The sequence below is a fragment of the Ptychodera flava genome, chromosome 12 (genome assembly GCF_041260155.1).
Source record: "Ptychodera flava strain L36383 chromosome 12, AS_Pfla_20210202, whole genome shotgun sequence".
Taxonomy (NCBI): domain Eukaryota; kingdom Metazoa; phylum Hemichordata; class Enteropneusta; family Ptychoderidae; genus Ptychodera; species Ptychodera flava.
Genome location: NC_091939.1, coordinates 34,234,737 through 34,373,656, shown reverse-complemented (window position 1 = coordinate 34,373,656; position 138,920 = coordinate 34,234,737). Strand labels below are relative to the sequence as shown.

The 138,920-nt window shown below is 37.8% G+C and overlaps 4 protein-coding genes and 3 long non-coding RNA genes across 10 annotated transcripts; 5 read left to right on the top strand and 2 right to left on the bottom strand.

The window, feature by feature from the left end:
• The first annotated feature begins 21,310 nt into the window (after nucleotides 1-21,310).
• Nucleotides 21,311-24,745, top strand: LOC139145723 (uncharacterized). Its single transcript, XR_011554995.1, has 3 exons — nucleotides 21,311-21,521; nucleotides 21,796-21,918; nucleotides 24,055-24,745. It is a non-coding gene; the product is annotated as an uncharacterized lncRNA (long non-coding RNA).
• Nucleotides 24,746-47,109: 22,364 nt separating this feature from the next.
• Nucleotides 47,110-60,699, top strand: LOC139145722 (uncharacterized). The gene is made up of 5 exons (XR_011554994.1): nucleotides 47,110-47,342; nucleotides 48,490-48,630; nucleotides 49,445-57,105; nucleotides 57,379-57,501; nucleotides 59,805-60,699. It is a non-coding gene; the product is annotated as an uncharacterized lncRNA (long non-coding RNA).
• A 7,186-nt stretch (nucleotides 60,700-67,885) lies between these two features.
• LOC139145721 (uncharacterized) lies at nucleotides 67,886-71,353 on the top strand. Its single transcript, XR_011554993.1, has 3 exons — nucleotides 67,886-68,809; nucleotides 69,299-69,439; nucleotides 70,609-71,353. It is a non-coding gene; the product is annotated as an uncharacterized lncRNA (long non-coding RNA).
• Nucleotides 71,354-75,984: 4,631 nt separating this feature from the next.
• LOC139145719 (protein HIRA-like) lies at nucleotides 75,985-99,730 on the top strand. Of its 2 annotated transcripts, none has more exons than XM_070717034.1 (27): nucleotides 75,985-76,138; nucleotides 76,317-76,379; nucleotides 77,807-77,917; nucleotides 78,801-78,894; nucleotides 79,455-79,546; nucleotides 80,325-80,420; nucleotides 81,112-81,194; nucleotides 82,075-82,152; nucleotides 84,113-84,280; nucleotides 85,521-85,631; nucleotides 86,103-86,173; nucleotides 86,809-86,914; nucleotides 88,018-88,218; nucleotides 89,308-89,396; nucleotides 89,872-90,001; nucleotides 90,526-90,659; nucleotides 91,054-91,207; nucleotides 91,787-91,882; nucleotides 92,011-92,077; nucleotides 92,555-92,648; nucleotides 92,974-93,135; nucleotides 93,669-93,727; nucleotides 94,356-94,461; nucleotides 94,922-95,044; nucleotides 95,676-95,836; nucleotides 96,340-96,434; nucleotides 97,013-99,730. In XM_070717034.1, exons 1-27 carry the CDS (start codon nucleotides 76,102-76,104, stop codon nucleotides 97,124-97,126), a joined length of 2,895 nt encoding a protein of 964 aa, XP_070573135.1. In that variant the 5' UTR covers nucleotides 75,985-76,101; the 3' UTR covers nucleotides 97,127-99,730. The 2 variants fall into 2 exon arrangements, with proteins under 2 accessions (XP_070573135.1, XP_070573134.1); XM_070717033.1 differs by having other exon boundaries at nucleotides 91,054-91,222.
• Nucleotides 99,731-100,813: 1,083 nt separating this feature from the next.
• On the bottom strand, nucleotides 100,814-114,485 carry LOC139145717 (transcriptional adapter 2-alpha-like). Of its 2 annotated transcripts, none has more exons than XM_070717030.1 (16): nucleotides 114,386-114,485; nucleotides 110,898-111,037; nucleotides 110,364-110,423; nucleotides 109,700-109,791; nucleotides 108,223-108,320; nucleotides 107,792-107,842; nucleotides 107,451-107,539; nucleotides 106,934-107,006; nucleotides 106,349-106,412; nucleotides 105,879-105,922; nucleotides 105,546-105,656; nucleotides 104,984-105,055; nucleotides 104,402-104,534; nucleotides 103,941-103,984; nucleotides 103,382-103,455; nucleotides 100,814-102,305 (listed from the first exon to the last, which is right to left on the bottom strand). In XM_070717030.1, exons 2-16 carry the CDS (start codon nucleotides 111,003-111,005, stop codon nucleotides 102,120-102,122), a joined length of 1,299 nt encoding a protein of 432 aa, XP_070573131.1. In that variant the 5' UTR covers nucleotides 111,006-111,037; nucleotides 114,386-114,485; the 3' UTR covers nucleotides 100,814-102,119. The 2 variants fall into 2 exon arrangements, with proteins under 2 accessions (XP_070573131.1, XP_070573130.1); XM_070717029.1 differs by having other exon boundaries at nucleotides 114,378-114,467.
• LOC139145718 (2-oxoglutarate and iron-dependent oxygenase domain-containing protein 2-like) lies at nucleotides 114,440-120,164 on the top strand. Of its 2 annotated transcripts, none has more exons than XM_070717031.1 (7): nucleotides 114,440-114,697; nucleotides 115,693-115,749; nucleotides 116,266-116,376; nucleotides 116,759-116,858; nucleotides 117,495-117,619; nucleotides 118,135-118,392; nucleotides 118,674-120,164. In XM_070717031.1, exons 1-7 carry the CDS (start codon nucleotides 114,560-114,562, stop codon nucleotides 118,935-118,937), a joined length of 1,053 nt encoding a protein of 350 aa, XP_070573132.1. In that variant the 5' UTR covers nucleotides 114,440-114,559; the 3' UTR covers nucleotides 118,938-120,164. The 2 variants fall into 2 exon arrangements, with proteins under 2 accessions (XP_070573132.1, XP_070573133.1); XM_070717032.1 differs by having other exon boundaries at nucleotides 114,616-114,697; nucleotides 116,210-116,376.
• LOC139146287 (coiled-coil domain-containing protein 157-like) lies at nucleotides 119,843-138,717 on the bottom strand. The gene is made up of 14 exons (XM_070717695.1): nucleotides 138,582-138,717; nucleotides 137,257-137,413; nucleotides 136,691-136,803; nucleotides 128,961-129,138; nucleotides 127,642-128,431; nucleotides 126,845-127,035; nucleotides 126,410-126,598; nucleotides 125,582-125,759; nucleotides 124,702-124,850; nucleotides 124,011-124,177; nucleotides 123,493-123,629; nucleotides 122,755-122,867; nucleotides 122,129-122,240; nucleotides 119,843-121,538 (listed from the first exon to the last, which is right to left on the bottom strand). Exons 2-14 carry the CDS (start codon nucleotides 137,389-137,391, stop codon nucleotides 121,318-121,320), a joined length of 2,673 nt encoding a protein of 890 aa, XP_070573796.1. The 5' UTR covers nucleotides 137,392-137,413; nucleotides 138,582-138,717; the 3' UTR covers nucleotides 119,843-121,317.
• Nucleotides 138,718-138,920: the final 203 nt, after the last annotated feature.

Genomic DNA, 138,920 nt, shown 5'->3' with positions numbered 1-138,920 from the left:
TGCTGTGCGGCCATTTTGTTATGATTTTTTCATGTACAAAGCCATAACTCAGCATATTTCAACCGATTTTAATCAAAGTTGGTACAAGGACATTGACCTATGTCATACATATGCACATTGATTTGTTTTGTGATTCGATCCAATATGGCCACCATGTGGCCATTTATTACAATTTTTCATGTCCTGAACTACAACTCAGACATGTATCAAGCGAATTTATTCAAAAGTATTTTTATCACAGACCTAATGAAGAGGACTCTATCCTCTCTGAGGACCTGTAATCAAAGCACCTATTAACAAGTGGGGACTGTGTCATCAACGATGACTTGTTCTTGGGAATATCGAAATAAATGCAACCTTGGAGCTAATCTTTATGGAAATTCCCATAATTACATGTGTCTAGAATCAAGAATCGTAGCACACGGCGTGCTTCTAATATCAATTGTTAGTTGTAACTGACGGCTCATCAGTTTTGATGGCTTCCTATGAACTCAATGTCAACATCGAGTGATACTCATTATCGACCACTGCAATGCAGTTGTAGTTTCTCAGGATGGGTTATTACTGAGCTGGTCTTGCAATAAATATTGATTTTTTTTACTGTCGATGCTGGCACTCACAAGATGGTCAACTGCTCTGTGATGTAATTTCGATCTGGTCGAAAAGGTGCGGTAAAAGTCTGAATATTGAGCGCATGGACAGACACAACGTAGATTGTTTTGAATTGGTAAAAACAAACCCATAAAATTACCCCCCCCCCCCCTAAAAGCAACTTGAAGAACAAAGGTTGAACTGTCCACAAAAATAACAAGAACGATTTGTGACTAAACGATGATGGGGGTGTACTCACAACACAGAGCTGTTGGAAAGTGCAGTCTTTTCGTCTTTGCAGTATCAATGATGTCGGCGAGTACATCTATAGCAGAGGAGACTTGCTTGTAGACTGCTGCACAGAAGTCCACGTAGAGCCCAGTAGCTGTAGAAAGCTCCATGCATGCACATGTAACTAGCTTGGATGTTGCAGCACTTGTAGTGTAAGTTCCGGTTTATGTGTGAAAGCTGGCTGGTTCAAATACAGTGTTCTTTGTTACTTTGCTAGGCTGAGCGGGCAAGGTGATCCTTCAGGTGGAGTAGATAGGAGTGAGCACCTAAATTTAGGAACACTGTCTTTTACACGTCAAACACCATGTGCACAAACAACATACGATAATAGTTGAAAAACAAGGTGCACACACCCTAACATGCAAACGATCGACTGAGTACGATCACCTATCATCGGTACAATATAATTATCTCTGAGTACAATATAATCATGGCTGAGTACAACCACCTGTCATTCATAAATTAAACCGACTATACCTCTGGTGTCCTAACAAGGCTAGCAAAATAATATCAACGCAACAGAGTATAGAAATTGACTGACAAAAATCATTTCTTTACACCGACTATCAAAATATCTCTCTTCGCTGTTTGTACGTATTTTCTGCTAAACCAATCGTCTTAGGGGCCATGGATAATTAAACCACGCGCACGGTAAACGCAACTTCTGTGTTTAGGGGGGTTAGCTGTATTTCGATTACCGTGCGCAAAAATCGCAAATATTGCGTTTTATTACTTGCCTCGAGGTGACTGCAAATCAGTGCATTGATTTGAATAGGAACATCCGGGATGTTAGCGGGCCGGTGAACGATTTGTTTGGCGTGTACCGGCCAGTACGGCACCGGCCGCTACACCAGCATTCTTTTGACATACATGTGAATCAGTGCACGAGTGAATTTAAGGGACTGGTCAGTTTCTTCGCCTGGGGGGCCGGTGGATTATTTTTTGCCGACGTCAAAAAGTGGCTGACCCCCCTATTCCAAATTTTGAAAACAGGGTGACCCCCCTATTCCAAATTTCTAAAACAGGGTGACCCCCCCCGGGCGCGACAAAGGTAAAACAAAAGATGGACGTAAATAATATATATATATATATATATATATATATATATATATATATATATATATATATATATTATATTTTACATATATTTATATTTTAAATAGTCATTCTAGTTTTAAGTGAAATTGTTGACATGTCAGTTGTAAGATAGGAATTTCAAAGTGTCAATCTTAAAGTTTAAATACAGTACATTTTGAATGAGCTGTATTTTGAATGAGCTGTGAATGTATTTCACACTTTCTCTGCTTAACCAGATGTCCTGAACTGTTGTACAGAAATGGATGTCAATCATTAATATCAAAGAGGAAAAAGCAGTGAATCAAAAACTTTGATGGGTGTTAAGACTTGCCAACCATCCAATTAAATCTACTGAGGAGCCATAGAGAGCTTTTTAGCCAAATCTGATGTGTACAGTGTCTGAGAGGACCTTTTCTTGTGTAACATTGAAACCATAAAAGCACAGCTAATAATGACAAAAACTGCCTTTTTTAACTGTTATTTTGTTCATAAAAAAGCATCTTTCTACAGAAAACCTATGAACAAAGGAAAATAATTGCATCAATGAGAAGGAAAGATATCTTGTCATTTTTCTATCTCTAAAATAAGTCACTGTATCAAATATATATTGTGAAATATTTGTGCATGTTGCTTTCTCATACTGAATTCTCACAGAGAGAACAGAAAAGTATCAGGAATTTGTCATCCTTTCATATGAAATGCAGATTTCATAATGGTACACTTTCACTTAGCAAACATCAAGATATCTCTGAAAGTATGGCGCCCGAAGGGCGCGCAAAAAATATGAAACATCCTGATATCTCTGATATATATGCCTTGTATATTAAAGTCATGCACCTGAAGGGCATGCTGAAGATGTATGATATATTAAAGTAATGAGCTTGAAGAGCACGCTGGAAATATTGAACATACAGATATCTCTGATGTATGTATGCTTGATATGTTAAAGTTGGGCGTGCTGAAAATATGACTGATTATTAAAGTTCGGCGACGCGCCGCAAAAATACAACTGAATGATGAATTTTGTGGCTGACACTAGCATTTTAGGCAATGATGAGCCTGTGTCAACATTCAAAAACACACTGACCCCCCCTATTGGGCATTTCAAAAACATGGTGACCCCCCCTATCACCAAGTCAAAAACAGGGTGACCCCCCCCCCCCATGATCCACCGCCCCCCCAGGCTGAAGAAACTGACCATCCCTAATAATAACACATGAGAGCGAGGGCAATATCACGATTTATTGCCTGCCCAAGGGATGGTGGTCATGATCGAAATATTGATGATGCCCGAGCCGTAGGCGAGGGCATCATCAGTATTTTGATCATGACCACCAGCCCGAGGGCAGGCAAAAAATCGTGATATTGCCCTAGCTCTCATGTGTTATTATTTTTATTACACCGAACAAGCAAACATGCAAAGAAACAAAAACACAAAGACTTCTTCGATTACAGTTCGCCTTCTGAGACCGGACCTCAGCGTAAAATGTTGTCAGTGCCGAGTCCAGGGTTGCCGCTAAAGTTTGCCGATCTCCTAGGTGGCATATCAAATTTTTTTGCTTGCATAGTCGCTGAACACAGAAATTGCATTCATTGTTGCCATTTTCGTTCGTTTGCTGTTTACTTGCATCAAAATATCGTCTAACTGTGTCGGTGACAGCTCTGCATGACGTTTCGCAGCCATAAGTTGCCGACTGCAAAGTACAACAAGCGAACACACTCCAAACAGTGGCGGCGCTCTCACTTCCGTTTCACTTCTGCTCCCGCTTTCACACCACTGCCACCGGTGACAAAAATGTGGTGATTTACCACATTTTTACGAAGTTCTCTTGATTGCAAATTTCAACAATGTCATGCTCTGTATGGCTATATTTAATTTAAAAGTCAAAGAATAAAGTATAAAACGATGTCTTTATGTTGGTTTTTGTCGCATATTTGCGAAAATCGTTGGACCTACTTTTCGCGGGTGAATGTGTCTGATACAATAACGTGAGTGAAGGGTGGCACCGAAGCAGACAACACTTACGGCACTTTCATTTTTTAACTTACTGCATGATAACACACTTTGGAAAGTGAGCAGGTACAATGAAACATGACTACATCTTGAAAACTGCTGCCAGATAATGGCCAGCATTGAAATGAACTTTACGAGTGATAACATAAAAAATTATTCTCATATAAACTTTCAAAACTAGCAGCACTCACTGATGAGGAAAAAACTTTTGTGTCTTTTGTGTAAATACATTTTGAATGGCTGTATTTAAATTTTATTTCATTTTATTTAAATTTCTATCATCACTTTACTAAATAGCAAAAATGAAAGTCTCTATCACATGATACTCTCACATTGCCTCTGACACTCATTTAAATTACTGGTAAATAATCCTTGATATTTTGCGGCAAAACAATACATTAGACATATGGACATAGGTTTATTGCTTAAATATCACTTTCATTTCTTTTCAGTGCATCTGAACGACACGCTTTCAAAACTTGTGGCACGCCATTCTTTTATCGCCGTACACAATATGGCCAAATGATTATTTCAATTATCTTCAAGTTGTTTTAACTGGATGAATACGTATATCATGGGACTCACACGACCAATGTGAACATCCAAGATACGATGGTGATTGATGAAAGTTATTCACATCTGTCATAATCTACATCGTATAATTTAATGTTACAGCTATGATTATGAGGTGCACATAGATATCGTGCATGAAATACATTGTTTGTAAACAAGAAACTCGCACAGGCACAGTTACGAATACTGGTTCCTTATGTATTCGGTATTTCGGTATTTCTGTTTTCAGTCAAATACTAGATTATCTATTGCTAGATTGTCGCATTCGATTTGGTGGGAATTTGGCCGAGGGGCGCAGAGGGCTATAAGTGATTTGCTGACATAGTGGCAACATGTAAGAATGCAAAAAAATGTCGACAAATGTCAAAGTGTTGCAACGGGGATTCATACAATCTTATGTAACTAGAGCCTTCTTGATGGCGGCATCTTATTTCGTTCGAATTCGGTCGTCATTTGCAGTTTCTCTGTGGATGGTTTTACTTCAAGCTATTTTCAAGTGTCGACCATGTAAAACTTAGTTTGGAAAAGGAAATTTGACGACGACTTTGAATTTGTGATGTAAACTTGCTCAGGATAATATTTCATTAGTCATAAAATGAGGGCTACTAATTTGTTTGCTCGAGAAATATGCCATGCGTCGCTTGCCATTTTTCCCTTCCCTCTAACTCTGAGCCTACATTGACCATTTTGCAATCACCCTTGCTCGTAAAAGTAACACAGTCTTGAGGGAACGACAGCGTGTCGATTGAGGCAAATGACATGGTAGCAGAGATGCTACGACTTGCACAAGAGGAAATAGCAAATTTCAGTGACGGCACAGTACTTTATAGGCGTATGGCTGTCGTCATCGGAATGTGATGTGGTTGACATGTGTACGATTTGTTGAGTATAAAAGGAGGGTTTCCAATACGAAAATAATGATGACAACATCATTAATCTTTATCAACTTAGGAGCCTTCAGTGCCGCAGTTATCATTATTACAATAATGGGGATTGGTCCAATTGCGATATATGAGAAACTTAAAGTTAGAATTAAATATTCCTCAATGCAACATGTGATAGAAAATCACATTTCCCAGATTACTTTAAATATAAATTATTAGGTTTAATGTTCCAAAAACCGAATGGCCGCCAAAATCAAGATTGTCCCACATATGTAAATCGTCATGCGAGATATATCAATACATCAGTATATGCAGGGATTGACCGAAAATGCAAGTGTGAAAATCAAATAGGACATTAGCTTATTGCCGAAAAACCAATATGTCAATTTACCGATTTCAACTAGATAGGCCTATATCGATTTCCCGCAAAATATCACGAATTACGAATATTCCTATTTCTCATCTTTTGTATAGACTTCATCCATCCCTGTTGGATGTGGTCTCAAGTTACAAGACAATCAGATGAAAATGATACAGAAAAGAGAGCAACAATTACGTCTGCCGCCAGATTACGTCAGATGATAGAAAACTCAGTTCTTCCATTGTAATTTTCATGAAACTTGGCACACACTAACCAGTCAAAACAGATCAGATTTCATTATGCTAGATATTCAGATACACCCCAGGCAAAGGTTTCAAAAGTTACGTGAAAATAGGCTTACTCGGCATTGTTTTACGTTATTGACAAAATTAGGGACCTTAATTATATTTTTAAAACTAGAGCGGTGACCTAATTTTTACCTTGAAAATCCGCGTTCTAAAATGACATATTCACTTTACTTATTGTACATTCTCAAAAACAAATATACATATGTATACATATTTTCTTGCCATTTCAAAGTTGCTGTCTTCAACTTCACCAACCTAAAGTATTCCACGTTCTCTGATGTCAAATTTAAATGCTGATATACCACATGATTTTAAAATGCTTATTTGATCACGTTGAATTATATTCAACGGACATACGACTACGGTGCCGTCCCTTTAAAAGAGTCATTTTTTCGCTTCATCATCGGTGTCAAGAGAAGGAAAATGATACTTTTCCCGCAATTTGATTAAAATCAGATGTAGAGTACGGCGACGTCTTCTTATGCGTACGCGGTATTCTCTCGCTGTCGCCTCTCCCGTAGCCTGTATCGTGATACTACAATGTCTCCTTCCCAGGGTCTCCTTGTGAGTTCCAAACACTTTGTAGCACTTCTGTCCTAATATTTACGTTTATACTTCTGTTGCGCGCGTCCAAAACTCATGTTACCGCGTTATGATAGTTGGTCCCATAAATCTAGGTCAATGATGTCTTGATATCATTGACCTCGCCTGACATATTACAAAAGAATGGCATTGCTAATATTCATGCGCCTTTATTATGCAAAGTCACCGGTGGCAGTGGTGAAAGCGGGAGCAGAAGTGAAACGGAAGTGAGAGCGCCGCCACTGTTTGGAGTGTGTGACTGAAATGGTAGTCTGGTTCCCTGACCCATTTCCCCGGTAGAGGGCGTGGGGAAATATGGGGTCAGGTACCGGGTAGCCATCTTGAACAGAATTTTGTTCAAGATGGCGGAGGTTAGTCACCTGACAGAACGATCAACAACAAATATGGCTGCTACCATGAAAACGCCGGTAAAGATTCGAATGGATCAGAAATATGTTCGAACACTGGTACCCAACCAAAAACATTGGCACACAAGACGGGAAACATAAACTGAAAGGATTAATCCAGAAGTACGGGGAAATAGAGGTGATTGAAGGCTGGCTGTGATATCGCAGCAGTACTTGTTGCGTGTATCGAACGCGCTAGGGTCATTGAGGTCATCGCCGACTGTGGCGTGACCCCATGACCCGAGCACGTTCGATACACGCCACAAGTACTGCTGCAATATCACAGCTAATTGAAAGCAAACTTTGTTGGAACTGTGAACGACGATTGATTTCGATGGATATAATGGTGTCCAAATTTTGTGAAAAATGCCAGGCATCATGTCGACGATCTAAAAGTATTAAGAGGTGTGCTAAGTCAAAGTGGCTAAATCATGGAGGTAGAAAGTCTTTCTTTCTACCTCCATGGCTTTGTGGTACAAACAAGAAGTTGGTGTCAAGTGAGCCTGAAGTGCGAAACCAAGAAAGATGAGAAAAAGTTACAAGTGTTACTTTCATCCAATCACAGCTTGTTTTATTTTAACCCAATAGCGTCCATGTTTACATTAGCCGGTACCTGACCCTATATTCCCCACGCCCTCTACCGGGGAAATGGGTCAGGGAACCAGACTAGCGAACGACAATTTGTTTTGCGCAGAAAGGATGCGCAGTAAGTAAAATGACGTCATCCATGTAATATCAAATGCAGAGGGCATCATAAAGTTCGCAGAGGGCATCATCACATTCGCAGAGGGCATCATCACTTTCTTTACATGTCACGTGAGTCATGTTTAACCAATGGCAGTGCACGCTGAATGAGTGAGGTGTAATAAATCGTAATAATCATTTTGGATACACTATGTCATTCGTCATTGTTGAGTTGGCACTGAACAGAGATTGATTTTACAGGGGGTATGCGGGGCACATACAGAATGAGGCTTGGTTGGATTTTCGCACTTCCAAACTTTCGTTTAGGGGAGGGGAGGGGGTTGAGGACAAACGCACCTAGTTTTGTTTACCATGCGCATGTTTTAATTATCCACGGCCCCTTATCAACACCAATGTCTTTGTATTTCGCGAACTATCAATTACTTGAGATCACTGCTGGTTGGTTGCCTTTCCACGGACGTACGTTCTTCCCTGTGTATCGTGCACTCTTTCGATCAAGGCAATAAATATGAGAAGGTAGGACTATAATTCGCTGGTCGAACGTCACACGGACATGTTTTCATTTCCGCTAAGACTTGCTAACGACACAACATGCATGAGCTGACCGACACCGCGAAGTTTTGAGCCAATCATACGCCTGAATTGAAAAAAGTTTACTTTTTTGAGAGTTATTTATTTATTTTGTATGATAAGAGAACGAGCGGCAATCTTCACATCCTTTGATGTGTGTCCGAGAAAAAAACTTGTACGTAAGGGAGCCTTCAGTAATTACAGGGGTGGGCCGGGGAATTTCGCGCACCCCTGTACCGTAAAATGTGACCCTCCCCTATCCTCCTGTCTAAAACTTGACCCTCCCCCCAACCACTGCGGTATTCTCCCCAGGAATAACTGAAACAGTATCAGCTAATTTACATAACAATTGGTTCAATTGTTGTGTAGGACAAATTATAGAGGGGAGGACTGGTGTTTTGGAGGGACAGTCGCAATTTATCACGCAAGAATTTTTGAAGAGATATGGTATTTCATACATTTGAGGGACGGTCACCATATTTTGTGCAACTATAAGAAGGCAAGATGTAGCTGATTTAGTGCTTCATCCAAAAATATCAAATCATTATACATGGAGTCTATCAGGCAAATTATTGACAATTTTCCCGCACAAAACATGCTATATCTGTATATTATATATGTTTGATAATGTATTTAAATGTACTTTGCTTGAATTGGGAAGTAAAATGTGCATTTTTGTACAAGAAATTGATTTCTGAATTTCATCTAAAAAGTTGGTTCATTATCCATGATGTCTATGATGAAACTATGAATAGTTTTTTCCAATACAAAATTAGGTAAATCTTTGCATTTGTGTACTCTTGATTATTGATATTAATGTTCTTGATAAGACAGAGTGGTTATAAGTCTATGAACATCCTCATAAAAGAATGCAGGTATCTGGCGACCCAACATCAGAAAGCCGTCAACTCCAACTTGTTGAAATTGGAGGAACAGTGTTCTCCAGACTCTTTATCAGTCATCTCCGAAGAACTCGAACAATGGGAGAAAGACATTACACGACAGATCATCCAAACTAAACAACATAAACTCCATCGAGATGGTATCAACGCCCGCATTTCTGACTACCAAATCAGTCAACACATTCATAAACAGCTACTTAACCAACCACCGGAAAAGAAACAGAATGAAAACAGTAAGACTGAAAAAATTAAATCCGTAAACACACAAATGAACTCAGAAAATCCACAAACGAACTCCTCTACTGTCATCAACTTATCAGATGTTCCGCTCACTGAAGCCGAGGTAAGTCTCCTAGAAAGGGGCCTTACATTTTGTCCCACCCCATTGAAAGTAAATAAAGTTCAACTCGACACAGATGCGAGCTCCTTTTACAGGCGCCTTCGTTTAGCGGAATTTTTCCATGATGATGATGATACCTCGCAACTTACAAATGAAAACCCATTCCGCAAAAAAGTTGCTTTTCACCACCGATAAATCGTGACCCCTTTCTGGAGACTTACATCGCCCTAGTCACGGAAGACATCAAAAAACACAAATGCACCAATTATAGCAAAGACAACCTCAAACCACATGAGCGGGAAGCTTTAACGAATCTGAGAAAAAGAAAATATATCGTGATCAAACCGGCCGACAAGGGGTCATCAATTGTTATTATGAATAAAAGCCACTACGTCTCAGAAGCAGAGAAAATTCTAATAATCCAAAGCATTACAAGCAGCTCCGTTCAGACCCAACTAATAGAATAAACAAAATCATTAGAGTAGCAATCGAGGAAGAATATAAAGAAGGCAACATATGCAAAGATACTAGGGATTATCTTATATGTACGAATCCAAATCCAGGAAAGTTCTATATGCTGCCAAAAATACACAAACCAGACATCCCATTCAGGCCTATAGTTTCTACGATTAATCATCCCACTCAAATAATTTCTGAATATGTTGATCATTATCTACAACCATTAGTTTCCACTCTACCCTCATGCATTAAAGATACAACTTGTGACCCACTTCCTTTAACGTATTCAAAACCTTGGGCAAGTACCTAAAGGAAGTATTCTCGCCACCTTTGACGTCACTTCGCTCTACACCAACATTCCCATAGATGAGGGTATTGCAGCATGTCAAAAAGCACTTGATAAACGCACAGAACAGGTTCCCCCCACAAAAACAATAATCAGGTTCCTCAAACTCATTCTCCACAACAACAACTTCACTTTTAATAACTCACACTTTCTACAGGTGTTCGGCACAGCGATGGGCCAAAAGATGGCCCCTAGCTATGCTAATATTTTTATGGGCGAATTGGAAATTCAGATCTTACAAAAAGCGCCACAAACACCACTTGATTGGGCCAGATTTATAGATGACATCAACTCCATCTGGGCACATGATAAATCCATAGTCAATGCATTCCATCAATTTATCAATACTATACACCCCACTATAAAATTTACCATGACACTCTCACAAACTTCCGTCCCCTTTCTTGATATCTCGCAACACTTGGATAAAGAGGGGAACATCGAAACAGATTTATACAAAAAACCAACAGACACTAATCAACATTTGGCATTCACGTCATCACACCCTAGGCACACAAAACTAGGCATACCTTATGGATTAGCCATCCGCATATGTAGAATATGCTCCAGGCATGACTGGAGGGACACCCGCTTAAAGGAATTGACAACATCATTAATCAAGCGGGGATACCCAGAAAGCTTGGTTATAGACCAAATAAATCGGGCCAAATCAATTCCTAGAAACACCCTCCTACAATACAAAATAAAACCACACCAAACACGTATTCCTTTTGTAGTTACATTTAACCCACGGCACCCAAACATCAAACAGATCGTTCACACTCACTTCAATATATTACAAAAATCACCCCGTTGTAAAAGTGCGATCGCTGAAACTCCCATCATAGCACACCGCCGTAGTAGAAACCTGCGAGATATATTAGTTCACAGTGAACTACAACAGTCCGATGCACCAGCAGGTTTCTACAAATGTGGCTCAACAAGGGGCTGCAACATCTGTAAACATTCGACAAATGCCACCAGTTTCCATAGCAACTCAAATAATACAGTTCACACTATTACACAAAACATCACATGCAAGTCTAAAAACATAATATATCTTATAACCTGTAATAAATGCAAAAAACAGTACGTAGGAGAGACCAAAACCAGAATTTCGATTAAGATTCAATAACCATCTGTCCACAATCCGTCGTAACTCAAACATGCCAGTAGCGCTCCATTTCAATTCAGATCAACACACAATCCAAGACGTATCAATAGTTGGCATTGTGAAAATCAATAAAATGGACGACCCGCTTCGAAAAAAGCTGGAATCCTTGTGGATTTCCAAATTAAAGACATTAACACCTGACGGCCTAAATATTCACAGCTAGCTGCTCCCATTGTCTTTATTCAAATTCCAACACTAGCGCCCTCCCAGCCACACTATAAATACACATTCAAACATTCTCCCAATTGCCATTCAACATCTGAGCCATTCAAATAGGTAAGAAACAACTCCTGTATTTTCACCATACTGTCACTTAGTATTTTCTCTGACATGTAACTTTTGTACGAAAAATACCACTGTAACTCACTCCGTGTTGAAACTTTTTGATCTGTAGCACCTGAGGAAGTCCTACTTTTAGGACGAAACGTTGTGCAGATATAATAAACTATTTGAACCAGCAGATTGGTACGTGTGTAATATCCTACAAACAAATATATCATAACCACGCCACCGACAACACTGGGGACAACCTGAAAAACCACAGTCGAACACACACACACACACACACATATATATATATATATATATATATATATATATATATATATATATATATATATATATATATATATATATATATAATATATATATATATATATATATCATAACAACGCCACCGACAACACTGGGGGACAACCTAAAAAACCACAGTCGAACATATATATATATTATAATATATATATATATATATATATATATATATATATATATATATATATATATATATATATATATATATATATATATATATATATATATATATATATATATATTCCCGTGTAGGATTTCAACGTAGTAAGAGGCAAACAAGCAACATTGTTAGATAGTTTGAAATATCTCTACTTCTTGAGAAAGCCAGACAAAGAGGTGAAGCCGGAAACCATTGAATTAGTCAACGTTGATATATGCTGGAGATTTATTTTTAGCTCACGTCTTCATACGTGGGCTAATGTCATAGTGATGTCTGTCTGTATGTCCGTGTGTGTGTGTGTGTGTGTGTGTCTGTCTGTCTGTCTGTCTGTTTACACGATGACTCAAAAACTCCTGAACAGATTCACGTCAGATTTGGTACACAGGTACCGTATGCTACTTGCAAGAACTAATTAGATTTTAGTTGGTGTGGCTTGCATATTAATGAAGTTATGCAATATCATTTTTTTCCGTACAATGGTTTCCCTATGGAGACGCTAATGATAGTGTAGACATATATCAAGAAATACTGCACAAAATTTCATGAAACTTTTCACAGATGACGATCTCAGAACATTATAATGATACTATGAGTGTCATGTCAATTATCTGCTCATTTGCATATTTAATGAACTTTTGTTATTAGTGACATAACTCTGAAATCCCTGCACCAAACTTGATGATACGTGCAACAAATATTGATCTGATATATATCTAGTTATACTTAGAAGCATTGGGCGATGTCAAGTTAATAAATAGCCCATTTGCATATTTTATGAAGTTTTATGATTAGTCATATAACGCCGATATAACTTCACCAAATTTGATGAATTCTGCTGCAGATACTGATCTGACTGATATCTAAGTGTGGTGTGAAGCACTTAGTAGTGTCAAGTTAATTAAGGATTCATTTGCATATGATAGTGTAATTTGCTTTATAATAAGGTATATAACTCTGAAATTACGGCACCCAAGTCAGTGAAATATGGTACACATATTGATCTGATAAATATCTAATTGTACTGACAAGCATTTGGCTGTGTCAAGTTAACAAATAGCTCATTTGCATATTTTATGAAGTTTTGTAATTAGTCACATAACTCCGAAAAAACTGGATCAAATGTGATGAAATCTGTTGCAGATACCTATCCGACAGATAGCTAATTGTGGTGTAAAGCATTTAGTTGTGTGGAGTTAAGCAAAGGTTTCATTTGCATACTCAATGAACTTTGTAATTAGTGATATTACTCCAAAATTACAGCATTACATTTGATGAAACTTGCTACAGATATTGATCTGATAAATATTTATTGTACTGAGAAGCATTGGGCGTGTCAAGTTAATAATTAGCTCATTTACATATTAAATAAAGTTTTTGTAATTAATTTAACTCTGAGAGTACTGTGCGAAAGTTGATGAAACCTGCTACATATAATGATATAACAGATATCTGATTGTTCTTATTACACGCCTCACACGGGTGTCCATTATATTGGTATGAATTTGGTATATTGGCAGGAATATTGAAAAACATAATACAATAAATCCTGGGTGAACTGCTGTCAGAATATACAATGTCTGTCTTTGTATTTGTGTTTTGGTTAGTGATTATTCTACAAATGTTGCGTAACATCTCCTTGCTCGTTGATTTGTCACTTTGATATAAGACAGGTCAAAGGTACAATTGTTTTACACAACTTCATAACAGTCGAAAAGTATGCAGTAATTCATGTCATACTGTATTACTTCATGCGTCCAGTAGTGTCTGATAAATGTCAATACATGTCGACTCATCAGCAGTCAATTTCAATGCTTGATAACTAAGTTTGTAATTTTGTCAAACTCAAAGTCATTCCTTCCATTCAGGGGTCACATTAGTAGGTCAAGATGTTCTGTTGAGTAAATGCTAAAATTTTCTAGTCTGTTTACTGACTATTAATGAACCTGTTGTAAAACACCTGAGCATATTCAGTTCATATCTGGTCATTGTTAGCAGCTGCATTGGCGAGAACTATTTGTTCCACGTTTTTTTAATCTTGTTCGTTACCACTAAGTTCTACATCAATGTGAGTAAATGACGTATCCAAAATAAACTCATAATGAATGGTTCCCATCATCCATAGCGACCTGTTCACACAGTGTACGTCGAAGGACATCTTCCAGCAACAATCATACTTGATACAGAACTGTTATTCCGAGTCTGGAGACCAAACCTTGGCAGCCTCCGCACTTGAAAGAGGAGCGCATGAATGGTCACAACTCTTTTTCTGAATATCTCAATAAAAATCCTATACTCGCCGATTTAGGATGCATGCGCGCCACTTGTGAACGAGAAGATGTCATAATCAGAGGAGACAGTGACTCAAACAGCAAAACTACATGACTTTCATGAGTTGATGCATTATCGCATTAAGTAACTTAAACGTCTCTCCGCTAGGTGACTGATGCCGTATGTTGTGGTGTAACCTCCACAAATGTAATAATCTCCACAAATGTAATATCAACCACAATTGTAATAAAATCAACCACAAATGTAACAAAATAGTCAACCATTAATGTAACAACCCGCAACCACAAATGTAATAAACAAATTAACCATAAATGTAATAAAACTCAACCATAAATGTAATAAACTTGAACTTGCATATGTGATCATTTGTTTATCAATGCCCTGAGTAAATAATAACTTTAATAAGACTAGTGTAATGTTATTGCATACTTTCCTGAAACTAGGTTTCCTTTTCGAAACACAGAATAGAAAACGGCGAGGTACTGATCAAACCGTTAGATAATGGAAGTGGAAAAGCAGCTCTAGACACTGACAATTACATAAAAAGGAAGCGTCAAAATAACTCATCAACCAGTGATACCACACAAAGTTTATGACAGATGACTCAGAACAAATAACAGAGAAATATAAAACCTTATAACAGAAACTTACGACACAAAACATGTTGACGAGAACATATATTTAAATCTAGTAAAAAACAATACGAACACTACCTTGAACACAGTAGAACAAAATTAGACATCCTGGCATCCCTAGTGAAGGAACAAACTTCAAGTGGGACAACATAGGAATACAGAAAATCTATCGATTATTCCACACAATTTATCAACTGAAGACGAATTTGAGGCGATTGATTAAGAAAGTATGGCAATTTTCGAAAAAACGGCGTTAAAGGATCGTAGTGTTATACAGTCTTCCCCACTCTGGAGTAGAGACTGCACTGACGTTCAGATTACAGCTGTGTCTAGCCATGGCCAATCAGTTCTGAACACAAAACAGGGAAACGTAAAACACACTTTCAAATATGCAAAACACACTAAACGCAAACAATTAAGAAATGAATAATGTGTGGAGTTGCTTTCCTTATTACATAGATCAATATTTAAGGGCTAATTCCTCAATTGCGACGACAAAATAGATTTATTACATTTATGGTTGACAAGTATTACATTTATGGGTGATTTGGTTATTACATTTATGGTTACCATTTATTACATTTGTGGTTGGTGTTTTTATTACATTTATGGTTGATTTTTGTTACATTTATGGGCGATATTACATTTATGGGTGCATTTTATTACAATTGTGGTTGATATTACATTTGTGGAGATTATTACATTTGTGGAGGTTACAGTGGGTTCGAACCCGATTGAAAACTAGCCGTATTTCACATTATTCACAGATTAATGAGCCGATAGAGTAAGATTTGATTTTCATAATTCCTTGCTTGAATCTCACTATAGGGGAAAATTGCGAGACAAGAGCGAGAAAATGACGCTTTCTCGCAATCAGTGAGAATCTGTTCTTATTCTCACCGCTGTCGGTGAGAAAATTTTAATCTCCACTGGAGATTGGTGAGAAATGCACTCCTTGGCGAGAAGCAAGTGTGAGAACAAATTCTCACCAGTACAGTGAGAATTGAAATTCACTGGCGAGAATCATCAAGACACCGTTCATTGGCGAGAATCATCAAGACTCGCCATTCATTGGCGAGATTCAGTTAAAGGGGAGTGAATGGTGCGGGAATTCCCCAAGTGTTTTCCCGTTAATCTTGGTCACTTTGATGTACATGACTCAGAGAATTCGGAACAATGCGGTTGCTTGATGGTACAGTAGTCGCTAGATGTTAAGAATACATCACCTTTAAAGGGCGCGCCAAGTCACCTTGTTAAAACTTTCTTTGCACCATCTGTAACAAAGAGCACGACTTCTTCGTGAACCATTGTTGTGAAGGGCGTGCCTCTGTTCCTTTATAGTAAACAGACTTTCCATCGTTTATATTTCTGGCGTCCCGTCTATTGAAATAACATGGGCGTTGTTTAACGTCTTTGTTTACACCCAATCGAACAAAATTGTTAAGCGCCCACCACTAAAATGTTGCGACAAATTCGGTAAAAGTTCGATAAAATGGTGCGAATAGTCACAAAAATGCAGGTTGAAGCAGCTGCACGCAATTTGTGGATTTATGCTCTTTTTCGACTCAGCAGTAGATAAGCCCCAGCGTGTTATGCTTGACGGCACCTTCTCGTTAAATCAGTGTACTCCGAACACATCTCAATGCAAAGGTGATATTTGGCATCGACAGTTATACTGTAAAACGATCGCTACGCAAACGTTGAACGTGAATGAGGCCTTTTATATATTGAGTGAGGTTTCGGTTTTGTCCTTGTATAATAACTTTATAACGAGGGCAGCTCTGTCTCTGCAGACCTACTGGGAACGAATCGATGTTTTCTTTGAGGCAACAAATTCTGGTTCTTTCAATACAGATGCAACGGCAGCATTTGACAAGTGGTATAGCCACAAACGTTAAAACAGAGACGCCCCGTAATTGTGGCACTGACTAACTAATAAGGTTAAAATAATATACATTTGCACTTTCTTCAAATCCCTGTCACAATTTCCGACTGCTTAGTTTTTGTATTGGGTGAAGTACAGTGGGGCCAGGAATTTGGGATTGCTGATCAAATTGTTGGAACTCCGCTCGCTTCGCTCGCTCCGTTCAGACAATTTGGTCAGCTAGCCCCAATTATTGCCTCCCACTGTGCTTCACGCGACACAAGGGTTAGGGTTAGTTAGTTCATGTGATTGCGGTATCGTCATCCGGTACATATCCGTCTCATTCCTGGTACAATATGTCCCCTCTCACGTTTTATTCATCAAATTTGTTGTCATGTACAAACTGACCCCGACGGCAATGGCCATATTGACCCCTTTTCAATATAGCCGATGCCAAAGACGGCACACAGTTACATAGCAGAATTCTGAGTTCATTGAAATGCAAATAATAATCAATATGACTGCTAAAAAATCTTTGTATGTTTTCATTTGCATTACTTCTTCTACAGACCAAAAATCACACCTGTACATTAGTTCAAACTCTGTTATTGATTGGTTTTGTCCACAAAATTGTTTCCTCTATCTTTGCGATCACACCTCCCAATATATTTTTGGCCAGGATGTATTATGCAAATTTATGAATCAACGGTGTAAAAATAACATCTATAATGAATTCAAGTTCCGGAAGTCCAAATACAGCTTGGGTTGACACAGTGACAGACATTTGGTGATTGGAGTCATTGGTCGCGACATTTATGCTTGCTTTTTAATTTCTGTTGACCGGCGTAATGCAGTGCTTTATCGATTTGTTCATCCAGGTTCTGGTATTATTCTGATGAATGGTAGGGGGGCTTATTCTTCGTTGTTCAAGTCTCCTCAGTTCTCTCATTTCAACTCTAATCATTGTCTTCATTTTGTGGATCCTCAAACCTTCGCCCATGCAAACCAACACCTTTGAAGGCATGTGGATGCATGCCAAGTGAACTTGGATGGGTTTCACATCTTCAGACTTATTTCCAACTTATCTTTATGAGTTCATGTGGCGGAGGCATTTCGGCGATAAAGCTAAGGCGTGGATGTCACTTGTTCAACATAGTTCAATTCTCTATCCTTCGAGTTTACAGGTCCTTTATCGATTCAACACTGCACATAACACCATATTGTGCCAAATGTTTTGAGACAGTCTAAAAACCAATATCACGCCTACGTTTACAACTCAGGAGGCCACTGCCGCTGATGTGTGACACTGCGAATGCACAAACCAGACGAAGTTCGTGCTGGTGACAGTGTATGGACCCAAAATCATTACATTGGCCGCGAATTTCGTTTGCTTCTGTACTTAATTCACTTCGTCGAACGGTGGAGTATTTGTAATGTCATTTTCGTGGCATATCCAACGAATTGTTGTTCACGTTTTCATCTACAATAGCAATGAAATATTGCATTTCATACATGTTGAGTGATGAACCACTTTTATATAAAAGTGTATCCTGTCAAAAAACGGAACACACACCTTTCGTATTGTAAAAAAGGCAGCAAATGACAAATTAAATAATATCAAACACAAAGTTTTCAACATATAAAACATCCTAAACAAGTGACAATTTCATGCTTTAATTGTGCAAATGCAACAAATAATAGTAAAAAATATTCAAACAACAACAAATGTGCACAACAAACACGACAATGCAGAGAAAAATTAAAGACAGGCAATAAAGCAATCAATGCAGAGTCATAAATTCGATAAAAGAAGGAAAATGCGTAAAAGACTTTCAAATCATTAAAAGTGAACATTGTAAATTAATCAGTTCCTACTTAGCATTGTCATCCTAATGTTTATATGGAACACTGCATCCTTTTCTCGCAACTTGTTCTCAAGGAGTACAGGTTATAGGTAGTACTTCACATACTGGTGGTGCTGGGTTCGAGTTAGTTGTTGTGTAAAAAATGTTACTAATAAATAACACTTTTCTCCTTGTCATTACTCAACCGTTGCTTCCACAAAGGTATCAGCATAGACAGTCTATGGTATCAGGCTAGCTGAAGAAGACGTGGATAGAGTATTATTACACCTCACTCATTCAGCGTGCACTGCCATTGGTTAAACACGACTCACGTGACATGTAAAAGAACGTGATGATGCCCTCTGCGAACGTGATGATGCCCTCTGAGAACTTGATGATGCCCTCTGCATTTGATATTACATGGATGACGTCAGTTTACTTACTGCGCAACCTTTCTGTGCGTAACAAATTGTCGTTCGCTTGTAGGCCTACTTGAAACGTCATGCAGAGCTGTCACCGGCACAGTTAGACGATATTTTGATGCAAGTAAACAGCAAACGAACGAAAATAGCAACAAGGAATGCAATTTCTGTGTTCAGCGACCATGCAAGCAACAAATTTGGAAACGCCACCGAGGAGATCGGCAAACTTTCAGCGGCAATCTTAGACTTGGCACTGACAACATTTTACGCTGAGGTCCGGACTCATGCAGAAAGGCGAACTGTACTCGAAGAAGTTTGTTCGGTGTAATAAAAATAATAACACATGAGAGCGAGGGCAAGATCACGATTTATTGCCTGCCCAAGGGATGGTGGTCATGATCGAAATATTGATGATGCCCGAGCCGTAGGATACTACAAAAAGAGGGAAAGGAGTGAAGATAGTAAAAAAATTGGGACCCTTGTCACCCTTCTTTTCAATCATTTCCCCCTAAGTTTCCAAGCCCCCATTCCTAACTCTTACCCCAAAAATAATTTATCGCCCCTTTTAGAACGAAACTTTTGACCTCATTTCCATAAGTACGCACATCTTTGACGTCATCAGTTTGTGGCTATACCACTTGTAAAATGATGCCGATGCAACATTTAGTGGCATGCCCATGCACGTTGGAAGATGAGATGCCATTGGTGTGTAAGATTTACGTACAATTGAATGTAATGACCGACGAGTCCAGTATAGCTGTATTAGGAGATACACCGACTACAGGCAAGCTTGAGAGGCAAGAGCGGGTCATCAAACTTTCCACAGTCTTCTTGTTTTACCCAAACTTTTGGATTGAATATGTTGTGTTTCCCATTACGCCGCTCCGAAAGCTCTCACTATGCGGCTGAGTCTGCTCATTTTAAAGAGCAGAAACTACACAATGCTAACGAAAGTTTTTCTGGTGAGGAGGATAGCATTTCCATCCTTGGTGTTCACTACTTTGGTGAGAAGACCGAAATTTCAACCTCTTTGTCCTTTGGACAGCACACAGTGTAGGCGTGATCAGAATGGTCACACCGTACATTTCCTATCTAGACAGTTGATACAAAAATTAGGGACAGGGTTAAGTAAGTATCCGGTGGGCAATACCTCCGGAGTAATCCTAACAGAACACAATAGTTAGTTCAAACGCTCAATTTTCGCCATGAAATGCTTCTGCTTGTGGCCAAACAGAGATTTGATTTTACGCTGTGCTTGTCCATGGCACGGAGAGGACAAACGAATTAGTACGAAAACCCGAAGAAAACGGCAAATCACGATAATGAGAGAGAGAAAAACGTGCACGAAGGAAATTACGAAAGAGCACATACGTAGTATTGACAAAAGACAGATCGTCACACAGAGTGAAAATGAGGTGACGGTGAAAGCTGTTGACGACAAACTCAGAAATTTTCAGAAATGTGAAACAAACAAAGTCAACACCCTCCGTGAAATAAAAGTCTGTGAATAGAATTTCCTTAGACAAAAAAAATTGTGCTGTTCCGATAACATGGTTTTCAAAAATAGGGTAGGTAGGTCGGCAGGGATTCTTTTTCCAAAATATTTTTATTTTTTAATATGCATTTTTCAGGGGTTCAGGGCGATCAAACACTGGCCACAACATTTCCAGAAAAAAAACATCATACATTAAAGGAATAAAAACATAAAAGACGTCCTCGTTCAAGCAAAAATCAAATGCCCAGGTAACGAACACATGATTTTACGGATTTTTTCTTTCTTTCTTTCTTTCTTTTTTACTTCCGTGTTTACGTAGCTCTAAAAAGTTTAGGGTCGGCAGGCAAAAATAGGGTAGGTTGGGTTATCGGAACACCACAATTTTTTTTCTTTGGCCTTATAGGCATGATTATTTTTATGAGAATACGACTACCCGGATAATGGGGGTCTGCTGTTGAGAATGCAGGTAACAAAAAGGAGGAACTGTACCCGGATGCTCTCCGCATGCGAGTAGTCTTTTGTTGAGCCTGTCGAGCTTTTCTACAAATACCACCCTTGTGTTGGAAACCGTGTATACTTGGCAAGATCGTCTTCAAGGAGAAACAAGTCCACTAGTCCTGTGACTGAAGAGGTTGAGGTAAGACTTCGTTCTAATGATGCTACAAATATATGGGTTAAACGTTTTGTGCATATCCTTATCTTATCGTTTGCTGAGATGCGATAAAATGCATTATTTCTCGAATATTACGTGTTCTTTTGGATGTATAAATAACAGACAGAATAAAAATCTGCCCCCAAATTTTCATCACTGTTAGTGTGAAAATTCCTAAGATTGTGGACAGTAGCAATAAGCATTCTAATATGATCATGAATGATTGGATACTAACCTGTCGTCTTTTTTCTCTAAAAAGGAGGTAAACATGAAGAAGTTCACAGCTGTCATCTGTATCGTTGTCGTCCTTTGTCTTCTGATCGAAGATGGCGAAAGTTTTCGCCGTCGGCGCCGTCGGCGACGCATACAACCGTTACCCACGGTCAGTACATTCGCATTCTTCAAAGCACTTCGCCTAAACAGAATAGCTCTGTTAACGCAGTAGGCAATTATGAGGCTGTGTGGTTGTTATTTTTCCTGGGGAAGGATAGATAAAGCAGGTCGACCATTGCTGATAAACTTGACCTTTGTTGATAACTGCGTATAAACAACACACTCACTGGTTCTTCTCATCGGATAAAACTGTCCGTTGAATCCAGCAAGCGAAGGTTTTACCTGAAAAAGGCAACATGTGTGTTGTCAAAATGTAATTAACAATATTAGTGAAAAAACAATCAAGTTCATCAGCACTGGTCCAGCCACCTCATGTATCATTCTCCATGCTTTCAAATTCGTGGTGCGCTCCGACGCTCGCTTTCGAAAATCTTATGTTGTTAGGCTGATTTTCCTACTCTCAATGATAGGCTACCTATTTTTGTGGTCAGAAAAATTACTAAAGAGGTTGCGGAACATATATGTGACCAGGTTTAGTCTTATGAAACTATGGCAATAAAATCATTCGATGTAAACACATGTACCAAGGTTTAGACACATGAAACCGATGCCATGACTGTCGATTGTTCGTTGTACCCATTGTGGGTTTTCTCATCACAGCAGGTTATACGGTATATATTATGTGCGAGTGGCCGTATCACAAAGGCAAGACATATATAGTGGGCAGTCTCAATGGCGCTGATCGCTGGTAAAGCCAAGCAAATGGTTGTCGACGGTCAAAAGTGAAACAGACTAATCCTTTACTCTACTCCTAAAAATTGATCTATTAGTCAAGCTTAAAGTGACATTGCGGTTTTGCAACTTCGTGTGCATCTTATTTTGTTGCCGTCGGTCTGAATATGATCCTAAAATTACGAGCGGATCGCCCGAAATCGCTAGAAATGGCAGTTTGGGGGAACGACCTGTAGAATCTGATGTCTCACGACCGTTTCCGATTTTTCGGCCGACACGGACCCGAGGTGTGTAGTCGTAATGAAGGATACAATTCCAGTGAGTTCGCACTGAATTCGGTGGACCATCCAAGTGCGAGGTTCTCAGCAAGTGAATTGAGTCACAAGATTCGCATAGAATTGCAAAGTGAAATAATGACCGTTGGTATAAGCGATCGCGTTTAGACATTACGGCCGAAATGATCCAAGGTGTCATCTGTACTTAGAAAACTACCAAGGGATGGGAAGTGTCATGCTTTTGTTACACAGCACAGGGGAAGACCTCATTTGATTTTCAAAAAATGACCATCTGATCAAAAAGCCTTGGTTCGGTGTACCTCTGTTGCGTAACACACAAGAGAAATATATGTGAAAATTATCTTTGACTTTGTTTTCCCCTGTCAATGAGCAATACATTGGAATGTGATGAATAGAAACTACATAAGGGGTATTGCATGGTCTGTTAGCAATATATTAGAAAATTATCTTTGACTAGAAACTACATAAGGGGTATTGCATTGTCAGCTAGCAATAAAGAATGTGATGGATACTACATGAGGGGTCTTGCGTTGTATTTTTCTGTTCTCTTTGCCTCTCCCCAGCCCCAGTACTGGATACCTATAGGCTTGTGTAATTTCCCACTTTCATACACGTTATTTTCTATGGGGAAAATGAAAGCATGTCAAAATAGAAAGTTTGATTGAAAGTGAGCTCCGGTGGCGATGCAGAAGTTAGTGACATATGGTTAGAAAATTGTAAAAAAACGTATTAAAGAGTTATTTCCAACTTCTAGTCCTTCCACTTCATCCATAATTTTCTACCAAGACATGTAGTTTGTGGTTAAATTTGTGGTTAGTATACTTTACCAAATTCGAAAGAGCAATTTGCGTCACTTAAATCATTTTGAAACTCGCTGAAATTAATTTTGATGGCTGTGAATTTATTCAGCCACAGTTAATATTGTGATCACCTCTGCTTTCAACTTTTACAAAGCGTCCTTCGTTTTGCTTTTCGAGGCTCAATGTTTTCCAGTGTATACACAGCAATGCCTTAGACTGTTTGTGATCGATATGTAAGACATTAATTCAGTAATCTAACCTAAACTGAAGCAAAACAAAGGCCGATACAAGACTGATTAAAGACTGTCACATTTCCTTCGAGCTTAATTAACCAGCATTTATGCAATGTTGTTTCAGTGTGGAGCCTGCCAGGGCTTGGTCTCCAAGGTGATTGGTCAAGCTACGGGCACTCATTACTTCGGCAACAGATGCAATGGATGCGGCTACAGCTGTAGAGAATGTTTGATCCATGACTACAGTACCTACGAAGTCTGGGGATGTAAAACCCACTGCTGATATGGAACGTCTTCGATATCAAACGTATAATATAATGGACTGCAAGTGATTGTGGATGGTGGCAACTATGTATTTATAGACCATCATCTGTGACATTTGAGTATAGATACAATCAATCAATCAATCAATCGATCAATTATATTGTGGTGGGACCATAATGAAGTAAAAAAAATAAGGACACATTATATAACAAAAGTCAGCATGGTGATATTCAGACGTAATACAATAATCAAGGCAGCCTTATCATTTTTCATACAGAGTGATAACTCAGAACCATAGTAACTATTGTTTTCGGTGTTTGTATGAGCAGTGTTCACGCAGATGAGTAGAAATACTGTCCTTATCTTTGCTGTTTCGAACAAGACAGAAATTTCAACTGTATACTAGAGGAAGGATTAGTGAAGACGTTGAATGTTTTTATTACTCTCACTAGCTTTTGTTATCAATCGACGAACTTTTTTCAAAATATAAGCTTTTCACAATGGTAAGAAAGTATGTTGACATTGTAAATAAATGTGCAGGTTTCAAAGTTTTCACTTTCGCCATATACTACGTATACATTCAATCATTCGATTGTCAACCAACGAAACGATAAAATACTTGCTCTCTCTCTCTCTCTCTCTCTCTCTCTCTCTCTCTCTCTCTCTCTCTCTCTCTCTCTCCAAGCGACAATTAATGAAATTAATAAAATAACAATTAATAAACTTAATAAAAATATAAATTTTAATATAGCTTTGCAGTTACGCCAGGTGTTCTAATAATGGATCTTCTATCATCTTCACCACAAAGTTACCCAGTAAACTTTCGAGAGTCTTTACTCTGGGCTTGCATTTATAGGTATGGTGACTCCATTATTGTCACGGAGTCACAGTAGGATTCTTACCCGCATGGCGGAACGTTTCCGGGTACGTGCGTGACCAGCTGAACACGAGAACTGTTTTTATTCTTAGCCTTTGTAGACTTTACTATTACTCCAAGCGAGTAACATTGTCTCGGGCAAGTGTTTTTTATTGTTATTGGGCTGTCTTTTCTCTTACAATTGATGTGATAGTCCTCTAGTCTTCTATTTCAGTTCAGCCTCTGATAACTAATAAAATGTGACAACAAGGTATTTCAAATATAAAATGCTAACAGATTACACAAGGAGGCCAACGAGAAAATGTATAAAGATAGCGGCGATAATTCATAAAAGACAATCAATTTGACAGTGTAGTCTTAGTTGAGCCTTGGAGGCCTATACTCGGTAAACCCTGCCACGCAGAGCTTACTTTCTGAGCTTTTCATACACTAGTTCAGAAATTTGCGAGAAATTGACACTTTCTCGCTTTTTAGCGAGAAGTATGCTAGAATACCTACTATCTCGCACTTTTGCGAGAATTTTGCTTTCTCTCAATCAGCCAGCGAGAACTGCGTTTTCTTGCACTGCATCTGCAAGAAATTGAATTCCCAAAATCAACTAGCAAGAAATTAGCTGACATTCACTGCATGTGCATCGTATTCAACAAACTCGTTCGACTGTTACCACTGAACTTCATCTGTCCCTATCGAAAGCCATGACTGATTTAAGTGGTCTAATATCATGATGTCATGGGTGTTATCATGTTCATTGCTTCAATATTTTACAATTTTTTTCATTTGAGCTTGGAATTTTTGTGTTTGGCACAGATGGATTAACATCAAAGGATGTGAGATTGCCGCACGTTCTCTCATTATAAAAAATAAATAGGGCCTACACTGTAGCAGAACTTTTAACTCTCGAAAAAGTAATTTTTTTTCCGATTCAGGAGTATGATTGGCTCAAAACCTCGCAGTGTCGGTCAGCCCATGCATATTGTCTCGTTAGCAAGTCAAGCCAACACAAAAACACACAAAAGGGTTGAACTTTGAAAGTTTCTCGATAGCAAATACCGAATAAATCTGCATGAATAATCGTTTGTGTGTAGCAAATGCTTTGACCATGAATGGCATAAATTGCCCACATCTATACACATCCAATCAATTTGGACATGCTGCTATAGAGAAATAGATGTTTTGATCAAAAAGGGCAACAAGTCATCGTTGATGACACAGTCCCCACTTGTTAATGGGTATTTGATTACAGGTCCTCAAAGAGGATAGAGTCTCTTCATTAGGTCTGTGATAAAATACTTTTGAATGAATTCGCTTGATACATGTCTGAGTTATGGTTCAGGACATGAAAAAAATCGTAACAAAATGGTCGCACAGTGGCCATATTGGATCGCATCACAAAACAAATTGATGTGCATAGCTATGACATTGGTCGATGTCCTTGTACCAACTTTGAATAAAATTGGTTGAAACATGCGGATATGCCTGAGAAATGGCTCTGTACATGAAAAAATCGTAATAAAATGGCCGCCTGGCGGCCATATTGGATCGTATCACAAAACAGATTGACGTGCATATGTATGACATAGGTCAATGTCCTTGTACCAACTTTGAATAAAATCGGTTGAGATATGCCTGAGTTATGGCTCTGTACATGAAAAAATCGTAATAAAATGGCCGCACAGCGGCCATATTGGATCGTATCACAAAACAAATTGTCGTGCACAGCTATGACATTTGTCAATAAGCTTGTACCAACTTTGAATAAAATCGGTCGAAACATGCCTGAGTAATGGCTCTGTACATGAAAAAATCGTAATAAAATGGCCGCCTGGCGGCCATATTGGATCGTATCATGAAACAAATTGACGTGCATATCTATGACATTGGTCAATGTCCTTGTACCAACTCTGAATAAAATCGGTCGAAACATGCCTGAGTAATGGCTCTGTACATGAAAAAATCGTAATAAAATGGCCGCCTGGCGGCCATATTGGATCGTATCACAAAACAAATTGATGTGCATATCAATGACATTGGTCAATAACCTTGTACCAACTCTGAATAAAATCGGTCGAAACATGCCTGAGTAATGGCTCTGTACGTGAAAAAATCGTAATAAAATGGCCGCCTGGCAGCCATATTGGATCGTATCATGAAACAAATTGACGTGCATATCTATGACATTGGTCAATGTCCTTGTACCAACTTTGAATAAAATCAGTTGGAACATGCCTGAGTTATGGCTCTGTACATGAAAAAATCGTAATAAAATGGCCGCCTGGCAGCCATATTGGATCGTATCACAAAACAAATCGACCTGCATCTGTATGACATATGAAGTAATCCTTGTACCAAGTTTGAATGAAATCGCTCCAGGCATCTCTGAGATATCTGCGTGAACGGACGGACGCACGCACGGACGGACGCACGCACGCACGCACGCACGCACGGACATGACCAAACCATAAGTCCCCCGGACGGTGTCCGTGGGGACTAAAAAAGGGCAACAACTGCTCTAAAAACACAAATATGCAAATTCCTTATTTTGCAAACAGCTTCTCAGCTTGTCAAAATCAATTGTAAATCATGAGATATGCATGATGTTTGGTGGGGTGAATGTAGGTATTTCACCACGCAGAAGAAAGGGAAGCCAGGAAACCAAAATAGTCAATTTTCAAAACTATAGGAAGCTACTGAGGAGCAAGAAGACCATGTTTCAGAGGAAGACATGTAATCTGAAAAAAATGCTCCCCAAGTGCCACCAAATAACATCATTTTAATCTCTATTTTTCAAAAGCTCCAACCGCAGGAGGGGGGACACCCCCCCTCCTGACCTCCCCCCGCAAAAATACTCCCCAAGTGCAGCTAAATAACACTATTTTAATCTCTATTTTTCAAAAGCTCCAACGGGCAGGAGGGGGATATCCCCTCCGGACCCCCGACCCCCCCCCCCCCCACCCCTGTGACGCTTGCGCAGTCGCTTGTGGTGCTTCACACCACATCTTTGCCCTCTTTATCCTCAGACAGCGACGAACTAAAAAAAAATTAAATATCTGAGAATTTACTCTGAAAAAAAATTTGCACAGCTAATCTCAATTGGAAAAAATTTTTTTTTAGAAATTTACAATAGTAAAAAAATTTCACAATTTCATTGTGACCTCCCCCCTCCCAAGATCTAATGGTCCATCCCTAATGAATCGAAAGAATGCTCAATACACAGGGAAGAACGTACGTCCGTGGAAAGGCAACCAGCAGTGATATCTGGCAATCGATAGTTCGCGAAATACAAAGACATTAGTGGTGATAAGACGATTGGTATAGCAGATCGTACGTACAAACAGCAAAGAGAGATATTTTGATTGTCGGTGTAAAGAAATGATTTTTGTCAGTCAATTTCTACACTCTGTTGCGTTGATATGATTTTGCTAGCCTTGCTAGGACACCAGAGGTCAAGTTGTTTTAATTTATGAATGACAGGTGGTTGTACTCAGCCATGATTATATTGTACTCAGAGATAATTGCATTGTACCGATGATAGGTGATCGTATTCAGTCGATCGTTTGCATGTTAGGGTGTGTGCACCTTGTTTTTTAACTATTATCACATGGCGTTTGACGTATAAAATACAGTGTTCCTAAATTTAGGTGCACACTCCTATCTACTCCACCTGAAGGATCACCTTGCCCCCTCAGCATTGCAAATTAACAAAGAACACTGTATTTGAACCAGCCAGCTTTCACACATAAACCGGACCTTGACCAAGTGCTGCAATACGCAAGCCAGTTGTATATGCATGCATTGAGCTTTCTACAGCTACTGGGCTCTACGTGGACTTCTATGCAGCAGTCTACAAGCAAGTCTCCTCTGCTAAAGAGGTACTCACCGATATCATTGATACTGCAAAACGAAAAGACTGCACTTTCCAACAGCTCTGTGTTGTGAGTACACCCTGTAATCGCTGAGAGTCAAAAATTGTTCTTGTTATTTTTGTGTGCAGTTCAACCTTTGTACTTCAGAGTGTTTTTGGTTTTTTTGTTTTGTTTTATTTTTTGTTTTTGCTTTTGTTTTTTTGAGGGGTGGTAATTTTTACCAATGCAAAACATAACCTACGTTGTGTCTGTCCATACGCTCAATATTCAGACTTTTACCGCACCTTTTCGACCAGATCGAAATTACGTCACAGAGCGGTTGACCATCTTGTGAGTGCAAGCATCGACAGTAAAAATATTTCAGTATTTTTTGCAAGACCAGCTCAGTAACCCACCCCGAGAAACTACAACTGCATTCCAGTGGTCGATAATGAGTATCACTCGATGTTGACGTCGAGTTCTAGGAAGCTGGTGAGCTGTCTGTTACAACTAAGAATTGAAACTAGAAGCACGCCGTGTGCTACGATTCTTGATTCTATACACATGTAATAATATGGTAATTTCCATAAAGACTAGTTCCAAGGTTGCATTTATTTCGATATCCCCAATAAAAATGACTTGTTCGTACAAATAACCCCCTTGTTGTTAAAATGGCAGAATCCGGTGTAATTGACCATTGAGGTAGCACAATCTGTGAGCTACATCCGTAGGTTGACCAGACTGCGAATTTTTGAGCCAATTATACGCCTGAATAAGAAAATTACTGCAATTGTCTCTTCTGCAAGAGGTAAAAGCTCTGCTACAAGTGTTGTTATTTTCAAACATTCGGCATGATAAGAGAACGTGCGGCAATCTTCACATCCTTTGATGTTGTGTGTCAGAGTAAAACAACTTGTACGTTACGGTCAAGAAATCCGTGTGTGCCAAACACTGAAACTCCAAATTCAAATGACAAGCGCTGTAATTACCGGCCAGGTTAAAGGTGACGCAAAATCCAATTATTCTACCGGACCACAGACAAATAGAAAGACAGGTTGGCAACTCAGCACGCCGTTTCGGATTCATGGTCGTCTCGATAAACTATGGCCTTTTCATATTTAAATGGGCTTCACAGGTGTCAAACACGACAGTTTTCATCCTGTGATCACTGTGTGAACACTACGGTTGGTCTTGCTGGTGTGTATCTTGGCTTGTTCTTCGCTCGTCGACTCTTTCTAAAGATGGTCTCATCAGTCCCACATATATGGTGGATGGATGTGTGGGTCATCATCTTTTACATCAATCTTAAACAAGTCCACAATGTCTTCACTGAAATCGCACACTTTGGCATAACCACCTCTCCTCTTTGATTTTTTCGATTGGTAACCACACACTCTACAAAGAGTTTTCTTCAGCTTCTTATGACTTATGGCCATGGTACTTCTGTGTCAGATACCCTCCACCTATGGCCATGGTACTCCTGTGTCAGATACCCTCCACCTCAACATAGAATTAATTAAGCAATTAATAACGCTGGTTTCATTCGACGAAATAGTAACTGCTGCCTTATTGTCAAAAACGACTTTGCCATCGCAAGATCTTAACTAATATAGTCCTTAATCTATGAAAGTGCGTTGAAAAGAAATCTTACATTTTCCTGTTGTTTGTCAGTTGATCAATATCTCAACAGCAGTCCGAGTTCTAATATTACACTGGTGACATCGCTCTCTTCCCAGTAGACAAAGTTAAAAGTGTGATATGTAGCTGTATAAATATCACAAATTTATTTACACCATCTATATCATTTCATAACGATGTACAAAGCTGACATTGAACGGGCAAAATATATTAATTCATCGAAGTAGAACACGTGTCAGCAAAAAATAAAAACAAAATCATGTCTCTTTACACATTTTTGCAGAATTAATTCCAAACAAAGTAAACAGAGCTCTATAACTTGCTATACAAGCTAAATTTCATTCAATTTCTTCTTAAGGCGGCGTTGTACCTAACATCATGCTGTTTTTAAAGCAATATTTCTTATCAAAGATGAAATGAAATCCTAAACCAACCCCTCCCCCGTCTCTGTACTGTATTCTAAAAGCAGAGAATCTCAAGTTTAAAGTGGTAACAAAAGTTACTCGAATGATAAAGGAAGTACATATTTAATTAGAAACTTCAATTTTGTATTAATGATAAACATTAATTTATGTCAAAAACGTAATATTTCTTTATGAAATGTAGTACCTCATTTGCAATTAGAGTATGTATATGTTGAAAAAACTACAACTTTGTTTTGCATTATCTATTCACATTCTTAAATGACAGGAGCTGAAAGACTGACATTAAAAATTATTAAAATCATGAAAAGCACGTTATTTTGAAATGTCTCTTATTTAAAGTGTAAGACCTTTATTGCCACATTATCGTATTGTTGCACAGATTTTTAAAGACATAATATGACATTTTTACAAAATTGATCCAGCCAGAGAGGATTCTTTTTAAGTTGAAAACACGCGAAAAACCAAGCCAGGAAATCGGGTGATTTGCATAAATTTTTATTTCTATCTCATACAACTCACTACTGTTTGTCATACTAAAATGTAAACCCAAGCGATATTTTAATCTTAGGTTAACAAATTAGTAAAACTTGACTGCTTTCCAAAAAAGTGATTTTTAGCGAAATACGCTCCGCTATGTGGGAGCATTCGTTTTACGGGGTGGAATGGGGGTGGGGGTCGGTAGAACTTAAGCTACAAATGAAAGACAAAAAGCGACCACTCCGAATTATTTTTCTACAATAAGAGCCCCCACCCCATTCATCAATCGTAAAATGTGATCCCATTGTTTATCAGATTAGATTGATTTAACTTTGTCAAATGCTGGTCACACTTCAGATTTGAGTGTACGTTCAACATACCACATATGTCAATCATGAAACTGAGTCCGTGTATAGATACACCTTACAACAAAATTATAATTGAATTGAGTTGCGTTGCGTTGTGGCTGCACTCTTACCCTGCTCCGTTTTTTACACATTTTATCGGGTTTTACTGTGCTTATTTTAACTTTTGTGGAACCGTTGTGTGTAAATATCTCTGATTTTACTGGGACTGCTTTTAAGGAATTTTAATCGTTTCCGTGAGTGCTTTTACAGGTTTTTATTGCTTGTGACTCTCAATTATGGGCTAACTTCAGAAGTCATCGCCATGCTCCTCTAGGCAACCACCTGTTCATCTTTGCATGGCAAATGCCTGGGTTGTTATATAACATAGCTTGGGGCACATTTTACATGTGGTATAGCCACAAACTAATGATGTCAAATCACCATACACAATACACAGTGCCGTAATTACAAGGCATCTGTGTTTTGTGTACAGCGATTTGACGTCATCAGTTTGTGGCTATACCACTTGTAAAATGGTGCCAATGTGCTGTTGATTATCAGAGACACTGTCATCAAGGACTGCTCATTGTCAATGATCAAGCTGAATATCTGGAATAGACTGAGAAGTAATAATATGTGCAAGACTCCTGCAACAAAAAGAGGCAGGATCACACAGAATAGCCAGTTTGTGGCAAGCCAGCCTACTCACTACAACAACTTACGACATCATTATCTAATCAACTTTTCTTTCTCAAAAAATTCAAAACCAACGCGTCGAGTTAACATCATCACCTGCTGTCTTCTGAACTGTCGGTCAGTCAGGATAAAAATGCATCTCATCACTGATTTCGTTACTGAATATGACCTCGACCTTCTTTTGCTGACAGAAACATGGTTATCGAGTGGTGAAGGTGACCACTTCACAATCAACGAAATTACTCCGAATGGCTACACATTCCTACACACCCCGAGATTAAAGCGTAAAGGTGGTGGAGTCGCAGTCCTTCATAAAAGCAGTGTGAAAGTGACTAAGGTTAAACAGCAACCATGTTATCCCTCATTTGAATGCATTGAATGTGTAATCAACTCTACAACTGATAATGTACGGCTTTTTGTGCTTTATCGCCCTCCTCCGTCGCAAAAGAATAAATCAACAACCAGTACTTTTCTCGAGGATTTTGCAGACTTATGATCCAGACAATGTTTATCACAGGGTAAACTTTTAATATCTGGCGATTTCAATTTTCATCTTGATAATAGGACCAACGTAGACGTATGTCCTTTGAATGATATCTTGGAGTCAGCTAATCTAGTTCAGCATGTGTATGAACCCACTCATCGAAGCGGTCATTTGCTTGATTTGATTATCACTGGATCATCAGAATCATAACTGGTCAACGATATTAAGATCAATGACCCGCTTATATCCGACCATCATGCAGTACTTTTTAAGTTTGAGCTGGTTAAATTTCCGGCTAGGAAAAAGATCTCCTTCCGTAAAATACAAGACTCAATTGACGATACACAGAGAAATAAATGTACAAGACTCAGTGTGAATTGGTGAATAAGCTGATTGAAAGAGCTAAGATCAACACAACTCTCATCATTTGAACCAACCACGGAAGATGAATGACGTAATATAATCATGCAATCTCCAAACAAGCATTGTCATCTTGATCCACCACCTGCACCTGTTCTCAAGGAATGCATCGATGTCCTGCTACCAACCATTGTCAAAATTATCGGATCTGTTCAAGTATGCTGCCACGGAAGTGCCCGATGGACTGTACCATTATTTTTTAGGGGTGACCGACTGTTGTGAGGGGCTGAATACATTGGCGCGCTAATTGGGTATCATGTATTAGCCATGGCGAGACATAGCCGTAACCTGGCTGTCAGTTTGACGCAACGTTTGGAAACCAGTGTGCGGTCTCTTCCTCAGTCGCTTTTTGGTATTTGCTCTCCTTGGATTTTTGTTTCACTGTTTGTGTTTTAATGATTTTACACAAAAACAGTTATCAAACTTGATAAAATGCTGAATAAATTTAGCTCCTAAAATGCTTAGAAAAGCATCTGGAAAGCCACAAAATAGCTGTAGAAAAGCCATAAAATCTCAAAATTTTCTAGGGGGAGCCCCCCTAAAACCCCCCTTCGAGAGGGGGCACATCCCCCTCTCGAGCTCTCCCCCCTGCCAATGACCTTCGGTCATCGGCCGCAGCGACCTTGGGTCGCTGCCTTAACTAGCCCCCTGATAAATGTTTTCAGCCTGTTAGTAAAATAACTTAAAGGCGGAGCCTCCCTTTAAAAGGGCGCGAAGCTATGGCGGCGTTCATTGTGTAAGTGGACATCGAACAGGCAACACGCGGGCACACACTCCAGAAAATGCCACTTTTTAGTTTTTTCTGGCCGCAAAAATACAGACAGACTGCCAAGTGGCCAGCACCAAGCTGCTACCGATCAAACTCAGTGGTTATATTCAATTCTAACGTGACTGGACGACGATTTTTTAGGAAATTCGAGCGTTGTTGGTGGGGAATCATGACCGTTGGCGCTTGGAATCGACCGTCAATCAAACGCTTGTATAAATCAGTTTGCGGGACTAACAAAAGGCTCAAAACATTGAGATCAGTTTGTGTAATTAATGTTATAGAAATCAAACATCGTACTGGCCAAGTGTTTGACTGGGAGGAGAACTCCACTAATGCGAGAACCTGGGATTGAAAAGTGCGGCTTTAATGATAGCCCTGGTCTCGTCAAAACTTGTCTGCCTTGACCGTGCCATCTGTGCATTTGCAGATCAATGGAAATGTAATTACACCAGTAACAACAGCAAGGAACCTTGGTACTACACATGAATGAACATGGAGAATCATGTGACACAAGTCTGCAAATCAGCGTATTTTTACATAAGAAACATTACCAAAATAAGAAAATATCTCACTGAGGATACAGTCAAACTATTGGTCCATGCATTTGTAACATCGAGGCTTGACTATGGGAACAGTTTACTGTATGGCATTCCCATCAATAGTGTCAGAAAACTTCAACGAGTACAAAATATGCTGCTCGCTTGATCTCTAAAACCAGAAAATACGACCATATAACAGGAATTTTACAGAATCTGCATTGGCTTCCAATATCTGAGTGGATTAAATACAAGTTACTACTTATTACATATAAAGCGATAAATGGACAGGCCCCGCCATATCTCTGTGAGTTGCTTCATCTATACAAACCAACTCAAAATCTCCGCTCAAAATCCAAATTACTTCTTGAAGTTAGACCCTGTAAGTTGTCCTATGGTAAACGTGCCTTTACAAATGCTGCACCCTTGTTATGGAATCAGCTTTACCTAGATATTAGACGATGTGCCAAACTGGTGACTTTTAAGACAAAACTAAAGACCTATCTTTTTAAAGTGGCTTAGAATACTGAGTTTAACGTTTGAAATTTTGTATACGTGTTTTGACTACATTTTTGCGGGTATTTTTTACTGTGATTTTACTGTCATTTAAAGCGCCTATGAACTTTTAGGGAAATATGGCGCTCTATAAATCTTTTATTTATTTATTATTATTATTTTATTATAATGGTAGAATTCCACCTGTATAGATGGTAGTTTACCCGTACCGCCTTTGTGTTAAAATGTCATGCATAGAAACATATCTGAGGTTAAATTACGCGTGTATGAGGTAAAGTATAATATAGATCAGTATGCATGTGTTCAAATTAATGTTGGGCAGCTTGTCAATCATTATTAACTATCAAGTGAACTCCCAGTGCCACTTCATGGATGATGAGGTCTCCATCCATTTTTATTTTTAGTATTTGAAGATACCCTACGATCTTTTTTTAGAAATATGGGAGAAAATTAGACTAAAACTACTTCCATTTTACAAAATCAAAGACAGTGGGCCATCTCAAATATAGCGACAACCTTGTCAATGCTGATTACAATAATCAGAGATTTGTTTCAAATATCAACATGACAATGTCGACAACAATTTTTGTCTTTCCTGGCTTACCGTTGTAACAGTCTGCAGCAATTTGATAACGTTTTTGAAATAAAGTGTACATGTTGGCACCATTATCTAAATCATCGATTTTTCGAGTTAGCATTGGCATGGCTTTACATCTCAGAGTATTGTTTACTAGGTTCAAAAGCGTGTCTTTAAATTCTAACAGTCATAATAGCCAAGGACTTACCTACGCTTATCTACATTTTGCGCCCCCACCCCCCCCCCACCCTCCCCCCGTTGGAAATAGTTCTGAAATTGGAGTTTCAGATAAAAAATCTTAACTTTTCATACCTTGTTTTCAATGACAGTTAATATGATTCGTTCTCAAAACTGAAAAATTCTGTTGATAGTCATATAATAAGTTACTACAGCTTTATTCGTATAGATTATAAACCGATATTGTGATAGTCATATGAAAATTTCGAATAGTGACGTTTATATCCTATCATTTAAAACTGACATTGATTTGTGAAGAAAAGCATGCTATATCATCGATGGTTTAGGCCAGAGGACAATATGTATCATCGTATTAATTATGGTAAAAGCTTACTATATGTGTGTGGTTTGCTGCTCGTTTACCATTAAATTCAGTTCTGTTGGTGAGAAGAATCCTGTTTGTTCTGTTCATAGATTTTCATAAAGAGTAAACCATGTTCTGTGTCTATGGTGTTAGGGAATGATAACATTAACGAAAAGCAAATTTTTTTTATATTTTTCGCAGCCCCAAGCCCAACAACGTTCATCTAAATTTTCAGAGCCCCCTCCCCATATTGGCAAAAATTTATTTTAGAGGGCCGACGGGTGCCAAATTATCCCATAAGCTCCTATTGGCATTGTGTGTATATATCTATTTATCTATCTATCGATCGATCGACCTCAATTTGTCTGTCTGTCTGTCTGTCTCTCTATCTATCTGTATGTAAATATAATACAGCTATGTTCTGTTTAGGATATGCAAACTTACTTGTCTGACACAAACATGGTGTAGTTTCCAGACTAAAATCCAAAACTCATCGGACATTAGAGACAGGAAATAATTATCGTCAAAATACGTTTTCATGACAATCCTAGAAGCAGTCTATTGTACTAAAGCGATTGCATTATACTTTGTTATTCAGGAAGTTTTGGTTCCCTGCCAAGAACAGGGTCATTAATGTACCGGGGACGGCAAATCAGCTGAATTCAAGAATTATTTTTTACGATAATGCACTTTACCTTCATAATTTGGGGAAGAACTTGAATTTGGTGAAATGACTTCGCAACTCTTGATTTGAAAATTTCTCCCTTTTCACTACAAGTTTTACTTTCTCCACACTTCTCACCAGTGACCCCCCTCTTGTTATCCCTCCTCCCCCCCCCCCCCCGCATCACGATTTTGCTCTGCTTTACAACAGCACGTCCACAGTAATCAGCCTACGTTTACTCTCTGCGTCTACCCTGTCCTTCTTTCACGTTATAGGCCGACCAAAGCAACCAAGAATTTCCCTTTCTGTCGACACAAGAAAAACTTACCAGTCTGCTGACACTAGAACAAAAGCCCGCCCTTCATTGAATGGATGTCTAGAGAAAGACTGGACAACTATCGCAGTTATAAGTATTCGTATTATACATTTCCAGTTGACAGCAAAATATCAACGATTGCAAATACGTAGAATGCCGTCGTGTCTAATTACGTTCTATACGTCGAACAAAATGTTTCGGGAAGCAGAAATTAATGTTTAATTCACTTCTACAGAGTGAACGCAATTTATCCGGAATCTTCACATAAGAATGGGTTTCTACCAAAATAAAAGTATCGCGCATTCCTAAGTAGCTGTAAAATTTCTGTGCTTTCAGATCATTTTGCTCAGGACTCAGAGAGTCCAACAACCACTGTACAACAATACTTTATCCTGAAATAGCTTTTGGTACTTACTCACTAATGCGTTCATCAATGATTTTGCGATGCTTAGCACTGTTTGCTTTACTGGATAATTATCTAGTATATTACACCAGGGGCAGCAAACAAAGCCAACTGCTCGAGAAAAAAAGACGCATTTATATCACATCTAAGTAAACAAATGCTTTTTATGCTACTGATCAGATTTCCAAAATTTGTAGTGGATGAGAACAGTGCACAATCATGAAACAAAATCGAATTTCAATTCGTAATTTGGTAATGTCTAGAAATGTAATTGTTCCATTGTTACAGTCTCAAATGATTAATATAATTGTCTTCCCAGTGTTCATACAGCAGAGTATTTTTCAGTTAAACGCGAAACAAATTTCCTCTACCGACATTCCAGCGCCAATGTAGACAGGGGAGGTGGACTCTATAGCGAGTGTTCTCAAGGGCGTTTAGCAGGTTGTGTCGTGAGTGCCATGAGTCAGTTTTGTAGTTTATTACATGCCTCCATGTGAGTGCAAATCACTGCATTGATTTGAATAGGAATATTCGGGATGTTAGCGGGCCGGTGAATGATTTATTACATGCCTCGAGGTGAATGCAAATCAGTGCATTGATTTGAATAGGAACATCCGGGATGTTAGCGGGCCGATGAACGATGTACTGACCGGTTTCCATGGTTACCCGGGCCAGTGAAGCCCTTCGACGTTTTCGACGTCAAAGTAGACGCTTAACCTTTTGAGCGCCAAAGTCAATCATTGTCACCTTCATAAAATTTACCCCAGTCATTTTTTTTAGATTTTTGCCAAAATTTTGAGAAATATGTAGCCAATGAAATTTTATATCCATTTAGTCAAATATTATCAAAAATTACAGAAAAATTCATTGGTAAAATGTTGCACTCAAATTTTGGTGAGAAAAAATTACAGCACTCAAAGGGTTAACGCTAGATGTAAAATATCCATGCGCGCACTGCTATTTATACTTGATGCTGGTCGATCATGGTAAAATTGTTTGAAAATGTCCTGCATGTATATCATATAGCATTAACTGTGAAGAGGCATGTAATAAAAATATTATTGCCTGAATACATGGGTTTATGTGCCCTCGCAGCAGGAGACAATTTGCCCTCCTGGCGTCGGGCAAATTGTCACCTGCTCTCGGGCACATAAACCCATGTATTCAGACAATAATATATAATACTCGTATATTTGTACCGGACTTTGCGGTTTTCTTGTTAGTATCGAATATTTTGGTTACCAAATTTTCGAAAAAACATTAGAAATTCGCGTAGTTGTTACATGAAAATAATTTCGTTTCATGAGGACGAATTTTCAAACTTACAGCGCTGTTGTATTAAATTGCCTCTATTCTTTCGTATGTATATAGTTATTACGAAGTTCAAAGAGATCTTGTTGAAGCTTCCTCTGAAAGGTAGTGTGAGACTACAAGATTGAAATTAGAAATTAGATTTTGAGGGGGGTCGCTTTTTGCATTTCATCTGTAGCTTAAGTTCCACCGACCCCCCCCCCTCCCCGTAAAAATGAATGCTCCCTAGACTCTTTAAAATATATATTCAGATATTAAAGATACTGAGTACTTTACCATCACACTTTAGAGCCTTTTAGCCCTAAACGAACAGAAAGCGCCACGAAAAAATTAAAAAAAAATATCAGGCGCGTCATACTGTACGCCTGCACCACACTTATTAGCAAGGGACAAAGACGCTTCACGTACTCAACAAACTGAGTACATGTGACCCCCTAGCCTGCTTTAAAAATGTATCCCTGTGTCAATGAAGTGTGTATCTTTACACTCAATGTAAATTTAGATTTACAGAGAGTACTTGTCGCTGTATCTGAGAGGGTACTTCAAATTGTCCCCGACTTTTAAAGGAGGAATGTAACGGTTTTAACCAACGCCCTTCGAGCATGTATTTTGAGCAAAGCCATGTAATCCCTCAGCTTATTAATCGTGTCCCTAGTTTGGTTGACATTTTGCGGCAGTGATAAACAACGAGCAAAAACACAGAAGGTGATTTGCTATTTGAATTATATGATGTTTTACTATACTTTAAAAGAGGCATATATCAGCATGACCATTGAACTCGTGGAAATGTTTCAGATCCGTTTCGAAAACGTTTAATATCTAAAACAGGCTTATCACTAAAATTTCAATAAACGTGTGCAGTGCAGTCGAGATCGTTGACTCTGTTCAGACAACCAACTCAACCTACTTCGAGATAGCAACAATGGGTCACTCATTTTTACAACGGCAGCGTCGCACTCTGTTTCCATTGCATAGGCCATTTTGATTGGTGGGGCTAGTTTACTGTTGGTTTTCTGATATACGAGACTGCAAGTTGCTATAATAACAAGTGTAAATACACATGTAAAGTTCGTCCCGTTTCATGAGGACGAATTTTCAAACTTACAGCGCTGTTGTATTAAATTGTCTCTCTTCTTTCGTATGTATATAGTTATTACGAAGTTCAAAGAGATCTTGTTGAAGCTTCCTCTGAAAGGTAGTGTGAGACTACAAGGTTGAAATTAGAAATTAGATTTTGAGGGGGGTCGCTTTTTGCATTTCATTTGTAGCTTAAGTTCCACCGGACCCCCTCCCCGTAAAAATGAATGCTCCCTAGACTCTTTAAAATATATCTTCAGCTATCAAAGAGACTGAGTACTTTACCATCACACTTGAGAGCCTTTTAGCCCTAAACGAACAGAAAGCGCCACGAAAAAATTTAAAAAAATATCAGGCGCGTCATACTGTACGCCTGTACCACACTTATTAGCAAGGGACAAAGACGCTTCACGTACTCAACAAACTGAGTACATGTGACCCCCTAGCCTGCTTTGAAAATGTATCCCTGTGTCAATGAAGTGTGTATCTTTACACTCAATGTAAATTTAGATTTACAGAGAGTACTTGTCGCTGTATCTGAGAGGGTACTTCAAATTGTACCTGACTTTTAAAGGAGGAATGTAACGGTTTTAACCAACGCCCTTCGAGCATGTATTTTGAGCAAAGCCATGTAATCCCTCAGCTCATTACCCGTGTCCCTAGTTTGGTTGACATTTTGCGGCAGTGATTAAACAACGAGCAAAAACACAGAAGGTGATTTGCTATTTGAATTATATGATGTTTTACTATACTTGAAAAGAGGCATATATCAGTATGACCATTGAACTCGTGGAAATGTTTGAGATCCGTTTCGAAAACGTTTAATATCTAAAACAGGCTTATCACTAAAATTTTAATAACGTGTGCAGTGCAGTCGAAATCATTGACTCTATTCAGCCAACCAACTCAACCTACTTCGAGATAGCAACAATGGGTCACTCATTTTTACAACGGCAGCATCGCACTCTGTTTCCATTGCATAGGCCATTTTGTTTGGTGGGACTAGTTTACTGTAACAGTTGGTTTTCTGATATACGAGACTGCATGTGCTATAATAACAAGTATAAATACACATGTAAAGTTCGTCCCGTTGGTCACTGATGACCCGAAATGAACCCGGATACACCGCACAATGCATCTGAAGAGAACATATTGATAGGCGCTTTCTTTCAAATGCTTGCGATCGCAAACACGCACCTGGACACTGGAAGACGAAAACAACGGAGATACCACGTGAAAGCTGTTTTTCAATGCGATCTTTTATTAGACAGTGATGTCAGACTAGTTCCCATGGTGACCACAAAAGATCAACAAGAATCACAGCGCAATCCGACGTATATTTTTTTCTGACGCTTTCTACAAACTAAGTTTCGAGTCATGAAGGAGGAAGTATAGAAATTACATTTTACATGACTAACGTTCGGTTTTAATTTTACATACTGTTTTCTAGAGCCACAGAAAGTACATTACATATAAATCCAGCAGTGAAAACCGAAGAGATACATTGATTTGTTTTGCATGAATACAAACCTTGCAAGAATAGGTGAGTACATGAGTACTAATGGGTGGGGGATTTGAAAATACCAAGGATATGTTAGGGGCCATTTGAAGGGATTTAGGGACTTAAAGGGGGACTCGAAGCGAAACTGTCTCTGACTGATAGGAAATGTGTGTCGGATTGCCTCTTAAATAAAACTCAGAAAATTAACTGGTATGAAAAAAAAACCCCGCAATATACACAAACCTACAGGTACTTTCTCACACCCATAGACATCAACCAAGATCACATGGAACAGCGCTAGCTCCAACCTCTTTGTTCCGTGTGTCAACAGAAAACATTAATTTTGTTTATATAGAGCAGTACAAAGATTACAGTGAGTCGCTTGTTCCAATGTACAATGTTTAGGGTTTATGAAACAGCTCTAAATGACAAATGTTGACAAGCGTACTGAAAATCACTTGTGAGACGCCCTTCCCACGCATTGACACTGGAACAGTGGAAGTCACACTGGGTCACTTTAGGACACATGATGTTGAACAGTATACACACTGAAACTGGCCTTTCAGTAAAAGCTCAGATTTATGGGTTAGAATAGGCCATTTACATGACCAAAGAGTGACCTTTGGCTTGGTTTGTTGTGTAACTCTACAGCAGTTTATTCTCCTTCTCCCTGAAACGTGATGAAAAGTCAAGTTTTTAGCTGATCAACAAAGCCACATGTGTACAGTCAGCATTGTTATTGTTTTAAATTGAATTCAAGACAAGACTAGAATTCATTTGTCATGAATAAAATGATTACGGTCTTTACACATGTACGGAGTGTTTTGCCAAACATAATATTTTTATCCTATCATGCTGTGGAGAATAGAACAAGTAACTGCAGTTGATTCACAGAACAAATCCAGCAGAAAATTGGTCAAAAGGTACAGCTAATGTCCCATCCTACAAATATGCAAATTATGTTCACTTTTTCTGACAGGTGAGGGAAGTCATCCTGTTTCCAACCCTTTTAGAAGTGATCTTTGTTTTTCTGTTTAACAAGGCAAAGTTTTCAGTGTCAAGTCCGTTCCAAGCTAAGGGTAGTTTTATTTTGGGAAGATCTCAAAATTTTAGCAAGTCAGAAGGAGGTTTTGAACGCGTTTTGAGTTTGTTAAGGGGCATTTGAAAAAATCAGAGTACATTTTTTTATTCTCCCCCTCCCCCCCCCCCCCCCCCCACTCCAGTGGTGTTTGTGAATCCAGCCTAATTTAACAAGGACAAGATAACCATAGGAAACTTACTAGTCTGGTCTTCCCATCTGTCGTCATTTTAAGATAAATGTCGAAAAAATATGTTGTTGTTGTTGTTTATTTGTATTGTTTCACCATATTTACCATAGCTGTTGCAAATACACGTAAATGAAACCATTACTTTGGGCTTTCCCGCTTGAAATTACCATAGCGTTACTGAGTACAGCGCTGAACGCCCCACTCCTTCCTATATACATAAAAGGGATGTGATATCCTTCCAGTTCACACATGAACTTCCAGTTCACACATGAAAGTGTTGAGGCAGAAATACCCTGGCCTGTTCACAACTGATTGCTTTGCTGAATGGTGTCATCACCTCTACAATTACATGACGAGCCGCCCTTTACAGACCATGCCAATTTGTTCAAAAGACTAACGACATCATTGATTCACGGTCGAAGCGGGTTACAATACAGTGGGGCACGACGTGAAAAAGAAACATATTTTCACCAAGGGGTAATGTTAACAACGAAAGCTCTCGCCATAAAACTTTTCTATCGCGATCGGCCAAAGGTATTTATTACTAAATTTTTATGGTATTACAAACAGAATAACTTTTTTAATGTAATGCTTATGTTGAACAACGAAAAAGTACATGTAATGTTCACCTACACGGAATCCGTTTTGTTATAGGTCTACGTACACGGTTTACTTGATATGAAAGTGGGTAATAGTAATGCGAGTCTGCTATGCTGTGTCAGCTCGGTATTTCTGCAGTGTTTTCTCTGCATGCATGTCGATTGAAAGGGCACTTTCTGCCCCATTCATCAAAATAAGGGGGTAGATTTGACCTTTTAGGGGCAGTCACTGTTGATGTTGATTTTGCCTTCTTAGGAAGCGCTTCCCCGATATCATTACGATCGTCACCAAGTTCGGTTGCGTCGTCTATGTCTCATGCACCACCCGTACTAACATCGACATTATGATGTTTGTCAGTTTTTGATGTGCTCGGCTGCTCTCCATCTTCTTTCGAGTTGTCACACCCAGGTTTTCCGATTCAGAATTTGACGTATTTGTTCCCTTGGAAACGTTCGTGTCCTATTTTTGAGGTTTAAATCCATGAAAATATGCTCCGCCCGAACGGGTCACTGTTTCACGTAAAAATCCCTGAACAAAGGTCGTTTTTTATCCCTAAAGCACTAAGCATGGGTCGATAACAAAACAAATGTCCCATGCTTCAGGAAAACCGTCACATGCAACAGAATAAGGCCGAACAAAAAAATTGTGCTGTTCCGATAACCCGACCTACCCTATTTTTTACCTGCCAACCCTAAACTTTTTAGAGCTACGTAAACACGGAAGTAATTTAAAGAAAGAAAAAAACCGTAAAATCACTCGTCCGTTACTTGACATTTGAATTTTGCTTGAACAGGATATCTCTTATGTTTTTTTTTCTTACACATATATGATACATTTTTCTGGAAATGTTGTGGCCAGTGTTTGACCAACCTGAACCCCTGAAAAATGCTTATTTAAAAATAGAAATATTTTGGAAAAAAATCCCTGCCGACGTACCTCCCCGTATTTTTCAAAACCATGTTATCGGAACAGCACAATGTATTTATTTACTTACTTACTTATTTATTTATTTATTTATTTATTTATTTATTTCGCCGAGGTGAAATTCCCCAACTTTCTCAAGCAAATCCTAATAATGGGCCATATTTTTGGAATATACATGGGTTGATCTGTTTTCGACTTTCAATTGGCCGGCACATCCCCCGAATGAAGATATCAGAAGTACCGAGTAGGCCTACACTTACTAGGAGCCGATCAAACGATTGTGTTTTATTGTGATCGAGATCGATCGTCTAAACCTAGAATTTTCCATTATCCCATCATTGATGATTGTTTCCTGCTTTCAAAATTTATCACTATGAAAACATGAACATCAAATTGCACTAGTATCCGTGGAGACTGAACCGCAAATACGTCGTTGGCTGTTCTTTTCGATGGGTTCACTCAAAGTCATGGATGTCACCAAAGCTGAATGACAGGCTTTGTCTTTTCCGAGGGAGTATTATGACTAGAAACAACATAAAATTCACAGGTCGCTACACTATGCACTTGGGACATCCTCAAATATGGGACATCTTTGCTTTCTGTGTTTTGTGTGCGATTTCCGCGCACTGGTCAGTAACTTTTTCAGGGCAGACAATGGCGCGAAAAGCGCAATTTGCTCAATTGCGCATGCGTAGTCGAGAGAAAACCCTGTTGTTTTAAATTGTTGTTGTACGTCTATCCAGAGCGTTGTCACTGCTTTGAGTGTGCATATTCCCTTTACCCTTACAACTCGGCCGTCCTCAACACTTCAAAATCTGTGGTAGACATGCTCTGATTAGATCAAATACACAGCCTTTGTGTATAGACCCTCGCTTTGTGTTTCTTTTATATTGCGGGGTTTTTTCAAAGGTCAGCGGAGGCACCGTGGCAGAGACTACACGAAGCATCATGCAGTCGCGTCATTTCACAGTGAATTTCAGCTTCTTAAAAAACAAAGCTTGACAAGACATTTCAGGACAGCTATAGCACAAATGTATATTCATATTCATATATTTAAGCAATAATTCACCCCTCCCGGCCCATAATGAACGAAGACAAACTTTGCACGACAAAAGTTTTCAATTAAAAATCGACTTTGCCAAAGCTATGTACGTGAAATATTCCTGGACGGTAAACTGCTGAATCAGTATCCCTGGCAACCGAGACTACCTCAAGAGTCAAAATGTTTTGAAAGACATTTCCAGCGACATGCACCGTAGAGCAAACAGATCGAATTCCTTCCACTCTTCTAATCATTGTGTCTGAGATCAAAATATACAATAGACAGGTCATCCCTAGTCCCGGCAAACTTTATGGGTTTTTTTTATTCCCCTTCTTATTCATGCAAAAGTAATTATGTTAGGGAACATCAGAAAATTTTCCATTCTTTATTTCCCTGCACATTTATGCAGATACCAAATTTGAGCAAATACACAAACTGCATTCAATCTCAGAACTAGAGGATTCCTCAAATTGTCATCATGGTAGCGGCGTCGTGTTGTACTACAAAAATGTTTGGGAGACAAACCAATAACCGTGATTCTTTGTTAGTCCAGTAATTGTAAATTAGTTATTCGTTTTTCGAAATCAGATTTGTGTTTGTCACATTAATCGTTTGTGCTCACATATTTCAAAATTAGTTTTTGAAAAAAGACCATCTTTAAAGATACATGTCGATTAAAATAGAAGCAAGGGAAAAAAGACATTCCGCATCGATTCCTTAAACGACTTTTATTTCTTTTTAATGAATTTTTAAAAAGCTGAAAAATTATATTCCTCATTTTACACAACGGTCAGATCTGATTTAGCGAATTGTGGTGGTTTTTGTCAGAGTCCTCATCTCCGAGTCGTGTGTAGGAACCGACGAATGCGTCATCGGGCAGGAAAAATTAGAAGTCTAGAGTAGCAAGGCTAGATTCTGATTCACTGTATTTCGCAGAGGTAAAGCCTACAGACGCCATGCGAGATATCAATCTACAAGACTCTCCCTTACCTCACTGCTCTGTCTAATATCTCTAAACACGGGTTCTTGACCTGCACGAGGAAGGCGGAACTCCAGTTTAAAAATGAATACGAAACGCAGATAAGTCATCTTACTTCTAATCACGTTTTCGTGATGTAAACAAAAAAGCGGGCATTGGTCTTCTGTGATTTTTAATACATTCTTGGATTTATCCTTGCAAATTAAAATTATACAACTATGATCAAATCTACTAGCATTTTCAGGAATTGCGTTTCGTTTAAGTGGATATTTAGGAGTCCAAGATAATCTGGCAGGTTAAACGTTGCTAAACTCAAAGTTTGCATGTGATGTCATTATTGCCAGTCCCAAGCCTTTTCGGGGGCTATTGTGGAAATCCCCTTGCAGTAGCATAACAATACGGCTACCTGGAACATTTTAAGTCGATCACTTTTCGAAATTTAGATTCTCGGGATATTTGCATATTCGGCGAACACAATATGCTCGTTCTTCTAGAGACTACAAATAAATTCTCATTGTCTTTGTTCAGACAAAACTCTATGCAAAAAGTTATGGCGATGGATAAAGAAAAACCTAAAAGCCTTTAGCACAGATAAATAGAGAGACTGCCTCTTTATTTGTCTGTGCCTTTAGCTAGTTTACTTCCTCCTTGGAGCTCAAAGGAACCAATATAGTGTCATCGTTCACAAAATAAAGCAATAGTTGACGTTCAGGTGAAACCCCCTGCTGAAGAAAAATGCCTTTATTCACGGACAACCGGATAGTAGCCGGATGTGTCACGGATGCATCCAATATTTCGGGACTTAAACCCCCTAAGTGTATCTAACCACGGCAGTATATAAGTACATGACGAGCCTAAACTAATTCATTTTCAACGTTTACTGAAAGAGGTGCGATACCAGTGTCGAGAACAAGCAAGGTAAGCGTTACAATGTAAATCACACTCTCTTATCCAAATTGTGATATACAATAACACAAATTACTTCAAGTACAAAGTAAGATATATGTTACTTAAGTTTCATTCACATCGCAATTTTGATAATTTTTGAAAATTTGATAATATCACACCTGTATTCATTGATCTACACTTCTGCCGGCTGAAGCTAGAATTAAATTCAAAATCTTGTTGACGACCTATAAAATAGTTCATCATATTGCTCCACTTTATTTCATGGATCTGATCGAGATATACACCCCTGCCAGAGATCTCAGATCGAGTGATTCCTTACGTTTAGTGCTACCGCGTGGAATGTTCAACAGGGCATATCATGGGCAGAGAGCTTTCTCTGTCTGCGCACCTTCTCTATGGAACTCATTGCCTCTAGAAATCCTTAATGCTAGCTCCGTTGACTGTTTTAAGGGTCTTAATTTTACCGTAACCGCTGATGCTTGATTTATTATTTATTTATTTTATTTTAACGTTTTCTGCTACTCACTCTGTAGGATTTTAATAATGTTTTTGGTATTTTGACTGTCTTTACTCTGCAGAAATTTTCATTATTTTTAACCATGTACGTTTTTAGCACAATGTGATTGTTTTTACATTTTAACTTTGTCTTACTTTGCTGGTATTTTTATGGATTTAAATGTGTAAAGCGCACTGAGACGTATGTGTAGTGCGCTTTAAAGAAATAAATATTATTATTGTATTATTATCGCAATTTTTAGACTGAGATTGCAAGATGCTTGAAACTTAAGTGACGGATAGTAGTACTTTGTAACTTAAGTAATCAGTGTTATGATTTATAACGCTCTGCTTTTGGCATTGAGCACTGTAATTTTTTCCTCGCGGACATCTGTATACGTTTGGGTGAGTGTTTATATATATATATATATATATATATATATATATATATATATATATATATATATATATATATATATATATATATATATATATATATATATATATATATATGGACAGTGACATAGACAGATACTATTGAAACGCTGATTTTAGATGTAAATATCAGTATCTCAGAGATACAGACATATTCATGTTGTTACATTTATGACCAAACAATATGTTTGTACGCGACTGTACCGTCTCTACGTTTCATTAAAAGGTGTTGAAGATGAAGAAATTCACTGCTGTGATCTGTATTGCCGTCATTCTCTGTCTCCTAGTTGAAGATGGTGAAGGTTGGAGAAGACGTCGACGACGACGTCGTAGTCCACCACCACCGCCACCATCGCCACCATCCACGGTTAGTATAAGTATTCCAAGTAACCATGTGAAATCTTGCAGATATTTTTACAGTTCACGTCAAGAGCAGTTACCTTGATCAGAAACCAGTGTTATCTGCTTCCGAGTTGAAAACCGCTTTCACAGTGTTTATCAAAACTCAGTAGGTATTATAATGCGTTAACGATTGATCTATAACCCAAGTGGTTCTAAAATATCTCAAAGTGTATTCAAGCTCTCGGTAGTCGCACTATACTAAGAAAATTATTTTTGTTAATGTCGCGCTGCTTTGACTCGTACATCCGTATTCTCTACTGGAAAAAACAGTCTTACTGTCCCAGCCCATCTATTCTGAAACATGTTTTTAGTGATATAGCAAACATATGTCAAAACGACTACTGAAATATGCAGAAACGTAGCCCGATATTTTCGTCCCACTAGTGATGTGCCACAAGAGATTGGAAATGGAAAGCGTACATCAATTGTCAGCGTTTACCATATTCTGACGTTATGTAGTAAATTTACATTTTTGTCTGTTTTGCGGAATCGGTAAAGATGTCAGTTACTTTACTTCGTTCTTCATCAGATTTAGATACAAAGTTTCTCTGGCCTTAACCTTGACTTTTCTGACTCTTTGTAGTAATCACATTTTTCAAACAAATATCAATAATACATTGTAGTCAAAAATCAGTAAATAAAATTAACTGAAGGACTGCTTTTTTCACTGATGTTTTAACATCAAAAGATATGCAATACGCCCGGCTCGGTGCTCTGGAATAAACTCATATTATCGGCCAATAAAAAAATAATATTGTTTCTATTTTTATTTTCTTCAGTGTGGACGATGCAATGGGCTGGTATCGAGGGCAACGTCTCCTAGAGGCTCCCGCAATTTCGGCACCTGTTCGAGTTGTGGACACGGATGCAGAGAGTGTAGAATGTACTCCTGCAATGGAATGGATCTCTATGGGTGCAGGACAAGCTGCTCTTCTGTACAATACTGTCCGTAATAGCTGAGCGACCACTGGAGAATCGAGAAGTGAAGACACCATCAGTATGTAGATGGACTTTTCTCCTGATTTAATCGAAGACCTTTAACACACACAGCATGCAGCATCAAAGTTCAGTATGGTTTTCCCCTTGGCATATATTCATTCTTGATAAACTGCTGTACTGTTTTGGAAAGTATTATACGTGCGATTTGTGATTCAGTTGAGCAATTAAGTAATTGAGAATACTTTTGACAACTATTATCAGCAAAAATCTCATTTATGAGGTTTTAACTTATTGTAAAGGCAAAGGAACATTCCGAGGAAATGTCTGTGACAAATTTACAGTTTTAACACTCTAAAAGATAACGTTTCTTTTCAAACCTTTTCACTGACATGTCTGTTTCTTTTCAAATTAACTGTTTTTGAGACGTTGCTTACTAACACTTGATTTAATACTTTGATTGTGTACATAACATTCAAAACTTTTGTGGTCGATTAAATATGTGAAACTTGTATGAACAGGCCATTCATTTATTTACATTCCATTTAGCAAGGTAAAGTAGATAGGTGTAGGCATATGCCTGTTTTACTTTGTCTGTTGTTGAAGGTTTTACGATACATGATTAAAACACAACAACAAAGGTTAAATAAAAGCACGGATACGCCAATCGTGAATGTTCCATTTTAATCTCATTTCTCCGAAAATTACTGCTTTTTCGTGCAAGATTATAAACTGAACAGTGATGTATTTTGCGTGTACGAACAGTCACTCAATCAATCAGTCGATCAGTCAGTCAATCAAGTTTTTGCTTTCGACAATAAATTTATCGTTGCAGATACTAGCTCAATTTTCATTTTATCGCAGCTACCAAAGAGTAGCTAATGCCTTAGTGTTGAAGACTAGGATTGAGAACGACTTATCATGGACAGGTTTTCTATGAATGATGAGGGAATTAAAGTAACTGTTGACAGTTCCTAATGAAGTGGAGGCATCATGGGCCAGTGGCTAGAGCCAGTGGCTAAGCCAGTGGCCACTGGCTTAGGTTCAGTGACCAGGGGTAATAATAATTGTAAAGCGCCTTGATCACAAGTACTTGTGGATATGTGCGCTAGATAAGAACCCATCAGTAGTAGTAGTAATTGTGGTGAGTAAATTCACAAAGTAAATGTCAACATCTACAAACAACAAGTCAAACAGCTAAATGATTTTAATTTTCTCTACAAAAAAAATTAACATTTTTACTTCAAGAGAGGTTATAACCTTGATATAAAGGCGACCTGAGATCTTTCTGTCGTTTCCTTTGTAAGTCATTCAGGGGATCGGTGACCGTCTCAAGATTCTGTAGGTTCTAAAGAGGTAAATTGTACGTATTGTACAAAAAAGCTCTTACGTATACTGGCACAGATTCTATTTAAGTTAGTATGCGCCTCGAAAGTGAAAGACTTACACTTCTGTTCAAACTTTCCTCTATAAAACATTCAACCATTCTCTCGCCAAAGCAAAAACAAGCGACCTAGCGGCCGATATAGCTCCGCTGTGTTTATGTAGAGAATAACTATTTTTGACACATTTTGATGAAGAAGGTGGAAATCTTTGATAGCTCAAATAGCTAAAATAGCTGCAAAAATACACAATCGAAGATTTCATCATACTTTGAATATATCACATCAGCTCATCCCTAAGAACATGTCAAACAAAGCTATCTGATGAGTAGTTTTTTGGAGAATAAAATTTTCTGACCAAAAATGGCAACAATTGCCCCAAAAAATAAAATGTGCAGATTTCATCATAATTTCAAAAGATCAAATTCAGTTCATCTATAGAAACCTGTATACCAAATTTCAAAGCTGTTAGACCAGTACTTTTTGAGAAACACATTTTTTAACCAAAAATGGAAAAAATTGACCCAAAAATTCAAAATTGCAGATTTCATCATAATTTCAATAAATATTATTTAGTTCATCCATAGAAACCTATATACCAAATTTCAAAGCTATCAGATGAGCAATTTTGGAAATACACATTTTTTGACCAAAAATGGCAAAAATTGCCCCAAAAATACAAAATTACAGATTTCATCAGAAATTCAATATATATTACTTAGCTCATCTGTAGAAACCTGTATACCAAATTTCAAAGCTATCAGACCAGTACTTTTTGAGAAACACATTTTTTGACCAAAAATGACAAAAATTGCCCCAAAATTACAAAATTGCAGATTTCACCATAACTTCAATAAATAACATTAAGGTGATCTGTAGGAACCTGTATACTACATTGCAAAGCTATCAGATGAGTAGTTTTGGAAATACACATTTTTTGACCAAAAGTGGCAAAAATTACCCCAAAAATACAAAATTGCAGATTTCATCATAATTTCAATAAATATCATTTAGTTCATCTGTAGGAACCTGTATACCAAGTTTCAAAGCTATCAGATGAGTACTTTTGGAAATACACATTTTTTGACCAAAAATGGCAAAAATTGCCCCAAAAATACAAAATCACAGATTTCATCAGAAATTCAATACATATTACTTAGTTCATCTATAGAAACCTGTACACCAAATTTCAAACCTATCAGACCAGTACTTTTTGAGAAATACATTTTTTGACCAAAAATGGCAAAAATTGCCTTAAAAATGCAAATTTGCATATTTCCGCACAATTTGAACAAATCTTGAATAGATCATCCTGAGAGACATATGTATCAAATATCAAAGCTATCTGACCAGTTGTTTTGAAGAAGATTTTTAAAGGTTTTTTTTACCAAAAATGACAAAATTGCCTTAAAAATACAAATATGCAAATTTCACCACGATTTGAACAAATCTGACTGAAGCCACCCTAAGTAAACTGCATATCAAATTCAAAGCAATCGGACAAGCAGTTTCAGAGAAGAAGATTTTTTAACCGAAAACACCAAAGAATGCCCCAAAAATACAAAAATGCAAATTTCACCAAAATTTGAAAAAACTTAAGTAAGGTCACCCCAATTGAACTGCATATAAAATTTCAAAGCAATTGGACTTGCGGTTTCAGAGGAGAAGGCAATTGTTGACGGACGACGACGGACGACGACGGACGACGACGGACGACGACGGACGACAGACAACGACGGATGACGGACGACGACGGAAAATCAACCTATTTGATAAGCTCCGCGTCGCTGACAGCGGAGCTAATAAATATGAGGGGATCACCGAGCAAATTTTGGTACTAGAGAAACAGCTTACCCAAGATTTACCGATATTTGAAATTCAAAATGGCCGCCATGCATGTGTTAACTCCATGAGAAAAATTAAAATTTTTGAAACACTAAGACCTTGAAAATGTTTCTCACTCCAAGAGTTTTAAAATGAGCCCCACAAGAAGTAGATCAGAAATTTAAAGGATTGTAAAACTTTGAGAGTCCGAAAATCTGTTCCCGAGGAGCATTCTACCTTTAATATCGCTCTACGTACAGGTTTTGTGTGACCGAATGGTTCTGCTAGGGGCATAGGTGTACTCGGCATCGCCTTTGCTGGAAATGCGCACATTTCTTTTCCTGGCAACCAGTCCCCCTCATTCTAAGAAGTATCGCCCTGAGAATATGGTAACTTGAGTTTTTAGACTTGCTGACATATCAATATTTGCTAAGAGAATGACATTTTTCCAGCTTGACTTTTTTGATTTACAAGACGTTTCCTTTGATAGAGAGACTTTTATTTCAGATGCCCATAATTTCCGAGGTCAAAGGGGTCAGACGTAAGGACATGTTACTCATTTAGACTGCGAAATTTCAAAGGGCTGGCTTATCAGTTTAGACGAGACATTCCTAACAGTGAACTACCACGTAACCTGACCAAATCACACTAAGAACCTGATTTAATATTTTGTGTTTGGCAGACATACTGTTTTATTTTTTTAAAAATAATTGTATTTGATATGTGCGTACATCTTTAGCATTGACCTTAAATAATTTTTAAACCAAAATGATCTTGATAGCAAGTTATGGAAAGGCTGTGTGCAATAAATAACAGCGCCCTCTATCACCGGGATAAAGTCAATACAATATACTGTCCTTCAGCAGCTCTTCCTACCTCATAGAAAACTTACAGGCGGATTTGGAAAAGGAATAAGAAATACACTTGTTTTTCAAGAACATAATCAAAATATCTCAAATGGCTACACATGTTGTCATTACAAATGGCATTACTTGAAGGTTACAAGGATCTAAGCAGAGTTTTTAAACCTTTCAAAATCTCTGCTAGTCGTCTCATGATGTGATTACATTCCCAGAGCATAGGAAAATGGTGACATTTACATAGGTACTGCCCATGACAAAAAATTGGCATTTGACATCATTAAATTCTGTAGTCCTGTCACTCAGTCTCGTGGCCCTCCATTTATTCTTCGATGCTGCAGCAGAAATCAACGGGTAAGAATGCCAATTTGCTGAAATGCGTTCCAGGGTGAAATAGGCTAATGAAAATTCACGCATGATATCTATAAATGTACTTAACAACCCTATTCAGATTAAGTACATTTATCTCAAGTAGCTAATGTCTATAAATGCATAGATATTGGAAGTTTTGTATTGAAAAAGTATTACATAGTTTTCTCATAGACTACCATGTATATTGAATCAACATTATCAACAGCTAATTATCAATTAAATCCAAATATCAAATTTTTGTACACATATGCTTGGCAAAAATATTTCGATCCACCTGTAATTTCTGTCCAATCCGTTTGAGGGGTAATTTCAAAATTATAGCAACCCAGAAGGAGAAATTTGAATATTAACACCTTGTGCGTTTGTAAGAGGCCATTTCAAAAAATCTGAGAATCTTTTTTTGGATTCTATCGCCCCCCTGAGGTGTTTGTGTGTGCAGCTTTACTCGAGCGATGTGTGTTTTGGGTAGGTCATGAAATTGTTGTCATCTTAAAAGGGAGGTCATCAATTTTTTAGTACAATGGGTAGGGGGGTTCATTTATTTTGATTGATGCGCAGGAAGAATTTGCCGGCCCACCCCCGGCCATAATAACTGAACGCTCCCGAAAGCCTGCCGCACACGAAAAATCGCCCGCACACGAGAGTAAACTAGCTGAGCAAACAGCCTCGAACGAAATTTTGCTCAGCTAATTTCTCTCGTGTGCGGCAGGCTTATTTAAAGGAAGGCAGTCGTCGGAACTGCGCGTGTGCGACTTACTTGTTTACAAACAATGTATTTCATGCATGATATCTAGATGTATCAAGTCAACATAGCTGAAACATTTAAATTTTACGATATTCATTGTGCACAAACATGTTTTAACGTTCATCAATCGTCAATGTACCGTACTAGATATAGTGTTTACATCGGTCGTGGGGGTCCCCGGCGACCTAGCTTTGAGCATGAGCTCTCACGACTGCCTCCCTTTAGTGTACTCCGAACTCATCTTTGTGCAAATGTGATGACCTCGACAGTTATACTCTAAAATGATCAACACGCAAATGTTGAACGTGAATGAGGCCTTTGGTATGCAACCTATTAGTGGCATGCCCATGCACGTTGGAAAATGATATATCATTGGTGTGTAAGACTTACGAACAAGTTGAATGCACTGACCGAACGAGTCTAGCTCTATGAGGAAATACACCGAGCCCCAGGCAACGTCCAGAGACAAATCGGGTCATCAAATTTTCCACGTTCTTGTTTACGCAACTTTTACATTGAATGTATTTTGTTTATCAATACTCCGAAAGGTCCCGCCCCGAGGTCCCACTTTAGGGCTAATCCTGCCTATTTTAAAGAGTAGAAAACTGCACAATGCCATTCAATTTAATGCCTTGCTATTTCCTTATGACGCGGAAGGGATTTTCCATCCTAGGTGTTCACCACTTTGATGCAAAGACTAAGAATTTAACCTCTTTGTCCTTGGAACAGCACACAGTATAGACGTGATCAGAATGGTCAGACCGCACTCATCGGGACATAGTTTATACTAAAATTTGGAGTAGGGTTAAGTTAGTGTCCGATGACAAATTTCCATGAGTAGAAAACAATAGGAAGTTCAAAAGCTCAATTTTTGCCATGAAATGGACAGGTGCCGCAAACGAAGCTGTTCGTGCAAAAAGGTGTTCGTGCGAAGTTTTTCAGCGGGCGGGCAGATTTCAAAAATAATCAGCGGGCGGGGAGAAAATATCGATATTTACTGTGGGCGGGGAAGAAATTTCATTACTTTCAGCGGGCGGGGAGAAAATTTTTGACAGTGGGCACCGGAAAATACGTAGAGGGAGGGGAAATACGGCTTAATAGAACCTAACTGAGAGGGGAACAATGTTCCAAGGTATACTGCTAACTGCTTGCATGGTTTTGTGTTGATCTGGGTTGCCTAGTGGGCATCTAGTTGGCAATGGGGAATTTCAGTAGTGGGGAGAGGGCAGCGGGGAGCTTGAATTGTTGTGGGGAGTGGGGAGCGGGCAGACTGTAGATACCGGAGGGCAGTGGGCATCAAAATTCAGTGGGAGGGCACATTTTCAGTGTATGCCAGTGGGAGGGCAGTTACGAACAGCTCTCACTCCAAATTTTAGGTCAGGGTCAAAAATAAGAAAAATCGGTATATCAGCCTTCAAAACAGGTTTTGTGATGATTTTGAGAAATTCACGAAATTTACCAGTTGGCGGCACCTGAATGGATCTACTTGCAGTGAAATAGAGATTTAAATTTACGTTGTTCTTGCCAAAGGCGCGGAGAGGACGTCGATGGCAAACGAATTACCACGAAAACCTGATTAAACCGACAAATCACGATTAGGCCAAAAACATTTTTGTGCTGTTCCGATAACATAGTTTTCAAAATTTGGGTAGGTATGTGGGTAGGAATTTTTTTTCAAAATATTTTTATTTTTAGATATGCATTTTTCAGGGGTTCAGGGCGGTCAAACACTGGCCACAACGTTTCCAGAAAAACGTATCATACATATAAAAGTGAAAAAACATAAAAGACATCCTCGTTCAAGCAAAAATCAAATGCCAAGTAACGAACGCGTGATTTTTACGGGTTTTTTCTTTCTTTTTTTTTACTTCCGTGTTTACGTAGCTCTAAAAAGTTAAGGGTCGGCGGTAAAAAATAGGGTAGATCGGGGTATCGGAACAGCACAATTTTTTTTGTTCGGCCTTGTAAGAGAAAAAACGTGCCTTGAGGAAAGGGAAAGTTCGAAAGTGCTCATAAACGTTAAATGAAAGGTCTTTTCAAACTGTGAATAGAATTCCCTTACAGGCATGATCTTATATTTTTGGCAGCAACTGATCACTTTCTAAAGAAATACATACCCGGATACGATCGGCTTAAAATACTGAAAATCTATTGTTGAGAATGCATGAAAGAGAAACTGTACCCTGATGTTCTCCGCCCCGTTGAAGCGGTCTGTTGTTGAGCCTGTCAAACCTCTCTACAAAAACCGCTCTTCCGTTAGGAACCTGTGTACTTGGTAGGACCGTCTTCAAGAAACAAGTCCTGTGACTGAAGAGGTTGAGGTAAGACTGTGTTCTAATGACGCTACAACGGGAGCTAAAATATCTTGCATGTCCTCGTCTTATCGTTAGCTGAGATTTGATAAAACGCATTGTTATTTGAATATTAGATATCCTTTTCTATGTAGAAATAAGCCATAGAATCAAAGTCTGTCCCAAATATTCATCACTGTTAGTGTGAAATTTTCAAACATTGCGGAAAGTAGCAATAACCACTCTGATATGATAATGAATGATTGGATAGTTACCTTTCTGTCGTCTTTTTTCTCTTAAAAGGAGGTGAATATGAAGAAGTTCACAGCAGTCATCTGTATCGTCGTCGTCCTTTGTCTTCTGATCGAAGATGGCGAAAGTTGGCGCCGTCGGCGTCGTCGGCGACGCTCACCACCGCCACCCTCGGTCAGTACATTCGCATTCTTCAAAGCACTTCGCTAGAAAAGAAGAATTCTAAACTCAGTTAACGTTGTGTGCAATGATAAGACTGTGGGCTTATTGCTATTGTCGGAAGGACAGACACGAGGCGGCTCGACCAGTGCTCATAAACTTGACCTTTAGCCGTAACAACACACTAAACAACACACTAGCTGCTTCTTTTCGTCGGATAAAACTGTCCGTTGAAATCCAGCGAGCCAAAGTTTTACCTGAAGAAGACAACATGTGTTGTCAAAATGTAATTACCAACAGTAGTGAATCACGATCAAGTTTATCAGCGCTGGTTTAATCGCTTCACTTATCCTTCCTTCCCCATGCTTTAAAATCCGTTGTTATCGGGCTGATTCTCCTCTTCTGACATACACATGTTTCCGGTCAGAAAAATCACTAAAGAGATCGCGGAACTTACATGTATATGTGAAAAGGTTTAGTCGCATGCAACCTTACGACAATATAAAGGTATGCTATGCAACTTACATTAGCCTATGACGTCATTATTTGCTGACAAATATTAAAGTTTCGGGAATATCTTTATAAGTTTTTGTCACTTTTCAAAATCAAAATAAATGTGTTTGGTTTTTATTCAAATGTTTAGTTGGCAATATACAATATCTGTGGATTGTACTTTGTACCCACCGCGAGTGCTGTACGCGGTGACCGTGTCTGAAAGGCTCGAGATATACAGTACACACTCTCAATGACGCTTATCCAAGTCAAAGGACAGTTAAAGTTGTCACCGGTCTCAGCGAAACAAACTGCTCCTTTCACTCTACTCTTCAAAATTGATCGATCAGTCAAACTTACAAAGTGACATTGTTGTTTTGCAACTTAATGTACATCTTATTTTGATGCTGTCTGTCTGAATGTGACCATTAAATTATGGGCGGCGGATCGCCCGAAATCGCTTGATAGGGTAGTTTTTGGGAACGACCTGCAGAAAAATAGAACGATTTTCGTCATCGACTGGCGCATTAATATATTTGTATCACTGTTATGCGGTTTATCGAATTTTTTTCGCATAATTTTGTAAAACGGTATATCCTATGCATCAGGCCGATATGTAATTTTATAATTTTTAAATCCCAAGTCAAGTTGAAAATAATTCCGGTTCACTTTCAGTTAGATGATGACCACGCGGCCCGCTACGTCATCAAAAAGTTAGCATTGAATCCCATGGAGCGCGCGACGTTCGTAACTTGGTCTCAGTGATATCAATACTTCATAATTACAATTTAATATTTTTAAAAAATACGAAGATTATATAATATTTGTAGACTATTCACGGCCATTTCGCCTATGAGCGTTCAGGCATTCAATCCGGGTCATTTCCAAAATTGGCGACGCTATATTTTTTGCTATCGTTAGCCAATCAGCGGCCAGCGCGCCATTGACACCCACAGCTCCAGTCCAGAGTGCATTTCCTGGCAACCTCCACATACGTCCATAGTTATGCATTATTAGACATTGTCAGTTTTGAAAGAGGGGTTTTGCCAAAACACTTGGCGTTGCACATTTCATGGGAACACGTATGTGGTCTGTGAAATAAACATCTATAAATTGCGCCGTATTCTATCATGATCTCGAGCAGTTATATAGCCACTCTGTCAACACACATTTTCAAAATCGCGTACCATTTTAGTCTTGGTAAGACAACCATCCAAACCCCATATATTGCAGTGATAACCGGGACTCTGGCCTGAAGTCCTGCGAAATACAAATCGCGTACCTTCACAGATCTTTCAGAAAACCCCATGGCAGCTTTCAAAAATGGAAGATGTTTTATATTCGCACCGCAGCGGTGCGGATAAGGAATGTAAATTTCTTATTCGGCTCACCGCGGGACTGATAAGTTCTATCAAACTTCCAGTTCTTCTACTCCATCCATAATTTTTACCAGGACATGGCAGTTCATGAGCAAATTTGTTGTATGTACACTTTACCTAACCCTAAATAACATTTCGCGTTACTTAATCATTTTGAAATTCGCTTAAATTAAATGATAGCAGTTACTGTAATTTTCTCTGTAATTTTCCATGTACAGATAATGTTGTGATCACCTCTGCTTTCAACTATCCCAAGGCGTCCTTTGTTTTGTTTTCAAGGTCCTATTTCTTTCAGTGTATACATAGTAATGCCTTGACTGCTTATGATCGAAGATTAAAGAGTTCAATATCCTCACTTAAAACAAAGTAAAACAAAGGTCGATGTAAGATTGATAGTGACATTTCCTTCGAGTTTTATTAACCAGTGTCTATGTACTGTTGTTTCAGTGTGGAGCCTGCCAGGGTTTGATCTCCAAGGTTGCTGGTACCTCTACGGGCACTCATCACTTCGGCAACAGATGCAATGGATGTGGCTACAACTGTAATGAATGTTTGGTCCATGACTACGGTACCTACGAAGTCTGGGGATGTAAAACCTACTGCTGAAGTAAAACCTCGTCATTCAACAAATATCAGACGTGTAATGCAACGGACAGCAGAAAGGATTGTTGATGCTGGCAACTCTGTTTTGGTAAACCATCTTCATCCGTGATATTGGAGTGTAGATGCAATCAATCAATCAATCAATTACGTGGTGGTGGGACCGTGTTCAAGACAAAATAATGACAAACTGTATAGCAAAAGTCAGCATAGTGATATTCAAAAGTAATACAATAATCAAGGCAGCCTTATCATTTTTCATACAGAATGATAACTTAAAACCAAATCTATGTCGCTTTTGATTACATTTTAAGGGAACCCGTCGTCGGAACTGCGCCTGTGCGAGTTTCTTGTTTACAAATACATTTCGTGCACGATATCTAGATGCACCTCATCATCATAGCTGCTACATTTAACGATGTAGTAGTATGGGTTGCATACGACCTTTGAGCGCAGTTCCGACGATTATACCCCTCTACAAACATAATAACCATGGTTTTCGGTGTTTATATAGGCAGTGTTCATGCAGTTGAGTAGAAATGCTGCCTTTATCTTTGCCTTATCGAACAAGAGTGAAAACTTTCAACTGTACAGCAATGATTAGTGAAGACGTTGAATGTTTTTATTACTCTCACTAGCTTTTTTTTATATATCGGCGAACTTTTTCCAAAATATCAGCTTTTCACAATAGTATAAAAGTACGTTGACTTTGTAAATAAATGTATATCATTATCTGTTCGCATTTCTCTCTGTCGATCCGTACTATATTCGATTATCAACCAAGGAAACGATAAAATACATGCACATTCTCTCTCTCTCTCTCTCTCTCTCTCTCTCTCTCTCTCTCTCTCTCTCTCTCTCTCTCTCCTCTCTCTCTCTCTCTCTCTCTCTCTCTCTCTCTCTCTCTCTCATTAATAACTCAGAGTTTCACGGATTTCACCGATCGGTGACAAGTAGAGTACAACTGACTTTCTGACTGTCTTTTGTGATCGAACTTCAGTCCTTTGTTTTAGTTGGTGGGTCCAGGATAAGTGGATGGTACAGGAATTCGAGCTGCATTGGCTAAGATTGACCATTTGATTTCATACGGCTTGTCCTTCGCCTTTAATTTTCTCATACATTTTGTTATTTCTCTATTATAATTATCGGCTTGACTTTAATGGTTGAAAGAAAACACATGAATAGTTGGAATATCTAAGTTTGAATGTATTATCTGTCAGACCTATATTCTTTCAGCTAGTGCACATTGATAAGCTATCCAGCCACCTCCTTCAATAATAAAGCATATCCCAAGCGCTATCCACCAGCGAATCTACGGCATTTCCTGTGATGAAGAGGATGTCAATGATGCGGCACCACTCTACAACCAAGCACTAAAAGACAAATGAGATCAGATAAATGGTCACACTGTTTTATAATAAGAGACGTCTTAGACAATCAGGGCTTTCTACACCTCAAAGATGAAAATTGAACCGAAGATCAGAAACGTTGGTGGTTATCGTGAATTTACCTTGTAATACACCAGGCATTGTGATGGCATTTTGATGTTTTTTTACCTCCAGCACATGCACTTGACAAAACTGTGGACCTAAAAAAGAGAGAAACCAACCGGCCTTGTTTTTCATACAATTACACTGTGTATTCCCAAAGGCGGAGGTCTCTCATTTCTCTTATAATAGTGAAAACATTAAGAGGAGACGGTATACACATCAAGCACATGCTATATCTGCATTGCCATTCTGTTATTGTTAAATAGAGAGTACTGATGCGAACCCATATTTTAACAGTTTAAAATGTGATTATACTCAGTGTGACCGGATCGGTTATTCACGGACTTAAGTTGGTGTTTATTTTCCGCTTTTGGCCATTGCATATATGAGTACTAGCAGTTTTGCCCAAAATAAAAACAAATATAGAAAGTTTGCGAGAATTACCGACACCTGTCATTGTAGAGTGGTTTGCCTGTGGTCTGCTTTTAGAGTACGGCTGATGGTACCATGGCAGAACTACTGTACGCCGATTTTTCCGATAACGAGATATACTTTCCGGCGAATGCAATTACATCCTAAGACTACACTCAGTCAGCCACGGAAATAACTGAAAATATGCAAGAACAGAGTCTGTGCATATACGCTCAAACCTTGTATTGTAAATGCGAGTTGCCATAGTGTTGTGTCAGCATTACCTTACGGAATGTAGTAACATATTCAGACCTCAGGACGACAAACTCTAGTTTGTATGTTGTATAGACATAGAGCTATGGTATATAGAAAATTTATCGATCATTTTTATCCTGCCGGGTAAAGTTGATTGAAATCAACGATGCGGCACAGATTGGTGAAAGCACTAGACATTCACTGCACGTGGATCATATTCAACAAAATCGTTCGACTGTTGCGAATTAACTTTTCCTTTCCCACTACGTATTGCTGATTGTACACCAAAGGGGAACGTCGGTACACGAAAGGGAAATCCCACAGTATTTACCGGGTTTGCTATGACCTTTCATTGTACACTGTGTAAGGTTATGAGTACCAGCAGTTTGGTCTTGAAGGTTTTGCTTCCTATGCAGTACTTTGCCATGCTGTCAGTAAAATGCTATCGCTTCTGTTTGTTTGAAGGGGTCTGACTTGATTTAAAAGCTTGGAGTACTTCTCGTTCAAACTATGGATTTTATATAAAACTGGTAGCTAATTTAGATACCTACATCAGAGGCTGACGTGGTGAAGTTACATTGATGTGGCACTGTTCAGATAAATGTTCAGATGTTTAACGCGATACGTGTTTGGGATGTTTATCAGAGAAACATGTACGCGCCAGAACAAACCATAGAACCTCTCTTTCCCGAGGATCTATGCACAAACGAAAAAACGTCCTTACGTACTTGGAAACACATTTCCAAACATAACTACATTACGACCCAGATTTACACAAGGTAACTTCTTTACTTGACGAATAAATTGCTACGACGGGAAAACACACAAAATCAACAAATCAATCAATGCATCTATGCAATTATCGAGACTAATTTTGAGCAACTGGAGAGAAACTGTTCACTGGTTTTCTAAGGTAATGTCAACAGACTAACAGGACTACAGTTACTTATCGTATAGCTAATCTGTGTACACCAAAAACAAACACAAACAACATCTTTGCCTCTTACAAAACGCAAAAAGACCACAACAACAAGAAATAATGTGTGAAGTCGCTTTCTTTTTGCTACAAACAGCACTGTGACAATGATGAAGAGAATCCCCTTTACATTTTTATTAACTCTTATGGATGTTCTCTTTATACTGTACAGTATACATTTTCGTTCGATTTTTTTGTTATTTGCCTTTGTTAAAAACCATCTTAAATAAAACGTGGCCACATCAAACAGCCAATTGTAAAATTTGACTCCTTCCCGGCAGCCATTTTGTAAAACTCTCTGCTTGATTCTCGGCGGATCGTCTACTACTTTATGAGCTGCTAACTAGTTATTTGATCAGGGTGATAAGCCCCACGTTGGTGATCGGCAGAACAAATTAATGAAGGGGATTAGTGAGGGTAATTAACAGATATGGACTGTTTTCTTTGAAATACTATACAGAGATAGCTAGGGTAAAGTAATAGGCACACAATAGACACAGGTACGGCTTGTTTAATGAAAAAATAGTTTAATACATGACATTTATTAATCATATTCGTAAATTCTAGACGAATATTGCTTGCCATTCCCTGTAGGTTCACAAGTCAGTGGACCAACGCGTTCACCCCACGATCTACGCAACAGCCAATCAGTATCGCGAAGTCTGCTGAAGTTCATTCAGTTTTCCATTCACTCATTTATCTGTGAGTCCCTCAGCTCATTACCCGTGCCCTTGGTTTGTTGGCATTTGGCGGCAGTGACAAACAACGAGCAAAAACACAGAAGGTGATTTACTATTTGAATTATATGATGTTTTACTATACTGTAACAGAGGCACATATCAGTATGACCATTGAACTCGTGGAAATGTTTGTGATCCGTTTAAAAAGCGTTTAAAATCGGACATCGACTTATCACAAAATTCGAAAAAAAACGTGTGTACAGCTGTCGAGATCTTTGGCACAGTTCAGTTACCAAAAAAGCTATTGCCACTACTCAACCTACTTAGAAACGGCAGCAATGGGTCACTCAATTTTACAACGGCAGCGCCGCACTCTGTTTCCCTTGCATAGACCATTTTGATTGGTGGGACTTGTTTACTGTTGGTTTTCTGATATACGAGACTGTAAGTTGCCATAACAACAAGTGTACATACATGTAAAGTTCGTCCCGTTGGTCATTGATGACCCGAAAATGAACCCGGATACAACACACAATGCATCTGAAGAAAACTTATTGATAGGCGTTTTCTTTCAAATGCTTGCGATCGCAAACACGCACCTGGACACTGGAAGACGAAAACAACAGTGATACCACGTGAAAGCCATTTTTCAATGCGATCCTTTATTAGACAGTGATGTCAGCAGACTAGTTTCCATGATGACTACAAAAGACCAACAAAAATCACAGCGCAATCCTACATATTTGTTTCTGATGCGTTTTACCAGCTAAGTCTCAATTCATGAAGGAGGAAATATAGAAAGTACCTTTTAACGTTCGGTTTTATTTACATACTGTTTTCTAGAGCCACAGAAAGTACATTACATGTAAATCCAGTGAAAACCGTTGAGATACATTGATTTGTTTAGCATGAATACAAACTTTGCAAGAATAGGTGGGTGCATGAGAACTGATGGATGGGGAATTTGAAAATATCAATGATATGTTAGGGGCATTTAAGGGATTTAGGGAGATAAAGGGGGACTCGAAGCGAAACTCTCTCTCATTGATATGAAATATGTGTCGGAAGTTGCAGAAATAACTGGTATGGAAAAAAACACATTCTCTGTTGTGTATTTAATTTTAAGAACACAAACACAAACCTACAGGTACTTTCTCACACCCATAGACGTCAACCCAGATCACATATTCTATGTGTCAACAGAAACATTAATTTTGTTTTTATAGAGTAGTACAAAGATATGATGTTATTTTTATTGTTTCGATCATATTTACAATAGCTGTTGTAAATAAACACATTCACTTCGCCCCCCCCCCAATAGAAATTACCATAGTGTTACTGAGTACAGCGCGTAAAGACACTCCTTCTTATATACATAAGGGACTGCTCAGTTTCTTCGTCGGGGAGGGACGATGGATTCATTGGGGTCACCCTGTTTTTGACTTTGGTGATAGGGGGGTGGGGATCACCATGTTTTTGAAATGCCCAATGGGAGGGGGGTTCTGCGTGTTTTTGAATTTTGACATGGGCTCATACTTGCCTAAAATGAATTGTGCAAGACACAAATTTCATCATTAAGTTGCATTTTTTCGGCGCGCCCTTTGGAAGCGTAACTTTAATAATCAGATATATATTTCAGAGCCTCCTTAGGTTTCGAAACTTTAATATATCACACATATATATATGAGATATTTGTATATTTAAATTTTTCGGCGCGCCCTTTGGGCGCTTTACTTTAAAATATCAGAAATATTTTTTCAGAATTCCCTTCTGCTGCATGACTTTCATTATCAGACATATATATCAGAGATATCTGGATGTGTAATATTTTTCGTCACGCCCTTCGGGCGCGGTACTTTCATATATTAGGGATATATATGTCAGAAATATTCGTTATAAAATCTGCAGTTCACATGAAAAGCATGACAAGTTCCTGATACTTTTCTGTTTTCTCGATGAGAATTCAGTATGAGAAAGCAACATGCACTAAGATTTCACAATCACATTTTTCTTACAACAGTTCTGGGCGACTCGTTATGCATAGAAAGTGTGGAATACATTCACAGCTCATTCAAAATACTGTATTCAAACTTTAGAATTGACACTTTTAAGTTCCTATCTTACAACTGCAAGACAACAATTTCTTTTAAAACACAGAATGACTGTATGTTTAAAATACACACACACACACACACACACACACACACACACACACACACACACACATGTGTGTGTGTGTGTGTGTGTGTGTGTGTGTGTGTGTGTGTGTGTGTGTGTGTGTGTTGAATTATTGCATTTATATTCCATCTTTTGTTTTCCTTTGTCGCGCGCCGGGGGGGGGTCACCTTGATGTCGAAAGTTGGAATAGGGGGTCACCTTGTTTTCGAAATTTGAGGCCGAAGAACTGACCAGTTCCTAAAGGGATGTAATATCCTTCCAGTTCACACATGAACCTTCAGTTAACACATGAAAGTGTCGAGGCAAACATACCCCGACCTGTTCACAACTGATTGCTTTGCATGCAATGGTGTCATCACCTTTACGATTACATGACGAGCCGCCCTTTACAGACCATCATGCAATTCGATCAAAAGGCTAATTGCATAGTGAATTCATGGTCGAAGCGGGTTAAAATACGAAGTGAAACGACATGAAAAAGAAACATATTTTCACCAAGGGGTAATGTTAACAATAAAAGCCCTCGTCATACGACTTTTCTATCGCAATTGGCCAACTGGATCACTAAGTTCCTACGGCATTACAAAATGCTTATGTCGAACAGCGAAAATGTGTTATGTTCTTCCTACACGTTTTACCTGCCGGTAAAGTGGGAAATAGTCATGTGAGTCTACTACGCTGTGTTGCTGGGGCATTGGGATACGTCTTTTCAGAGCGTTGCCACTGTTTTGAGTGTGCGTATTAAACCTTGCAACCCGCCCTCGGTGGTAGTAGACGTGCTTTGAATAGCTCAAATAAACAGCCTTTGTGTTTCTTTTATATTGCGGTTTTTTCCATAGGTCAGCGGAGGCTAAACAACGCATTATGCTCTCGTGTCATTTCACAGTCAATTCCAGCTTCTTAAAAAACCAAAGGTTGACGAAACATTTCAGGACAGCTATAGCACAAATGTATATTCATATTCATATATTTAAGCAATAATTCACCCCTCCCGGCCCATAATGGACGAAAGCAAACTTTGCACGACAAAAGATTTCAATTACAAATCAACTTTGGTAAAGCTATGTACGTGAAATATTCCTGAACGGCAAACTGCCGAATCCAGTATCCCTGGTAATGGAGACTACCTGAAGAGTTCAAATGTTTTGAAAGACATTTCCAGCGTCATGCGCCGTAGAGCAAACAGATCGAATTCCTTCCACTCTCCTAATCATTGTGTCTGAGATCAAAATGTACAATAGACAGGTCATCCCTAATCCCGGCAAACTTTATGGGGTTCCGCGTCATTTTTTCTTGATTCCCCTTCTTATTAATACGAAAATAGTTATGTTAGGGAACATCAGAAAGTGTTCCATTTTTTACTTCCCTGCACATGTATGCAGATACCAAATTTGAGCAAACACACTAACTGCTATCAATCTTAATGGATTCCTCAAATTGTCAACATGTTTAGGGAGACAAGCCAATCACCGTAATTTCTTTCTCGTAAGTTTAATTGTCCGGTGATTTTAAATTAGTTATTCGTTTTCCGAAATCAGATTTGTCAGGTTAATCGTTTGTGCTCACATATTTAAAAATTCTGTTTTGAAAAATATAACATATTTAAAGAAACGTACCGATTAAAATAGAGACAGCAAAAAGACATTGGGCATCGATTCCTAAAACCACTTTTATTACTTTTAAATGAGTTTTTAAAAGCTGTAAAATTATATTCCTCGTTTTACACAACGGGTCAGATCTGATTCAGCGAATTGTGGTGGTTTTTGTCAGACTCCTCGTCTCCGAGTCCTGTGTGGGCAGGAATAAATTACAAGAGCAGCAAGGCTAGATTCTGATTCAGCAACGTACTTTATTTCGCTGAGCTGCTGCCTGCAGATTCCATGCCAGTTATCAATACAAGAGCAGCAAGGCTAGATTCTGATTCAGCAACGTACTTTATTTCACTGAGCTGAAGCTTACAGATTCCATGCCAGTTATCAACCCCCCCACACTCTCCCATACCTCATCGCTCTGTCAAATCTCTAAACACGGGTTTTTGACCTGCTCGAGGAAGCCAGAACTCCAGTTTAAAAATGAATACGAGTCAAAGATAAGTCATCTTACTTTTAATCACATTTTCGTGTTGTGAACATAAAGTAGCCCTTCTGTGATTTTATATATTCTGGGATTTCGCCTGGCACAATTCTAATCAAACCTACCAGCATATTTCAGGAGTGGAGTTTCGCTTGAATGGACATTTTAGGAGTCCAAGAGGTTCTGACCGGTTGCTTAACTCAAAGTTTGCATGTGATATCATTATCGCCAGTCTCAAGCCTTTCGGGGGCTATTTTGGAAGTCCCCTGGCAGTAGCGGATAACAATATTTCTACCAGGAACTTGTGTAACTCGATCACTCATCGAAATTTCGATTCTCGAGATATATGCATATTCGGCGAACGCAATTTACTAATAATATGCTCATTCTTCTTCAGACCACAGCCAAAAAATCCTCCATGTCTGTGTTCAGACAAAACTCTATGCAAAAAGTCATGAGGATGGATAAAGAAAAACCTGAAAGCCTTTAGCTTTACCACCTCCTGGGATTCAAAAGATGCAATATAGGGTCGTTGTTCACAAAATAAAGAAATAGTTTAACGTTCAGGTGAAAACCCCTGCTGAAGAAAATGCCTTTATTTACCTTTATTGCATCCGTGACACATCCTGATAGTTGCCGGATTTGTCACGGATGCAGCCAATATCTCGGGACATAGACCCACGAAGTGTAGCTAACAACGGCAGTATATAAGTACAGAACGCGCCTACAACCAATTCATTTTCAACGCTTACTGAAGAAGGTGCGATACCAGTGTCGAGAAAAATCACGGTAAGCTTTACAATGCAAATCAAACTCTCTTATCAAAATTGTGATATATAATAACACAAATTACTTCAAGTACAAAGTACTGATATCTGTTACTTACGTTTTATACACAATGCAATCTTCAAATTCAGATTGCAAGATGCTTGAAACTGAAATGACGGATAGTACTATTTAGTAACTGAAGTAATCAGTGTTATTATCTACAACGCTCGAGATCTGCTTTTGGCATTGAGCACTGGTGTAATTTTCCTCGCGGACACTGTATACTTCGGGGTGTGTGTGTTTATATATATATATATATATATATATATATATATATATATATATATATATATATATATATATATATATATATCGGCGGCAATGACAGATACTATTGAAACTCTGATTTCAGATGTAACTATTAGTATCTCAGAGATACAGGCATGTTGTTACATTTGTGACCACACAATATTTGTACGCAACTCTACCGTATATACGTTTCATTAAAAGGTGTTGAAGATGAAGAAATTCACTGCTGTGATCTGTATTGCCGTCCTTCTTTGTCTCTTAGTTGAAGATGGTGAGGGTTGGTTCAGACGTCGACGACGACGTCGCACTCCGCCACCATCGCCACCCAGCCCACCATCCACGGTTAGTATATTCCAAGAAACCATGTGAAATCTTGTAAATGTTTTTACAGTTCACGCCATGAGGAGTTACCTTGATCGGAAACCAGTGTTATCTGTTTCCGAGTCGAAAACCGCTTTCACAGTGTAAATCAAAACTCGATCGGTATTCAACTGAAATGATTTATATACTAATGCGTTGGATTGATCTATAACCCAAATGGTTCTAATATCAAACTAACTCTGTACAGAAATGACTCAAAGTGTATTCCAGTTCTCGGTAGTCGCGCTATATACCAAGAAAAAAATATTTTTAATTGTGATACTGCTTTGACTCATTTATTAATATACTCCACTGGAAACAAAATAACTGTCTTACTATCCCAGCCCATCTATTCTGAAACAGGTTTCTAGTGATATAGCAAACATATGTCAAAACGACTAATATGCAAAAACGTAGCCCGATATTTTCGTCCAACTGAAGAGATTGGAGATGAACAGTGTACATCAATTGTCAGCGTTCACCATATTTTGACGTTTTGTAGTAAATTGTACATTTTTTGTTTGTTATGTGGAATCGGTAAAGATGTCAGTTACTTTACGTCATTTTTCGTCAGCTTTAGAGAGAGAGCTTTTCTGGCCGTAACCTTGACTTTTCTGACTCTAGTAATCGCATTTTTTCAAACAAATATTAACAATACATTGTAGTCGAAAATCAGTACATAAGCTTAATTGAAGGACTTTCTTTCACTGATAACGTTTTAACGGCAAAAGACATGCAATAGTTCTTTTACCGGTTCCATGATGCAGTGCGCGCCAGGGTATACAAAGCGTACGTTACGCATAGAACTTTTTAGCCGTAGGGTACACGCAGGATACGTTACTCATAGAACTCTATGGCAGATTACACCCTGACCTATATTTTCGTCGCTGATGATTAGATTATACACGGGGCATTATTTGGTATTGCAAATTTGTGTCATTCTTCTATAACAATCCGTTGTACAACACAAATCAGCATGTTTTCGCTGTTTTGAGCTTATATACAATGTTTGATAAAGTCACTGCAATGCATTGTGGGATAACCGGGAAGAGGTCTATACGCCCGTCTGGATGTAATAAACCTGCTCTGGAGTAAATTCAGAGTATCGGCCAATAAAACATAACATTGTTTCCAATTTTATTTTTCTTCAGTGTGGACGATGCAATGGGCTGGTATCGAGGGCAACGTCTCCTAGAGGCTCCCGCAATTTCGGCAGCTGTTCGAGTTGTGGACACGGATGCAGAGAGTGTAGAATGTACTCCTGCAATGGAATGAATCTCTATGGATGCAGAACAAGCTGCTCTTCTGTACAATACTGTCCATAATAGCTGAGCGACGACTCGAAGTGGAGATATCAACAGCATGTAGAAGAAGAGCCTTCCGTCTGATTTAATCAGAGACGTTTAACACAGACAATGCAGCGTCAAAGCACAGCGTCTCTTGGCATATATTCTCTCATGATAAACAGAATTTCGGCTGTATTGTAGAGGAATGTATTATTCTTTTCATTCAGTACTTTTGGTATTCAGTCGAATATTTTAGTATTTGAGAATACTTGTGTTCACTATTATCACGAACAAATTTCATTTCGAGGTTTTAATTTCACATTCACGCTCGCGCGCGCACCGTGGCACGCACAAAAAAACAAACAAACAAACAAACAAGCAAGCAAACAAACATACTCGAAGGAAAATGATGTGACTTTTGATATCTTAATGAACATGCATCTATTCTTGGTTTTGGAAGAGTTTTTCAAATTCGATACAGAATCAATGGAAATGCATTCAGACTGACTTTAAAGGAGTATCAGATATGGGAACTGTAAATCTTTCATCATTTTTATCATTCCTTACATGTTTCAATGAGGAGTGTCGATTAAAGTCATTCCATTACGTCCACCAGTCTGTGATTCACAATTACTTGTACTGTACGTTGTTATGGCAGCTTGCAAGTGAATTAATTGCACGAAAGAGGTTCCTCTAAAGAAATCAAGGTTCGAGCAAATCATGGTTGACACCCTGCGCTCGGAGCTAAACTGCCGATTCGGTGCCAACAAACCTAAACCGCTGAAGTAAACGCTTTTTGTTCCGAAACGACATTGCCAAAGTAATGTACGTGAAGTGTTCCGAAACTTTCAATCGTCGAATAAAAAAAAGAGTCCCTTGTAGCAGAATACCTGAACAGTTGAAGACGTTTCAAATGAAAGGTGCCGCAGAGCTCGAGGAAATGGATCGAATTCGTTACACTTTCCTATTGTCTTAAGGGTCAAAATGTATAATGGACGTGTCACGTCGACCTCAGTCCCAAACACGGTAAATTTTAGGGGGTTCCCGGTACATTTACCTAGGTTCCCCTTAGTGTTTATACAAACGTAAATTATGTCAAGGGACTTCAGAAATATTTCAATACTTTTCTGAATTTTTGTGCTTACATCGAAAGTTGATAAGCAAAACTCTACTTGTATTCAATCTCAAAACTAGCGACATTATCTGATTCCAACATGGTCGTAGTGTCGTATACTACAAACAGTTTTAGGGATTTGAACGTGTAACGTATAGTTAGGCTGCGTTCACATAAAAAAAACGGTGAGGGAGCTGGATGAATTCAGGGGGATTCGAAATTTTTAGAAGTAATTACACAAGATCGAGAACCAATTTGGCGCACTACATTACTTTTTTCTCAAAAAATCTAAAAATGTATGAATTCTTGAAAAAAAACAAGTAGACCTAGTATCGGGGCAGAAGCTGTAACTGTTTATAATTTTTTCGATATTTCTGTCCAATATATCAAATACAGTTTCTTTGTGTCTCCCAACATGCTGAACTTAAACACACAATATTCATTTTGTCGACGAAGCCTTCGTATATGAATGTTGGGTGATATTGAATTAGAGTCAAAACTGAGAATCATTTGTCAATGATACAAATACACGGTACACATACACAGGCTGTGTTGGCAAGACAGCTCGACATGCTGTAGGGAGTTGAGCAAGAACGCAATTGTATGAACTAAACAAAAGTATATTGTCAAAATTATCAAAGTGCAGCTACCTCCCTGCTACTGCGGCCGCAGCGGCAGGTATTGCAGTCTGCACCTATTATCCAAATTATCGTTAATACAATAAAAGAAATACTAAAGAACAAGTGACACATTTAAATATCAGCAGCAAATTTCTGAATATGCTGTGGATTATCTTTCTTAGATGAGAAAGAGTCCAACCCTTATCATTTGCATACATCAGTGTCAGTAGTGACTGCTGGCGGCGTACATCAGTTACTCCAAATTTGCGCTCGCTCGGTTCGTCATTTGTATATTCTGTTGGAAACGCGGAAGCTTTCGTTCAGGATGAATCGCCTAATTTCGGCTTATATTAAAAGATAAAGGGATTGAACTTCGGGAAATTTCGGGATTGACCATCCTCAGGAGTCATTTACCGATATAGTTGATGCATATGAGGCCAGTAAGTGCGAATTTGGCGAACTTTTTGGGGCACTCCCTCCGAAGAACCAAGCCACGTCTCCATCTTGACGCCGATTTTGTAAATCCAAGTCACTCCTGCACAGTATCAGGTGCAGCCAGCGGAGCTATTCATCTAAAAAGCTATTCCGGAAGCAATTTTTGAGGGCAGGGGAAATTTTAATTTTGCTAGGGCAGGGAACTTATTTTTAGGTGACAGGGGAGCAAATTTTAGTTTTTTTGTTGGGCAGGGCAGATATTGGTTGATTGTCTTGGGGACAGGGCTTGGCGAAAAACGAGGAGAGGGCAGCTACTTTTTAAACGGGGACAGGGGAATTTCAGCCATGGTGTTTCCGGGGATGGGGACACAGCGCAAGTACTTATACCTTTTAAAGGTTATCCAGACTATTTAGCCTATCGATTGACCCCACTTCTCACTCTATGTACTGCGAGATGGAAACCAAATACAAGGCCACGTCTGCATGGGAATGTTAATTTTGAGGGGAAATTTTTTCTCAGGGTAGGAGAAAATCGACATTTTTTTTCATCACAGGGTTGGGTAGCTTCATGTCTGCAGGGGAAATGGAATGACAAAATTTTGAGGGGGGATTTTTTCAAGGGCAGGGGAAATCGGCAAGTTTTTTTCGCCACAGGGCAGGGGAGCTTCAAACATTTACAGTGGGGAGGGGGAAAAGGCAAAAAAATGTTGGGAGCGGGTAAAAATGAAGTTGAGTGCGACAGGGTAAGTCGAAAAATTTTCAATGGGAGGACAAATTATGAACAGCTAACTAATTACCCTCTTGACTTAAAATCAGTCAGTTCACATTACTTGTCAGGTACAATATATCTTATCATAGTAAGGACCCCTTTAAAAGTGCATTGTTCGTTGGCTGCACCTGACAGTATAAGCGATTCTCGTTTAGAGTCGAATATTCAATTAACCTTGCATATAGCAAGTAGGGTTTCCCACACTTTTTCTTGATTTGTGCACTCCAACACTGTTTGCTAAAGGCTAACTCAATATTATTAATTTCCAAATAATTTAAAACTTAGAATTTAATTTCAAGATTATTTTTTCAAAGTATGCTCAAAAATTGATAATATTTAGGATTAAACACTTAAGCTGAAGTTATCAGCAACTGAGATGGTTGGTCTGATCATACCGCCTGTCAGGCATGCAAACTGCCTTTGTCATGAACATTCAAAAAAATCAATGTCGTTTTTTTTTCCAACAACAGATGCAACTTATTCCTTTGCTTCCCTTTAAAATATCGTGTATAGTTGTGAAACATTTCTAGCAAAACTGAACTTGATTGATCGTAAAGAGTAGAAAACAGTGACAGAACAGTGACAGGTTGAAAGCTTCTCTTGTTCAAATGATAGATGTAGTCCAAAAAATATGCAAGTGGGGTTGAAAAAGGTGAAAGTGGTAAAAAGCCCAAAACTCAGAAACTGGCTGTCAGATTCCAATGTTTTTAATTCACAGTTATTTTAAAGTGTTATATTAATCTTGACAGTTTTGTAGGAATATCGTCAAGTTTGCATAATATGTGATTTTTTCATATTAGTTTTTGTTTTATATTTTTATTTAAAAATTGTTAACCGCCTTTATTTGAAATTCATTTTCAAGCTCATTTAAGATGTACTTTTTACATACACACATAAGCATGTGCTAGGGAAGGGCACAGATTTTTCAGCCTTGCCTCCAGGGACGGTTATGAATTTTAGGGGAGGGTCATGGATTTGTACTAGAAACGCTGTAATGAACCCCCACACTAATTTTACGCCAGTCCCTAAATCATTACAAGAAACTATAAATTAAAAGTACAATTTCGCGACCAATCCCTACCGCATTCCTCATGGTCTCACAGCACATTCAACCAGGCTCGAATGCAGTTAAAATGCTCAAAACGTATTAAACCCATGAGGAAGCGTCTTTTTCATAATCTCCTCACTGGAGCATAATGCCTTCAATAAAAAGTCAATTTACGAGAAGATGGGAGTACAATATTTAGAGACTGTTCAGTTTTTACGGCCGGGGAGGCGGCAAAATCAGGGGGGGTCATCGTAATTTTGGAAAGGCGAAGGGGGGGGGGTCATCGCTTTTTCACTGGTAGAAAAAGGGCGGTCACTACATTTTCAAAAACATAATAACTACAATAAAGTTCACTTTATGCCATGGCCATGATCAACCCTGTTTACCGGCGGCCCGCCTTCGGCGGCCCACCACAAACGCTTTATGTAATAGCCCATGACCATCTTAACGGCCGGACGCCTTCAGCGGCCCTGTTCAGTAAAGTTTACTTTATGCAATAGCCATGATCGACCCTCTTTACCGGCGTGCTACCTTTCGTGGCCCATTAGAATAAAGATGACTTTACGTAATGGCCCATGACCATCTTAACCGGAGGGCTGCCTTTGGCGAACCACTCCAATAAAGTTTTCTTTATACAATGTCCATGGACATAAGTTGTCTATGGAAATGAAGGTCAAGATTGCCTTACAGTCATCCTAATTAACAGACGTTTGCATGGATGTGGCTGAGAAGTTTGTGCACTGGCATCTCTGCTACACGAATAAAGTGCGCCGGGTACCGTAGTTCAAATCCAAACCGTGCAGGTTAATTTGACATATGGGTTTTTGTTATTTTTCAGCGGGGGAGGGGGGTCATCAATTTTTTTCGTCTGACAAAGGGGGGGTCATCTTTTTTTTCACGAAAAATGCAGGGGGGTCTATATTTTTTTGAACACCAGCGACAAGATTTTGCCTTTCCCCCCCCCCGGCCGTAAAAACTGAACAGTCCCTTACAATAAATTTCTCCAGCCTCCCTCTGTAAATTTGTGACTTGTGATATTGTCCTGAAACTTAATTGCGAAAATGCTTTCTTTTAGCAGAAACAGGGAAAATCCGTTCATGTTGTGAGATGTTTTCATGACTGAAAAAAATCTGTTGAGACACTTGTTCTGGGAAAAGGATCAGTGCGCAATCTATGCAAATACTAGTACTGTACTATGCAAAATACCGAAAACCAAAATTGATTTTCCCGCTGTACAGCGCCAGCTACAGTTCACCTTTGTGGAAGACTTCCCATGGTAATTATTCAATATGGCTGACCTCGGCAGATGTTGATCTCCCTTCTCAGCGCAATTTCTCCATAATTTGACGACTGTGCATCGGCCAAGAGTACCATGCGTCTTTTGAAACCAGCATGGGTGTCTCACGAAGGTAAATTGATCTATGTCTTCTCGTTTGTGAACCGATTACATGCGTGTTTTTGCGAGCCTCATATTAAACCAGGGGAAGCCAACATTTGCGGTGGAAATGACATGTGCGAACGCTCAGCTTAGCTGCCAGTCTATTTCATTTCTTGATTCACGATCGTATTTGTGTTCTCTCTTCGCAGGAAAACCTATATTTTCCATAGATATCCACCCAGACGGATCAAGGTTCGCCACTGGAGGTCAAGGTAATGTAATTTTCAGACGCGTGCATGTTAAAATATCCCGTTTGTTTACATTCACATTGAAATTTTGAATGTCCGGCAGAAAACAGTACAATATAATCGGTGCAACGTTGATAACAAAAATGTGCTTTCAAATGTTAGCAATATTAGGCACCGTTATCAGGATTAAACGTTCCTAAATTTGTTATGCGGAAATCCTGATTATTGTGGTCGGTCAAATCATTTTATGCACCGGCGTAACCGGCGATGGAGTGTTACGAGTTGTAACTGTCATTATTAATGGTGACAATAGCAATAAATTGTATGCCAGTATAGTGATGGAAAGTTCCTTAGTGAGCCCTTGCATTCTACCATTAGAATACTGATATCAGATGTGCCAGGTGTAGGCACTGCTTCACCAACCTGCACTGCAGTGCATCCATCTAGGCTTTCCCATTTCCTTTAAAGTTTTGATATTATGATTTTCAGACATTGTGAAATGAACCGACAGCATCCATTGTTATGTTGATAATAATAGACTGAATTGAATGCTTTTCTCCACATGGCTGGCCATGGTTAAGATACACTTCATCATCATGTATACTTTTCAGATTTTTCATGTGTGTGTTTTTGATTAGAAGAGGTCTGTGTCTCACGAAGACCACATTTTATGGAGTGGTAATCAGCCAGCATAATAATAGGGGTCCTATTAATTACTGAATGTCGACTGCCTGTCAGGATATTAACCATCCAATTACTTTAATCATTTGATATCTCAACACCAAAAACCACTACTCTTTATAAAAAGAAATGAAATAATAGTCTCAGATCATAAAAGGTTTTCTAACGAGTAGCAATGCTAATCGTGTGCTCGTACATGCAATACCACCTACAGCCTGTCTATGTCCAACCACTGCCCATCAGGAAGCCTTCGTATTAATGTAATCAGTTGATATCTCAATACCAAACACCACTACTCTCTATAAAACCAACCAAAATCGTCATCCCAGACCCCAAAAATGTTGATTTCTGAATGAGTAGCAACACTGATAGTATTCGATGTCCAAACACTGACAGTCACTGCCCATTGGGAAATTAGCGCTTCAATTATAGATATTAGTGACAGCTCTGAGATGGGACTCAGGCATTGGGAGTAATGCCTTTGTACCATTTCTACAAATAGTGGTGGTCTGTGGTATTGAGATCTCGACTGATGACAATAATTTCCTGACGGGTAGTGACGGGCAGTAATAAGTAGGACCATAATAATAGTACCAGAATTGTTGTTACTACCTCGCCTGTTGTTTGAATAACCTGATCCAATGCATCATAGGAGCACATACATGTAGGCCACTCTTGTAATATTTTGTTACTACATGGTAGTAGGTATACTGTGAGACATAGAAATTAGTGAAGGCACCGCTAGAATGACGTCATTGTTTTCTCTGTAGGTGATGATTCGGGTAAAGTAGCTCTGTGGAACATGGCGCCAGTGAAGAGTGAAAAAGATGAGAAGGATGAAAATGTTCCCAAGCTACTGTGTTCTATGGACAACCATTTAGGTTAGTGTTGTGACACCTTGAGAATGTGCATATGACTTCCACATGTCACTATTGATCTTGTAATCATGCCATGTGTTTTGATATCATTGAAACCATGCCAGAAAATGCTATTATCTCACTTTAGACCATGGTTTCAATGATGGTTAGTGAAAATGAAGCTTGGCTTGGAGGCATTTGGGGAACAGAAAAAGTAATGAAATTAACCCAGGTCCCACCAAAAATATTATGATTGTTGAATTCACCTGTTCACTGCATTTCGCTGGAAACACTTCCACAATTACCATTGATTCCAGAGGGTTGGGCAAAAACTATGATCATGAAGGGTTAAAGCTGGCCATGCTATGTGTTTAGGTTGATGGTCATCAGAGAAGCCATTTGCTCATAAACTTCTGGTAGATACTGTAAAGAATATTACCATGTTTTCGTCATCTGTTATTCTTTAAGGGAATTTAAATACATCTCTGTTGATTTTTCGTAAAGAATACTTCAGATGTTGATCAGATAGGTGATATCATCAAATATCATGAAGTCAGCAAAAAGTGTCCACAAAGGGCAAGTTTTTCCCTACACAGCATTTATTTCACTTTATTACTGAGTGTGTTCTCTGAAATACAATGATACAAACTTTTATTAATTTTCAAAATTTCAACAAAATTGCTGTGTACTACAAGTATCACTAGATCAACAAGTGCGTATTCTGCACACACCCTGAACCAGCAACTACTCCCAGGCTAATAAGTTATTCAGAAATTCCAGTGTCTTTTAAACACTAACAGTTACCTTAACTTATCAGCAGAACTTTTACCATAGTTTTTGTCATTCAGTTTCTAGCTGTAGCTAAGATTAAACAAACAGTTATGTTTTGTTTCTTTATTTCTTTCAGCCTGTGTGAATTGTGTAAGATGGTCGATGAATGGCAAATATCTTGCATCTGGTGGTGATGACAAACTCATCATGATTTGGCAGTTCTTTGGCAGGTGAGATTTCTGAACAATGAACATCATGAAAAATGTCAGTGCATGTTTTGATGTGATGGATATTGTTAAATGCAAAGATGTATCCTTTCAAGGTTGTCAGAGATCAAAGATTTCTATTGTACAAGTTTTCCATTTTTTGTCTCTCAACTTCATTGGATATTAGCATACAGAATTTAGTGATCATGACATCTCCCCTCATAAACTAGGTCAATGATAACCACGAAAGATTATCATATCATTCCATGGCCCCCAAGTTCAAATTTGAAGTTAGGTGTAGGTTTTGTGTAAATTTGAGTGTTATTGGTGAATTAAGACAAAACCTTATCACTGATTTTCTAAACCACATACAAATATGCAACTGTTATCTCGTACCGTTATCGTTATCTCGTATTATAAATGTGCAGTACATTACTACATTAAAGAAAGTGGTTGATAGCAGGGTACCATGAAGTCCTGCATGCTGTATGTAATTTATTGGCTAAATGCAAGAAGAGTACCCTCTGTCCCTCCCAGAATGGGAAATGATGAGTATTTCATGTTGATTTTCTTCAATACTAAAGGTATCCTGGTAGTACATCAACAGTGTTTGGTGGAAAGACAGTGAGCATAGAACAGTGGAGGTGTGTTTGCACACTTAGAGCGCACTCTGGAGGTGAGTTCCCTTGTACATCCAGTGACAATACTGACAGGTGCATGTCAGAAAACCTCTTGTGGTATTCTTGTTCATCAGATCTTTTATCATTTCATCGGCCATCAGCAAACATTGGTATTGTGCTAGTGATGGCCACAGGCAAGTACCTGTGACAAGGAATAAATTAACGGAAAATTGCAACTTTATGTACATGAATGGCGAAACCCTTCCATGTGAAAGAATCATGACTCAGTTCAAGCAAAGGCGATTATTGGAAGAAAAATAATGAAACATTGTGATCTTCAAAATGATCATAATTTGATCTCATACATGCCATCATTAAAGCGTAAAGATACCTTACTATAAACTCGCTCACTGTTGGTCAATGAAAGAGTTTCAGTGTTTAGAAAATCGTAGACCAGATCATGATGGGAGAGATGAAAGGTACCTTATTTGAATTCAAGATCGTAACACTAGAGGCTGATTGATTTCCTTTTAAATCCTGGTCTTATCAGGTTTATCTGTCTCTACCATGTCAAGTTGATTGTAAACTGTGAAGCAAAACTTGGGCTATATACTTGCCCATTTGAAAAACCTGGAGAGGCACAAAGAAACATTGTAAATGTCTTGTTTTGCTAAGTCATACATAATAATGATGATGAGTATCATTGAATTGACCTGATCATGACAGCATGTAATACAGTGATCATCTAACACTGGCTTTCATGCTGACTCTGAACAACTTGATCATGAAAGGAATCAGCTCCCTTCACAGCAGTGTAATTTTTTTTAATTTCAGATGTTTTAGACTTGGCCTGGTCACCACATGATGCATGGCTGGCGTCCTGCAGCATAGATAATACAATTGTCATATGGAATGCTCTCAAGTTTCCTGGTAAGTTGAAACATCAATCATAATGATTACAGTATCAAGAGTATAACATACATCAATGAATTTTATATGGTTGGTTGGAAGAGCTCAGATATTCAAAAGATAAACTGTCATTTGGTTTTATTTACAAAACAAGTATTTCTTTAAAGGCAGTACACTCCTCATAAGTTAAAAATTAAACTTTTGCTCTAATTTTGCTCAATGAAACTTTCCCCCGTTGTCTTTCAAAGTCAAGGATAAAAATCAAGGTTCACCATGCGAAGTTTGGCAGTAGAGAAATAAATTACGTAACATTTACCTACACCTGAAATTCAAAATGGCTATCCCTATGTCAACTCTATACTAGGGAAAAATACAATTTTGGATTTTAGAAAAACTAGATGGTCAAAATTATTCTTACTCCACAAACTTTAAAATAAGCACATGAGTGTTATATCAGAAGAGAATTGTAAAAGTTGGAGAGTCTGACAATCTGTCCCAGTGGCACATTCTATCTTAAGCTGTAAATGCTGCCATGGTTTCCAAGTCATTGTACCAAACTTGACTGGAGTATTATACCACAGCTACCATGTAAAGGAACAGTAAGGGTGTTACTACCTATCCTTGCCAAATCTTCTGCTTATTTATTTTCTGTATCTGTAGTGAAGACAATGGATGTCAACTGACATTTTCTATTCTACTTTCCTTCCATTAGAGGTGTTGTCAGTACTACGTGGACACACTGGTCTTGTCAAGGGTATCACCTGGGATCCAGTCGGTAAATATGTCGCATCACAGGTAAGCTTGATTTTGGAACTGACTCTATGCTGCCTAGGTACATCAGAAACTTAGGATGGATATTAAGTACTGCAACGAAGTCATCATTGAAAGTTTAAATTGATATCGGTTGTGCTGTCTAAAATTGAAACAAGTTTATTCACAGCTTACATGTAAGTTAAGCTACAAAGAATACATTCTCTTGTGTTTTTGCTGCTGATACTTTCCAGTAATTTTGATGGGTTTCATCACAGAGATAGGTGTCCTAGGAGTTTCAGTAACATTTCTGCTGTCTTTTGCATGTATGAAATTGACGAAAACAGCAAAAAACAGCATATATTGATATCAATTATTTGAAACCTTGAAATAAACTAAGAGCGTTGGCAGCAATACATTATTGAACCACACTTACTGAATAAAAAGAATACAAAACAAACGTGACCTAGTATCACAAATAAACCAGAATAATATAATTGTTGGTCAATGATGTGGCCTTTAACCAACCTGCAAATCTCAGCACATAACTAGGGCATGCTATTGTTTTACCCTGATATCTCGAATAGATGGCCCTAGATTGATTTCATGGTCGATTTTAAAATATACTTCATGTCACAGTAAAGCTCTTTGTGCTTGTCAAATGAAGGATACAATATATGTGTCAAACATATGGACAGATTTGTGGATGCGTATGTGTCGTTTTGTCCTTTGTAAATCCTTTGTCATTTACAGTAAGTTGATCTTCATGTGAAACAAACACATGGAAAAGTAAAAGTGTATCAGACATCAGATGCAAATACAAGGAAAGCAGGGGAGCCTTGAACTTGTAGAAAAACTGAGAACATTACAAAATAGTTTTGCTAGGTAAATAACACATTTGCATGAATTTTGATCAATTTTTCAGTCTGATGATAGAAGTCTACGAGTATGGAGGACATTGGACTGGCAACAAGAAACAGCAATCACAAAACCATTTGATGAGGTAAGTGTTTCAACACTTCCAATAGCTAATTCAGCAATTGGTCAAAGAAAGTACAATTTCATCACTGCAGGTATTTGATCTATTGGGCAAACCTTCAAAATACACTCATATCTGTTCTTTAGGAAGTCAGCTGTTACCACCAATGGAATAAAACATATGTTACCAAGTGTTGTTTAATCTGTATAACTCCAAATATCACTGTTCATTTGTATGAGGAAAGTAGACTGGACAGTGCTGGTATAGAAATACACCTTGTGTAATTTTTCTGATAGTGAGCCTTTCTGGTGATAGATTGAAAGAAATTGGTCAAAGAATTTAACAGGTACATCAACAAATAGACTGGCCCAGCTGTAATATTGCGTGAATTCTTCTCCTCCCATACAAGACAGTGTGGAAGAATCGAATGTGTGTAAAATTCCACAGACTGGTCCAATGACTCGAATTCTATTCATATTAGATAGACAATTCAATGACATGTAGACCACACCTTGGAAAACATTATCACAACAGTTTTTTTCTCTACTTATTTGTACCACCACGATTTGTCTATTAACCTTTGTGTCATTGCACTTGCTTTTATTGAATTTATTCAATATTGATCATGGAATTGTCACTAATGGATGCTCTTATCTCAATCACACCACCAACATGTTCACATCATTTGCATAAAATGTCCCTGAAAAATCGGAGATACAGCATATTTGTACAGATTAGACCAGGCTGTGGTTTTGGATCACGTACATACAATATTATACACACACTCTAGCCTGCATCATGAAAGCCTTTCTGTTGGTCAGGCTAATCAACAAGCAGAGTACGGTAACTCATTGAAAATATGAAATCTTCTTGTAACAAAGCCTACCTACCTACAAATTACAATGCCAGTTATTTTCATGGAGAGATTTTTGATCAAATAATAAATCCTGAATATTACTTGTGAAAATTATATTGGTTGTTATTACTTATACAAATATTACCTCTGTAGATATTAGGGACAAACAATTTATGCAACTTGTTGAGCCTTCGAAAGTGTTTAAAGTTATCTTTCTACAAAAGAATTTTGAACAAGAATGCAAATGGCATTGACTGCTCAGAATGAGTCATAATTTTTAGCTCATATTTGGTTTTATATATAAATACCAAAAAGAGCTTATATGATGCGGTGGCGTCTGTATGTCTGTATGTATGTATGTATGTGGGTATGTATGTGCAGACGTATGTCCGTCACACACAAAGGCTCCCATACCACCAAAGCTACGGTCTCAGTATTTGGTGTACAGGTAGATGTAGGGGTTGAGATGTGAATTTGTTCAAATGAACACGTCAGTGTCAAAAATGTGCAAATGAGGTAAGAAAAAGGAAATCCTGCGATGTGCAGGAGTGGTGGCAGTAACTGAATCAGCCCACACATCTGAATAAGAGGATTTTGACCTTTAACCTATTTGTGTGCAGGTACCTATTATGTTTGGGAGTGGCAGCAGTAACTGAAACAGCTAATTGGTCATTTCCTCTCATTGTTTATGAACTATGACATATTAACAGACCTGCTGAAACCATGAATGTCTATTTTTGTACATCCATGGTTGAAAGATTCTGTGCTATGCATGTTGCTAAAGTTGACCTTCAGTACCTAAAGTTTCAGACCTTATTTACTTTTGTCATTCTTGTTTTTTCTGGTTTAAATATTTCTTGTTGTTTTTCTGGTTGTACTGTGCAGAAATTGTCATAACATCAACGTATAATTTTCCTGCACTGAACAGATAGAAATAACACTTATTGTTGATCTTTGGTATGTTCTGATCAAATTTGAGCGACACCGTATAATTGCGGTATTTTTAAGATTTTAATGTAAACAGTTGACAAGCACACGATGTATTCATTCTGGAAATGTAGTTCACACAAACATAGATATTTTTTTTGCAAATTGCATTATTAAATTTCATCCTTTGTCTTATCAAAGTGTGGAGGAACAACGCATGTATTGAGGCTGAGCTGGTCACCTGACGGTCACTACATTGTGTCAGCACATGCTATGAACAATGCTGGCCCTACAGCGCAGATCATTGAGAGAGATGGCTGGAAGGTCAACATGGATTTTGTAGGTCACAGGAAGGCCATTACCTGTGTGGTAAGTCTCTACTTTGATACAAACTCAGAATCTGTTCAGCTGAAAGTCTCATTTGTTTCTTGTCCTGTTCAGTTTTTACATTTTCTGCATTCTTGCTTGTTTTCATGATGCAAGTTAGCACATGAAATATGCAGAGTGTAAACATGGCTTATATATTCATACTTTATAATTAATTATAGACAATTGAAATGTCTTAATAATGTTTATACAGCAAATATTGATATCTGATGATAAACCATATAAATGCCCACACTGTTTGAAATCTTAACACGTACTGAAAGGAAATCATTCTGCCTTTATGGTCGTGTGAAGATAAGAATGGACAGTGAAATTGATCCAAATGTTATCACACTTGTGTAATTGGTTTGTAAAGTTGTTCCAAAACTTGCTGCAGTATCAGTACTTGTAATTAACTTGAGGCAAAGAACAGACGGATGATAGTGTTGTTTCACAGCAGGCTTCAGCTGTAATTGCTGAAGTAAAGCAATAAAACCTGTCAGACGGTAGGAATGATTAGTGTCTATGTGTGGGATAAATGTTTCCTACAAGTGTACACACACTTGTATTTCAGTAGTGGCCATGGCCGAGTATATGTTCAAAGTCGAGTTCTCGTACTATTCCCAAACACGGATACAGTGCCCGTCTTCATTTCTGAGGATGACTTACACAGCATGTCTTACGCTGATGACTTGCCAATGCCGGTCACCGCTGATATCTGTCGAAATGACTTTCCATCCACGTACATTTCGAGAACTTTCTCACGTACTGCTTCTGGCGTATGTACACCTCTTTTCCCGTGGATCATGATTTCTTTTGCACAAAGAACTTCGTACAGTGCGAAGACAACAAGAGTCTAATGACAACTAGACACTGACTTGGCTGTGACACTCAGGGCGGCGGTAAGGAATGTAATATGATTCTGCATATGTGAAGTGCACCGCAAAGTGTACTCCCATGGTGTGTGTTTATTAGGGGTCCATAAAAGCTCTCTGATTTTCACCGCAATTATAACAAGTCAGTGCAACTTCTAAGGCAAGTTTTGAAACAACTTCACAAACCAATTACACAAGTGTGATAACATTTAGATCAATTTCACTGTCCATTCTTATCTTCACACAACAGTAAGAGAAACTGCAATACTGAAGGAGTAACACTATAATTTAAACTGACATATCAGAAGTTTCCTTCACACCATTTTCAGAAAATCCCTGAATTGTAGTATTTTGCCTTTCACTTTCAGCGATTCAATCCCAATATTTTTTGCAAGACCTTCAAAAAGGGAGGCACAGGGAAAACACAGCAGTACTCATGCTGTGCCATCGGTAGCAGGGATAGATCACTCTCAATTTGGGTGAGTTGAGTTTCCTTTTAGCTCAGTATATACGGTCAATTTTTCAGTGAAATGTTGGTTATCTTGAATCAGTTGATTGTTATGAAGACAGAGAACTGACATGGAAGATATGCAAAATTTAAATTTCTTTGGTTTCAGTCTTTCAGACGTCAGAACCATTCCTACATTCCCCGGAAGATGAACCTATAAATAAATAAAGAAATGAAATTGTAAATCTATATTTAAGAAATCCATACAAGTGGAAATGTGCATTTGTTACATTACTCTGAGTTCAAAAGCTGGAAATATGATAATTATCAAGAAAGTTTCTAGCAAAGCATCTTCCACCCCAAAATACTAAGTGTTGAGGTCCAACCTCAAAGTAGCAGACATTGATATTGAACCGAACCAAAGGAAAGAGTGAAAATACGATCGAATAAACAACTTTGTCTCTGTGTTGTACATGTAACTTCTTTTTATCTGAACTTGCAGCTGACTGCCTTGAAGAGACCGTTGGTTGTAACTCATGACTTATTCAATAACTCTATCCTAGACATCTCCTGGTAAGTTCACAGAGCCTGATGGCGTCTTGTCTCATGTGTCCTTGTGTGACTGTGTACTCATTAGACAAGAGATCAGATAGACACATGCTGTTTATATCTATTTTACCTGAACATCTTTTATATAAAATTTGGATAGTTGTGATAAAATGATATCAAGTAAACATATATTACACCATTTTTCATCAAGGACAAAGGCAGTATTGTCACTTATTCAAACAAATGAATACTCATGTGTATAAATGGTTTAAATCACTCACAGTTATATGAGGAAATAGTTTCATCAATATGTTTAGGAAATTCTTTATGTTCTTGTATTTGTACTATTTCAGTAACAGACATTTAGTGTTTATTGATAAGAGAATATTTACATATTCATAAACATATTCCATGGTCTATATGTGGGTGGTGTGTTTACATGCGTGGGTGTACCAATCCTGAGACCCATCTCACAGTCTGTTAGTGTGATGCACACACATCAATTTAATCAGAAAATTTCACCCGACAGAAATGTCATGCTTGTCCCTGTGGTAATGAAACGTTTACCAGGTGATGTATGCCTGTACAGAAATCCAAAAAAGGAAGGTATCACTTATCATTTTGCTGTAAAAAATGAATCTTTCCTTGCGTGTCTGCAGGAGCAAAGGTGGCTTTGAGCTGCTGGTGTGTTCTTGGGATGGTACCGTGGCGTATCTTGATTTTACTAAAGAAGAGCTTGGAGACCGCCTATCAACCGATGAAAAGGTACATCATTGATTTCAGTTTTCTGTGCATATATTTGGTACAACCATATTGTTTTCAATTTTAAAATTGGAATTACCTTCAGGGAAGCAGGACAAGAGAATCCTACATTTACTTGCTGTAAAATTGCTTTTCATACACAGGAGCTGAATTTATTCATCTGTCTCTTTGGCCGTATGTTTTCCTCACATCATCATTACATATGTGTATGTCTGTCCATGAAATCTCTCAGTACAGCTGATTGTATTCCTAGCTGTCCCAAGAATTGTTAATGTTTGGTAGATATGGCATACATAGTGAAAACTGCATAATTAATGAGCTGTGGTAGTTTCTAAACATGTCAACAACCAAATATATTGAAATAACTACATTGATACAGTAGTGTCTAGTGTATGCCAATCACTAGTCAGTGGGTGTGGTATGCATAATCAGGAACCGTATGTGTTACTTTGTTAAATAGGGTTGTAAATCAAAATTGTATACACCAAACTTTACAAATATGGGCTAGAAGTTGATCAGAAATGGATGTTTTACTGTTTGTTAATCATGCATTTCTATTCCATAACAGTCACCAGATTTACTTTCAAATTTGCAAAGATTTGTTGAAATACTGGGCACACAAATTTGCAAATATACAATTTGTACACCCAGCTGATTAATTGTTGACAGCTCCTAATAGGTAATTATACACCTCTAGTTTATGAACTGAAGCCACTGGGGAAATAGTATTGAAATTATGCAACCAAGTATACAGTGTAGTACTAATTTAGACAGAATATTCAAGGAGAAACTCAGTCCAAACAAACTCTTGATAATCCTTGTGAGTTGCTTCTCTACAAATTAACATAGTTGGCGAACTTTGTAAATTGATCTATCCTCAAACTAAAACTCTGACTGTTGGCCAAACTAGAGCTTTAGAAGGGTTAAATTTTTTGCCACCAAGTTTTGATAGAATGCAATGGTCTTATACATGTATTGTATATATGTCAACCTCTGTAGAGAGAAATAAAGTTGTAACAGTAAACATTATTTCTATGGCATTTACAGACACAAAACAGGCTATTGATATCTAGATAAATCTGCATTTACCTTTCATTTTGTTTCAGGTGAAACTCCATTTAAAAGTGTACGGCAATAGCCTGCTGTCCTCAGACCACAGTAGCTATGGCAACACCATCATTGAGACACCGGCCATGTTGAAAATCCAACAGCAGAAGCAGGAACAAAATGCACAGAAAGCTACCCAACAGAATAGTGTCAGCACACCCAAGAAAAACATTCCAATCATGGAAGATGGAGGGAAGCCGGTATGTATAAATACAATTGCACACCTGGGGCAATGGCTGTACCTTTTGATGCTATTTTTTATAATTTTTTTCCTTCCAAAAAGGAAGCTTTCCTATTCCTTTCTCTAAATGATCTCTTATTACAAAATATCAGCCTTGCTAGCAAGAAGACATTCTGTGCACTATGCAATATTATTATTTAAAAGAATTCAGGTTTAGATAAAATTCAATTGTCAATGATAATATCAGGCATCACACTCATACAGCCTGTATCGACAAACTTAAGATAAGACCTTTCAATGTGATTTGAAAGGTACAACAAGAAACTGTATTTTACAGACAGAGCAAAACTACTGTAAAATTTAGTACAAGTTACAGGTATTGACAGCTTGTACTTTTGTTGAGTTGATAGCCTAATTATCAGTTTCTAACAGACTGACTATGATATCTTTCCTGTCCAACTGTTGTGTCTAACCAGACATATCGTGCATTCAGTATTTCACATGCCATATATCTGTATGATATTGTTAATATTTCCCTTCAATTTTGGAGTCGTAATTGTGTGTTTTTACCCCAGAGCGTGAAGACGAAAATCTCAGATCAGCAATATTTTTGCCTTTAGACATAGCTACACTGAGTGTAGTGTAATCCGTTAATATTAGTAACGACCAGCACCAAAGATGAAGTATGAGGGAATAGTCCTCTTGAAATTATTGTTTCCTGAGATTTTTCAATAATTTTAGATGATTGAACTATATGGGACTTTCTGAAATTGGTGTGTTACAGTGGAAATGTTTCCAATACCATATCCATGTTCCATCCAACTACAGAAAGAGCAGGCTAATAAGCCCTCTTGTCAATTAAAAAAATCACCAATTTTACTCTGATATTTTATGATGGGATATAAATCAGATTTAGAATATAATGAGAAGATCAAAGAGCTGCTCAGCTGATTTCTTTCCGTAAAATGTCCATGCGTATGTTTTGAAGGATAAATTACAATTACCATGAGTGGTGCTGACAGTTAAGTTTGCTATCAACTCAATTATGCTTTCATTTTGTAATTAACAAACAATGATTTTCAAACTCCATAATTTTATGTTCATATAGAATCCACTGGCCAAACAGATAGAGACAAGGACAGCAGATGGTCGCAGGAGAATCACTCCTCTATGCATTGCACCACAGGTGGACTTGGGGTACGTTTTCCCCTTTTTGTCTAACATTTCTAACCATTTATGCCCTTCTGTATTTTGCTTTAGATGTATTGTCTGTTGACTAAAACAAAAAGATAACTTGTTTCTTCAATGTTTACTTTTGTCAAACTTCTAATTTTTGCCAAAGTTTCCTCAAAAATATGAGATATTCAAATTTAAAATTGTCTACCAATATGAACTTTAAATTTAAATTTTCAGTTTGATGTTTCAACAAAAACATTCATAGTCAGCTTACCGACAGGTTTTGAATGAACAACTTACTAAAGTGAAATTGAACACATGAAAAATGGTGTTGCCTCCAGTTTCACTGGAAGTTCAGTATACTTCCACCTAAATTCAGTCTAGTAATTCCTGACTGTAGAATAAAAGATTAACTAGCAGTGAGCACTGATAGAGTGTTAGCAAACAGGAAAGTCACGTATTTCAATATAACTTTTCATATGTCTTGCATTGATAGGAGTGTACCAGAACCTTTCATAAGCACTGCCTTTGGATCACCAACATCACTGTCAGAACAGAACACAGACAGCACAAGCAACCAGGGCAAAACACTGGAATCCAGTATTGCATTGCCACCATCCATCCAGGTACAGTCATCATTAGTCCAGATAGAAAACAAAAACAAACACTATGTTCCCACTTTTCATTTTCTTAGCTCCACTGCTATGTACTGAGAATGTATGCAAAGGGAGTCATGAATAGTTTTGTCTATGTGTGTAATTGTTTGTATTGATGTACGTCTATACGTGTCTGTAATATATGCATGTATATATGTGATGTTCATTTTATGTACATAGTATAACGTACAAGTGTGGTAGGTAGAGCAGATAGCCAGCGCATTTGCTTTCTTCTGATGGTAACACTTCACCCTATTTCCATATGTACTTGTCCAACATTGCTGTAAAAAACAATGGTTTAAGGCCAAACCATCATTATAAAAATGGGATGTGTACAACAGTATCTCTCACATCAATGATTTTCATTGTTACTTTTTCCTGTAATTATACGACATATTACACATAAGTGATCCTCAGTTCGTGGTTCAGTTCCTGAATTGTTCAAAGACATGTTTAAAAGAATGTATGTACTAACTACCCTTTGTTACTTACAGCCAATGTCAGCACTGGATTCCAGACTGACCAGCAAGTCCAAGCCAAGTACATCTGCCAAGTCCAAGAGCACAACAGAAAAGCACAAAGAGAAGACAAAGGATGGTGTTCATGAGAAAGACAGAGATAAAGACAAGTAAGCCAAATGTTGTGAAACTTTATGGAATGTACAACACTGACACAAATAGCTGATAATCATGTTTAGGGTGGGCTAGGGGTTGTCACAGGATCAGACCAAAACCCGTAGGAGTAAACACAATTGCACGACTGACAGAATATGTCCAAATCACTGTTAGCAGAAGGAAACATCATGAAGAAGATTATGTATTCAGTGATAAAACTTAGAATTATCATCAACATGACTAGGACTGCTAGTGACGGTAGTTTCGGAATTTTAGAATTTCACTTTGTGTCATTCTAGCCTGCAGCATTGAGATGTTACAGAAGCAGGTAGTTCTGTTTGCATCTTTCTAGCAGTTTTTCTTGTGGGAAATTTGCTATATTGAAATTGCATGGTTTCTTTAACTCAGGACAAAAGAGAGTTCCAAAGCCAGGGACAAATCAGCAAGTACTACATCCACCACATCAATATCCGTCAAACGGAAAACTGAAACCACTACCCTGGGAACCAAGAGACCTAGAAAAGACACTCTAGCAAAGGCTGCTGCTGCCATAGCAACACCTGTAAGTAGTTTGTCGGTATGTGTTTTTATATTATTTATATCTCTATCTTTCCTGACGTGACTCAATTCTTCATGAAAGGCTTTCATCCACAACATAGGAGATGATTTACGAAGGAAAAGCTTCATGACTGATTTGTGTTCACTCTGATTTCTGTTCAATCAGAAAGGAACGCTATATGTACATGACAAGAATAATCCAATTAAACTCTGACAATCTGATCAGAATTAGAATGTAGAAGTTCGTTTTGAGGGTATGTAAAGCATAAATATGTATGTCAAGATGAGTGAATGTGTCAGTTGAACTTTGTTTTCTTTGGGATACAAATACTCAAATGCAGCAGAGGTACAAAGTCAAGTCCATGTAATTTCATGCTGATTGTGTAGGCAAAAGATCAGCAGTAATGATGGCAGATCATGAATACTTTCTTGTTGACTTAGAATCTCACAGCAGAACAATCAGCCTTATTTGTAAAATCTTTTAGTCTCAATGCCTGCATGAAGGTGAAACAAGTGACAGCTACCTCTAAGTGGTCAATATTGTATTTCCTTTGTTTATATGCAACCTTTTTATTTTTCTCAGACTACTCCTGATAAAGAAAGTAGCAGACACGCTATTATTGTCAGCTCAACACTACAGCTACCGACACCACAGCCACAGAAGACACTGTCCCTTGAGGTGAACAGTCTCAGTTTTATGGTTTTCATTTTGTTTTTCTTATTTGACAATGGATTTTACGTACATTTATTTTCTTGTCAAATCAATTCAGCTGGATTTAACATAAATCTTAATTTCTTTTGTTTCAGATACTTGGCAGAACAAATGCAGACCAGTCAACAAACATACAACTTGAAAATAATTTTACTTTAGCAGGTAAATCTCAGTGATATATTTTATCAATCAGCTTTCTTCTATATTTGTGCCAAAGATCAGAAAAACAAAAGACCAGAAAGCTCTTTTGAAGAGATGACATTTCAGGCTGTTCACTGGTGTGAGTTTTAGCGGTTTACTTCTAACGAGAGATGGCTGTCCTTTAAAAAGGGCATTATTTGGTAGAAAGTCTTCAAAATGCTGGAGGTGGTGTCTCCCTTGAGTGTTAAAAATTTCAAAGCTTGCCTGGATAGTCCTGGTAAAGTGAAATAGAATTCTTTGAACCTTTAAAAACGTGTATAAAATGCTTGGGCATAATGGTATTCAGGTGTCGAAGACTGTATCACATATTTTTTAGATTAGTTGAAGTATCACAGTGCAATATAGTAAGGAGAGGCTTGTGTTACAATATGCAAAACTTAATTCTTTGATCAGGTAAAGAACAATAATGTTATCTTTTCTCTGTCTTTCCCTGTCTAGGTGTTACAGTACACAGAGTGAAATGTCACAGAGCTAAACAGCTTGCATGGGAGTCAGTCCTAACCAGTAGAGGACTTGCAATCGCTGGAAACAGGTGAGAGAAAACACTGGTGGTGGTGACTGCATGAAAAAGTGCATGTGCGGAATCCGTGCGTAAATGACAGTTATACTTTTCTGTTTTGATGGCCAGCTTAGCTGTATTGATGATTTTTTACTGTCTCTGCGCATTTTTTCCACACTCTTTCTCTCTGCAAGTGAGTCCAACAACACAAAAGAAGTGAATTGCATCTTTGCACTTCATTTCCCGGAGCTACTCCCCTCCTCCCCCCAGAACTTTATCAGAAAGTAGGATGTCACACCAAACTCTGTCAAACTGTATCAAGGCATCTATTGAAGTAGTGTATATTCTTCTGTTTCAGTAATATGGTATGTGTTGCATGTGAGGACAAAAGTTTGTATATATTTTCTCCGAGTGGACGACGTCTCCTACCTGGCCTCGTTCTATCTTCTGTGATCAGTACACTGCATTGTACAGGTCATTTTGTCATGGTAATAACTTCTACTGGAAATTTACATGTATGGTAAGCATATTCACAACATGTTTTTGTTTTCATAATGTAGTTTTAACTGTTGCACTCAACAAATAAAGTTACTACTGTCTGTAGCTTTCAGGTCCGTCCTGTAATCCTTCATCAGCATGAATGACACTGGCTGGACAATTAGCATCAGTCACGTGGTTCAGTGATCACATGTAAATCTGAATTAGAATACTGTACACGGATGGTAGGGCATAGCGGCCTGTTTTTGTTTCTATTTCCTCCAAAATACGATGTGGCAACATTCACGTTTTTGTAGCCATGGTTGGTTTGTATTAGAGCAGTGTTATGGTATTTGCTACTCTCATGCAACATTTATATTTTTTTATCCTGATTATGCCCTCATTGATGTGTTGCTATTTGTGACCATTTGCCGGTCTCAGTCAAACTGGAACTGAAAATAATTTACATATTCCTTTAGTGAAAAATATGTCCCATTGTGTTACATCATTGAAATACTTTAAATAATAATGTATTACATCTGTTGATTTGATTTTTTCACTGTTTCTTTGAATCAGGAATGTCAAGAAATCAAGAGCAATAATCAGGGAGGAATCTTTATCTCCCATAATGTCAGGTATGTAACACAATGGCCAATACAACCCAGTGTCTTTCATTTGAGTTTTGAAGTAACATAAGATACTGACCATGTTTGAGGAGTTTTGTCTCCCATAATGTCAGGTATGTAAAACAATAGCCAATAACCTATTAGAATTCAGTGTCTTTCATGAACATTTTGAAGTAACATTAGTGAATGTCCATACTTGAGGAGTCTTTTTCTCCCATCGAGCCAGGTATGTGAAACAGTAGCAAGAATTTGTAAAATCAACATGTGATCAGTATATATTGACCAAATTTGATAGGTTAAAATCTCATTGGTCTGAGGATAAGGTCTAAAGGGTTCTGTAAACTTTCTGTAGCTTTGTGTAGAACACAAAACTAACTTATACATGTTTCATGTATTGATTGTTGTAGCAGAATAGTGAAACATATATGTACAATATTTGATTATAATTTCGATCAGCTTTATTTTTTAATTTAGAAGTGGTAAGTTATATCATATCCAGTGACAGAGCGATGATATCAATGTGAAAACAAACATTTCTTGATAAATTACAAAGTTTGTCACTCCTAGCAGCTAAGCAAGACTTCTTAGCTGAAACACTATTGTCGAATTCATTGTTATTCATTTGCTTGTTTGTCAGGAAATGATGTGACAGTATCCAGGTCAACATTGACTGACCTTGGTTCACCAATAATCACACTGTCTACAGGGAAAACGTTCACTTTTAACTCAGAGCTGTGTTGCTGGTAAGGTCTAGTCTTTTGTTGTTTTTTCAGAGGGCAGTTTTAAGAAAATGTCACTTAAACTTTCTTCAACAAGAGTAAAGAATGACCAAATTGTCAATGCTGTACATTGCATTGTAGACAATTGTCTCTTGGTTAATGTTGCAAACTAGTTTAAAAATATATAATTCTTTTTTTACATCATGTCTATTTGAAACAAGCCTTTGCTCAAATTGAATCCCTTATAAGAATATGAAAGAATTTCTGACATAACTGTGTATTCTGGATTCTGCACCAACAAAACTATGAACCAGTTTTGCATTGTCAGCCAGTATCTACATGAATTAATGACACACAGCTATTAGTAGCTATAAATCTGCAGATCAGTGAAGAGACTCCAATCTGGCAAAATTTCTCTAAAGTAGGAACTTTTGATAATTGATAACATTTCTGATTTCTATGTTGTTTTGCATTTCATTTACAGGACACTGTTACACCATGCAGATGACCCGCTGTTACAGTGTTCAGACTACCACAGCTGTCTGCCATCTATGCAAGCATTACAGGTATCAGGTCCCCTCGCCTCGTTGCAGGCACCAACTCAGAGGTAAGTAAAACAAAAGGCTCCCTTCCCCTGCTCTCAAGAGGGCTAGAGAAAGTATATTAAAGGCTACCTGTTTTATCAGAGAACAAATCTTCAGTTCAGTACCATACGATTGAATCTGCAAGTTTCTGTAGTAACAGGTGTGCCAGGCAAACATGTTTGTAATAATATAGTAGAAGTCATAAATGTTAAATGTGTGAAAAGATTCTACTTTGTTTTAATTTTACCCCATGTAATAAGTCATTTTGAGTCATTTTCCAGAAAAAAATTGATTTGAACATGAGTGTGGGTTATGACCATTTTGCTCTGATAGAACACAATGTCAGCACTGTTGTTTTACTCTATTACAGTTCTAGATACCCATATTTGAGCTCCTATGTGCTGCAACCCAAACGGGATATGGCCTTTACTGTGACAATATTGTTTCCATATGGATCAAGTCTGTCCGTATATCCATACACTGATGTTATCCCTGGTACAACTCTCCATAAACTTTCAAGAAAGCTGTTGATGTATATAAAATCACATGAACTAATAATATATGTTTCATTTGAAGGGTTGATAGTTACACAGATGTCTCTGTCATTTAATATATTTGAATATGTAAAAAGTGTTGCTTACATTTTTTTGTCAGGCCCAGACAAGCTGCCAAGATGTACAATATGAACCATAACCTGCAACAAGCTGCCACACTCAGTCACTTAGAAAACCAAGTAGCTGCAGCGCTTACCGTCAAGTCCAATAAAGAATACAGGTTTTGGTTGATGACGTATGTCAGATATCTGGTACAAGAGGGTAAGTTTGGTTTTGTGTTTTGTTTTGGGTTGTTTGCCACTATGCTTTGTTCAGCTTGTAATGTCACCATGTTGTAAATAGCAAAGTTTCTACAGTCTGATGAATGCGCTGTAGATAACTTCAATGGAAGGCATGTGTGACACATGCCTCTCTTTGCTTTTGTCCATCCTTAGTATGGCTACACGTGTTTATCAGGATTTGATTTGATTTGATTTGATTGAAAATAAAATTCATGTTGCTACTAGGTAGCTAAGTAGGTCATTCATGAAGTTAGGGCAGAGATTTCACCAAGGGATCAGAGAGAGAGAGCGAGAGAGAGAGAGAGCGAGAGAGAGAGAGAGAGATCGGCCAACTAACACATCACTGATTCAAGAATGTATTCTTTGACTGAAGAAAATTGTGCAAAACTTTCAAAGAGATCAGAAATTAAAGAAAAAAAGTTAGACAGCACGAGGGAGGAGAGAGAACGAGTAACTTCATTGTTTCACTTTCATTGGTTTCAGGTATTGAAAACAGATTACGTGAAATTTGTGATGAGCTCCTTGGTCCTTTCTACAGAGGTGATGTGGAAGATAGCAAGTGGGAATCACATGTTTTGGTAAGTGTTGAAAGACCCTTCAGTATACTCATAGCACTTTGTAGGAGTTAACCCTTCAACAAATTGTTAAAAGTACCCTTTTGACTGTCTTACATGTTCTCTAGCAGTTAGGGCATCTGTCGTACAATTCCAGCAAGTTTGTGGTTTATATAAATGATTAAGTGTATTGTACATCTCAGTAGTGACATCTTGTGTCAGTGTGTATGGCTCTCTAATCTGTACAGCTGTTTAAACCATTGTTATAATAACTTTACACTCAATGACAAGTTGTACGTACATACGAAGTTGTAAGTCTTAACTCAGTGTGGTAAATCTCAAATAAATTTCAGGGTTTTCCACTTTGCATTTTAGGGATGTACCACCCCTTTTTTTCAAGCAATTTATATTTTAAACACACTACTAAAAATACATTTTCATAATAAAAGAATATGCATTGTTATGTAAATTGGCCAGCTGTTCCCACCCCAAGCTGTTGGTAAGTTTCAAGTATACTTGAATGTGATGGCAACATGATCGGATGGTAGTGCAATTTCTGTGACTTCATAGGAAATCGACCAATCCCATTTCTCCTTCCACAGGGTATAACAAAGAGAGATATGCTGCAAGATATACTGCCCATGATTGGTTCAAACATCAAACTTCAAAGGTTGTTCACAGAATACCAAGAACAGTTGGAAATGACGCGCAAGTAGGAGAGACTAATGCCACTGCCAAAATATTTATTTGAAACCCAACAAATACCAGACTTTTGATGTATATTTTCTTACTCCAAGCCAACATCATTTAACCAGGAAATTCAGCACAAGGGCAGAAGACGATGTCATCTGTGAACAAATGCATGTAACTGCCTTGTTGACAAAATTCAGTGTTTGAATTGATTTGAGTTTACACAATTAAATACCTGTTTTGTAAATCTTTCTCAGTTTATAATATTTCGTTCCTGTTTTGTACAAGCTTTCTAATGCAATGCAAGCCCATCCTTTCCACCAAACTGTTAAAAACTTAAAGAAACACACTTCCCATGCATGTGTTTGGTAAATAGTCCATCATAAATAATTCAGTCATCTCTTTATCATTAATAATGAATGTTCACATATTAATTGAGTGAAATGAGCATAGCAGAGATAGACAAAAATAAACCTCAACCAGATATTGAAGGAATAAATACATACGTGTGTTTGCTTTGTAACATTCCATTTGTACCTTTACAACTCTATCAACAAAAGTTAGAGTTCAGAAACATACTGCATATGCTTTCCTACCATTATGTCTTTTAGATAAAAACCCCTAGACTTTTCAACTGTTAAGTTTCTCATCACAGGGGGTATAATCCATCCAGTCACGTCTATCTAATCTGACAAGTCCAAAAAAATCTGCAATCCCATCACAGTACCAGGAAATAATATTAATCATCATTTTATACTGTATTATGTGTTCAGGATTTTGGTCAATACACAACATGCTCTTGAAAACTCTCAAATTTTGTTAATATAAGATTTCATAGCACAAGATGATAGTGTGAACATTAAGAGGTAAGGGTTTTTTTGTGCATTTGGATTAAATAGGACAGCATCTTCTTATACATTTTTCTGAATTGCTTGTCCAGTGCGAACACTTTCCACATCCATTACATTCCAGTGTGTCCATGTCTTTGTTCTTTTTTTTTGAAAAATGTAAATAAAAGAATATTGTGATTTATAATGTAATACAGTAGTTTAGCTATATTGAAAATTTGTAAGTTAGTCATGTTGCCAAGCAACATCACTGTGCATGTAATGCCACCTTACTTTGCTGTAATGAAAAAAAAATCTACTGCTTGTGAAAAATTACATTGTATGAACACATATGTCACTTGTCAATGTCATCTGCATTGTCTGAATGGCAACATTGATAATAGCAGGCAACACCGTTACAGAAGTGTATTCACAATACACTGCAGTTAGCACAGCCATTATGGACTACTGTGTTTTGTGTATGGCAGGTATGACATCATCAGTTTGTGGCAAAACTCTCTTCTGTACGGTGCCTGATAACATGGCTTATAACTTCTCAATGAACATTTATACAGAGCAAAGTGGCTTTGATCAGAAAGTCAGGGCATCTGACATAACCAATGCAGTTTTGTGTGTTGTGAGTCAGTTGAACCCCATAGTTCATAATTACACAGCATTTCTGTATCCACAGCACAATGATGCCTTGGTAAAGACACAGCAATCATGTTGAAGTGACTACACATTTATGTAGGCACTAAAATTTCAACTGTTTTGTACAGTATTTTTTTAAACATATTTTAGAACGGAATTCTACTTAGTATACCCATTGCCAGAGTTATTCATGTTTAGAATTACCAAGAAAATTGTAATCAATCATTTTGTAAGGTACAGTTGATTTAGATCAACAATCAAACATGTAATAAAGAATGTGAACAGTATTGTGCATAATTCATCCAAGCCATCAAATTGTAACTGAATGTTTTATATGCATAGTAAATAAAATATAGTGTTTGTACCAATATTGAGAGCTATCAACTGGCAGCAAAGTTATCACGTTGCTCACATTTCATTTGAATACCAGTGAATGAATAAACTCTTCCGCATTCCCACCCCCCTTAACATTGGAAAGATATGTTTTACTGATTTTCAAAGATGATTATTAACACACATTAACAAGAGCTATAATTTTGCAATATGTTGATGTTATGATGGTGTCAAATTACTATTTGAGAGAATGTTGATATGCAGTCCACAGTTCATCAATGTGGTCTGTATGAGTACACCAGTCTTGTTGACAACACAGTTTCTTTACAAAATCACTGTCGTCTATTGACTGCGTATCAAATGTACAAGTGCACTCTCTGCCAATAATGACTTAAATATCAGGATGTTGCATGCATGCAGATCACACACACACACACACACACCCAGTATAAGATGTTTCTGCTACTGTGATGTGTCCTTGCCACACGGGGCAGAGTAAGGTGTGTGGACAAACAATGGCTGTCAACTATCTGGTTATTTATTCACATTGCACGAAATTGTTGACAAAAACTATGAGTAAATTATGTTTTGCTAGTTAAAGAATCCATGAGATAGCATTGTTGGTTTTATAGACTTCCAGAATGAAAAAAATTGCAATCTCCAATTTTGCCCTCATGTAAATTTGTATTTTTTTGCAATCTTCAATAAGAAGTGTATGTCAGTGTTTGTTGCCAGTTGATAGCAATACAGTACAAAGAATCCATTTTTGTATGTCAAGAGAATTAAAGAAAGTAATAAATATGTTTTGTAAAGATATAAGATCTGTTTTGTCTGTGTATGTGTGTTACCGTACATCTAGTGAGGATGTTCTTGATTCCCAATAGGCCAAACCTGGAATTTGAATCGACCACGGTACAAACAAAGCCATGTGCGTAAACGCGCTTAGAGGTACGTGTATTTCCATGCGCGTTAGTACACATGTGGGCTTGTTTGTACCGGCATCACGTGATTAGTTGGGCGTACTGAGTCTGTAGAACGAATCGCGTCCTTTTTATTCCGGAGTAGAACCATTTTCTTTATTATCACAGTGCCCAGATGATACTTGCCTGATACTTGCCCTTTCCAGCCCAGGGATTGTACTTTTTGAAAAGGCACCTTTCTGTGTCATGTCAGTATTATGCTCCATGAGCACGGCATCTTTGGATTAGTCTGGTAACCCCTGGTTTCTTGTAAAGGGTTCCACATTCGCCATTGACAAAAATGGGTTTGGGCTAGACCATGGCGTTGAAAGGATTAAGCAAGGCTACAAAGTAAACAATGGCCAAGTTTGGATATCGTCCAAAGAAAATTAAATCTCAAATTCAGAGGGAACATTTTGAACATATGCAATATTGAACCTTACTAGAATTTTTAATCACAAAATGCAAACCTGTCAAAATGAGAACCTTTTAGCTGTGATTGGAAAGACATTTGCTGTGAACTTTGCTTATCTGACCTTGACAGAAATCAAAATATGATTTGTAACAGATTCCCCTCAATGTAAACTTGAAAATGACAAAGTCAGGTCCAAGAAACCGCTTTGGACAGACGAACACAGCATAGGATAGGCACACAGAACCCTCAATCTACAAGTTCCCATTCCAGACTTAATCTGGGAGGAACTAATAGAGCGTAGCCGCAAAAAATATTGATACAGTGCGGATTCTTGAGAGATTGTCACAAACATTGTCATAATTCAAAACAATGGTGTATATTTTAAGAAGTTCAGTTTAGACATTGCCATTGGTGAAATAACATTTGTTAGCTGGGGAAATGAAAGTTCTGATTTAAAGTACAAAACTGGTGACCATACAGGGGTAGTTTATTCTTCTGTCTGAAAATTGATGACACAACAAAGATGTCATAAAAGTTGGGATGTTTTATTGACGAGAGAAAAAAAGTATTGCAATATCATTTGATGGCGTCCACATTTACAATTTTTAGTGAAGGAGAAAAGATCACATGGTAATTGAGGCAGTTATTCTACCACATGGTAAGTCTGTAAGGTACTGGTAGGTTGAAATGATAGTCAAGTGTCACTATCTGACACCAGGAAATTATATTAACTTATGGGGCTGACTAAAATAAACGAACATTTCTCATTCCAAAATTTAATTTTGCAGAGTTATACTTCAATTCAAAGAGTGGCAATACACTAACTCTACTGACAGCGCTCAATTCTTCTTAAAAAGCAGAATGGACAGTATAAACACTTATCATACACATGCACACACACCTCTAACTTCCAGAGGCTGCACCTGAATTTCCATTAAATATGCTGCAAGATCCTGAATTTTACACAGTTTATTTAAAAGCAAAAACTTAACAATGTTGGAATCTGACTGAATAGCCTTAGTTTGTAAATAGAAAATTATCACTGGCATTTCATTTCAAATTATCACTGGCATTTCATTTCAAATTTTAACAATCTTGAAATAATTTATCAAAGATCATGTATGTAGATATATTGTCTCAATCATATTCTCTTACCCATTCTCGGTCACAGATTTTTCAAAACAAAGCAAGAGCCTATTTAAAACCATACACAATGGGAAATCTCTCTACCGTAGTAGGAAAATGTCTGGAACAGCTGAGACAAAGTAAAACCAATTTTCAATATTTGTAAAATACCTTGTCCCTCTGCAAATACTCTGATAGAATTAAATTAACATCTAAGTTCCTACCACTATCAATTACATGTAAAAGGGCAGCTGCTTCAGAAATTGTTTCCGCAGTTTCCTTTTCTTCAAATCTTGCATTCCAGGTTTTCTCACTACTGACTGCTCAGCAGAAAATATCTACATATTATTTTCACACACACCTGCTTATGCATAAGCTGTAAAGAACAGGTGAGATACATTTTGAAAGCCACCTGTTTCATCCTCCTATCACTCACAAGTTGGTAGAGCTAAAATGCACAATGATTTGGGGTGAATATTTTAAAGAAATCAAAGCAAAGGATTAGATGTGTGGTTAACCCCTGTTTGGCTATGCAAACACTCTAGATGTGTATCAGATGTGCATGTACTGTACAAAGCTGTTGAAATGTCATGGTTACGCTGCAGCAGCCCTTGTTTTTATATACTGGATCCTGCTCAGTTTTTCATTTTTCTGTCTCAATGTTTGTTTGAGATTTAAGAAGTCAATGTTTCTCTCTGCACGCATAATTTCACACTGTATTAATCATGCCTTGCTGGACCATGAAGTCGTACAGTTTCCTGGTTTTGTTGACGTCAATCTTGATCAGATTCCGTGCCTGTTTGAGTCTCAAGAAACCCTGTTTTGAAAACTCTGATACCAGAATCCTCTTGTACTCAAAGTAGGCTTCTGGAATGATTCTGACACTGGCACACATCTACAAATAAAATATTGAAAATGAATTACAGTTGAATGCGATAACAGTCCGGAATCTTTGATCACCAAGGAGGTTCTAATAGTGTTCAAGGTGACCTGAGGTACATTCATTTAGTTATGATATGATTTGAGATTGAGATGAAGAGAACTCATACAATTTAAAATCAACGTGAGATTTTAGGTACCCTTGAAGGAAGGCTTCACAAATTAAATACCAAACATTTCTTGGTCAAGAAAGAAAGGCATTTGAAAACTAACAACTTAAAATCTCCTTTACAAAAATCTAGCCACCATCTTGCATGTCAACATTTGCAAATTTCAGAAAATAACAGTTTTTCATCAAATGAGCATCCTTAACAAATTTCCTTTCCTAGAACAGAATTTTTTCCATTATATTAAAAAATTTGGACTATATTACTTGGACCACAGCATCATCCAAGTGGCTTAACAGTGCCTGACATTGAATATTCTTTTGCATTTTAATTATCAAATCCTTGAAACAAGTCCTTTTGTTTTTATGTAATGTTGACATCTATTTGGATACTCTGAATCATTCATGGTATTTTCAAATATCATACACTTGGGCTACAGCATTTTACCCTCTATATCAATCTGACAGTCACTGATGCAAGAAAATTTCACCCACACTGGTGCAGTGCATTTTATCCTCTGCCAATCTTATCCCTGCAATGCTTCACCAGGATTAGATAGGTAGCTATAGGTGCCGATTCAGTTCTGTTGCCAATTTTGACCCTCGTCATAAAATCATGTACATGTACCACACAAGAAAATTTAAACAGCTGTTTAGAAAGGAAGTGGTTTCATGTTCCTGTAGTAGATATCTGGGCTGTTTTATGAATATAAACCAAGTTAGATCGTTCACACATGCGCAGAGATAAAGTCGGCAAGTGAAAAAAACCCAGCACTGCACCAGTATCAGGCTAGTAAAAGGTAACTTTAATATGTAAATCTGACTGACATATTTTAGAAGTCATTAAAGTTTGGCAGCACACTAGTATACAGGATCTTCTTGGCATTCTACATGTATCTGAAATCTCACAGAAATTTCTTACCCACCTCTTTTTCAGCTTCAGTAAGTTTGTCATACCCCGGGAAATTTTTCAGGTCTAAAGGTGGGGCACTTTTCCTCCCTAGACAGGGGATAAAAAGTGACAGAAGAAACGATAAAACACAGAATTCAATAAATGCATGCTCTGCAGGCATGGTGCTTTTTGCTGTTATTTTCAAAACCCAAAAACATTTTATTCTTGTACAGATCATTCTCATTTCAAATTTGATACACAACAACTTAATTATCAGCAATGACTTATACTTTTTGCAGCCTTTATTTTTAGCTGAAATAACAGCAATGAGAAAACACTGATGTAAAAACAAAACTGAGAAATGAAAATTGTTGGACACCAAATGAGAAAACAAAAAATGAAAATAACATCCAATATCTTTTTGTAGCTGTCAACATTTTCTCAATTGTGAAGTGAATTATTTTGAAGAATTTAATAGAGATAAAAGTCAGAACTGTGACTGCCTTCTTCCAGTAGATCACTTAGTTTAACTATTCCAAATCTCACAATGAACAATCTATAGATATAATATAAATTTTTAAGATTTGCCATACCCATAGATGGAAACACTGAAGGTAACTGCATTTGTCCATTATCTCTGCAAAAAACAAAGTGGAAAGTAGTCGTTAAAACCATGCACTGCACTCAAACTGTTATCATTTCCTGTACAATGAGCAATGTCACAGTAAGGATTATAGTAGTCATGTTTCAAAATACAGCTTTTGATATTGACATTCTACTAGCTGGGTTGAATATGAAAACATACCGGGTACAAAGGTACAGACAACAGATGCAGTGTGATCCCTATGCTCTCCTTGCCATGGGAGCTAAATAGTACAGTATGATGACTAAAATTTCAATGTCATCTTCCTTTGCCACACATCCATTGAAATGGAACGTATCCTTGATATCAACTTGTACTTGTACTTGTACTTTTGTATTGTACATCTGAAGGTATATCTAAGCTCAATAAAGGCAATTGTCTAGTTCATTTCATATCAGCAGTAAAACTTACAATTGTGCCTGACGCTGCAGCCATTGCTGGCAGGCATTCTGATCCTCAACGTTTCCCAAGACATCAGACAACATGTTACGTTTGCTTTTCTGTTCTTCACGTCTGGCTTTCAACTTGTCAAAGAGTCTTGCTCCTGAAATAAGATATCACAGCTATGTTAGTGACATATGATCCTATGACTGGTGTCCAACAATTGATGTTTACCATCAGGTTACTATTGGTGGAAATGGTTATATCCCGGACACACATATCACCATATCAGCTGGCACTGCACTGTATTATCTTGTAGTACATTAAAAAAATTTTTTCTGGGGATTACAAACTCACAATGCAAAAGCAACAACAGATCACATGCGCATTAAAAAATGACAGATTTATTCCCTTTTTGCATACAGGCTAGGATTGACGGTGTTTTCACTTTGTCTACACCATATACATGTAGATATTACTGCATAACCTGACAAGTTTTCTAAACTTTTTGAAACATACATAATAAATATACTACGCATAGTATAATGTCCACATGTTCACAGACTGTCACATTCTAACATAAAATTGATAGAATTCATAGTCATTCATTACCTCTGAAAGTGGTGATACCATTCTCCACATATTCCACAAGTCTCTTGACCTCATTCTGCAGGTCATATTCATCTTAGTGGGGGAAAAAATTCAACAAAAGGGCAGTCAAATTCATGGATAAAACAGAATGACCATAGCTGTCTTGTCCTAGTTAGAAGATAAAGCCATCGAACAGAATGCCAACATAGTGCAATGGATACACATTTGAATATAGATGCTAGCTTATTATGCAACTAGACCATTTCAAAACTGAAACACAAAGGATCAGCACTGAACACAATAGACTACAAGACATATGAATGGATCCCATCAATACGTTACAGCAACAGTGCCACCAATATCTTATATTATAACATGCCACATGCTCATTCTGTGTTGCAATTCGTCAGAACATGTCATGTGATGGGAAAATAGGTAGAACTAGTCCCTAATTGTTCGAAAAAAGTGACACAGGAGGGTGCTTTTCCAAAGACTATCCATTACCTGGTGTTTATTTTGATCAAACTCCATGCCCCTTTTATATGGATTCTGCCCTTTGACAGATAAACTTTTTAATACTTACATATAAACCCTTCCAACATTTTGTCATGTTTCTCTGGAGACTGTAGCCTCATGTACGGCCTCGTCTTCTCAAACAGTTCTCTGATGTACCTGCTGTGCTTTCTCTCAAGCACTGCAAATAAGCAGGAAATTCAAAGACGTCAATTTTCTTAAAGAAACTGTAGAAAAGATGAGTATTTAATGAATAGATGAAAGCAATTGTCAACTTAGATTGGTTCTGGAAACGTTCATGACAATTACTAAGTAACAGAGTTACAAGAAAGCCACTGTATACGTTTTAAGCCTAGTCTGGTGATGTCAACAATTTTTGTCGGGATGTGAAATTTGAACTTACTGTGTTGTTTCCATAGATTGAGCAGACCATAGTCTTTTAGAATTCTGTCAATATTGAAATAAGAACAAATGTTATACACTGATACACAAATAAACAACAAATAAAAGACACACCAAATCATCTGAGCACTTTATAAAAGTTTGTAAATAGGAAGTCTATGCCAGTATGATCAAATATGTCAACAAGTATATTCTTCTAATGCTGGGACAGAAACCAGACTCAGTCTAGTCACTGAAACAGTGTCATGATTTTCAGAAATTTAAGAAACTATCTCTCGACAACGGCACAGAAAAAGTAAGACAAAAGACACTCAACTCCACACATCAATGATTGTCCTAAGAGTGTTGACCATAAAATCATGAAGGAGAACTTATCTTTCCAAATTAAATTTGAACTGAAACTATTGACCTCTGAGAATATCAAATTCTTATTTTGCTTTTCAAAAAAAAATATAGCAATGACAACATTACCTTTTTCTACGATGTCTTTCTCTAAGTCTTGCATAAAATATCTGTACAGCTCCTAGCTTCAAGGCTAAATGTAATGACCAAATACAAGGGATATTTTGTCAGTGTGACTTATGACTAATGAAAAACATAAGGCTTAGTATTAATTGATAAAATGTTTTCTTTGAGTACACTACATGTTAAGTATGTACAATATACAGTATGTTACAACATTTTATTGTTTGTTCATGAAGGTAGAATGTGTCTTGTGGACAGATATTTTGACTCTAAAACTTTTAGAATTCTTCTTTTGTTTTGTGAAAATTGGGAATTCTAGATTCCCCCATAGAGATAACACAGGGATGGTGGCCATTTTGAAGGTCAAATATGGGTAAGTGTCAGGTAATTTGTTTCTCTAGTAACAAAATTAGCATGGTGATCCCAGATATTTATTCTTGATTTTGAAAGAGAATGGCTGAATGTTTGCTTGAGAAAAGTTTGATCAACATTTTCGAAGTGCATACTACCTTAATTACAACGATATAGGAGAGGTAAATTTTGAACTATCAACATGGAAGGACTAAAGAGGAACTATGTGAAGACACTTACCCGCTAACAGCCTATCGTCATCATCAGCAAAATACAAATCTTTGATGTCCCACTCAGCATAATTGTCATATTCCTGAAGAACAATTAACAAATATGAATATTACTGGTACCTTGCACGTTATCTTTCATAAAAACACTTTGACAAATGTTCCACAAATTACTGACATAACGTATACCTTGACATTCTAAATCATTTATTGACAACACAACTGGAAAGAATAAGTGCATGACACTGGCATTCTACAATATTAACCTCAGTGAAAATGGTGATAAGTGAACTCTGGAAAATGTTTCACTATGCGTACAAGCTTTACATAATTCAAATTCGATGTGTAATTCTTATATTCTCCATTGGCAATACGTTATCTTTGGATTTGCATACTGAAACATACTTCAAGCATAAGATGAACTTGTTTATGATTCGGTGAATATCCTTCTGTTGATCTTGGGTATCTTAGAAAATTGTTTACAATCCACTCTATCTTTGGCACTTCACCTATGACCCATGACCTCTCACCTCATTGAAATCTCCTCTTGCAGCAATGTAACCTGCCATCTCATTGGCTTTCTGTGAATCTTTGGCTGGTCTTGGTGGATCTTCTGACACTGGATAATATGAGTAGACAACACAGGAGTATTCAACACTGTCATTCACAGACTGAGATTGACAATACATACATCTATCACAAAGTTTCCTCTAATATTATTGAACATGCAAAAAGTTGAACAAGTCAAATGTTAACATTGCACTTGTAGGACTGATGTCAGTCAGGGTAAATTGCTTGAGAAACTGCTAGTGGATGATGTTATGATACATTTGTATAGAATCACTTTTCACTGTCAGTTGATGATACTTACGTTTACAAAGAATTGGTTTTATTGGTTTTGCTCTTGTATAATCTGGCAGAGCTGTAAATAAACAAACACGCAGACACTTTGGTGAGAGGTTAAATGACTTTTATCTACTGTAGAAATAATTTGTTGGAATAGTCAGGTAGGATTTTGCTAAACAAGTACTGTATTGACCATAGTACCATGTAGTTATTTTTGAAGTTCTGAACCTATGTTTTCTTGCTGCAACACATTCTTTTGCCAAACAAGTACATTGAAGTTTTCAGAACAGACATTCCACAATAATTTCTTGGTCTAGATTTGCTCAGAACAATAACCCAATATTGAGAAGACTCTGATCTGACTCATATGGAAGTAGTGGGTTTGGGGTTATTGATAGAACAATTGACTCACCTGGTAATGGTGGTTTGGGGTTCTTGATAAAACAATTGACTCACCTGGTAGTGGTGGTTTGGGGTTCTTGATAAAACAATTGAGGTAGTGCTGACCACACTCTTCTTTGGTTTTTGTTTGGACTTGATTTGCAACATCACCCCTGAAACAAAATTGAATGTACCGAATGTAATCATGTAAATTGATGTTCTCTGGACATCAAAAGACGTACAGAAGTACACAATGTGTCCTGTAAACAAGTTCAATGTTCAATGTTCAAGATCTATCAGCTGTCTTTTGAACAAGGACTACGGACTCATGATTGGCATGTTTGCAAAAACGATGTAATTTTGCCGAGAAATGCCATCCGTCATTCTGGTACTGTGGTCCACTTTATTCTTCAGTATACTGCCTAAAATTACATTTGAAGGCAGCACACTATTGGAAATGCAGCATGCTTACATGAAAATACACCAGATAATGTCTAACATCTTGGTGCATGTGTTAATCAATCAGTTATCCCATTATTTGCAAGCTGAACCTTTTTTCCTCAAGCCCCAATTGTTAAGGAGGGGCCCTTGATCATAAAAGCTGATGCACTAGAAACATATGGGGGAGGGCAACGACCCAAATTTGTTCTGCTGGCATCAAAATTACAATAAAAGATTCTGCTGTAAACAAAAAAAAAACATTCAAACTGTGAAACAATAACAATTACAATATTTTAATTGCAACATATAAAATAGGGCCGTTCACAGTTTACGTCACTGTTCTCTCATTAATATGCAAAAATAAATATTTGTCCGCATTTTCATATAACGCTTTTGAAAATTACGCATGCACGAACGACGAAAATACATCTCAGTGGGTGACTGCTAGTGTAACAATGAATACTAAAAAACATATTCACGACTCTGAGTACTAGCTGCAAAAACGGCCACGTATGCAACATTGATAAAATTTGTCCGCATTTCAAGCTGCGTGTGCGATGTCGCGCGCGTACAGCTATATTTAGTAACAAACCTGTAACCGTGAACAGCGCTATTGCTAAAGTCAAGACCCTAAGTGATGACTGTCTGTTGCACAATTATGAAATGCATCTTTTTTTATACTTTTTTATACTTTGTACCTGGAAAAATCATGATGGATTGATATTTTCTGAACTGTCTCTTCACTCTTATGTGTTGTGTCCTGCCATGAAGAAAATCATACCTAAAACCACTCTTTTTGGTATGTTGAAAAAGTGTAAAATGTATAAAATTGTTTGTTTATCTATAGTTATGAGTAGACTTTGCAGAAGGTGTGCATTACAGAACAGGTTGGTATTCTGCACATACATTGTATAATAAAGAACACAGTCTTCCAACCAATAATGTTTTTAGTGCATCAGCTTTTATGATTGACAACCCCTCACTGAGGCATTGTTAGAAATCTGTATACTTGTAGCCTTGAGGGAATGTGTTGGCAGTGTTTGTACAACTTCCAACATCTTGAAGCTCAACTCCCAAAACTCAAAAGATCCTTTTCATGTACAACTCTTACCAGTTGCCAAGTCCACAGTCACCAATGGCATCTAGTAATGCTATTTCTTCCTTGGCAGTCCATCCAGCTTCCAGTATTGTGAAATCATTAGTCTGTAGAGAATTGAATTACAAATAAATTTATTCTAAATGGACATCTTTGAATATATCTGCTGGCAGCGGTGTAAATAATTGTATGTCATAGCAATCAGAATCTGAATAGTTTTAAGCGTCACTACCTAAATGAAAATAGATTTCCAAAACCTATGGAGTTATCAAGATTAATAAATAAAAATCTAGAATAATATTAACAATACCGATAATTTGACCGTACCTACTCTCCAGAGTAAGTAATATAATATCTACACCGGCCTACTTCATATTGTTTATGAGAAAAGAATACCTCACTAACTGGGCCTGGTCAAGGCTACATTTAACAAGATATGAATGTCACATTCTCAACTTTTCAAGAGTAGCCTCGACAAAAGCATGCAGTGAGTGTGCTATGGAGTGCACTGTGCGGGGAGCTTGCATATGCACATCAAAATCACCAAGCGTGCCTGTGCCTATTGTAGAAAATCTAGACATATCCATTTTGGACATGACTTTTGGCTTGCTTTGTATCACTGAGAAAAAAGTACCAGTCTGTAGTCTTACTGGTAAGTGCATATCAGAAATATACTTACAATTATTTCATATGCGTGGTTATTTTCATGTCCCTCGCCTTCCCATCCATGTGAAAAACACTGAAATGAAAATATGACAAAATATGACAAAATCTAGCATTACATTCCAGTTGTCTATAATAGCATTGTGTATGCATCTTCAACAGTTCTCCTTCATTGTTGATGTCATGTATCAACACAAATTAGGTTGATACTGTTGCCTTGCACTGCCCATGGATCAGCCCATACCGTGCAAGCAGTGTACCAGAAAGTGAGATATTGGGCAACAGCACATATTGCTCCTGCAGGAGACTTAGGAACTTTCATCTTTCATGTAATGTGAGTAGGCCAACCTTCTGTCTTTCCCAAGCTGTTGAGACTATGCACAGTTACTTGAAAGGTTACCAGCCTCAAGTCTGCAGTTGCTGGTGACCTTTGCTAGCCCCAGTTAGATGAGAAGAGAGATAATTACAAATATGGTGAAATATGCTTCATGTGCATGTTTTGTAATTAGCATGCTTGGTGGCAGAGTGTGAGAGTCCACCTTTAGCTTACCTGGAGGCAAAGATACAGGGGAGGACCGCACACATCACACCGTATAAATGGTTCCATCAGATAGGAAGAACAGCCTGGACATGGTGGCCTGTCATCTGGTGTTGCCATGGTTCCTGCGCAATTACCCTGCAAATCAATCACTGTGGAAACAAGATATCATGGCATTAGTAGGGTCCCTGTCAGCCATAGTATTGTCAAATAAAGCTGTATTAGAGGGTTCTCAGTGTGTCCCAGTTTGGCGGAAGATCTTGAGCTCAGCCAGTACATGGTAGTCTGCTTGAACGATCAATTATCTGTTCAATCTATTGATCTCGTACTTGTTTCTCTGTTTGTCGACAAACTGAATATTGTGTGTTTCAGCATACTGCAGGAAGACAGCAAGAAACTGTATTTGATATATTGCATAGAAATATTAAGAAAAAATACATGGGATCATGCCAGTGCTCAGCATGGAGCGACGTTAAACATGTATCTGTCGCCCCTCCCAATGCCACTATGTCCACGCCAACTGTGGACATACAACAGGCCCTTGGATCATAGCTTTGCGAAGCCCCTACATGATACGACAAGACATTCCTTTCTTGTTGCATCAAAAAGGGGCTTTTTGAAGCAACATGCCAAGCAACTATGGGACTAGCTGCAGTATGATTCATAGTTCAAGGTTTTGCCTGGGTATTTGGATGGGCAAAACCTATACCCAGGAAAAACCTTGAGCTACAATACTGCAGCTATCAGCTAGGCACAATAGACCAAAAGGGGGATTTTCTCCCGATCGGGAGAAAAAGTGACCTACTGATCAGCCGACTCTTTTGGATAGAGTAGTTCTGCGCAATTTATTATTAATAGACATTTACGCATTTAGAAAAGTGCACCAGTATGTTCATTATCAAATTTGAGGATGGGTTTACCATTGCTCCGAAAACATTCACCATTGCTTTCTTTGTATATTTTCACAGTTATTCAATAATAGTGATACCCTCTGTAGAAAAGGCATACAGTAAATTGTTATTTTATAATAAATTTATATGAAAGATGTGTGGATCAACTCAATTTGTACTTTTCAACGTCAAAGTCATGTCCCCATTCATTAACATTTTGAAAATGTTACACATTTTGGACAAAGTCTCCCAATCGGGGGATTTCTGTCATTTTTGAGAAAATCTGCCATCGAGTGTAGCTGTATCCACATTTCCAGGAAGTCTCCCGATTGAGAGATTTTCTCCCGATTGGGAGAGAATCCCCCTAAAAGTCACATACCCAAGTACTATATAACTGTAGCATGGGTCGTGCGCAGCAGGCTTCTTCCATCGTGTTGGCGATGTAGCCGGTGTTCCCGTGGGCTACAATTATTTTAACTGCATTACTATAGCTCGAAGTTTTGCCGGGGTATGTGGGTCAGCCGTCCGATCCACATACCCAGACAAAACCCCCAGCTGTACTATAGTGGCATACAGTGTACTGTACATTAGCTGCAGTACAGTAGCTCGAGGTTTTGCTTGGTTTTGCCGTCCGACCCAAATACCCAGGCAAAACCTCGAGCTACTGTACTGCAGCTAACTGTACATGTACTTGCAGTTTATTTGGAACCAGACGTAGCTGCAGTACAGTAGCTCAAGGTTTTGCTTGGTTTTGCCGTCCGACCCAAATACCCATGAAGGCGCGACTTTGCACAATTTTTAAGTATCGGATATTTACAATCTAGTATCGAAGTTTGACATATCGACGTTTTCGGACTAGTATCGATACTAGACGATACTAGAATGAAATGCCGTCGTTCCATGGGAAGCCGTTGGGGACTTTAATATCGATACTAGACGATACTATGATGACTAGCCTTGTACCTCGGCACACCGGATCTGTGAAATCTCCGATATTTACCCGATATTTATCGGCGATTTGGGGACTCTAATATCGATACTAGACGATACTAGAATGACTTGCCTCGTGCCCCGGCACGCCGGATCTGTGAAATCTCCGATATTTACCCGATATTTATCGGCGATTTGGGGACTCTAATATCGATACTAGACGATACTAGAATACTTGCCTTGTACCTCGGCACGCCGGATCTGTGAAATCTCCGATATTTACCCGATATTTATCGGCGATATGGGGACTCTAATATCAATATATTTGAGTCTGTCAAATCGCAAGTAAATATCCGATATATATCGGAGATTTCACAACCTCACCGTTCTGGCCAAGCCCGACTTCCGAGGACTGACTCTAGCATCGATACTAGACGATACTAGAGTCTGTCAAATCGCAAGTAAATATCCGATATATATCGGAGATTTCACAACCTCAGAGTTCTGGCCAAGCCCGACTTCCAAGGACTGACTCTAGCATCGATACTAGACGATACTAGAGTCTGTCAAATCGCAAGTAAATATCCGATATATATCGGAGATTTCACAACCCTACCGTTCTGGCCAAGCCCGACTTCCAGCATCGATACTAGAGGATACTAGAGTCTGTCAAATCGCAAGTAAATATCCGATATATATCGGAGATTTCATAACCTAACCGTTCTTGCCAAGCCCGACTTCCAGGGACTGACTCTAGCATCGATACTAGACGATACTAGAGTCTGTCAAATCGCAAGTAAATATCCGATATATATCGGAGATTTCACAACCTCACCGTTCTGGCCAAGCCCGACTTCCAAGGACTGACTCTAGCATCGATACTAGACGATACTAGAGTTTGTCAAATCGCAAGTAAATATCCGATATATATCGGAGATTTCACAACCTCACCGTTCTGGCAAGCCCGACTTCCAGGGACTGACTCTGCATCGATACTAGACGATACTAGAGTCTGTCAAATCGCAAGTAAATATCCGATATATATCGGAGATTTCACAACCTCACCGTTCTGGCCAAGCCCGACTTCCAGGGACTGACTCTAGCATCGATACTAGACGATGCTAGAGTCTGTCAAATCGCAAGTAAATATCCGATATATATCGGAGATTTCACAACCCTACCGTTCTGGCCAAGCCCGACTTCCAGGGACTGACTCTAGCATCGATACTAGACGATACTAGAGTCTGTCAAATCGCAAGTAAATATCCGATATATATCGGAGATTTCACAACCTCACCGTTCTGGCCAAGCCCGACTTCCAAGGACTGACTCTAGCATCGATACTAGACGATACTAGAGTCTGTCAAATCGCAAGTAAATATCCGATATATATCGGAGATTTCACAACCTCACCGTTCTAGCCAAGTAAAGATTTCACCACCTCATCGTTCAATCTAAGTTCGATATTGTAGAGTCTAGTAGCCGTAAATATCGGATATCATATAAAAGTGCAATGTCGCGGTGTCCTCCAAATACCCAGGCAAAACCTCGAGCTACTGTACTGCAGACGGGGAACATGAAAAATTCAGTGTCGGAGGGTATTTTGTCATGAGTAAGGTAAATATTTGCAACAAGATCAATGCTGCATAGGGTGCGTTACTTTCGTACTCACATACTTACATGCTTCCGAACTGAATTTCCAAAATATGAAGCGACGAGCGAGCGTTTCGTCGGCGCGAGATGATGAACTTTGACCCGGAAACAGTACTGAAGTCCAACAGGAAGTTGTACTTGTAGTCTGAAGCTTCCGTTTCCAAAAACACAAGTGTACTGTTCCACGCGTAACGAGCAGGAATGGATGTAGGAATTGATGGGGAGCAGGAATTTTACGTCTGTGCCTGTTTTTATACACATAATATATTCTTGCAAGAGTACAATTTGCATGTCACGTATTTTAACGACGAAAACAGATTTATTCATGATTGGAAACAGGTAAACAACTTGCACTGCTGTCATTGTAGCCCTACGTTACACGTACGATGCTGTGTGTTCCCAGCAGTGTACGGCCTCCCATTCCCGACACATGTGGTGGGAGGCCGTATAATGCCGGGAACACAAAGCATCATACGCAGGGCTACTATCAGTGTTGACGTTGTGTTCCACTTGCACTAAATTGTAGTTGTTTGCATGCGATTTTTAGTGATTTTCCGATTGTACAGTTGTACTTTACACTTTGTTAATTATTTTCACATTATGCATGCTGACGCTTTTTCATAGGCAGATAAAGCATCTGTAGCCTGATCAAAATATGTAAATAATCCTGACATATGAAAATATTACAGTTATCGTAAAATCAGTTTGGTATTTGATCAGGTTTGAGCATGGATGTACAAAAATATTATTGTACATCCACGGTTTGAGCTCCCTAAACTGTTCTGCATACACTTGACATAGCTTTTTACGATGTTTTCAATATTGTATGTGTAAGTGTATAAATACATAAATGTGAATGGCTATGTCAAGTGTGATCCATAGGCATTACAATCAGTGACTTCCATCATTCCATGTAATGAAGACTGGAACGAAAACTCTGCTTTGTTGAACCCATTTCGTGATTTTTCAAGTATTTCAGAATAGAAGTGAAGCCTAACCCTGATCAAATACCAAACCGATTTATTAATAATATTCATATTTATAACTATTAATAACATTTGCTTAGACCATAAATGCCTTATCTGCATGTGGCTTCTAGCTTCCGTGCTATGCTAGTTCACACTGAAGAAGATATTTTGCAGGATTACCATATAAACATAAAAAACTATAAGATTTAAAACGATATGAACAATAATGATGATGATGATAATTGTTATTGCTCTTGTTGCCATAATTGTCATTGTTGCTGTTACTGTTGTTAGCTTTTGGTAGTAGTAGTTGTTGTCGTTTTTTATGCAAAACACATATTAAATAATGTGATATTACACTTTCAGGCATTGTTCAGTCGAGGATGTAGAACAGAAGATCAGATGAAAACAGTAATTCAGCAGGTAATCATTGAAATAATAAGTTGTCAGAAATATTGCTCAGTGTCATCACCACCACACCCAGCACTCTTGCCTTTAATAATCATATCAGCAAGACTGAAGATTAGTGGACACAAAGACATTTTGTTTTGAATTGTTAGTAACCTAGAGAATCCACGTATACCATCACTATTGCTTAGAGCCCCCTAAGAAAATGTCCGTTTAGTTCACAACCAAAGGTGTGTCCACCAATCTTCAGTCTTCCCATCAAATGAGACACAGCCCACAGGTGCTCAACTCAATGGAGGATTGAATGGAATAGTTCTGTTGCATCATAGGGCCTACTCATCAATATGTGAATCTTTCCGTATGGTGAAAACAGAACTATCATCCAAACACTCAGCTGCATGCTGGTATTAAAGTAGATTACTTTACTTGGTGAATAACCAGCAAATCAACTTTGTTGTTATTTTTTTTATTTCAGATCAAAGATGAGGTCACTAGAAGCAAATCAACTTTGTTGTTATTTTTTTATTTCAGATCAAAGATGAGGTCATGAGAAGGAAATCTCTCGGGCAACAATTTCTAGAAAGAAGGCAGAAGATATTCCAGGATTACAAACCATTACATCCTCATATTTACAAACTTCTGGTCAGTTTGAAAACTCTTTGTACCAATGCTTCCATATCAAAACCAAACAAGCACAGAGTATTTTAAAGTTTTAATGGAAAATGAGCAATATTGATCATTTCATATAATTCCAGGAATGTTTAATAACAATTTGATATTCCAAGCGTCAACAGCAACTTTGCAGCAATACTGGTCCTTGGTGGTTTACTTTTCATGAATTTTAGTCTGGTTCACATTAATTGACACCTTGTGTGGAACTTAAGGTGGTTCAACAGTTTTCATGGCACTTTGTCGCAAAAGCTTGTCCCAGCAGCCATAAACATATTTTGGTTTCAACATCTTATAACAGCCAGAATTTCAGATAACATTATGATGATAAACTTTGGACTACATTGTGTTGCAGGATTCATATTTCACAGAAGAGTTTCTTGATATTCTTCACTATGCAAGACAAGAAGATGCCACAGCAGAGGGGCTTAAGGAAAAACTTACTGTTGAGTCATGTGAGTATATGGTGTGTCTTTGATGATTTGGTCATCATTGTTTCATGATTGTAATGTTTGTGTTTGTTCACCTGTTCCAGTATTTCTAATAATTCAACTACCCCATTGTTTGGTATACAGTGACCCCCACAACGTTTTTAACCTACCAGAAATTCATTGAATACCTTCATGTAAAATGTTTCCTCAGAACAGCAAAGTCACTTGTTGCTCAGAGACCATACCTACACTGCTGGTACACTCATCACACATAACCAAGTTCAAAGTTCAGAATTTAATCACATTTTCTAAATCACTCTGTTGAAGGGATGATCATGATGTGATACTGATTGACAATAAGGCCAAAACTGTTTGTCTATTGCATGTCACATAAAATCATCAAAATGTAATTTTCATTTACAAAAGCACAAGGCTTATATTCTGACTACAGCACTAAACTCTGTCCCAGTTTCATTTGTTCTCAATAAGGAAAAACTCTTTCCTTTTTTTGTTGATATATTTGTGCAGATACTTTAAAAACAAATATCTTCAGGTGTACAGTTGCCATCTATCAAAATTCCTCTGATTCTCACCAATATTTCTTGCACCATCAGCACACAAGTTTCTTGAAGTGACTTTTCATTTTGTGTTTATTTTCAGCATCAGAAGTATATTCATTTCCAGTATTTACATCACAATTCTGTGAGCAGTTCATGGAAGAGATCAGTCATTTTGAAAATACAGATCTCCCAAAGGGAAGGCCAAACACCATGAATAATTATGGGGTGAGAAATATTTTGATAAATTATGTTCTCCTAAAGCAAGGTTGTGAGAGATATTCCTTAGTTCAATAGCAATGCCATGTATGCATGTCACATGTGAGAGAGTTTGTAGCATTTTTGCCACACAAATAAAAGGCTACCACAACCCCAATTTCAAAGTGATATTTATAGGGATAGGTTGTGGCACATCTCACATCATATGTAAAAAGTCAAACAAATGTTGATTCATGATTTAAATTAAATACTTCCTTAGAACTGATTTTTGTTTTGTTTTTGCTTACAGTGAACACCTTTGCAACTTTTTTAGCAAAACTCTTCAAAAGGAAAACTTTGACAAAACAGCAATTTTGTCAATTTTTCTTTTTTCGCTGTCACCCTCAGCGCTTGAATATAGATCCAAACATGCAAGGTTGTACAACAGCAATGCAAGTTTAATTGCCACACACTTATAGGATATGCAAAAATAATCAAATATGTTGGACTTCTGTTGGCATAATATCACATACTTTATTTTGTAGGTTTTGCTCAATGAACTGGGTTTTGATGAAGACTTCATCTCACCACTGAGGGCGCTATACCTCAGGCCCATAACACAACTCCTTTATCCAGAGTGGGGAGGCAGTTGTCTGGACTCACACAAGGCTTTCATTGTCAAATACAAGCTTGGTGAAGACCTCTCCCTGAATTACCACTACGACAATTCTGAAATTACAATCAACGTATCACTTGGAAGGCAATTTAGTGAAGGATCACTGTACTTTGGAGATATGAGATGGGTAGGTGTCGGGAACTGTTTCAACTTTCTCATCAAAGTTCACCTCCCTTTGATGCTTAGTGGTGTGGTCTTAGTGTGCATTAAAGAAATTGAGATACTTAAGTTTAAAAAAAGTTGTAGATGGAGCAGAGTTACATTCTAGGTTATTATCAAGTATTAACCCATTTATATCTCACTTCTTGAATATTAGTCCTATTGGGTTCTATCCCTTATATTGGAATCATTTTACTGGTCAAATCTTTTAGGAAAGAAATATCCTTTCATTTTTTTATCCACATTTAGGTTCCTATGAATGAGACCACATGCACAGAATACACCCACAAACCAACATATGGACTTCTGCATAGGGGACAACACATGCATGGAGCCCTGCCAATCACTGAGGGGGAGAGGTATAACCTCATAGTCTGGATGAGGGCTTCAAAGGTCCGGAATGAAATGTGTCCAATGTGCGGAAGGAAACCCAAACTTGTGAAAACAATAGGATTTGGTGACGGATTCACACAAGAGCAACCGGATATGGTGAATTTGTGTTCTACCCTCTAGTGGCAGACAGATCAGCTTGAACTGCAATTGTTGAAAAGATACTTTGAAAGTAAACAAAGATATATTTGAATTGAATATCAGGAAACAAGACCATAATGAAGCAGATCATGGTGAACTTTAATTTTTATGTTTATCTTGCTTTCCTGCTGTTGACAATGTCATGGAACACACGTCAGCTTCCTGAGGTTCTAAATCCTGCTGTGTCAGCTGTTTTCATGTTGGTATTATTGACTACTGAATCGTCAAAATTTGTCAAATATATCGTACTTCAAATATTCACAAAATGTTGAAAAGAAAAACCACTACAATTTTGCAAAAAGGACTATAGGAGTGTATGGTAAGAGTGTTGACTCTTCATCTTAAGCTAGATTCTGTTCAATCCAGCAATAAATTTGTTTCAGTTTTTACTGTTCCCTAGCTGTTTCTCTGATTTGCCAATAGAGGGTATTGACATAATGAAAACTATTGTCTTCAGGATGTTATGTTCACCAGGGGCAAGATTACTTTTATATAAAACATTGGGTAAGAAAAATGAAGTAGACCTTGCTAAATGCTTGATGATGCTGTCACTGAGGTGCTGTAGTGTACCATACACTCACAGGCTTGTGCACAAATACAGACAGACTATGAGAGCTTGACACCGTGTTTCCATCTTTTGCAAGACAGCAAAATATTGAACTGAACTGAAGCTGTGATCTGCATTTGTTGAAGAAATGAATAAACGAAAAGCACCTCAACTTCATCAGATTACCACCATACTGGGTAGATCTGTCACAGAGTTTTGCAGTTGCATCAAAATTCTAATGGATATGTGGGATGAGTATGCAGAAACAGGGAGAGCTCAGATAGATAAGAGACAGAATTGTTGGTGTCAGTTGATATAGAGAAATAAAAACACTGGAAAATTTCATCCATCTTTTATGTCTATCTGAAAAGATTTATTATTTCAAGAAAAAAGTACATTTTCATTGAAATCTCAAAAGACAATTCATCAATTGAAGATTGTGCCAACAAATTTTTTCAGAAAAATCTGTTATTGATAAAAAAAGAATGAAGATGTGTATTTTTGCAGTAAATGACTTGAAATGTACATTTCTAACTTCATGACAGTTTCTACACATCTAGATACTATTTGTCTCAGTACTGTATACAGTGCTAATGAATCAATTTGTACAGTAAAGGCACATATTTCATTTGCTATAAATAAAATTCATCTATTCAAGAGTACATGGACGGCAAAACAGGTAAAAAAACGAGTCATATACAATTCCATGAAAAGTTATCTCTTTGAAAATTTTGGAGTAAAAGTATTTCTTGAAAAATTTTGGTGTGTTGCTCTGGTAGCCTTCCATGGTAATTCATTCTTTCCAGATCTACTAGAAATCCATGAAAATTTACACATCAACATCAAACAATGTACAAACCTAGCTGTGCAATATTTAACAGTGGAATGTCATATACCCTTCATCTGTAAATCTCTGTGAAATAGCACAAATAATGCTTCCCTATCTTTCTTTTTAATGTGAATACTATGACTTCCATTGCATAAAAGACAGTAAAAATTAGAACTTTCTACTGTACTAATCAGTGTCTGCATGAAGTAAACTACATACATGTATATTTGTCACAAATTTGAAATACGATATCACGGCGACAAATGGCAAATGGTATTCCTTTCAGCTGTGCATAGATAGAATATTTCTGGACTTTCATATTCACGGAATGTATGGGGGGATTCTTCTTAACACAGCTTCAACAAATGAAATTACCATGCCATCAACAAATCAACTTTTCACTTTCGTTGAAAACAAACAAACCAAATTCAGAAAAGCACTGATACATTGCAGTGACACAGTGTACCACCTGAAGAAGTTTGCTGTAGATGCACTGCTCATCAATATACACTGTATGTTATTATGGGTGTTGGTATTTCAGCAAGATTTTTGTCAAAAGAAAATTACATGTTCACTGCAGAAACAGCAGTTACTTTTCTTTGTAACACAAATATAATTTGACCTTTAAAAGGGATATAGTCATCATAACTGCAGTCAAAGGTTGTATGGGACCCATACGACCAATGTAAACACTGTATCCAAGGTATGATGGTGATTGATGAAAGTTAAAACATGTCTGTCATAATCTACATCGTATAATGTAAATGTTGCAGTTATGATAATGTAGTGCATCTAGATATCATGCGCAAAATACATTGTTTGTAAACAAGAAACTCACACAGGTGTAGTTCTGATGACTGTTTCCCTTTAAGTGATCAAGGAGTAAATCTGGAATGGTATGATGAAAACACTGAAGGAACAGGTTCATGAAATTTTCCAAAACGAAACTGATGAAACTTTTCAAGTATAACCTTGAACAGTGTCTTTCAGCCATAGCAGTATGACTTATGAACATCCAAGTCCTTCTTTGTTGTGTACATCTTATCACACACATGACACACAAACATACTCATTGGGTTATAGTTATCTGACTCAGGTCTGTCAGGTTTTTTCCCCGCCAGAGGTGCCATCCAACTGCCTGGTCTGGATTTAGGTTTGCCAGAGATGTGGGTATCACGGTCACCCATGGAACTGCCTTCCCTTGATCCTGTCAACAACATAGAAAAGATATGTGACTGTAAATTTCTCTAATTACAACTCTACTTTGATTTCACCTTCTGTGCCACATTACTTAGGTTGCATACATTTGTTGTGAAAAACACCTGACACATAATCTCAAAGTGACATTCTTGATAGATATCTGGAATAGTAAAATGAACAAATGAGAAAATAATTCTTTTTGTCGTCTAACATTCCTGCATATATGTGAAGAGACATGAAAAATCTGAGATGATACAGAGAAATCTTGAAGGCAGTGTTGTATAATGACTATGTGATAGTTGAATAGATGTGTCATTTTGCAATGAATTAGACAGTGTAAGGTCTTGTAGTAAATATCATATTCACATCATCTATCGGCAAGCATGATAAGAATAAAGGAATTTGGCATCCACTGTACAATAAAATCTCAAACATGACTGAGTCCATTTTTTTTATCTACTGACCAAGTTTAATGCACAGCATCTAATGTACTCTCAAAAAATCATCTGCTTTTCTGTGACACTGTGGTTCATTGCCAGTAACGGTATGTGGCTATTTGATTGGATTTGTTGTCAAAGAATAGATTCCCTGACTAACCTGGAACATCTATTCTCAATGAGAGAGAGGACGTTGACCCTGTGCTGTGACTCTGATCTCTGATGTTTGATTTGCCACTTCTTGGTCGTGTTTTACCAGTATCTCCTTCACCCTGAAAAGCACAATATACGTATTTAAATCAGGTGAAATAGATGGTTATGGAGGTGCATGCAATCACTAAGATAAACTACAAAAGTTACTGGTTAGGGTAGTATGGACCTCAAAAGCGAAAGACTTAGTTCTCTTTCTACCAGGCTCCATAGACAAACCATAGAAATGAATACAACTTGGGAGAAAGAAGATTAAACTTTTCCTCAAACTTTCCAAAATGAAACTTTCAATCATTCCCTTACTAACTAAGGAATAAAAATCAGGATGACCATGCAATGTTTGGTACTAGAGAAACAAATTACTGAACATTTACCAATATTTGGAATTCAAAATGGCCACCATCCCTAAATAAGAAAATATAAAATGTTTGGTTTTCGAAAATCTCAGATGGTTTTCTTACTCCAAGAGGTTATTGTGTTGAATAGTTATGCAACAATCAGGAGTTGTAAACCTATCTCATTAAAACTCAAACAAAAGTTCTTTAATGATGGAAACTTTTAGAGTCTTGCCACTACCTTGTTTGCAATACCACCAGATCTCTTCAGCTTGAGATATGCACTGAGACTGGTATTTCCCTGGGCAGCTAGCTTGGCTACATTCACACTGGTTGATGGAATTGTTCTGTCCCCTGTTAAAGATCAAAGGGTACATGCTTAGGAGACCAAATCATCAATGCTAAGTCTTTTCAAACTCATGGCAAGTGAAATAGATGTAAGTTATGGTTATTTTTCACAAATTTATGCAGCTTTTAATACTGAAAACATCAGGCTTTAAAGGTATACTGTCACCTGTTCCAATTTTGCCACAGTTACCATTAAAAGAGAAAATCTAACCAATCACAGATTTTAAGTGGATGGCCGCTTTTAAAAAACAGTGCCCTCACATGGGCATTTTGAATACCAAGGAACACCCCTTTGACCATATATGGGCATATTTAGATTACTGGTGACTGTATACCTTTAAGTTTAATAGAGAAAAACATTCACTCATTGCCAATATACTAGAAATTGATCACGGTGCTGTTTTCCATGTAGATTCAGAATCATGACATAAAGTCTACACATCTTCACAAAAAACAATTCAAATTTGAAAACATTTGCCATACACATAATCAGATGTATCTTCACTACACAACTCCGGATTAAGAAACATTAGGAATCCAATACATATCAAATGACCAGAGTCCAAAGTTCCACATTGTTGAATGTACAGGATAAAAGACTCAAATGAAAAGCATTGTCTCATTTCATTACCTGTCCTTGACTTTGCTGAGCTGCTATCCCTATATGCCGGTGGCTTTGGAGGAAGCCCACTACTGCTGCCCAACATGTCATTATCAGTGGGACTATTCCGTGGTACTTTGGAATAATTCACATCAGATGGAGGGCTCCTGAAAGTACAATGTGCATCATTTAGTTGGCTCCAATTTTTAAATGATGTTTGTCTGCTCAGGTGGTCATTGCACTTTCTATCTGCTCTAGTCTTTGAGGTTGTTTATTGAGCTACAGTATGTACTTCATTGAAGAGTAACGTCACAGCTGACAAAAGAGGGGGACGTTGTAAACAGCAATATTTTCCTTACTCTCTGAACAGAGGAGTCCTGCTATAAAATACCTCTATTAAAGGTTGTCTATCACAATCAGAGGAAAAAGTTCACTGCAACCCAAAAACATAGTAAGCGGCTTGCAAATACAATCTGGTGCCAACCATGGTTATACCGATCATCTGTAATTCCTTATGCCAATATTGTTTAAAATGACCTATGACCTACTGGTAACTATAGAGATCTCTGTGCTGTTGACTTTGTTGAGATGATTGTGAGTGTCCAGACCAAAGTCTCTGTGGTTTCTCTTCCACATGTCTCTCTGGAGGTCTGTTGTATTGGTCTTCACGAGGCATGGAGTTGTCCATCTTCCACAGGGGAACTGGTCCAGAATTCTGTAGGAACAATATGCAAGAATATATTAAATATGGAATCAAAATATATGCACACAAGCCTACATGAATTCAAAGAAAGCTGATACCGGAATTAGCTGACAGTCAACAGTAGTATGTGTAGAATGACAGCTCTTCGAAGCTTTTTGAAATTAAAGCAACACATAGGGAGTATGAGTTCATAGCCTTTTTTACTTGAAAACATAACAATTTTAACTTTATTTAACTGGGTACGCAGAAAGAGTAGCAACATGTTTGAATTTCTAACATTGGTAAATGTTTTGGCACTTTATGTGCAATACAGTAATTGTTCTGTTTTTTCCTGTCTATTTTTTCCCCTTCAATTTCCACAGAGAACACTGAGAGTTTCTGAGCACAAAGGATGGGTGACGGTTAGAGTGTTTTATATTCAATGAACGTACATGTACCACCAATATAAATAACACTTGGGGGCTAATCACAATAGCCACTGTCAAAGTTCTTGCTGCTAAATGACATTTCAACACATGCTACACACATTACCATACCTGGTATGTCTGTGTTGTGTTTGGCTGTGAAGTTTCTTTCAATTTTGTAAGTGTCTGCCTGAGGGAGCTGTTGTGTTCTTCCAGTATCTGAATTCTGATATTGTTGGCTTGTACCTGTCTCTCCATGTCCACTGCGATGTCACCAGAGCCTACAAGGTAAAATACAATGATGGGAATTTTCTCTTCTTGATCCTCTAAAAGGTAGGCAGTACAATAAACATTCAAAATGCATGGAATGCTGAAAAAAATTGCTCTAGGAAGAAATATTCTGTATACCAAAACCTTGCCAGAAGAAAAGGCTTTTCCTAGTATTTAACGATTTAAAAGATATCTCCAAACCCTGGACAATAATGAAAATATAACATGCTGTAATGCAAAGCAAATAGCAATACGCTTATGATAATTTTTTGGGATAATTGATTTCTTCATTTGTCACACATGTACAGGGTGGAAATAATTAAACGACGAAATGTCCCTCTTAATCTTCAGTTCAAACAGATATGTTGCAATTTTATGGTAACTTCAAAACTGACACAGATAAACATCACACTTGTACGACATATTTGGCACAGTCAAAGTGGTAAGATAGAGAGTTGGTATGATTTAACCTCAAGGTGCATGTCAAATGGTAATGCCATTGGTGGAGTTGAAGACAGTGAAACTTCTGCTCTACACATGCTATAATCAATCATGTTTGTTGTTACCTTGTTCAATGTCTAAATAAAGAATGGGTGCTTTTACCCCTCTCTCTCTCTCTCTCTCTCTCTCTCTCTCTCTCTCACACACACACACACACACACACACACATACAGACACACACACACACACATAAGTGGCTCTACTGTAAGTGGGATGATACCAGTAATCTATGTCATCTTACTTTCTGGAGTAGCTTCAGGAGGAAGAGATCCAACGTTCAGATCCGGATATTGCACCATCAGTCTCTCTCTATCCTTGGTTTCCTTCAGATCATCTTCCAGGTTGTTGATCATTGTCTGTAAATCTCTGATTGAAAACTCCAATGAATTCTTCTCATTGGTCATTTGTTTCACCAATTCCTACAAAGACACCAGATTATTCAACTTTATTTCTGCAGATTTGCTGTAAAATGACCACTCTGGACATTTTGTGAAAGAAATCTTCCATCTTCAATTTGTGATAAAAAAGCTTAGTTTAAGAATGTATCATATGACTGAAGCACACTGGTATATTCAATCATTACATGATGCAACTGGATATACAAAGTGTGACTTTCTATACCAACACCTGTTCACCCCAAAAGTCCTGTACGTAGGTCCATATCACCATTGATAACCATGGATTTGGCAAATACCATAGTGGTGAAAGGGTTAAAGCACCATACCCATGACGTTTCATATATGTCAAACTTAAGCTACACACCAAACTCACATATACTTGTACACAATCAGAGGTTCATCATTTAACTAAAAAAAATCTGTAAATAATGACACTGAGCTATACCAGGAAATTACATCTTGTTTTCATCGCTTTCACAAGGTTGCGTCTAAATAGAAAATTTGGACATGAAAATGCACAGGAGGCTAAGTGCTATCCTTCACATTATTTATTTCATAAATGTATTATGAAAATATGGTGTAATTCTTCACATCAGGTTTATGACAGAGAAAATGTTCATGTTAATAAAAGGGTTGACACAGTCATATTTTGCCAAATACCCACATCATACAAACTGGAATACATTGACTACATGCCTTTTCCTCTCCAGTGACTTTTTGAGTTTCTTGACTTCTTCCTGAGCATCTTGGAGTTCTTCATTTTCATCTTCCAGCTGTACTACCCTCTCCTTCAGTTCTTCACATTCTTGGTCAAGTTCATCAACTCTTTGAATCAATGCTTCATGTTTACTCTGCATTGCCTGCATATCGAAATACGGAAAAATCAAACATACCAATTGTTTTCTTCTAAACCTGAATTATTGAAGAAATTAAGTGGTGGAAAGCAGTGCCATTGATCTACATAAATATCAAACCCAGGTATTCATTAAATGAACTGGTGAAAAATGTTGTTATTAATTTGCATGTACATTCCACTTTGATTATCAGCAAAGTGAATCAATTATGTCAAACCGCCACTGGTTCTTTGTTCAAACTTGTTTACTCACCTGCTCATGCTTGGCAACACTCCTGCTTTTAGCCTGTTCCTTCTGCAGTATTTTGCCGGAAGCATCAAGTTGTTTCTGGGCAGACTCTAATTCAGTTTGCATTTCCTGCACACACTTTTCCAATTTATCCACTTTCTCAGCAACAGCAGTCTTTTCTTCAAGATCTTTCAGTAATGTCTTCCTGGATGATTCTACGGGAAGTTATAAAATAACCAATGAAAATCAAATATTCAAACTAGCTGAGATGGAACGTCTCTCACACTCTAGTTCACGTGAGACATAAAGTGTGAGACATTTTAACTCTGGCAATTCAGGGGTACCTAAGAAAGTGTAGCTTTTGAATGAAAACGACAGCTTTGACACCATGCAGCATAGTTTGGGTAGGGAAACGATAGTTGCTGGAATGGAATCTGTAAGTTTGGTAATCTAAAACGATAGCTTTGAACATATTTTTATGTTAATGGCATAAAAGAAGATGACTGACAGCAAAAGCATGGAAGGGGCGGTAAGTATTCCAGCAGCAGTGTACTCCTCATTCATTGATTGTGTTAGTATTTTTCAGTTTTTGAAACAATTCACTGGAATCAAATGCACACAGACTTCATTTGCCAGTATACAACTGAAAAAGTGAAATCCTATTGCAACATCGCCCTTGTTTGGGCACCTACCATGCAACATTACAAAGCAAAATTTCAAAAATTTTGATACATGACGATGTATGTTTTGCCTCCTAAGACCTAAGTATATTATTCTCCTTTAAAAACATTCAACCATAAAACAGAAACATTTTTACATACCTAGTTCTTCCAGAGCATCTTTCTGTTTGACAAGTTCCTTTCTCAAATTTGTCACCTGTTCCTCTGCTTTCTTTTTCCCACTTTTCAGTTCATTGTTAGTCCGTTCAACAACGGCCAATGAGTCACAATGTGTTTTCTCAATTTCTTTCAGTTTGACTTCATGTTGTCTGATCAAATTGCTCTGTTTATCTTTTTCCTTCTTTATGTCTTTGTCCGAGTGCGCCACTTTGTCTTCTAGTTTGGAACATTTCTCTTCTGATGCAGTCAGGTCAGCCTTCAGTGGTTCAATGTGTTTCATTAAGTTTTCCAAGTGTTTGTTAATCCTGGCCAAGTCCTTTCCTTGTTCTCCAACCCATCTGGAAACATCGGTGGCCGACATCACAGAATCATGTTCCTGCTTCTTGTGTTTGGCAACGGCACATGGGAGATTTTGAGTCCGGCAAACATCTATGATGACGTTGCTGACCTCTTTGAGGCCAAGCTGTACGCACGCACAGGACTCACATGGCACAAACGCTGTCTCCAATGTCTGGCACGGCACGGTCCTGACATCTTTTGCGATTTCGTCCCTTGGCTTTTGCACAGGTCGCTGGTAGAAAGGATCGTCTGCTTTGTTTGGAGGAATAAGTCCACTGAGTCCCAACGAGACACTCTGTCCAACAGCTTCTTGACCAATCAAATGAAACATTCTAGATGCCCTGACATCTGTCGGTTTTAAACTTTCATTTTCTTCATCAAGAGCAGTGACAACATTTTCTAATTTTGCAATTGTTCTATTTTTGCTCTTATTCTGTAACAAAGATAAAGATAAACAGTAAAAAATCTAATAGAAAGGAAGAACATGTAAAAAGATATGCATAACATGCATGAGAGAGAAAACTATGAGAAAGCCAGCCTAAAAAAAGTGGGCCTTGATCAAATCAATCTCCTTGCTTTCAGAGTTACATGTAAGTGTTGGGATTTTTGTGCAATTGTTCTCCTGAAATTTGAGACTTGAGAGTGGAATCTTTGAGAGCTTTCAAAGACAGCTTGGTAGTTTCAGAGTTTTGGACTTGAAAGAATCTTTTCTGACTGTGTTGATAAACCACAATGGACTTTCACGTCATGTTCTGTATGTGCTGGAAATGAGAGTGCTTAACACACCATAGTGTCAATAGAAACAGAAAAAGAAAAAGAAATTTTCCATAATGGTACACAGAAACACCATTTTGATGCATATGAACTGTTTATCTAATTCACAGCATAACTTGTCACCTCAGGCTTTTTCAGCCTCTGATCAATCATATATCTATCTGAGTGGTTAACAATTGTAACATTACCTCTGATTGGAGTTGTTTGTAATTTGTGAACACCTGTATCACTTTATTCCAGAACCTCTTTGTGGCAAGACCAATGGACATCTGTGAACCAACACTTTCATTTCCACTCGGCGGGCTGCCCCCGGTGGTAGTAAGTTGATCGAGGAAACGTGTAAAACTCTGAAGCAGTAGCATGACCCTGGAACAGAAGGGGGAACAGCTGTTAACACTTTGTTACACGCTGACGAAGATGCTCGTCCTTGCTGCTGTCTTCCTAGGCCTTCAGTTTGCGATTGTCCATCATTACTTCCCAGTGACAATTTTATTTGATACTCAGGGTAAAGTGATAAGATATCAAAGTGTATCTCTGATCATAGGTGGCATTCTTATTATTATTATTGGAAAAAGTTAAGTATTTACATTATCCATATTAGAAACCATTTGTTTCAACATAGTACATGACATGAAAACTTGCTTCTTTCATCACATCTCCTCACTTGTCCTAGAAGTTTATTTCAGAAGCGTATGATTAATAAATGTATCTCCCTGCAAAGTTCATCCACGACCAGAAGTCAGGATTTTTTTCATTTTAGACACTTTTACATTTTAGTCGAGCATGTTTGACATGTTAGGTGCCTAAAATGCCAAACGTGCAAACCTATTTGTATCGTACAGACCTAATATGTACAAACCTATCATGTCTAAAATGTCTAATGTGTATATCATTTTCGGGTGTTAAGATAAGTCCAATTCTATCATACCAATCTTGCAAACCTATCGTGTATTGTGCAGACCCAACATGTACACACCTATCGTGTCAAAAACATCTAACGTGTATATCATGACTACACGATTGGTATAGTACAATTCGATTTATCTTGAGACCCTAAAATGACATACACGCTAGACCATTTTAGGCACGTTAGGTCCATACATGTTAGGTTGGCATGTTACACAATAAGTTTGCATGATTGGCATGATAGAATTTGACTAATGTTGAGACCCTAAAATGATATACACGTTAGACATTTTACACACGTTACGTCCATACACGTTAAGTCAGCACAATTGATGTTCATTACTGACATTCCCTTCGTTTTCATTGTTGCTTAACAACAGTTTACAGTTGTTATCGATTATCATATGATTTTGGAGATATTTTAGGGGTGCTCGGCTGTTAAGTAGATTGTGGGATGAATGTGATGGCCCACAAACTTTTGGTAAAAGCCACTCTACATCGCTTTCTCGTATTGGGTGCAAACGAAAATAATATACACTTTACACATTTTAGACATGTTAGGTTTGTACATGTTAGGTCGGCCCATTATAAGATAGGTTTACACAATAGGCATGATAGAAGTTGAAGGAAGTGAAAACACTGAATGATATTTAATACAGTAAAGCTGCATTTATTTATAAACACAAAACAATTATGAAAGCAGCGTAAGTAAAGTTGTGTGCTGCCCACAGTGTTGCCGTCAGTTAATGTTCAGAATTTGCATTTTAATTGTTTTTTGTTGTACTGGTACATATCACACACAGTAAGCAGAAATACATGTAAGTTGAATCTGACAGAATTCACATGTCGAACAGCATGTTTAAAGCGAGCCATCAAGAAAAATGTCTACTCATATGCCTCCATGTTTATGTTGCAGAGAACTTCATGGTCATCCAGATTCATATTCTTTTTACAACAGGAAGATATGTGATTTTTAAAGTGTAATCTGTCGACAACAATTGTTAAATTACTCAGTATTTTTGATGACCGGCTGACATTACAACAAATTTATTATAAACTTGTACAGGTGATGCCCATCATTGTATGCCAAAAACATCGGAAAGTTACTAGCATTAGCTAATAGCAACAGAGGAAGCAATACACTTGTGTCAGCGATTCTGATCCGAATAGTTCGCACCGTCCAAAAATAATTCCACAATTATAAACAGCAGTACAGATTACATGACCAAGCCTTGTGCTCAGAATAATTCTGTAAATGTGATATTGAGGCACTCTGAGTAGCATGCATAAATATTGCTTATAAATTTGAGCAGGGGGTTGGCACCTTACTCATTTTCGGAAATTGACACCAGAGGAAATCACACTGTAAATGAACTAGCTTCCATGGAAAAAAAAAAGATTCTGACGTTGCTGGATTTCAAAATGTATCAATCCTGTCACCTGAGGAAAGTGCAGAAATTCGCTTGTTTTGCAAGATTATCCATGGAGGCAGCAAAGGATGCAGAGAACTATGTACTCTCATTATTATTTGAACCCAAGATTATTTACATGATGAACTCACTCTCGTTATATCTTGCATATATTTAGTTGGGCTGCAGTTTGCAGGTGAGATTGCCTTTGATAACAGTACAATTTGTGCATGGCTGTCACCTGCCTGGCGACAAAAAATAGTACAATGTGCCATCATGATTATTATAATGATATTATCGACACCAACATTGTTTCGTACATAGTGGACTGACAGTAAATGGAAGAATTTCTGGCGTTATTTTAGTTTTATTGTTTGTTTTATTTCGTTAGTTTCATCATGTACAGTCAGTCATCAACAGTGTTTGACTTTAGTTTGTTAGAACTTCAAGTATTGCGTATGCCTAATGTGAAGCATCATATATTAGTGAGTTACGATTTTTAACTTTCAATATGGTTTGGTACGTTCATTGCTCAATTTTCATTTCATCGATTTTAAAACATTAACACCTTTAGAAGAACAGCTAATCTGACGCCAAGAATAAGTGGGAATCATCCATCGACAGCATCACCTGACTGATAATTTCACATATTCTTGACCAATCAAACGTGCCACTCCTTTAAACTACATTACTCCACAACGTGTATCGACGCACTGTGTAACATTTACTGGTTTCTCCCATCGCTTGTAATCATCACCATGTCTTCCTCTTCAAATATATCAAGTACTGCTCTGAAATGCCACTAGGAGAATCTAGATTTAAATGTCATTGTGGATGATCACACAAGACGTATGTTAGAAAAACATCAGCTATGCTCACTCTATACCAAACGAGTTTGTCTTTAAGCCACTACTTCCTGTAGTTGGGCACTGTTTAGGTAAATCACATATCCATGCTTGCCATGCTTGGAGAAAAAGATGTACACAAAAAATAATGACGGGTTGTTCACCAGATTTTTGGTATGTCTGCCAAAACCTGTATTCAGTCAATAGCGGAAGAAACCTCTGATTTGAATTTCAAGCTACTGTCGCTGCAAAGGTTTTTGCTGGCTCTATAAGGGGCAACATCAAAAGTTCAATATAATAAATCTAACTTAATTGCTTAAGTTTGGCCTCAGACCCCCCCCCCCTTCTAACTTAACTGACCTAAAATTGAAAAACATTGCGGACTCATACCCTGTACTGATCTTTTCAAGCAACGTACCAATGTACCATTGAATTAAATAAAAATTGAAAACCATTATAAGGTAACAAAAATACGGGTGACTGGATCGGTTTTAGCGTACAAAAAACAGCCTTGAAATCGTAAAATTTGCCAAAAAGGCGTTAAATCGTTTTTGACTGCACAGAAATTAATTTGGCCGAAACCCCCCACCCCCAAACTTAAGCAATTAAGTTTTTTTTCAAACATCGATCTTTTGACGTCGCCCCTAAATCCTCCATGAAGCACTTGCAACCTACAAACCAACAGAAGAAGCCACCCAAATACTGAAAGCCCAATACAATGAATATTTGACCTATTTAGCTAATCATCACCACAAAGATAGCTACATGAGTGGTGAGTGTTTTCTTTCATTTTAGGAATTGTCAATCTACATGTCATGTACTTTGAGGTTTATAACAGTATCTGACATTTTGCATGCATTCATAAATAAGACAACGTTAATTAAGAAAAAAATCATGCAAAGTATTATTGATTAATTTTGAGATCTAAGTATGTATCAACAAGAGTCGGTTGTATTTTACCATAGACAGTCGAGAAACAGGATGGGAGCTGCGGTATTTCCTTTGAACGAACTATGCTGGAATAAATTACATTGGATTTGCATAACCACTTATAAACAAATCCAATTACCATCCAACTGTCGTAGTATCTCACAGGTCTTAAATTCAGTGTGTCCTAAACACAACTTTTTAGTAGCAACAAGAGTGATTCAGAATACCTTTTCTTCAGTATTAATTGATATTATATTAAATACATGCATTTTGGCACAATTGGGAGCTAACATGCAAAGACGAAACTCACATCAGTCATTCCACAAAGATTTTTTTACACCCATCATCATTCTTCCTGTACTTTTGGTTCATACGCTCACTCTCTCCAATGCTATTGTTTACATATTTTTCTGCAGGACTGGCCATAAAGTTATTTTTATTTTCATTGTTTATTAATGGTATATAATCCCATTTAGAAGGAATGCAATGTTTCTTTGTCACATCTACGAATAAATCTTTAGGATGACAGAATCTGTCTTCAATTGGAACGACGACTATGTGCTGAAAATAAGTTGAATGACGTTTACTGCAAACTACCGGATGCTGAGCAGCAGCTATCACCCAGCTGATAATTATGCAAAAATCATTTCACACATTTCTATTTATTCCAAACTACATAGCTCATTGCTTCTACAGTTCTTTGTTCTTTGTGGTAGCTTCCCATACTGTTTCTCTCCTGTCTACAATTTAATGTACCTTGACAATACATTATAATTGCAATTAAGAGGTATTATTGTGCCATGCAAACACTTTTAACATCATAACGGAATGCGACACAAACACAAGTTTCCAAGGAACCAACATACAACTAAAAACAAAAATCTACAAATTTTATTTCCACGTACAACATCATGCTAACCAAAATCTATTTTTAAAAACATTATTAAAGGAAAAACACTGATTAACTTGCAACACTACGGTATTTTAATGCAAGATCAATCAAATGTGGCTGCAATCAACACTTTAGAACAGACAACAAACGACCTATACAATTGTAAGTGGTTGATTTTTTGAAAACTGATGGTATCACACCAAAATCAATAGAAGAATGACATTAATTGTTTTGTAAATTTCATTACATTTTATCTTTTATGGTCGTAGGAAAGGCCAAAGGGCAGCTGTTAAGACTGGGACTATTACTTCAGGCCATGGAGGACGCTTCCACGTTTCTACACGATTGCGGAGAAAGTTCTTATGCGCCAATACAGATGAAGACCTACTTAATAAATTGGTTGATGCAAGACCGGATGCACAGGAGACAGAAGAGATCAGGACCCGGAAGGGTGAAGTGGAGCATTTCTCTGTGAAACAACTGTCAGCTGTTAATCCAAGGAGAGCGCGCAGTCAATCTTATGTCATTCTTCGTCACCAAGAAAAAACTTTGGTTCCGCTACAACAATGACAACGAAACCAGCGATGGGATACAAAGGGCAGCGACACTCATTGATAGGCAAGTTACGCTTTATAAGAGGAGTGTTGTTGTTTAATGGAGGTGTCGTCTACCAAGCTGCATTTAATCAAAGAAACAGAAAAATTAACACAGAGCACAAAGGTGCTTTTGAACAGCTCAGTACAGAAGGTTTGGGAGAGTACGTTGTGCACAGAGAAGACGTCAACGGAAAGAAGGGCAGGCGGGGGCAGCACAAGTTTATCAAGAAGATTACCCGATTTATGGAACAGAAGACCTCATCAATTTTACAACATTGCTGAGAAAATACAATGTTGGTATCAGGGAGTATACGAAGTCCATGCAGGCAAATGAAATAGCTACCCCACACACTGTGGCCAAAAAAGGAAAAGTTAACTTTGATGACGATGATGTAATTTCACTGCATAAGGAAATAGCGCATGTAAAACCAGTCGACAATGAAGACTTACACAGTGACACAGGTTGCAAATCGGTGGACAACAAAGACATATAACAAAACGTAGATGCGAATTCTAGACAAGACAATGAACACAAATTAGTATCATTTTCATGGCCAGACTATAGTTAGAAGACACCGTGTCTTTTAAGGTAAAACATGCCTCGGGAACAGACTTCAGACTCTCACACTTTTACAACTCATTCCTTGTGTAACATTTGTGGAGCTTCGTTTTCAAGCCCTTGGTGCAAGAACTTAATTCACAGTCTTATTTTTTCAAATTCGAAAATATTAATATTCTTCATACAGATGGGAATGGTGGCAGCTTTGATTTATAATTATCGCAAAATCTTAGGTTATTTGTTTCTCCAATACATAATTGGGTAGCATGACCCATGATTTTATTTCTTAGAGAATGGTTTCAAGATTCACAGGGAAAATTTTGAGCAAAATTTAAAGTCTTTGACTTCAACCGTAACATGATCCGATGTTAACCTATTCTTAGTGTAAATAAAACTTTGTAATTTTATGCATTTTAACTTGTGTAATGGCCAAGATGTATGTATCATGTATCAGGTGGTGTGTGTGTGATGATTTCTTTATCATTTTCTATCTTCTTTTATTTCCATGCGATGTTCGTAACAATATATTGTTCACTTACATTTTCAATGAACGGTATACCTAAAAATTCTTATTTTATGCTGAAACTCAAAATACAGTCAAAGAAATGAAGAATTACTATCTCCATAGGTAGTATAAAAATATTTTTATGACAATAATGATGTATAAAATGTAGAATGTGAGAATGGAACGTTTTGCTCTATTTCACACTTTCCATCTTTCTTCAAAGTCTAAGATGCCGAGTGACATGAGTCAAAATCTATCATGCAAAATGTTAAGATCGTGTAACGCTCAGAACAAACGTGTACAGACCTTTTCGTGTCTTATATGTCTAACGTGTATATCATAGGTAAAAAAAATTAGTCAAATAAAATCATGCCAATCATGCAAACCTATCGTGTATCGAGCAGACCTATTGTGTACTGACCAAACGTGTCTTAAATGTCATTTTAGGATATCAACCTGAGTCAGAATATATTATGCCAATCTTACAAATCTATCATCTCACGTGCAAAACTAACGTGTACTGACCTAATGTGTTTAAAATGTCTAACATGTATATCAATTTAGTTTCTTAACATGAGTCAAATTCTATCATGCCAATCATGTATAGTGTATAGTGTAGACCTATAACATGTACAGACCTATCGTGTCTAACATGTTTAACGTGTATATCATTTTAGGTTCTCAACATCAGTCAAAATCTATCATGCCAATAGTGCAAACCTATCATGTATCGTGCCAACCTAACATCTAAAGACTCAACAGGTCTAAAATGTCTAACGTGTATATCATTTGTGGGTGCTTCCTCAAATTTTATCAGGCCCTACCATGTCTAAAATGTGTAATGTGCAGACTTTTACTGTGTATAGTCATGCACATTGGCCTTACATGTTTGGGTTCTGTAATGCACAATCGCATACAATTGCCCGTAGCACGTTAGCTTCAAAAATGTGAAATGTGCATTTTCACCAACTACTGGCCACAGCTCGCAAAGTTTTATATCACACCAAAAATTCACAGATAATATTTAACTCTGTGATCCTGGACAGCTAAACCGAGGTATGTCACTGTGACTAGATCACTTTTAGTTTTCCTTTGAAAAGTTTCCAAGCTTTGGATTCTCAGAGAATTTCAAAGTTTACAATCTCCAAATGAAAAGGATGGCCACAATAAATCATAAAGTTGTCCGTTGCAGATGTTATAACAGTTTAAAGCATGACTCCTCTTCATGTATGTTCAAGTAAATCTATGAAGAGTTGGTGGTAAAATGAAAACAGACCTGTCAATGACTAGTTCAAACATCATTATGTGAGACACCTGGCAGTCCTCTTCATCATCTTCTTTGTAACAATAGTCACCAAGGAGTTCAGCGATGTCAATATCACATGAAATCTGAAAAATGTAAACAGACATTGCTTTGTGACATTGCATGTATACAAGATGTAAAGAAAGTGCTGATGACACCATGTGAACATTTCAGAGTTTAAAGTTACATATGGAGGCAACATACATAACTTTCACATTTTCAGTAGGTTTATCAATATTTCTTAGAGGTGTGCAGACAAAATGATGATTATTTATGAAAGGATACTTTCAAACCAGGTGTGCTGTGCCATATTTTCCATACAGGCATATCAGATACAATTGCCCTCACCACATACAGAGAGAAAAAACTTGTCTGTGCCCTCACATTATGTATTACTATGAGTATTTTCGCAAAAGCAAAAGTAAGGAGTCTGGGCAAAGATTCTCATCTGCTTTCCAATAATGAGTCATGTGATGTAGACTCTGCTGGTATCACTGTACCACTATTTGTAAAGCAGGGAAGAAGGTAACATTGCATACCTTATCAGGAAATTTCCAAGAGGGAAATCTGACAGGTCCAACCCTAGAGAAAACTTCATTGATAGTTGTCTGCAAGTCCTCCACATCGGAGCCAAGGCTTTCAATGCAGAACTTGCTTCCAAGTAGATGAGCCATTATTCAATGTGTCTTTCAAAAACTGAAATGATTTGAAAGGTGTAGAAAATTAAAAGAAGCAACAACAATCATTATGAGACCAGAAGTTGTGGAGTATTATATTACCATGCCCTGTTCGTCGCATTTTAATTGGTAAAGCTGAACCACGTGACTGACCACAAATACACAGTACTATGCTTTGTTTACATGCCTATGAATATAAATCATAATGTTAAAGTCATAACTTTACAAATAAACATAAATTGTGATTTGTACAAAACTCATAATCAATCACAAAACAAAATGAAGCACTTGTGGGCCAAGTTTAGATTATTTTTCCCTCAAAAATTTCCCAATTTACGAAATTTTTTACTGCGCACATGACAGTGCATCACATATTACATGAGTTCCGGGGCCCTGGTGTCTTTCGCGTGGCAAATTTTTGTAAATTTTGACAGTTTTCTTGGGTTTGTTGATAATATAATGGGAATAACAGACTCCGCCCTGACCATTAAATGTTTATTTATTGGTGGGGCAAGAGGAAATTAACGGCCCGCGTTAATATTTGGCTTTCCTCTCACCCTTGCCCATAAATAAACGTTAATGGTCAGGACATTGCCCATTATTTCTATACTTGTAATATTTGACCAAGAACTGTCACAGGAAAAGTGAGTGATGACTATGAATCCTATATCTTCTTCATGGAGGTAGAAATACTATAATATGTCAGATCTTACCAGATCATTGTAGCCAAGGGCGCTTGACTCTTCGCTTTGCAGAGCCCCCTGTGATGCAAAAAGGATCTTGTCCTTCCACAATGTTGAAAACCCTTTTATTTGTCAGTGTGCGATGCCTGATGCTTGTATTTGCGACGAGTCACGCGCCCTTGTAGTTGTAGTTGGTAGGCATAGTCTTTACAATACATCACGATCAGTCCAGTCATGGAAAGCACAATCGTGAATGCGTACGAGACAGAGACCTTCACACAATCACAGTCCAGAGGGTCTGTGACACAATTCATACAAAGAACGAACGGTTCACACCAGCATTAGAATGGAACCAGTATGTTTGTGGTGGTTAATGGTTGTGAACGTAAACAAACGATACGATGAATGTACCTGTCAGTGTTAGGTGTACTTCTAATGTCAACTGTTAGGTAAATATCGACGGTAGTTTTCAAACGGCGAAATGGCATATCAATATGTCCTTACCTTTGTCAAATTTGAAAATAATCGCCAAGAGAACAGCTTCAGAGCAAAGTAGCTAACTAGTCCGACACATAAAACTCACGGAGGCAGCCATTTTTACCAAGGAATGCGTTGGCTTTCAAACTAAACAGCGCCACCACTACCGATTCACAACTGACCTTTGACCTGTTATTGACTCTGAGCTCCACTGGTCAGTGTTGTAGTTTGCGAAGCACGGGACCGTGGTTTAGGCTACAGGCGCAAGTAGTCCTGGCCAGAGTAACAAATTCATTCTTTCTGCTTACACCACATTGCCAATTTCAAACACCTGTGGGTTAGACACTTTTGTCTGCTACATGTACA

Coding starts and splice junctions, on each gene's coding strand:
- LOC139146287 (XM_070717695.1), bottom strand. CDS start 137,391: ATGGCTCATCTACTTGGAAGCAAGTTCTGCATTGAAAGCCTTGGCTCC. Junction 136,804..137,256: donor CTTGGAAATTTCCTGATAAG/GTATGCAATGTT, acceptor TACATTTTTCAG/ATTTCATGTGATATTGACAT. Junction 128,432..128,960: donor ACAAACAACTCCAATCAGAG/GTAATGTTACAA, acceptor TCTTTGTTACAG/AATAAGAGCAAAAATAGAAC.
- LOC139145717 (XM_070717030.1), bottom strand. CDS start 111,005: ATGGCAACACCAGATGACAGGCCACCATGTCCAGGCTGTTCTTCCTAT. Junction 105,056..105,545: donor AATGTTGGAAGGGTTTATAT/GTAAGTATTAAA, acceptor TCCCCCACTAAG/ATGAATATGACCTGCAGAAT. Junction 103,456..103,940: donor TTCAGTGTTTCCATCTATGG/GTATGGCAAATC, acceptor TCCCCTGTCTAG/GGAGGAAAAGTGCCCCACCT.
- LOC139145719 (XM_070717033.1), top strand. CDS start 76,102: ATGCGTCTTTTGAAACCAGCATGGGTGTCTCACGAAG. Junction 76,380..77,806: donor GTTCGCCACTGGAGGTCAAG/GTAATGTAATTT, acceptor TTTTCTCTGTAG/GTGATGATTCGGGTAAAGTA. Junction 86,915..88,017: donor GCCTATCAACCGATGAAAAG/GTACATCATTGA, acceptor ATTTTGTTTCAG/GTGAAACTCCATTTAAAAGT.
- LOC139145718 (XM_070717031.1), top strand. CDS start 114,560: ATGGATGTAGGAATTGATGGGGAGCAGGAATTTTACGTCTGTGCCTGT. Junction 115,750..116,265: donor TGAAAACAGTAATTCAGCAG/GTAATCATTGAA, acceptor TTTTTATTTCAG/ATCAAAGATGAGGTCATGAG. Junction 116,859..117,494: donor AAAACTTACTGTTGAGTCAT/GTGAGTATATGG, acceptor GTTTATTTTCAG/CATCAGAAGTATATTCATTT.